General features: G+C 47.7%; 6 protein-coding genes across 12 annotated transcripts; 1 reads left to right on the forward strand and 5 right to left on the reverse strand.

Annotated features, from left to right (window-relative positions):
* Positions 1-3,756: 3,756 nt before the first annotated feature.
* Positions 3,757-49,241, reverse strand: stpg2 (sperm-tail PG-rich repeat containing 2). 3 transcript variants are annotated; one of them, XM_049004040.1, is made up of 11 exons: positions 49,022-49,241; positions 45,884-45,993; positions 45,608-45,742; positions 45,136-45,312; positions 42,151-42,266; positions 41,544-41,655; positions 37,664-37,771; positions 36,001-36,163; positions 35,577-35,737; positions 5,209-5,338; positions 3,757-3,921 (listed from the first exon to the last, which is right to left on the reverse strand). In XM_049004040.1, the coding sequence occupies exons 1-11, from the start codon at positions 49,125-49,127 to the stop codon at positions 3,770-3,772; spliced, it is 1,470 nt and encodes a 489-aa protein (XP_048859997.1). In that variant the 5' UTR covers positions 49,128-49,241; the 3' UTR covers positions 3,757-3,769. The 3 variants fall into 3 exon arrangements, with proteins under 3 accessions (XP_048859997.1, XP_048860006.1, XP_048860012.1); XM_049004049.1 differs by lacking the exon at positions 5,209-5,338 and having other exon boundaries at positions 3,775-3,921; XM_049004055.1 differs by lacking the exons at positions 3,757-3,921; positions 5,209-5,338 and adding an exon at positions 20,177-20,573.
* Positions 49,242-56,834: 7,593 nt separating this feature from the next.
* LOC125727309 (RNA-binding E3 ubiquitin-protein ligase MEX3C) lies at positions 56,835-61,635 on the forward strand. The gene is made up of 2 exons (XM_049004002.1): positions 56,835-57,692; positions 58,809-61,635. The coding sequence occupies exons 1-2, from the start codon at positions 57,185-57,187 to the stop codon at positions 60,047-60,049; spliced, it is 1,749 nt and encodes a 582-aa protein (XP_048859959.1). The 5' UTR covers positions 56,835-57,184; the 3' UTR covers positions 60,050-61,635.
* A 243-nt stretch (positions 61,636-61,878) lies between these two features.
* On the reverse strand, positions 61,879-71,164 carry smad4 (SMAD family member 4). Of its 4 annotated transcripts, none has more exons than XM_049004027.1 (12): positions 70,913-71,163; positions 67,864-68,376; positions 67,487-67,661; positions 67,366-67,395; positions 66,809-67,015; positions 66,266-66,388; positions 65,462-65,569; positions 65,324-65,374; positions 64,508-64,691; positions 64,257-64,425; positions 64,019-64,157; positions 61,879-63,563 (listed from the first exon to the last, which is right to left on the reverse strand). In XM_049004027.1, the coding sequence occupies exons 2-12, from the start codon at positions 68,101-68,103 to the stop codon at positions 63,352-63,354; spliced, it is 1,638 nt and encodes a 545-aa protein (XP_048859984.1). In that variant the 5' UTR covers positions 68,104-68,376; positions 70,913-71,163; the 3' UTR covers positions 61,879-63,351. The 4 variants fall into 4 exon arrangements, with proteins under 4 accessions (XP_048859984.1, XP_048859987.1, XP_048859991.1 ...); XM_049004030.1 differs by having other exon boundaries at positions 70,867-71,163; XM_049004034.1 differs by lacking the exon at positions 66,266-66,388.
* Positions 71,165-72,563: 1,399 nt separating this feature from the next.
* elac1 (elaC ribonuclease Z 1) lies at positions 72,564-77,804 on the reverse strand. The gene is made up of 3 exons (XM_049004068.1): positions 77,058-77,804; positions 75,620-76,141; positions 72,564-75,055 (listed from the first exon to the last, which is right to left on the reverse strand). Exons 1-3 carry the CDS (start codon positions 77,212-77,214, stop codon positions 74,547-74,549), a joined length of 1,188 nt encoding a protein of 395 aa, XP_048860025.1. The 5' UTR covers positions 77,215-77,804; the 3' UTR covers positions 72,564-74,546.
* Positions 77,805-77,870: 66 nt separating this feature from the next.
* Positions 77,871-89,928, reverse strand: me2 (malic enzyme 2, NAD(+)-dependent, mitochondrial). Of its 2 annotated transcripts, none has more exons than XM_049004012.1 (15): positions 89,799-89,928; positions 86,109-86,233; positions 84,465-84,598; positions 83,525-83,674; positions 83,328-83,403; positions 83,066-83,227; positions 82,772-82,985; positions 82,112-82,209; positions 81,588-81,701; positions 81,401-81,509; positions 80,745-80,887; positions 80,191-80,293; positions 79,933-80,003; positions 79,603-79,701; positions 77,871-79,267 (listed from the first exon to the last, which is right to left on the reverse strand). In XM_049004012.1, the coding sequence occupies exons 2-15, from the start codon at positions 86,214-86,216 to the stop codon at positions 79,103-79,105; spliced, it is 1,746 nt and encodes a 581-aa protein (XP_048859969.1). In that variant the 5' UTR covers positions 86,217-86,233; positions 89,799-89,928; the 3' UTR covers positions 77,871-79,102. The 2 variants fall into 2 exon arrangements, with proteins under 2 accessions (XP_048859969.1, XP_048859979.1); XM_049004022.1 differs by lacking the exon at positions 89,799-89,928 and adding an exon at positions 89,049-89,169.
* Positions 89,929-93,877: 3,949 nt separating this feature from the next.
* mapk4 (mitogen-activated protein kinase 4) lies at positions 93,878-109,323 on the reverse strand. The gene is given in 7 exon segments (XM_049004001.1): positions 93,878-94,936; positions 94,938-95,838; positions 96,531-96,759; positions 97,716-97,877; positions 101,640-101,784; positions 105,702-106,748; positions 109,034-109,323. Coding segments are annotated over 6 exon segments (2,043 nt in total). The 5' UTR covers positions 106,245-106,748; positions 109,034-109,323; the 3' UTR covers positions 93,878-94,873.
* Between the last annotated feature and the right edge of the window lie 15,959 nt (positions 109,324-125,282).

Consider the following 125,282-nt stretch of genomic DNA (forward strand, 5'->3'; position numbering starts at 1 on the left):
AATCAGTTTAGTTTGCCTCTGACCTGTACCCCTCAGTGTAGGCAGACAAAGGGAGAACAGCAGCCCCTTCTGAATAAGAAAAGATGGATTTTAATGGCTGCTGATTGCGACTCCGCCCCCACAAAACAGAATTTCCATTTAAAGTGCTTGCTTAAGCAGCCGTGAAGCCAGGCCCCGCCCATCCCTTGCAGGGCATCGTGGGTGAGGAAGGCCCACTGTCGTGCGGCCCGCGGCAGCGTGAAATCACCCCCCCCCGGCGACTTTCTGAAAGCCAAGAGTTCTCCCGGGAGGGCCCCCCCATCTCTTTTAAGAGCACCCCCCCCCTCCTCCATTGCATCACATCACTACGTGTCGTTGCACAGCAACTTTACTCCAGGGAGGTTAGTAAAACAGCGTGTCCCCCCCCCCCCCCCGTGGTGAAGAGGCCCCACTTCCCTGTGTCTGCCTCAGTAGGTTGGGGGTGGGCAGTCGCCTATCCCCAGGGTCACACGGTTAGTCATCTTTCTGGATGCCGGTCGACCTAGAAATAATTTCACAGGTTCAGACTATTTCATGAACATTGACCAAACTGGTCGGCCTCAATACAGCCTTCCAACCGGCGGCGCTGTTTGCTGCCACCAAAATCATTCATTTGCGTGGGTCCCTCTGGGGTTTGACCGCCCCCCCTGCGTTGGCCCCAAACTGCTACAACACAAGAAATTAAATTATGTGTGTCCCTATATATGTCCCTATATATAGACGTGACAAATTAAGTAAGGTGGCGGTGCAATAGGCTGCAGTGGCCACACCGGGTCCTAAATATATGAATGTTTGCAATACATAGTGTGTCATTTTATGTTTTTGAATAAGTGGAAACAACTGGTCTTGAGTCTCTCTCTCTCTCTCTCTCTCTCTCTCTCTTACTCACGCTTAATTATCAGATGTGAGGCAGCATATTCTGTTAACTAGCTAGCTATTTATGATCTTCTGACTCTACTCGCTAGCTATTTCGTTTTTTAAACGTCTGGGGGGGGGGCTTGAAGTGATTTTTTCAGTGGGGACCCTGAATCAACAAACCCACCCATGCTTTCAACTCCTGGCCACCCCGCAAAATCACTTTGGACCAGGCACCCGCTTTCAAAAAGGCCACAACGCAGAGGCAGAAATGGCACGTTAATTTAGTTTCGGAAGATAAGTGACTCGAGACGGACAAATGACAGACGGGTGCTTTGGGAGAAAGCGGGAAGGGGGGGAACCGGAGATGCGAGGAGCCAGACAGCCTCCTCCTTCCCCTGATAAGTTTCTCTCTGTGAGTTTCCACACACCCCACACCTCACCTCCCCCCGCTGGGTTTTGTTTCTGCTCCTGCCCTCCAGTGGCTCCTCAGGCCGGGACAAGCCGCATCCGTGGGATTTGGGAGCTTCCATCCCACCCCCAACCTGCGTGCAGTACTGAGGAGATGAGCTCCAGGCGGCCAACCGCCGTGCATCTCAATTAAGGCTGTTCCATGGAGGACCTGGTATCCCAGCATCTTCTGCTCTGGCCTGAGCCCCCAGAGAACGAGCTCACAAATGCGGGGGACCTTTAAGGCCAGGTTTACGCTTAGTCTTATTTCCGTGGCTTTCTGTTGTTCTCATAAGTTAACTCCTTAGCTTAAGCCTAATATAAGGTGAGTGATTCCATAACTTAAAGCAGGATGTGCATTCGGCATACAGGGTTTCCTGTAGGTAATTGCATGGACTGGCATCCCATCCAGGGTGTCCCCTGCCTTGTGCCCTGCTATGGACTGGCATCCCGTCCAGGGTGTCCCCTACCCTGTGCCCTGCTATGGACTGGCATCCCGTCCAGGGTGTCCCCTGCCTTGTGCCCTGCTATGGACTGGCATCCTGTCCAGGGTGTCCCCTGCCCTGTGCCCTGCTATGGACTGGCATCCCGTCCAGGGTGTCCCCTGCCTCGTGCTCAATGATGGACTGGAATCTGTTCCAGGTTGTCTCCTTTGTCTAATAAATATTTAGTTCAACAGCCTTTTTAAAATGTTATTAATTCCTGCACTACTCCAGAGAAACGTATTGAAAATTCAACTTCAAATGACAGGCCAGCTGCCAAGGAGAGGAGAATCAGAGGTAAAAGCAAATATCCAGAGCGCACCTGTTTACTGCGATTCCGCGGCATTCCCTCCCATTGGTCGAGAGGGAGAAACAGCAGCCACACTTTTACTAAGTGCCAAGGACTTTCTGTGATTTAGTAAGTGAGCTGTGAGCTGATTCCAGAGAAGATTTTTAATGGGGATGTGAAAAATCTCCCCACTGGCTCAGCCAGCTAGGATAAAGGCCCCATCTTATTGGACAGGGAGATTCATACACCCGGGGTCACCGGGTCAGTCATTAACACCAAGTGGTTTGAACGCCACCTTATAAAAACTTGCAAAAGTGGAACACCGAGGGAGATCGATCCTGTCACAGCATATGTAGCATATATATCCTGTCACAGCAGTATAAAGGGACTCCACTTTATTTATTAGCTGTCAGGCAACATGTGAACAGTGGGGTCTGCACACAGAGATTAATGTTGTCATATGAGACAAAGAAAGAAGTCACCTGTGAAGATGTTACAGACGAAGCTGGACATTCAGCATCTGAAGTTGGAGATGTTGTGGATGAGTTGTAGATGTTATAGATGAAGCTGGAGATGTTGTGGATGAATTGTACATGTTATAGATGAAGTTGGAGATGTTGTGGAAAGGTTGTAGATGTTATGGATGAAGTTGCAGATGTTATGGATGAAGTTGGAGATGTTGTAGATGAAGCTGGAGATGTTGTGGATGAATTGTACATGTTATAGATGAAGTTGGAGATGTTGTGGAAGGGTTGTAGATGTTATGGATGAAGTTGGAGATGTTATGGATGAAGTTGGAGATGTTGTAGAAGGATTGTAGATGTTATGGATGAAGTTGGAGACGTTATGGATGAAGTTGGAGATGTTGTAGAAGGATTGTAGATGTTATGGATGAAGTCGGAGATGTTATGGATGAAGTTGGAGATGTTGTAGAAGGATTGTAGATGTTATGGATGAAGTTGGAGATGTTGTGGAAGGATTGTAGATGTTATGGATGAAGTTGGAGATGTTGTGGAAAGGTTGTAGATGTTATGGATGAAGTTGGAGATGCTGTGGAAGGGATGGAGATCTTATGCATAAAGCATGCAGGACACGTAGCTGCTGGCCAAAGGACCCCGTTTGTGAGGTTCACTCATCCATCCATCATCTTTATCCTCTTTCTCTTTGCATATCTTATTCCATAAACAAGGTAGGTAAAGCACCATATATGGCATCATAATGAAGATTTATTAATCGGCTGTTCCTCTATCAAACACATGGCTCTGAGTGCTGATTTATTTGATTTAATTAGCCTGCAAATGTAAAACAGGCTGGAGTGATAAAAAGGTAAAGACAAGTGAGGGAGGGCACATAAATTACCCCCCCTTCCCAGAGTGCTGAATAATGGCCGGGGGGGGGGGGGGTACAGTGTGTGGGGAAGCCGAGGGGGGATATAGCAGCCAATTAGATTAAAAGGGTTGAGAGAACAATGGCGGGATGTACAGTGTTATGGTCCAGTGTCACGGCATTGGAGGGGGGGGGGGGTGCATCGATTAAAGTTAAACAGATCCTCTCCTGACATCAGCATACTGTTCATCAGCAGCAGTTTCTCTAAACAGTCTCCCCCCCCCCCACCCACCACAGAATTTATAACCCTGACAGCCAATCAAACCATCACTGCTAATATGCATCTGATTTATTCTGAGTGATCAGTGAGGGGTGGGGTGGCATGGATGGATAAATCTTTCTGCAAAGAAGCGTGTCCATCGACGTTAGGGTCCGCTGAAGGTGGCTCAGCCAGGGTACCGGCACCAGAACACGCTTGAGGGCCATCAGTTACAGTACCATCTGAAATAATGCAAAAACATTGCAAATCACCACCCAGGCCTAAAGCATTTCCACATCTGCTCCGGAGGAGATGGAGGAAAGGGAGGAAGACGATGCCGATGTAGTTCACTAGGGCTGTAACGATACCATTTGCCCACAGTTCAGTATCTATCGTAATTTTGGAAGCATAGGTAAGGTTTAATTTTATTTTTTTAATTTATTATAATAATTTATTTTTTCCTCCAAAAAAATCATTAAAAAAAACTGGGGTCGTCTTATTTTCAAAGGCTAGAATTTAAACATACAACAGTAGATGGCGCGTCACATGACTTGATGTAGCCATGATGTATACCTGAACCACAGGCAAAAGGTATTCTTACATCGAGAGTCCATGAGTTCCACGTGAATCGGCTTAGAAACAGGAAATGGGAACATCCTTATCAGCTGCTGACTCTGAGGACAGAGTCTCCTGGTCCGGGCTAGATCTGTTCTCCGAGACTTTTTTTTGTGACGCCTTTGTCTGATGGACTGAGAACACCACGGGGCATCGTTTTCCCTCCCCACTACCAGAAGGAGCTGATTAACGAATGATAAAGGGTGCGGAACTGATGGTTATATGACCGCCATGTCCGTTCCCTGTGGTTCCAACTGGACCAGCCTTGAGCGAGCTGATTAGAACCAATCGCTCCACATCCGTTCCGTGCAGGACCATGGACAAGGAACATGCCGACGGCCTTCAGAGGGCATACAATAGCTTCCTCATTTACAGGGGATGGAGGAGAGGGGGTCAAGGAGACGTCTGCTGCCAAGGTGTTGGGGAACTAAAATAGGCACAAGCCACATCAGAACCGTGCAGGAAAATCCGACAGAGAATTTCCCGCCAACAATGGGGATGCCAGCTCTAAGCTGATTGGTCCAGTTTCACTAACAGGTCATGCGGTAAACGAATAACCAGTGTTACCAATCCACAGATGATTACTCATCCTGGGGGGATTTTCAAAAGATACGGAGAAATGTGCACTTGTTAAATCGGGAAAACGGGAAATAAATTCCAGTGTTTCCCAGATTCTGTGTTTATTAAATCGGCTTCTGTAGACGGGTTTCATCTGGCTGTTTTACATAGAGAATATCTCCCTTAATGCTGTTAGATTTCTTGTGCATGTACTGAAATAAACAGTCATTTTCATGAAATACTGTGGATGAAAACAAATCGGTTGATATTAAAGAGAATTTCCCACAATCCTTCTGGATAAGTTCTGTGAACTCTCAGTTCCTCTGTCAGGCTGGCTGCTGAGATGGTACACTGACCTTTGACCCCCGACGCTAAGCACTTCTTAGCGACAGCGACTGGTTGCCCTGGGCATGTGGAGCATGCGGTGGGTTGTCCAGGGCGCCTGAATATCTCCTTCTCCAGAGTATTCATGATTCCCTCGCTCAGCTGATAGGAGTGGACAGGGGACACAGGAGTCAAGGCAACTTCAGGGTTTGAGAAAAGAAGGTTTTTATGCAGTGGTACAGTAGAAGTCAACACCAACATTCCCAGCACCAGACATCAGTAGAGACATCTGTATTATATTCTAACAGAATCTAAATTTATATCATCCATCCATCCATTTTCCAAACCGCTTATCCTACTGGGTCGCGGGGGGTCCGGAGCCTATCCCGGAAGCAATGGGCACAAGGCAGGGAACAACCCAGGATGGGTGGCCAACCCATCGCAGGGCACACTCACACACCATTCACTCACACATGCACACCTACGGGCAATTTAGCAACTCCAATTAGCCTCAGCATGTTTTTGGACTGTGGGGGGAAACCGGAGTACCCGGAGGAAACCCCACGACAACATGGGGAGAAAATGCAAACTCTGCACACATGTGACCCAGGCGGAGACTCGAACGCGGATCCCAGAGGTGTGAGGCAGCAGTGCTAACCACTGCACCACCATGCCTCCCCAAATTTATATCATTCTGTAGTAAATAAATATACTGTACATTCCTACATGGACCCCCCACCAACACACGTTTGGTATGTTCAATTCCAGGAATGCTCAGTTCAGGTCTAAAACCTGTCATTATCCGGCAAGTAACAAGGCGCTGAAACAATCTGGGTCTGACAGAGGATAGCAGTCACAGAATGTAATAGTTCATATCAGCTTTACTTCATCATGATACTCTCCTGCAGTCCTGCAGACTAAGATGTAGACATCAGAAGATATAGACAGGAAATGGCTTGATCCATGGTTGAATCTAGCAAAGCACATTGTGATCCCCTGCAGCCCGCCCTCTCTGTGACCGCCCTGTCATCACAGCCGGCCCGCAGACACTCGGTGTTCTGCCCCAACATTAAGGGGTCAGGAGGTATAGATGTACTGTGACCATCTAGTCACCGCTGAAATCAACAGACAGGCAAATGGCTGAATCACAGGAAGGCCGGAGCCACGAAGTGAACAGGCATTGGGTGATGAGAGAGGACAAGCCGACACTACAGCCAGAGAGGTCAGGGGACGGGGCTGTGTGGACAAGAAGGGGTCAGAGGGGCAGGCTGAAGCGCCAAAGCAGGAACATATAACCAAAACTGCTAGGAAACAGAATAGTGGCAAATCAGCAGGGCGGAACAACGAGCACATCAAGAAGAGCACTATCCTCCTCCACAGAGAACTGACACTAAGTGGTGCTGCCCTCTAGAGGATGGGAGGAGAATCTGATTTCAAATTACACCACCTCTAAGAAGACCACCTTCCTCCCAATTTGAGAGCAAACAAGCCAGTGCTCTACGTCCTGAAAAATCTGATGGCACAAAAAAATCTTGAAGTGAACCTCAGTGAAGACGCTGGTACTGACATAATCACCCAATTAGACAGAACAGGCTCTAGTTTATACGGCTAATTGGATGTGGGACATTCGCTCACCTGTAGCTCATGGCATATTTAAACGGGGCGTTTGTGTGGCAGTGCTCTGATCTGTGAAGAAGCTGCGTCGTGCTCATTTGCCTGGGGAACAATGCAGAGGCTAAAAACAGCGAAGCATTTTGTTGTTGTGTTATCTGAGGTTTTCTTCCGTGATTTGATTTCCTGGGGGAGGCATGGTGGTGCAGTGGTTAGCACTGTTGCCTCACACCTCTGGGACCCGCGTTCGAGTCTCCGCCTGGGTCACATGGAGTTTGCATGTTCTCCCCATGTCGTCGTGGGGTTTCCTCTGGGTACTCCAGTTTCCCCCCACAGTCCAAAAACATGCTGAGGCTAATTGGAGTCGCTAAATTGCCCATAGGTGTGCATGTGTGAGTGAATGGTGTGTGAGTGTGCCCTGCGATGGGCTGGCCCCCTATCCAGGGTTGTTCCTTGCCTCGTGCGCACTGCTTCCGGGATAGGCTCCAGACCCCCCGCGACCCAGTAGGATAAGCGGTTTGGAAAATGGATGGATGGATGGATGGATGGATGGATTTGACTTCCTCACATTCCTCCACCTAACGGGTGGGTTGGTGTGTGTGCGCCTAGCAGAAAGAAAACGTTTTTAAAGAAAATGTTGTCAGGCAAACCATGTGGTCAAGCAAAGGGCAGGTTGGGCCGCTTGGTGGCCTGCTGACACGCCTGCATGCAGGCCAGCAAGCACATTTCCAAAATGTAAACAGCATTTTGACTGGCCAATCAAGTAGTGCTTCCCTTATAAATATTAATGAGCATTCCCATTCAACTTATTCACTGGCCAATCAGGTAGCTCTCCCATTATGAATATTAATAAGACCCCCCTGCTGTTTTACATTTCAGAAAAATCGCAGCGGGCAGACCTCTGAGTGGGTCTTTTTCTAATGAACTTGGAAAAGCCAGGTGAACTCAGTACATCGAGGTGCACATGTGTAATAAAAGTATTTTCATGAAAAACGCCAAGCCGGGATCTTGGGATATGGAGCAAAGCGATGACACAGCAAATTCAAGTGGTTTTATTTAGTCCTTCAAAGCTACCCCCCCCCCCCCCGATTGGGAATGGTTCAGTCCGACTATCCCGCAGCCTGCCCAGCAGCTCACTGGAATTTTAACAGCTCTTCTGCATTATTCTGATTGGCTGAGTTTGTAGTGTTACCAATGCAATGCAATTAGTGTTGTAAGCAATGATCAATGCAAAATCAAATTCACAGACTAAATGGCACACACACAGGTATACAGGGTTGTGTTACAGTGATAGCAGCAGTGTCCCTTATGACCAGAAATGGTCCTGTCCAATGCTGAAACCACAGCACCCCCGTCTGTTGGGGCACCACACTGCATGATCGATCCACTCGGGCAGGCCCGACAAGCAGGTGGCTCCCACTAACCAGAGGTCGGGATTCCGGCCTCCACGTGCGTGCTAATAATGCACCCTGGATTTGCAGCTGTTCCGGGGGAGGGCATGTGGGATCATTCTAGCTCAACACCCACTGACCTCCATGGAGAACCAGCAGCAAGGGAGGCAGAGACAATATTCAGGAAAGAAGAAAAATGAGTGATGCTGAGATCAGGCTGGTCTCAGACGCACCGATGGCAGGAAGGCGTGACGCACTCTGCCAAGACCCCTGGGCGAGGACGGGCAGTGCCAACAGCACATTCTCAGGCAAATGGCCCCGACACGGTCTCTGCCAGGGGCAGGAACAGCCTAAAATCCAGCAGCGTGACCAAGAGCACAGAAACTTCCAGAAGCCAGGTGGCCGACCCGCTGGTTCAGGAGAGTACATTTTAATCAGCACCTGACTGACAGCTCGAACGCCGGCTGAGGTGAATTACTGTTCAGATAATGAGCTCAATAAAGCAATTAAGGGTAGAGCAGAGAAGCGACCCCAGCAGAGGGCTTGTCAGCCTGATCTGCATGTCCTCTTCCTACATTTATATTTAGATCACTGCATTTTCCCCATCACATTTCACTAATTATGGATCTGACTGGAGGTTTACATTAAACTAACACCATATGTGACGCTCAGCGGGTTAGAAATTTGTGCCTGTGCCCAGAAGGTTGTGGGTTTGAATCCCCTGGCCGATAATCATATCTCTTTTGAGCCCTTGAGGAAGGCATTATATTTACTGTATAACTGACACAGAGACACTGCAATCTGGCGGAGACTGCTCTCTGTTCCCAAGCTTTCCTCACTTTGGACAAAAAACTCTACGTTTAAATTAATAATTGCATATGTATTCCAAATTTAACTAATGATAAATTGCAAAAGGTTCATAATTATGCGTGTATACAAACAAGCTGTGTTAGATATACACAGAAATGGTTGAATATAGCTTTTTATATAGTACGTCTGTTATTAATAAAGGACTATGGTGACCATTTTTGGGTTCGCGTCTCCAAATGGTTTGGGTCTGTGTGCTCACATCCAGTGACAAGCGACTGGGCTTTGCACCCTCCCCCAGCCAGGATGTGCTCGTGCTGATGAGTGCTATTCTGACGGCAATGGGGGACACCGCAGCAGAGACCCCCCCCCCTGCCCCCCAGTCATAAGACACCCTCTATTTCCCTGTTTCATTTTCTTTTGCTACAAAGGCAGAAACGGCACACGTATAGTAACCAGTCTTTCAGGGGTTACCGATTCCCAGGAAGGGGGTCGACCGTTGGACCGCTTAGGCCGACCTCTCCCATTAAACTTCAAAAATGGTTAAAACTAAACACGGGGCAATTTACTTTAATGCACCTCTGAACACATAGAGGCCATTAACTGCGTTCACTGTGCTAAGATGTTCCAAATTGTTCCCGTCTGCCAGCGTTTGGTGGGTAACATTTAATGGCCTCTCTGAACAATGAGTTGATGCGGTCTAATGGACCGCCTGCCCTGGTCCCTGTCTGGTCAGAAAATCATATTTTCCCCGAAGCATATCTATCCAGGAGCTTATAATCCAGATCGCAAAATATTTTTAGCCTCTTAGCTAAAGAACATTCACATAAAGCAGTATATGGAAGGACATGTCATACAGAAAGGTGCCCGCAGCTTACGGCGGTAGCTAATGTCGTATAAACATGTTGTATAAACATTTTATCACTGTGACACCTCAGCTAGCTGTAGTGGTACAACAGCTGCTCCTAAACCATTAAGGGCGACTGGTTAATCGTCAGGCCTCAGGCAGCTCGTTTGTGGGGACGCCGTTTAACGGTCGGGGGTTGTCACCTGGTGTGTCCTGCGGCTAGGGGAGTCATTTCCGAGGTCCCTGAAACGGCCCTCGGGGGACACCATCAGGACCAGTGTGGGGTCATGGCGGGTGACAGAACTGTACGGTGCAGGTTCTGATGGGGGGGGAAACGTGGGTGCGGCCGGGGGGGGGCTCACAGAGGGCCCTCTCGACCCGCCGCACGGAAGCCGCAGCTGACATGCCGAATCGGACGTGCCGGCAGAGCACGGGAAAACACGGGAAGGAGAAAGAGGCATTTAATCAAAACACGTCTCTGAAGAGAGAGTGACATTTACAAGGTGTGTGCGTGGGGGGAGCGGTGGGGGGGGGGGAGTGGTGGGCAGGGGGAGACGACGAGCTATTAAATTTTAATGAGCGAATTAAAGCGGCAAGCCTGGGGCTCCGGCACGGTGGCCCCACCCCCTCAGCGCACAGCTGCTCGCTGCCACCTCCATCGCAGGCCCTGATTGCTTTTCGGGTTGCTTTGGGTCCCCCAGTTGTGCCATTTCACCTGCAACGCCTGTCCCCAGGCCCCCATTATATTAGCTCCCTCCCTGGGGGGGCCGGGCGGGGCGGGGGGGGTCGGGATGCTGAATAGCGTGTTCTAATCAACGTGACACGATAACCAGAAGAGAGGCAAAGCGGCGAGACGAGGGTGCAGCGATATTCCGGGATGTTAATGAAGGCAGGGTAGGTGGGAGCAGTTCGCCGTGCCTGTGAGGAACATCCACAAACATTCGGATCCATTTATATGCTAATCTGTCTGCAAGAGGGTCCGGGCCGAGCACCGGCGCGAGGGGCGGCATAAATCATACAAAGAATTAATTAATTTATCAATTTTGAAACTCCCCCCCCCCCCACCCCACATCTACCTGGGGAGGCTTTATTTCCACAAATATTTGGTTAAGCGTCTTGGAGATTGCCTGGGAAATTGAGTCCTGTTGCCACTACGCGAGTCGTCCCCAGGCAGAAAACGCATCTTGGGGGGTGGGGGGGGGGGGTCAATCTCTGGGGTGGCAGCAGGCTGAGCCGCCTCCTAGGGCCACCGGCAAGCACCCGGACACGGCAGACTGACATCTATGTGTCACTGCTTTGCGGGGGAAACCATAGCACATGTCTGGCTACCTCACTTCCTGTCTGTTTATTTCAAGAACTATATTTCCGTAAAGAAATACATGAGTCGCATGAATAAAGTGTAAATGCAGATGTGACAGTACTTAGATGGAAGGGCTTATGAAATCCCGGCTTGCAAGCAGATACAGTAGTCAGAAGATAAGACAAAATTATAGTCATACTTTGATTTAAATTTGGGTGTTTTGCCCCCCCCCCCCCCCATCTTGCCGTCTTTGAGACAAACAGACAGGTGAGAGCAAGCTTGAGGTCACAGCACAGGGTCAGCCAACATCCAGCACCCCCTGGAGCAATCAGAATAAAGGGGCTTTCGTCAAGGGCTATCAACTGTCAGCCATGGGATTGGAACCAAGAATATTCTGACTGGAGATGCAGGGTCCTAACCTGCAGAGCCACACAAAGCCCCATACTGGACCTCCCAGAGCGAGGAAACCAGCGGGATCCTACATCAGAAATTGGGAAAATACAATAAAATGATTAAATCAGATCAGCGTGAGTGATGGCAGCATTTTGTGTTTCTATTAAACAAAATAATCCAGCATAAACGACAGGGCAATATAGAAGCTAATAATGTAAATGTCAGCAACAGCATGTAACCTGAATGGAGGAAAGAGAGGTGAAGAGCAGAATTGTTTGAGGGTATAACACACAAGTGAGGTGGGAACAGATGAATCTGTCTTCTTTAAGTTCACCGAATCCATTTTTCATTTACGCCGCGTGTAATCCATTAAGTAGTGATGTAAATGTAATCAAATAATGGTACAAAAAAAGAGTTAATGCCACGGTGTTGTTCACAAGAACTCCCGGTTTTCCTCAGGGTTTGTGATGTCTCACAATTAATTCTAATTTCATAACCAGGACCGAACACTGATGCGATACTACGCACACAGGCAGACCTGACAAAAGCCAGATCAGTGGGTGAAGCTTTCCGTGGGATGGGGGGGAACAGGAAGGGCGTCCTGCATTTGTAACAAAGTGAGACAAGGATCACGAGTCTCTCCTCCCCCCAAATCCAAATGGAAAGACAGTAGTGATGGCGGAAAATCCACAACGCCCCCTCCAAACCTTCTCAGTGAATCACGTTTTTTTTTTTTTTTTGACAGATGCTTTTACCCAAATCGACATAAGATCAAGAATGCAGGGTCAGACACTCTCTGGGCCAGTTGGGGTTAAGGACGTTTATCAAGGGCATAATGATGAATCTACACTGCTGACCCGGGGATTTGAACCAACAACCTTTCCATTGCAGGCACAGTATCCAAACCTGCAGAGAAGACACACCACCACCAATGAATCTGTGGGGAAGATCACAAAGTCTGCTGCGTGGAATTTATCAGGGATTTTCAACTCAAAGTTTTGATATAATGAAGATATTCATACCCATGTGGATCTCAATCAGGAGTTCGTAAGTGGGGATCTCATTTTTGAGGGTCTAACAAGACCAGTAAAACACTAATTTCCAGTGTGATGCTCTCAGAATGAGGCTTTCAAATCACACCATAGGTCTGAAGGCCAGAGTGGATTTACAGTTCTGTGAATGAACAGGACGGAGATTGTACATCTATGGAGGGGCCGACGTACCTGGGACGTTGGGGTATGAGAAGGAAAGGCTTGTGGGGCCGACTCTCCAGTAAGCTCACTACTGCTTTCTTGCCTCCAAATTCCTTGATGCCAGGTATGAGGTCTGGCTGCAGGCCTTCTCGAAAGAGCCCCCTGATGTCTGAGGATTTGGAAGGGGGAGTATCCTGGGGTTGATTAACGGTGAGGCTAATGATTGACCCCAGCGCTTAGATGCAAATACACCAACATAGTCAGTTATTTCCTCTTATTACATCACTTCCTTAATGAGATGCAGCCAATGAGAAGCCACTGCGCTGGACACAACCATGTGCAGACTGAAGGACTAATGGACTGCCTGTGGAGGAAGCGCTTTACGCACCCAATCCCATCCATCCGGCATGTCGTCTGGTGACTAATTTAGCTGTCGCTGTTGAGCACACAGTCATCCTCCTGCATGCCAGTTCAGCTCCTGGGGTCATTTAAATTCAGAATATATAGTGTGGATTAAATCTTTGGTCCCACAAATAAACCATAATACCATAATAAAAGCTTTTAGCCACAAGAAGTGAGATTAAGGGCTGCAAACTGCTCCACTTCAGTGCAACAGAAACATCTGTTAGTAGCGGTACTTTAATCAGCGACCTTGATTACGATACGGTTCTCTAGTAACGAGCAGCGAGCCCCCACCGAGGGGAGCGAAATGAGCGCCAGCCCCCACGGGGGTGACGAATGTTGCCTAACAATAGACACTAATTATGCTGCTAACATAACATAAGCACCTGAATGTTAGCCCATCCGAGTGACGACACTGATGGACACCACACCTTTGTGTAATGGGCTGGTTAAAATGATCTGACTGATCTGAATCTTACCATGTAACTCTCTTTCCCACTTAATGGAGTCGCAGCCTCTACCTGCCCCCTGACCTTCAACCTTGACTAGTTACCATACAGAGCCAATCAGGTTTCCCACAATCCACAGCCCATATAACAAGCTCTTCTGCTAAAAAAAGCCGTGATAGACACAGTTTTATTCCGTGTTATTTTTTACTTCAGCCTTGACCTTGATAGTCATTTATAATTCCGAACAGGCAAAATGTTTTTCTCAGATGACTGATAAACAAAGTGAGCAGAGGGATAAACATCAATCTGTGACAGTATCAGGCTTGCCGGCATGACACACCGCAGGTAAAACTGTTACGGGACCAAAAAGCGAGTTGTGTGACGCGTCGGCATGCTGGCAGCTCGGGTGCCATTGAAAGAGACAGCGGGGGGGGGGTGCTTTTTACCAAACAGTGCGTGAGTGTCAGAAATGCACAGATACTCACGACAGCCAGTCTCCTGGATGCTACACAGCGCCGACATGCTGTATTAACGACGCGCTCTGCAAACACAACTTTCAAGGGTAAACAAGAAGGGCGGTACAGGAGAAGTGGACCCCCCCCCAGCCTGGCCCTGTAATCCAGATGTCAGGGCAACCTAGGGTGATACTTCGGTTTAATATTTGGGGGGGGGGGGGGGGTTGAGGTCTCCGCCCATTTAGGCGATTATTAGGGGGTTGTATTAGTTGGTTTTGATTATTGGGAGGGGGTTACGACCCACCGTGCCATGCTGGGCCAGCAGTGGACTGTACGTTTTCTCTCTAAGCTTAAGGAGAAGCAGCCACTATAGGACTTTGCCTTAATAGGCCGGAAATATCCATCAGATCAGTGATTCCTGACACCAGCCCACAGCAAGTATACCACGGGGCTGTGGAAAGCTGGGGGTTTTCAGCAGGGATGGTTAATTCCCCAAAAATAAACTGCACATTTTCAAGCCATGTCTGCTTTATGACCCCTTATGTATGAAAACAAGGAAACAGGAAACTTATTAAATGTGTCCCATCGATCCACCCCTCCCCTACCGCCAGTCCACGATTTTTACCGGTCCCTGAATTTTTCACACAACAAAAAGTATCAAGATGATTTGAGAAGAGTGGTGTTACTTAGTACAGAAAGTACTCACTCAGTATCGTCTCATAACAGAAGGTTCTCATTCAATACCCTATGATACCATGAAGTACTCACTCAGTATCCTGTTAACAAAAAGTACTCATTCCACTCCAATATGACAGAAAATACCATATACAGTATTTACATTGTATAAACCACTGTAACAGAATGTTAATTGTATTTAACTGGTAATTCAATTCAATTCAATTTCATTTGTATATCGCGTTCTACCGACATTCCATTGTTTCAAAGCCCTTTACAGAATCTCCCTTACCTTACCTACCTTAGGAGGAACCAGACTGAGAGGGTCAGCCCATATTCCTGGGTCTGGCAGGGAAAGTCTAAGTCCCAATTCACATTTTCCCAGTCTTAAGATTTGAGACACGGGGGGGGGGGGGGGGGGGGGTAAGGAGGTGATTATAGGCAAGTGCTGGTGCTGCTTCAGATGGCCGGGCAAACCGTAATACGGCAGAAGGGCATAGCAAGTAGTACTCATGGTATATTCTTGTAACAGAAAGTATTCTTTGTTTATGAATTGTAACAGGAAGTAATGAAGGTATGTTTATGTGAAAGAGAGAAACTGGTGTGTATGAATTATAACACTCGTGGTACTCGTGGTATATACTCACGACAAAGTATTTATTGTGCATGAATTGTAACAGTACTCATGCGACATGCTATTGTGACAAAAAGTACTCATTCTATATTCTGTGAGAACAGGTGATGTCCCTCTGATATGTGAGGCAGCTGTAAATGGTGAAAAAACAACATCATGACAGAAGTGAGAGGAAGACAACATGACGACCTTAACCCCCCCCCCCCCCCCCCCCAGCCCTAACCTTAATCATAAGTAACCAAACGAAATACAAGACTTTTGGCATTTTTAGTTTTTTGATTGCATTCACAGACCTCTGCGGTCCTCACATAAAAAAACAGGCTTCCATTAAATTGTGGGGAACATTTGGTCCCCATAATGTAATATAAATATAATCCACACACACACACACACACACACACAAATACACACAGTCGCTCTGTCATCCCCGATGGCTGTCTGTATAGAGTTGCTCGCATTGAGCCTCTGTTCAAAGGGCTGCATCGGTGAGCCTAAACGCTGCGATAAGCCTGTCGCCATGAGAACCATCGCCCTGACGAACGCGAGCGGCCTGCTTCGTTCCACAGGCTACGGGACGGCCCTGATAGAGGCCCATCTGAAATGTGTCGGCGAGCATATTTACATTTTGATTTACTCTCCCTATTTCTCCTCCATTTCAGCGCCGCCACATGAAAAACAGCCGTTTTTTTTACATGATTTTGCAAAGCCATTTTGGAATACATGCACAAAAATTTGATTTTTTTTTTGACACCGCACTTGTTCTCAGCGCCTCCTTTGGTACCAGCCGGGCCTCAGGACTGCCACGTTAAGTTTGGACTGTACACGGGTGTTTTTTGGGTGCTGGGACATGATGTGGGCGATTTGGGAAGCCAGATGGTCACAAGGTCATTTGCTCCTTCAGGAGTCGAGGTGCCTAACCCTGCAGCGTATGTGAAGCCACTGGGATCAGTGGTAAATCACGTCTACTGGTGCGAAGCTGAGGCGACTCGTGAGCACCCCCTATGGCCCACACTGGTCACTCAACAGAGCACCCACCCCCCCCCTACCCCCACCAGTCCAGAGTGTTCCTTAAGTAACCCCCCCCATCCACAGAGTGATACCTGAAAAGCCTGGACTGCATAGGAGCAGGGGTATGAGGCGACCTCGCCCGAGCGGGGTATTTAACCTCTTCAACACCACTGCCCTCTGGAGCATACTAAACCACCTCAATTACCCCACAGTGTCCGGGGCATCTTACGGCACATTATGATGCATGAAGGTAGCACACTGAGACCTCTGTGCTGCCCTCTGGGAAAGGGCAGAATTACCCCCCAGGAGGTAATTGCCCCCAGGTTAAATAGCACCTTTAGCTATAGCCGTTTGCTGTTAAATCATCATGAATGTGTATTAGCAAATGGTACGTTTTCTTCTGGGAGCACGACTTCAGTAAGAGAATCTATCAGCTAACTGGCTGCTGTCGGTACATATTCAGGCAGAAGATCATTTCCACATTTGCCCGGCTCAGATGGCAGGGGGAGCAGAGATAAGGAAGCTACGCTCCTTACCGCTGTCACATTCGGCTTACATCTCAGCGCAGGCGGGCCGCGTCGGCGAAAAAGCGCTTAATGGACTCCTCCGCAGGTTCCCTGGCTCCCTCCCAGCCGTGAATCCCAAACCCGGAAAGGCTCCGCGACCCAGCGGTGCAAACGGAAGGCGGCACGGAATTAGCACGATAAAATGGGGGAGATATCAACACGGAAAACAGCGCGAAGGAGCAGGACGGCAGAGCCATTCTTGTTTGTTTGGTCGTACAAGTGCGAGGCAGGATGGGTAACGGGTTCAGTACCTTCAGAATAACCAGCTGACCATTTTCGGTGCACGTGGTGATATTCTGGCCACTCTCTGAAGGCTTCTGACCATTCAGAGCTGAAGCAAACAACTCTCAACTCCTACCAAATCAGGATAAACCTATGCAATTAGTCCTAAATGGGAGTTTTTTAAGTAACACTTTCTATGAATGCCATGTCCATAAGAACACAATCATAATACGTTATAATCCAGTCATGAAGCATTATAAACTTGGCAATACATATTTATCAAAAGATATAACACATTATAGCCATGTTTATTATGCATTATAAATGCTTTATGAAGCTCTCAGGTACAATGCACTATAGATACCTTCGTAATGCAGTGCGAAGCATCATTATTGCTTATACCAATCAACATAATACATTATGAAGTTATCTATAGTGCATTATAGATGAGAGCTTATTTGGCGCTTATGACATATTATAATGCATTATGGATGACAGCTGTAAGTAAAGTGTTTCATTGTCTCATATGTCGCATAGAGTGTAAAACATAGACTTACACTGAGTGTAAAACATACTGTTCAGTGAAATGCTGGGTCGCCTAGTCCCAGACAAAACATATTACAAACATTAAATAATAAGTATCTATGGTGTGTGGAAAAAGTGGAGGTAGTCCAAGTGTCCAGAAATCAATATGTTTGGGTTAAGCGGCCCGTAGGAATGTTGATGTGCAGGTCCAGTGCACTGCGCTCCGTTTAGGTCAGTTTTGTCCGTGCAAAGAAGCTTTTTTAGAATCAGTTTATTTTTTTTCCCCTTTTCACACCATATTAGTTCTCCATATTTAAGCGAGGCAGCATAAGAGAGATCGACTGGCATTTAATCGAATCCGCAGCTGAACTGGACGAAAGCTGAACCAAACTGCAGGCGTCGAGATGGCACAGACGGACTTCCGGAGAGGAAAGGGAGATGCAAAGCACACACGATAGGAAGAGGAAGCCGACGCTGTTCTGACAGCAGACAGCGGAGGATCAGGAATACGCGGCCCAGAGAGCAGCAAACTCTACGCCGAGTTTCATCTCGGCTATTGATTTCTATTTTGTTATAATTGCTATTGATCACTGCCGTAAAGATGATTACTGCTGTAAGGACAAGGGCAGCACGGCACCTAAAAATAACACATCCATTGAAATTCCATTTTCTATCCACGAGAAAAACCGTAATTAAAATATGAGGTCATATTTGACAAACACAAAATGCCAGCATGTGTTATTCTTTCTAGCCGGAATCGATATTGGCAAACAAAGTGGCTTGCGCCACACTCATACACTAAAACGCTCTACTTCGATTCCAGAACAATTAATCGCTGCGTTCAGCCTCATCGACGACGCTCGGCGTTAAATGTCAGTAGGGGTTACTGCACTCGCTCAGCGCTTGGAGACTTTTTGTCAGAAAAATCTGTTTCTCGTGTCGTTTCCGAAACCCGCGAAGACAGGAGACCGGCAAAATCAGAAAATGAAAGACAGCTGCGTTCGGTCGCGTTTGATTCCCACATCCTGCGAAGAAAATCGTCGGCGAGCAGCTGCAGACACGCAGACGGGATCACCGGCAGTTTCGCACAAGTTGCATCATTAATTTATCGTTTGCGCTCCAAAGTTGTCCTGAGGAAAATTATCAGTCGTTCTCGACTCTAAATGATTGACTTTCACAGGAAAGTTCCATGAGCTTTTCAGGGTGTTAATTAGCCTTCGTTTGGCCCGACGTCGCACATGTAGGGGTGGGAAAGGCCTGCCTTACAGGGCGGCCTACACAAGCACATCCTCATCGCCTTATTTATGGAGCGTTCAAAGCTGTTCACTCACTCACACTCTCGCTAGTCCCTGTACAGAAAAATCTATGTTTTTCGCCATATCGTGGATCAGTCAGTGAAACAAGGTGAGGATTTTGACACATGACTGTAACCTAGCAACCAGACATTTGCAAAAAGTGAAAAGCAACAACATAAATAAAGTAAATAGAGATGTGTAAGTTAATGATTATTTTAAATTATGTCATATTTTTATCGTCATTAATAAATTATTATTTAAACTTGAACAACACCAGTCTTTTCAGAGATCGCCAATATAATCTTAAAAATACATTTATGTATATAGTTTCCCTCTATGATATTATTACGCTATTTGTATTTCAGGCAATCGGCTAACAACAGAGAACACCTTCAAACTGCATCATCGTATGTGTCATCTGCATGCTACAATTTGCAGTGCATTGTGAGTATTTTATTATATAATGGGCAATTTTGTGCTGAGAAAGAGAAGCTAAGATAAGGTAAGATGAAGCTTTATATATCCAAATATATAATATTTATATATCCTTTATATATATAAAGGAAAATTGGCATTGCTTTTACTGTGCTTATAAAGAATAAAGAATACAATGTAATGAAGAACACTACATAATTCAAATAAAGTAAAGAATCCAAGTGAAAAAAATAAAAATTGCAAATATACAGAAAAAGAATTAAAAGATTATGTATGTAAATAAAACGAATAAGTACAGTACTACAAAATGGCAGACATGCTACACAGGACCTGTTTCTATAATAGGGAGTGACAGTCTATCACTTCTGCTAACTCACCACTCAGCTGTCAGCCGTGTAGCTTGCCTCAAATGGAGAAAAACGTTGTGTTCAGACAGCGCTTAGAAGGTACTGTCACATCTAAGGGAAGTGAAAGTGATCCAGATTGGGCAGTGTTTGGTCTCTGCGTGAGGTCTGGAGAACAGCTGGTCTGGAGAACCAGTCTGCTTGTCCAGGTGTCGGAATGCTTTTGCCCAAAGCCAATCAAATAGTATGTGCATGTAAATTTGGTTATTTTAGTGGTCCAGGGTAGAGGTCCACTACTAATCAGGACCTATTTCCCAGGCAACAAGAACATGCCCTATCCAGGACATGGCTTTTCCTCAAAGAGTTGTACGCTGTGTGTGACTGAAGCACTACTGAGGCCCAGAACCTTAATCACCACATTTACAGGCATATAGAAGATCCATAGGTTAGGAGATAGAGTGAATGAAATGGCACAGAGAGACGTTTGTGGTATTTTCTCATGGTTCCCGGAGTAGGAACTGAATGGAACACAAGGGAGATACTTCTGTCCTTCACCAGCTGTGAAGGTTTTGCAAGGGGCCTGGTTAAACTCCAGGTGGCCCATGTTGAAGCCCTGTCCTCCAGTGAGTCTCTGTCAGTCATCTCTGAATGCCCTCCTCTGCCCCTCCACAGCTGCTGGGCATGTGAACCAGAAAAAAGGAACATGCAACCCAGAAGAAGGAATGGAACCAAAACAAAGTCAAAGACCAACAGGAAAACGGATGGTGGCCATGACTCCTCCAGGCAGCAGATCTGGTGCCATAGCAACCGGCACACATCTGAACAACAGTGAATCAACGCCTCATCTGAAAAAGGTGAGAAGAAATATGTAATAACTCATTCAACGTTTCTGGCGGACACTTTAGCTCTCAGGAGTCTCTAATGCTCCCACTGTGTCCTTGATAACAACTTTATCCTGTACAGAGGCAACAATAATCAAGTCATTTTTTTTTCCATAGAAAACCAAGACAATATTTTACAGTTCACATTCTCCCCATTTTTACAGACAGATTATTATTTTTTCAGGTTCCTCAGGAGTCTCACTAGGTGCATTCCAAAAACATGACCCAGGACACCACCAATGAAAATTTATCTCTATAAATGGGCATAAATTACCGTGCTAGTGTCTTAGGGTAAAAATGCCTGGATTTGGTCACCTCAGCCTTCGTACCGTGATTCTGAACTCCCGTTCCTTTAAGATGTCCTCCACGGCCTAGCCTCCTGTAATCTGACATGAATTAATCCATCTCCGGAAGATGTTAAACCTGAGACGAAGGAAACTGCGTACGGTTGACGTGATTTCGGATAGATCCCTGTGACGGATCTCCCGGGAGGCGAAGACGAGGCCGGCGGAATCCAGTCAGATTTATGAGGACACGGGATTTCCTGAGGCGGCTGTCATTGTGTTTGCAACATAAATTATTTAGTGACGAGAATATGGGAGAGCCACCCTTGTGTGCGCTAAACGTGCACATTTATGAATGATTTATTCCCGTGCAAGCTTCCATTTGTCACCGGATCGGTGACAGAGGTGGTAGCGCTGACGAAGCCGTAAATCCCTACCAGTGGCTCAGGAGGAATCAGACTGGAAGTCACGTCTGCAATGCCGGCGAGTCGGGCGGAGAAGGCTTAACCCACATGGGCTCTCCTCGCATCGCTCAGGAGCTAAGTGACAGGCAAACTCCACAGCAATCACACATCTGTTGCTTGCGGGAGTTTTACTTACACAGTAATGTTCTGAGGGCAGAAGGAAAAATGATTGGCTCAGAGAAATAACCAATCAAGTTCCAGAACAGGTGGGTCCAAGCAACTAGAGGAGGCAGGACCAAGACACCTCTTCTACAATTCTGATTGGTTATCTCTCTGAACCAATCATTTTTCCTTCTACCCTCAGAACATTACTGCGTAAGTAAAACTCCCATGATCACATCTGTTGCCTTCACCCCATGTGGGGTGGACAACTAGTCAAGCGCATGAAAACTAGTTGATAGGTACTGGTTACCTAGATTGGGTCAGTGTGAGCTGGTGGTACTGATGCGATTTGAGGCTCAATGGGTTAGTGTCTGGGATTGGAATGTCCTTAACCTCAAATAAAATATAAAGGGTGCATTTAGGCATTATTTACGAGAGGACAGGCCAGTAGGACAACAGCAGACACACACGATGAATGCATCTAAACTGAATGAAGGCAGCTAAGCTGCGAGGGAGAGCGTGGGAAAACAAGCACACCTCTTGCGGAAATATTCATGCGTTCATATGGAAGCGACATGTTGAATCCGCCCTCGCAGGAGCCGCCGGCTTTGATCACCGACACCCCCCTTCGCATCTTCAGCAGCAGGCAGGTAGGCGCTCTTTAATATTTCATCGCCTCCGCGCCCTCTGACACCACAAGAAGTGCGGCACGTGGCGAGCACCCAAGGAAGTGCCTGGCAGAGGCCGCTAGACTGGGAAGACATCAAGAGCCCCCCCCCCACCCCACCCCATAACATCCATGATGCGAGACGGCGCCAGTCTGGAGACCTTGGTGGGAACGGCAGCCTCAGCATCTCCCCATTTGGGTTCTAAGTCGGGATCGAGCAGGAGCTCACCTCACCCTCCCTTCCCGGACTTAGAAGCTGTGGTTTCCATGACGACCTCGGAGACGAGCACGAAGGCGAGCGTTCACTGGCTGTTTCGAGGGTGTTTGCACTTCGGATTTCGAGCTCTGAGTGCCGCGAGATGCTACCGGCAGGGGAGTGCTCTGTGTCGCTGTAGCCGATGGAGAGTTAACACCATTATGGGGGTAGCAGTGGGACAGATTAGGTTCCGGAAGTTGTGCGTGGGGGGAGGGGGAATCTGCACACTGCTAGTCACCGCCAGGTTTAACTCAACGGGGATGTGTGCGTTAGACGAGTGCGTAAACCAGCGAAACCACGGAAATGTCAGCGAACCGCAATTCCCAAATTGTGGGATTGAAAGCATTGCTCTCGCTTCACTGTGTCGGAGAAATCATATTCCGGAATTAAATTTTTTTGCACTTAATACAGAAACTTCCCCGCAATGTTTACACGTGGAGGCACATGTAGCCTGAGATGCCTGTGAATTAACATAAACACGCATTCTCCAAGTATCTTACTGTGGTGAAACATTCCTCAGATATATCATCTACCCATATTTCAACCTCATGCATGTTAAAGCACTCATTCATTAGGAAATGCTCATTTTTTTATGTAATCGCTGTTTAATACCGCCGGAAGGTCACAGAGAGGAGATGAAGTGAATTGTAAACTAGGACTGACTTGGTAAAAGTCAGAATTGAAAAGCTCCGTTCAGTCAGGAGTGTGTAAACACTATACGTTAAAATGAGATGTCTAAGTAGCAAGAAGGACTTTGATACAGAGGAATATTCAAGGGGAAGGTTCAGGAACATTCAGAAAGCCGAGGCAGGGTGTCAGATTTCTAGGGAAATGAATCACTGTAGCAAGTTGCGAATCATGAAGATCAGATCATAAACCACCTGCCATAAAAGCTCTTCAAAGAAAAAATGTGCCAGGGTGGGGGGTTTCCTCACATTTAACAGGACACTAAAGTTCACCCCGCACATTTCTGCACAGCTTCTGGACGGTGCACACGGGCTGGTCTTTTGAAGTTTGTCCCCAAAAAAGTCACGTCTGCCCACGATGTATCATAATCAACATGCGACGAGGAAGGAGGTGCTTATCAGATACGATGGGGAATTACAACACATCGGCCGAAAAAACGGACACCTTACACCTCGACCAATGACAGGAATAACAGAAAGACAGAAAGTAATTTTTTTGTGAACGCCAACTTCAGTTCTTTCAACGGGGACTTCTCTGAGTAGGGACATTACGGATCTGCCTTTTCTATTGCTAGATACCCGGGGAATTGCTAGAAAATATACAATAATGGATGTAAGAAAAAGCCAAAAAGTACAGAACCGATAAATCAGCAGAAGTATGATGGTGTACGGGGTAGAGTTCACAATAGAACCCGGAGACATTATTTATAAACCCTTCACAATCATCTCTAAGCAGCCTATTGAAAATGGCAGTAAAATCCCTCATGGTTAGAATCTAAACCAACAAAAAAGGAGGGTAGGTTCAGAACCGTCTGGCTAAATCGCTTAACTTGAATCTCTGAAAATATGGTGTAATCAAATAGAACTATTCTCAGATTTAAAAAAAAAAAACGGACTAATACATCGCCTGTGTCTGCTAGGGGACGGACCCAGAAGTGTTTCGCTAGGTCTGAACTTTTCATATCTCATAATAAGTACATCAGAACCTCATTTTTAAACTGGTATCGGTAGCAAAAACAAGAGTCATTGCAAATTGGGTTCTGGCTGACATCTGTAGCAAAGTGTAAAGCCATGATATATAAACGAATAGCGGTGCAGGCCTCTCAAGTTCATAAACAGAAGCAGAATCGTTTACTTTGTGGGTATCGTGCAAAAAAAAATCAGCATAATAAATTATACGCATAAATTACAGTTTGTGCCTAATGCAGATAGTGTGCAAAGTGCACTGCACTGTAGCAGAAGGGGGGTCCCATGGGTTGGGGGCATGGGGCGCAATATACCGTGATGTAGCAGCAGGTGCTTAGATGGGCAGGAGTAAAGGGACAGTCAAAATCGGTGCCTGTAAGAAGGATTACTGATATAGTCCTGTAAGCGCAGTGTTTGGGAAAGTCCACGCCCATACAACATAACCAGCAGTGGGCCCGCAGCACTACCAGAAAATGTAAAATAAATAATCATAACTGTAAAAATGTAGGTGATTCTGGGTGCATGTGAAGTGTGTCATGCAAGTAGCTAGGGTTACCAGGAGGACCTTCACGCAGCATGGCGGCACTGGGAAAGGCATAGCGAGGGTAGGGCAGATGGCAGAATGTAGGGCAGGCAGACCACATGCAGGGGCTGTGTCCACTCCTAGGCCCCGCTTTACGGGGACGGCACTCAAGCCCCAGAAAAAGCACGCGGTGCTCCGAGTCCTCGGCCGTCCATCCACTCGTGATTCTCCTGCAGTTCCAGCCACCTTCTAATAAGCTTAGGCACGAGGTCAGAAGTCACATGGTCAGAAACGGCCGACGGTAACGGTGACACTGCGAGGTACTCAGAGGCCGTCGGGCGGGATCCCTGACCAGGGAGGGCTGTGCAGTCAAAGTCAATGAAGTGTGACGCAAGGTTAAACACACTCCGGACTCAGGCAGTACCGTGACTTCATCCAAACGTTCTTCCCAATCAATTCAGCTTTCCTACACCCAACATTTCAGACCTCCATTAAGCAAATGTGATTCCTTACGGATAATTCAATAGACCTTCAAGTTCTGGTGTAATAACGCGCCCCAACCCGCCACGAACATCCGTGCTATGGATTACAGAAGGCGACCAACAGCAGTGGTTAATTAATACTCATTGTAGTTGTCCCATGAAGTACGGGGCAAATCCACCTAGCTTTTGTGCGTTAAACGCACCTGCATAAACATCCCTTTTATTTCTGTAGTAATTTGTAGAGAGCTGGCTGCGTGCCCCAGGAGTGTATTGTATGAGTGGAATAATTGAACAAAGAATCAGTTCAGTGAATCACTCCTAATTAACTGACATGTCAAATCAGTATAAATGTAACATGTACACAACGCCAGCTCCCCTCTTTTTTTCCCCCAAAGCCCGCCCCTTTTTTTTCAGCCAATCAGCTGTATAAAAAGCAAACTAGGTCTGGCATGGCTCTGCAAGTTAGACACAGCTTTACAGCCTCACTTGCCACACAACAGGGGCGTGTCTGTGTCTAAAAATGCCCCCTATAGGGCAAACTGAATATTGCCTGTTCACCGTCCAGAGGGACTGTGCTGACTTAAGTATAGCACTTAGCATGAACCACTCTAGTAAAAATGCCCGCTAGTCTTAATGGGTAAAATGGAAGCCAGTATGTAAATCACATTTTTAGTACATACATTACCTTGCCTATACTGCGGTTTATTATATTTTATTTGCTGAGATGAACACTGACAGACCCTGAATTATGCATTTCACAGAACTATTTGACCAAATGAAATGAATGCATTTCTGACCAAGCAATCGGCTACGGTGACTTTACTGTCTGAGGTCACTGGGGTGACACCGGTATAGTCCCTTTTACAGTACTAATTCTGAATCAGTCACTGTACATCAGCTCGGTTGCCTGCCGCGATGGGGTAGCGAGCGCAAACACACCTCTATTTCGGTAACATGGTTTGCGAGGCCCCCAACAGCCGGCCTTTGCCCTGCCTGCTCCGGTTTAGACATCGGCCACAGGGACGCGAACACCGACCAATCCAAAGGCAACAACAATCAGGCATGCCACTCAGGCATCACACAGCGTGGCCCATTTCACCGAACAAGTCCCCCACAAATCTACTCCCTCAACCGCCATGCTTTACATGTGCAGGAGCGCAAATAGATGGGTTATGAAGAAAATAGGGTACAGGCAGAGGATGCTGGGAGTTCACGCCTGAGGAGCTTTAGCTATAGACAGGAGGAGAATCTATGGGAAAACACACCCATAGATGCCAGGTTGACAAGGCATCTGGAGGTGGGGAGGGGATGGAAACTCCCAGTGACGGACGAGGAGCTGCGAGGAAGCGCAGGATGCATGGTGACATCATCACCCGGGTCCCCCGAAGAAGCACCACGTCTTCTAACGGTATCTAATACCTCCACCCGCACTGTGTTGGGGGCTGGCCGGTCTACTTTTTTTTTTCCTGAAAGGATGACAGGGGCTCTGAAAGCCAAGGTGGATGTGCTCGTAGAGATACAGGAGCAGAAAATTAGTTTAGATAATTATAATGACTTGAAGGGTAGAGATAATGGAAATGGACAATTAGCTGTCTAAATTTCTCACACAAAAAAGCCCCGGTTTTACCCAGAGGTCTTGTCGTATACGATTATACGAATATTTCTCTTCGTTCCATCACATCGTTTACTCACGTTTTATTCATAAAACGCCATTTACGGTATTTTCATGTCGTGATCTATGGTAAGAGCCTTTCCCAAGGTACAACGACCTGCCCCGCTGAGATGGGTCATTCAGCAGGCTCGCTTTGGTCTGAAGCTACGTCCAGGGCTTCTCTGCAGCCGGATGGAAGACTGAAGACACGGGAGGCTGTTTTTACCAGGAGGGGGCGTCACCGAGCGCAGATGCTGCCCGAGGCGATGTGAAATCGGCGAGCCGTCAGACTGACTGTGCGGCGCGGCCCACAGGGAGATCAGGCCCACGCTGGTGCGGCCGACGTCCCGGATAATAAGTCCCCATCACTATGACCTGTCAGATGGCATGAAACATGACGAAAGGGCTCCTCCCCCCCCACTGGCCCTTTGGTGTCTCCCAGGAGTCTTCATGCTGCAGAAGGCTAATCCTTCTCTCACCCCACCCCCCCCGCACCTGTTTCTAGGCCTCGAGGACGACCTTCCACCACGGAGACACACCCTGGGCTTCATGGCATTTCGTCACCCGTCTCCTTGGATAAGGCCTCAGTCCATGCTACTGCTGCCGGATCACCTGGAGCCCCAATGCCTATCAAAGCCCCCCCCCCTCCCCCCATAATGACTCCCATACACCCCCCGCTCAGCTCACCTGCCAGTGCACGATACCAAAGGAGCCCAAACAAAAATCATGTTGACTCTTGACGCAAATCTTCCATCAAACTACCGCCACACGTTCCTGTTCGCCTCCGAGCTCCTGCCCCCTACAGCGACGAGATCAAACAGCACGCTGCTAACCCCCACCCTCTTCCTCCCTCTCCCAGGGGTCATAATCGTTCTCTTTTTCCTCCTCCTCTCTCATTCTCTCTCCTTCCCTCGTCTCCCCCTTCTTCTTGACCTGTCTCTTCATTCTCCTTCTCTCTTTCTCTCTCCTCATCACTCCCTTCTTCTTCACCTCTCTACCTGCTCTTTCTGCCCCTGGTCTCTCCCCCTTTCTTACCTTCTCTGTTTTGTTGTCCGTGTGTGTACTGGGGGAGGTCTATAGGCACCCTGCTTCACTGTGAGGTGTAAGTACCAAAACACGGTCTACAGGCACTATGTCTCAAAGTGAGGGGGGGGTGCTAGATACCACGAAAGCTACAGCTACTGTTTCTGCGTGGTGGGGGGGGGGGTTTACACACATTGTGTGGTGTACAGCTGCTGTGTTTGTGCGGGGGGGGGGGGGGAGGGGGGGTAACCAATACCGTCTGCTCTTGGCCAAATGTGACATTTTTTTTGCTCATCCCCATGACAAGCCGCCAGCACTACTGTTGATACCATCTGCGGAAGGCAGGGCCTATACACGCGCATCCCTGCTAAAAGAGCAAGGCATTGTGGGAGACATTTACCCTACACCCTAACAGCACTGCCGCCCCCCAGGTTTGGAGCCCACTACAGCTATAGTCCCATGCCACACTCTGCCCGTATACAGAACACAGCACGGCTTACGTGCCCCCCCCCCCCCCCCACACACACACACACACACATATAACAAAGCAGGACAGGGCTAAATGAACTATGACAGTGGATGGTTTTATCTCTCTTCCCTCTTGTGCCGAGGCCCGGGATAATAAAGGCTGATTAGACACTTTTAATCCACGTCTCCGCAGGACGCAGGAAGCGCGGGCCGGCGAGCCGCTAACCGGCACGGCGTCATGCCGCGTTTCATTAACTCCGCGGAGAGGAGGCCCAGCGTGGCTGTTACTGCTCCAGAAAGAGCAGGCCTCTCTATTTATACTCCGACGTGGGAGAGGGCCAGAGACAGGCCGCCTTAGCAAAATGATGCTACTTTGCTAACACCTGGCACTAACAAGAATCCCAGCCTGTGAGTCCCGCCATCGGCCCCCACCTCCTCCGCTGGGCAAGTGAGTGACAGACAAAGGGAGACAGGAAGACTCACACAGCGGTCAGGCAGTGGTAAGAACGGCAGTTCGATTCAACTCAATTTATTTTTATATATCACAACTAAGTCACCCCAAGGCGCCTGACAAGAGTGTGTGGAGAACAATTATTACATCAATTATGCAAAATGATGCATGAAACACAAAAAAGGGACAGGAAATAGACAGAATTCAGAAAGAAAATGGAGGAGAGGAAGCAAAAACTCCCGAGTAGGGGAAAAAAAAACCTTTGGGGGGTTAAACAATGAGCAGGAATCTGCCCTCTGTACAACCATAACTGACCCCCCCGTACCCCACAGATGTGGCGCCCTCATCTGGCACCCAGCATGCACTTCTCTATGTCCCACATGGGTTTGCAAGCATGCTGATTAGGATCAGTGGTCTATTGCCCATGTCAGCTATCCTTAAGTATCTCCTGTTTACATCTGAGCTCAGAGCCAGTGTACGGTGTAGGCCCTTCTCTGATAGCTCGAGCAGACTGCCTCCTAGCTTATATCTTCTCTCAAGGTCAGCTGAGGACCTACACAACTATATCTGCATGCTTCATTCGTGTGAACAGCAGCTAGTTACCAGGAGCTTCAGTGAGGATTTACATTTGCTGTGGACCACAATGGCTTGAGATGTGTTTGCAACATTAGTAGCATCAAAGTCTTCAAAAGAAATGTTTCTCCTCTACAATGCCGTGTGCCTGATTGCCCTGGACAGAAATCTGGGGAAGAAACTACCCCGAAAACTGGATAAATTCCGGGAATGTTCCAGAATCTGCTCCACCATCATGGAAAAATGATGCAACAGAAAATCTCCTGTAAGCTTGTTATTTTTTTGGTGGTGGACGTTATTCCCACTAACGATGATGGAGGGCGACCCTAAGATCAGGCTGCAGTTAGTAATGATGCAGCACACCTAGTCAAGCAGCTCGCCGTTACCTTCAAGACCACCAGCAAATAAATGATAGAAATGATTTGGGTGTGAAATTGACACGGAGGAAAAACAACAGAAATGGCCGGGAATGCAAGCAGGCGATCCTGCGGGAGAGCTTTTCATCGCAATAAAAAGACTTTCACTTGCATCGACGCAGATGCTGTGATGGCTCGTATATATCGTTTTAAATGCTTCACATTTGCCCTGCGTTAAGGTCCAGACATTTTACATTTGTAGTCTCTTATTATTCTGTTTACACATTACAGGTTTATGCATATTTGTGTCATCCTGTGTACAAAGTAAGACATGATTTTTATTTGTATATCTTAATTATCAATTACCGATCTCCAGTATTATCTATCTATCTATCTATCTATCTATCCATCCATCCATCCATCCATCCATCCATCCATCCATCCACCCCCACTGCTTTTACAGGCCTCCTTATGAACATCAATCAGCAGCAGATTGGTATCCATTCCCCATGTGCCTCATGCTCCCTGAATCACTTGCTGCGAGCCCTCTGCCTTCCAGAAACCCCCCGTCCTCAGACACACACACACACACACACACACACACACATCATTTGGCTCCCTCTCATGAGCGAGTGGGAACCTCCACATGGTCCTGAGGGCTTAAGCCACGCACTGGTACAGTTTGGAAGAATCACAGCGGCCGCCTGGGCCTCGCGCCAGCTGACACCAACTGCCGCACTGCCACCCCACCTACATTAACCCTTTCATTCAAGGCGGCTGCCCACGGTGCCTTTACCGCAACCTCAGCTCCTATTCATCCATCGCGACTGAAAAGGCACAAAAGCACCGGAGAAAAAAATGGCAAGAACATTTATCTGAGGTAAACGGTGAGGCTCAAACTGGATCCCACAGCTGCAGAGACCACAGAGACGCTCTCCCGTATTCAAGCCAGGCCAGTGATATTCCCTCATTGACTCCGCGCTATTAACCTCTCTGCGAAAGTGTGCCTGCGAATGATTGATAAACTGGCACTACTGCCTGCTGACAGGAAAATCCACCTCCAAGATCCAGAATTGCTTATATAAATCTAGTGAGGTGAGACGTCGTAGCAAAAGAACCTGTGAAAAGTAGATCGGGTATATCCTCTAATCGCAGTGTGTCGAGGCTGCTCAGTTTGTCAGACCAGGGTAGATTTTAATCATTCCCTGACGGCACAGGTGCCCGGGTATATGTAAGCCCCTCCTCCACATCCAGAAATCAATCATACACGCGTGATTGGCTTAGCTAGCACAGTTAGCCTATAGCTTCCCCAATTTCTGTTGTTCGGCTAATGGTGAAATATGCTGCTATTTGCCGTATCTGTTCAGGGCAATTTGCATTCCGCAGTCCTGTTTACTGTGCTCTCTGTCCTTGTACCCACAAAGTAAAAAAAAAATCCCAGCCCCCAGGGGAAGAGCTGACTGCCAGCTAGGTAGAAAAACACAAGGAAATACAATACTAAAAGTGCACCCAACTGTGGAGCGGTGGCAGAGACACGCATGAAGCCGAGGGGATCTGCTCTGGGAGACACGCCGGCTGAATTATTTAACATGGTTTGGTCCTGTTTATGATCAGAAAAAAACATGTCGCCAGGGGTAATCAGCTCATTAGGGACGTCCAATGATTGGGCATTCCGCCTTGCAGAATAACTTGGATTTTATTTTTTTTTTTTCCTTTTCGACTGCCTGTCACTTCAAGCTGTGATAATAGTGGGGAGTAAGTAGCTGGGATATGGACCCCAAGAATTTCGTACCCTTGAACAAGGTTGTTTGCCTACTGCTGTCACAGATATTTAATTACTCAAACGGTACATGATATAACGTCACATGATGAGTTCATCCATCTTCTAACTGTTTATCCTGCTCAGGGTCAGGCCTACTGCAGGCAGCACGGAGCACAAGGCTGGGCGACACCCTCTATGGGTTGGAAATCCATTGCAGGGCACATATGCTCACACACAAACCATAATACACATGATGAATCTTGTGTATAGTCTATATCTATAGTAATAAAACACGTAACTGATTGGATCTGATCCTTGGAGAATAATCTTTATCTAAAACTGCAACTTTTTCTAATTGGATGGTTACAGCCCTGTTTATTTAAAGAAGCCTCTGAGTTAAACAAACACATACCCACTCATCAAGAGAGACCACCGCCAGCCAAAAGAAGGAAGAGGGGAACAGACCACCGCTAGCCAAAAGAAGAGGGAAACAGACTACCTCCGCTCTGAGGAAGGAAGAGGGAAACAGACCACCGCCAGCCAAAAGAAGGAAGAGGGAAACAGACTACCTCTGCTCTGAGGAAGGAAAAGGGAAACAGACCACCGCTAGCCAAAAGAGGGAAGAGGGAAACAGACTACCTCCGCCCTGAGGAAGGAAGAGGGAAACAGACCACCTCCAGCCAAAAGAAGGAAGAGGGAAACAGGTCACCTCCACCCAAAAGAAGGAACTGGGAAACAGACCACCTCCACCCTGAGGAAGGAAATGGGAAACAGACCCCCACCATCCAAAAGAAGGAAGAGGGAATCAGACCACCTCCACCCTGAGGAAGGAATTGGGAAACAGTCTACCTCCACACAAAAGAAGGAAGAGTGAATCAGACCACCTCCACCCTCAGTAAGGAACTGCGTAACAGACCCCCACCACTCAAAAGAAGGAAGAGGGAATCAGACCACCTCCACCCTCAGGAAGGAACTGGGAACAGGCCCCCTCCACCCAAAAGAAAGAACTGGGTAACAGACCCCACCACCTAAAAGAAGGAAGAGGGAATCAGACCACCTCCACCCTCAGGAAGGAACTGGGAAACAGACCCCCTCCGCCCTGAGGAAGGAACTGGGTAACAGATCCACACCACCCAAAAGAAGGAAGAGGGAATCAGACCACTCCACCTTCAGGAAGGAACTGGGAAACAGACCCACTCCGCCCTCATGAAGAAACTGGGTAACAGACCCACTCCACCCTCAAGAAGGAACTGGGAAACAGACCCCCTCCACCCTCAGGAAGGAACTGGGAAACAGACCCCCTCCACCCTCAGGAAGGAACTGGGTAACAGACTCCCACCACCCAAAAGAATGAAGAGGGAAACAGACCCCCTCCACCCTCAGGAAGGAACTGGGTAACAGACCCCCTCCGCCCTGAGGAAGGAACTGGGTAACAGACCCACTCCACCCTCAAGAAGGAACTGGGTAACAGACCCCCACCACCCAAAAGAAGGAAGAGGGAATCAGACCACTCCACCTTCAGGAAGGAACTGGGAAACAGACCCCCTCCACCCTCAGGAAGGAACTGGGTAACAGACCCCCTCCACCCTCAGGAAGGAACTGGGTAACAGACCCACTCCACCCTCAAGAAGGAACTGGGTAACAGACCCCCACCACCCAAAAGAAGGAAGAGGGAATCAGACCACTTCCGCCCTGAGGAAGGAACTGGGTAACAGACCCCCTCCACCCTCAGGAAGGAACTGGGAAACAGGTACTTTCCACACCAAAGTATAAACTGAGAAAACCAAATAAATAAAAAAGCAATGTACAATGCATACAATACTTAAAAAATACTGGAATAAATGATAATATCTAGTTGTCCAACCTCCTTCCCCCCCCACACACACACACAGAGCAGCAAGCAGAATTATTAATTTTCAAAAAAAACAAGAAAGCATGAAAAAAAACGATATGCGCATCATCTGTTAACAGCCCACGTTAAAAATGGCCAAGCGGGGGGAGACGGGGGGGGGGTGCTGATTATCATTTTTTAGTCTCTGTGAAAACCGATCGATTGTTGAGTCAGGTTTAATTATGATTTAAATACATGCTGTGGATTGTCTGAAACAGTCTAAAGCAGTGATTCACAAAAACATACCATAAGCCCTGGCCACATACCACCATTATAACCGACATTCACGTACACTGAAAACACAGCATCTTTGTTGCCTTTCTTTGCATGTATCCTAACCCTACTTGCCTGACAAAGACGATAATCACCAGTTTGTCCCTGCCAGACACTTGCATGATATCGTCATATCGCACAGCCCTACTCCGATGTCGAGGAAGCAGACCCTCTCCACGCGAAAGAAGGTTATATATATATAACTGACAGCTGTAGGCACTTAATAATGATAGTGACTTAGCGAGAGTGAAATTAATTAGGTGGCTGATTTCACGATGATCAAAAATGCATCAATATGGGAACATGGACGTACATCTCAGCTACCTGCCTGCTGCTGTCTCGCTGTACCAGGTACACGGGGCTGCAGGATGGCTGTGCTATTTTTAGGGAATGAGGATCCGGTGGGATGAAGACACGTCTGGTACTAATGTACCCGTACTACTTTGGCTCACACATGTGCCTCTGCTGGAGTCTCTCACCCACTGCTTTCCCATCATCCGGGGCACGATAAGGCTGCGCGTTTGTCCACATTTGACCTCACTCATCACCAATCCCAGTGCAGGAACTGGGAGGGAGGATTCCCACAGCCTGGTAACCCCTGATTGGTAGTTGAACTGCTTGCATAGCCCAAAGCTTCAAACACACCTGACAAAACAGTCCCAGACACAGAGCAGAATGTTAATGACGTAACCGGCTGTGAAATTCACGAAGAAGTAAACAGGGTAACCTTACCCTGCTACGCAGAAACAGAACAGACACATGCTGACTGGGCAGAAACACAGAGAGAACACAGGCAGCCATGAGCTCACCTGCATGCCTCCGATGAGACAGAAATGCATGCAGGGATGAACGGAAATGCGCCAAAAGACTCTATGATACACAAAACACACACACACACCTTTGTGTCCCTCAGTGAGGTGCTCCATGGAAATGCGAAATTGACTGTCTCACCATGGTAACAAGGTTGTTATTTAGTGCCGCAGACGTATGAGCTCTCTCCTAACACACCGGCTGTCAGCCGCTGCTACACCCTTCCGCTCTGGCCACTTTGTCCAATCAGGCACACAGCCCCACGCACCTCAACAACGCCTCTCAGATACTGCATGCGAACAAACACCCAGACTTCACCGATTCCACTCTAGCACGCTGCCATGAGCTTGCGTTCAAGGATGGGTAACCTGGCATATTGGGTGCCATCTTCTGCAGAACATTCTCCACCTATGATCCGGGCCAAATGAACATCTCGGTTTTAAAAAATGTCAGTGACCCTTTACTTAAGGCCATGGTTTTAGCAATTTATAAACACATTCATAACAAGTAATAATGCATTCATAGAACATTATAAAAATGGCTATAAATATTTATACAAAGGCATAACACATTATAGGCATGTTTATAATGCATTATGAATGCTTTACGAAGCTCTCATCTGTAATGAACTATAGATACCTTTATCATGTATTATAATGGTCGATTTAAGAATTAAAGATGCTTTGTACTGCATTATATAGGTATCTATAGCGCATTATTATGCATTCATAATGCATTATAAACATGGCTATAATGCTTTTTTATAAATATTTACAGTCATGTTTATAATGCTTAATGACCGAGGTTATAAATGACTAAAAACATGGCCTTAAATAAAGTGTTACCAATATGTCTCCTGAAAAAACCAGCCCAGACTGAGCAGGCAGCAGAGGCAGTGGTTACTGTAAGAGCGCGAAGCACAGCCTGGAGAGGATAGGCTTCTGTCTGTACGCGTCCATCTACAGCTGTGAGGAGCTCAATTACGGTCCTGATGGGCCGGGAGTGAGGAGGCCCACGGGCCCTGGCAGAGACGATCAGGGGCGGACGGGTCTAGCAGCTGCGTTGTGGGAGCACGTTCTCCACCGAGGCCCTCGCTCCAAATGCGCTGCCGTACTTCACATCGTGTATCGTCAATCAATCAGGCAGACAGCCCACACCACTATTCTTCAGACGTCCGTCCCCCTCTCCACCTGCCTTGAGTAGGTGGAGGGTGGCGGCTGTTGCCGGAGAACTGTGTATTGTGTGTGTGTTTGCGTGTGATTCTGGGGGCGGAACTCACCTTGTAGTGGGTGGGGCCGGATATGAGCCCCTCCCCCTTCTTGCTGAAGACAGGGCTATGAGTCATGGAGTCAAACTCTCCCTGCTGGATGCTCTCCAGGTGGGCTTTCTTCTGGCTGCCCTCAGCCAAGCCATTCCAAAACCGGCTGTACGACCTGCGGCCTGAGGGGGAAGTGGAAATGGGGAGAGAGGGAGCGAGAGAATGAGAGAGAGAGATGTGAGGGAGATTAAGCTTAATTGCTTTCATAACAGACTGCTATAGAGAAGCAGAATTGCCTATAGGGGGAGACAGAGAGAAGTCGTTGTTAAAGGAAATGAGTTTCATTACTTCTGTCAGTGAGGAACCACCGGCGGCCCACAGACCCTGTGACACTCACACATACGAGGTATTAGTACATAAACGGGCCACGCAGTCAGAGTCAGACCTGGAGTGCATTTCCTATCCTCAGGGAGAAAACGCACCGCCGTCCAACGGCCTGCGAATGGGCTGCACGTCACTGCCAAGTCTTTCTTCGGGGGGTCCGGGATACAGTGCGGCTCATCGTAGGTACCCACAGGGGGCGCCATTTCCTTTGCTGAAGTGGAACACTGATATGGCGCAGAGTGTTAGCCAGGAACGTGGAAGCAAACAGAGGCACAGACCTCAGAGTTTTCAAACAGACGACTAGGAGCAGACGGGTTCATGACATATATATACTGCTACATACACTGAGAAATGACTGGAATGCTGAAAGACTTCCTAGTGCAGAAAAACAGTACAAGTAATCTTTAACAAAATCAGCTTCAACTAGTTAAAGCTAAGTGGGAAGCTAAATTGTAGAAGCTAAAATCCATCCATCCATTTTCTGTACCCACTTGTCCTCTTCAGGGTTGCGGGGGTCCGGTGTCTGTCCCATAAGCTACAGGCACAAGGCAGAAAATAACCCAGGACAGGCACCAACCCGACAGAAAAATCAAATAATTTAATGCTAAAATATATGAATGGATATATATGTACACACACAAGTTTCTAACTATACCTTTGTGGGGACTCTCCGTTTATTGCTATGGGGAAAACTCTAATCCCAACATGACGACCTTAACCCCCCCCTCCCAGCCCTAACCTTAACCAAAAGTAACCAAACAAAATATAAGACTTATGGCATTTTTAATTTTTTTCATAGTATTCTCAGATCTTTGTGGGGACCTGAAAAATGGTCCCCATGGCATCAAAATAACAGATTTTTATTACATTATGGGGGACATTTGGTCCCCACAATGTAACACAAACATAATCCACATACAGGACATTGTGAATGTCACATGACTCCAGGGACACATAAATTCTTTCTGCTCCACCCTCTTCCCACCATTAGTTAACTGTCTCCAGGTGACCTTAGACATAACAAGATGGAGACGAACATACGTTGAGGGCCTGCTGAGTATACAAACAGCGCTACGTACAGCCTCTGGGCATGGGGTAGGAGGCTCTGGGCTTCCGGCATGTAATCAGGCTCAGGATGGAGCCTGGGCTCATATTCCGCACGACACACATGCGACCACATGTGCACATGAGCGTGGGGGGGGGGGCCCTGAATCAGCGCGTGGTGGACAGCTGGCAGCTGACGAATCTGGGTCGACCCATCCCTGCACCGTCGGTCTGAATCACTAGGGGGCGCCAGCTTGACAGTCACCATTACCACCAATGACCCCCCACCCTTAGCTTCCCACCCAACAAAAATACATTCAAGTGTAAGTGGTGGGGTCTGCGAGAGCAGTTAGGGGGGGCTGCCAGGCTTCTCAGACAAGCCCTTGATGTATTACGGCTACTGGGAACCCACACAAAGTGGGCTACAGTGGCAATAAAAGGTCCATTCTGACCATTAACGCCATCATGTCCTTCCGGTAACGATGCTCCCAGATTAACTGACCATCTTGCAGGCACCAGCAACAGGCTCTTCAGCAACCGTGGCCATCTCTTCTTCCAGGAACCACTGTCTACATCCACTCCCACCAGCCACATCACCTGACCGTGCCACGTCCAATCACACGGAGCTTCTGAACCCCAAGGCTCTCAAACGACATACGGGGGGGGGGGTTTAGCTTTACCTGCATGTGGGACAGGAGGGGTGGTCTGACTGGTGGAATGGTGGTGTAATTGTACGAGGGCTTCTCAAACATGCCTCTGATGTTGTATTGTCCTGGACCAGGGACACCCTGCAGAGGACAAGACCAGGGGAAAAAGGCGGGGCCAGTCAAGGTGGACGGTGGGGGGGGGAGGGGAGCTAGAACGACCTGCCAGGAGCAAGGAGCAGGGAGATGGGGATCTGAGCAAATGAGGGACATCGATCTAACGTGCCGAGACGGGGAGGAGGAGGACAGGCAGAGGAGCAGGCGTGGCAGAGCCAAACCCTGCGCTGGACAGACAACAGGCTGCGGTAATGATAGGGTCGTCTAGCGGTGTCATGTGCCCTTTGACCCACCCCTCCCCCGGCAGTCTGCTCCGTGATGTATGAACCATTACAGTCCACGTGAGTGATGGAGTCAGGCTGTCGGTAGAGGGACAATCGTTCAGACAAACGGTCTCGCCAAGAGAAAAGACACACACGTGGGAACACAGACACACACACACTCACATACACACACACACACACATGTCTGGCACACAAACGAGCACTGCATCTGCTCGAAGAACAAACAAACACACGCCAAGGAGCGTTCACAGAAGCGGGTCCACAGAGCACCATCTTCAGTTTGCAGCTATAATATAGCATTCTGACTACCTCTCTGGTTGAGCTTCGTATAGTGAGACGGGATTCCAGTTCCAGGAACCAATATTTAGAAAGGTATCCTCTAGGGACACCTCGTCAAGCCCATGAGGTAAAAACAAAGAAAAAAACTTTCCGGAACATTATATCTCATCCAGCAAAAATGTACCATGGAACCAGTAATCTGACCTTCTGGTTAAAAATCCCAAGACCGAACCCTTGACCCGAAAACTTCCTTGACAGTTTGATAAATGCAGGGATTTCTATTAAGAAATGCCAAGATTATTAAAAGGAGCAGATTCTGCAGTCTGACCATGATGATAATGTGCTGGTTTGATTAACACACCCCCGAAACATACTCCCACAGACATCGAGAAACATTTTCATTCAGTTTAAGCTGGGCAGAGTAGACAATATTTATAATTCAACCATTAACACACCTGGATATTTCACCGGATCAATATGGATGAAAGTCCTTTATTCAAGGTTGCTAGAGAAGAGCCGCAAACCAGACTCCAGTAAACTAAAGCCCAACATCTTTAACCAAAATGCGTATCATTGCCAGGAGGTACCAGGAAAGAACAAGCTGTATATCAGAGTGTGGTACTAAGGTCCATGGGGGACAGAGACTGGAGGCACCAATAGGTATTAAAGAGACCCCTTGCTTCTAGAAATTTCCGCCATTTCTGCTTTGCACAGAGATTTAGGTTAAACAAGCATGCCGATGACAACGAGATACCACACCACCTTCCTTGCTGCGTTAAAGATGGAGGAGCCTTATCTTAGCATGCCTTGTGAGTAGAGCACCACCCGTCACCCGCTTCAGACTCTCCGCCAGGGAGACACACACACCTGGACCTAATCGCAAGCCATATTCATCAGTTTCCTGTTTTATCTCTGAACACCTCGTGAAAAAACTCTGAGATAACTACCGAGAGGGAAAACAGGAAAGAAACACAGCCGGGGTTTGCGGCCGGGCGGCGCGTGTTGTGATAGACGGCCGGCCGCTGCTGCTTCAGGGCCGAGCTGGGAAGATTCTCCCCGAAGTCAAGAGGGGCGCAATGCCGAGAGAGCGATGGACCCACTAACGACCCATCTGTTCTGGGCAGGGCAGTCAGCCTCCTGCTAATGATGACTGATGCTGGGGGCTTGACGGACACGCACCCAGCGGACGAGGGACCCAGGCAAGCGTCCCGCGGCAGGCGGTACCTGAGACAGGCTCCACCCGGTGGACGGAGGTTAACCTCCCAGAAAAAAACCAACCTGGCTGTGCCAACGCCCCCCCCACCCCAACCACCCAAACACTGCAGGACCCTAAAGGCTGAAGGCAGCCTTAACCACCAGATAAGTCGCCCCCTCCCACCCCCTCATGTGAAAAGCCCCCCTCACGCCTCTGCCAACTCCCGTAATCAAAGAAGGTGCCAGAGAGAGACCAAAATGCAGGCAGGAGCTGCTTCTCTGTAGCTGCCTCCACGTTCTCGTCAAGGTAAATGATTAAATCAATACTTGCGCAAAAAGATCATTTAATGGTGAAGAATTAGATAGTAAATAAGGATCTTGGCTTTGTCTGATGGCTGCACTCTAGCTCCCCCTACTGGTGTTTATTTATTTTTTTCCCATCATTCCGGGCAGCTGTATAAGCCCCCAGGACAAACCCCTCACGCTATGAAGTCTGCTTCTCTTGCCCATGTCCATCCTGTCCCATGCCTGCAGTTTTGGTAAATCGGAGCGGCGGCATTGGCTGACATCCACGGGGGAGGCATGACCTGTCCCACACCCTGTCCCTGTGACCCCCCAGGGTCACTGCCCTGACATAAACAGCTACTGAAGACGGTAGGAGGTCAGGAAGCACACTGCGCCTGTATCAAACGTTGCACAACTTTCAAACCATCTGACAATAATCTGGCTGCTGTTTTGTTCGGTCCTTTATATGTCTAGCTGAGGTCGTCTCGGCACAAGCCGGATGATGCCAAACCACAGAAGGAGAAAAGACTATCAGTTTTACTAATGGTGGATCCTCCATGGATGGGTCTCTGGGAAAGTGGACACAGATTTGTTCATTTGGGACACCAGTCTATCTGTGCCTGAGAGACAGACCATCAGAATGGTAATTATGCACCTGAACAGAATGTCATGGAAACCCAGCCCTGCTGTTTAACAGCTAAATAATCTTACATTGTTTCTTTCCTCTGGTTTCTATGGTGATTAGCGCAATGTTACATATTCCAGCCGCTTTGGCAAAGTTAAATACCGGAGTAATCAAACGAGCTCTCATTCGCATGAGGTATCAAGAAGGTAAAAGGCTTTCGGTTAGATTTCACAAGGGCCTCGGTTTACAGGTTTGGATCTAGCCAAAGGTCCATTTCCTGGAATGAGGGGGAGATGAACAGAGTGAGGAATCATCCTTATAGTTCTTATCAATGATATTTAATGCAAATCCACGAGAAGCGCCTTGAGGTGACTCTGTTGTGAAAGGCGTTATATAAAAATACACTGAACTGAACTGAATTATTAAAGGGACAAGAGGATGACAGACTTGCAGAGCGATGACTGAGGGAAGCTGTGCTGCAGGTTCATCACGCCGTGGTGATGCTCCTGACACCCATTCTGCGTGGATTCTAAGACTCCGCACTGCTCTTAACTGACTCAAGCAGGCACCTTTTGCTTCACGTGTTTCATGTTAGGCTCAGACTCCCCCCGCCCCCCCCCCAAGCCAGTTATACATGAGGGGGAGGGTCTCAGACTAGAAAGAGCAGCTGGCCATATTTATGGGAAAAGATCTTTAAAAACCTAAAGAAGGATCCCTTCACAATTCAACAGTGCCTGTGTGATTTGCTGGGCCCAATTTATATCACCATGGATATACATGTATGTGTGTGCTGGGGGTGGGCAGATATCCCAGGACATTCCAGGGTGACGAAACAAAACTTTTCCTTCACATCCCCTGCACCTTATTCCTGTCATGTCTACCCTCACAGCCAGAGCACAAAAACCCTAACCTACACCCCAATATAACCCTCCCCATCATTTCCTGTTAAATTAGCCTCCCCTTTTTTTGATACCCAAATAAAGTCCTTATTTTATCCTTCCATCTCCCTGTCATGTGATTCTTTTATTGCATTTATAAATAGGCAGACATGCATTATTCTTGCATTTAATGGGCACGTACCTGCATATTTCAATCCTAGGCTGCATCTGCTTGAGGAACTGAAGGAACGTACCTTCTTCTCCTCCTGCAGGCACACGATCTCATGGTAACGCGGCAGGAACAGCTCAGCCTTGCCCCTGCACTCTTTCTTCAAGTTGACGTTCTCGTAGATTGTCGTACGGTTCCTGTAAGGGAGGACACTAAGACTCAGAGATTGCAAGCTCTGTTGGCTCACGGCTGGGTTTGTCATGTCCTCTATTATGGAGAGCGGTATGACATCCTGTAAATGACTCCACATGTAAACCAGGCACTTAGTGATGCACTGCGAGGTACAATTTAGCTCTTCTGGCCAACTGTCCTATAATCGGATGAGAATCACCCATAATGCACTACTGCTGCAGTCACTAGCTACTTCATCCTCCCTCTGTACCCAAGTTGCACATACATCCCTTGCAGGCCCATACTGTAGGTTAACAGGCATGTAAGAACTTCACTGTATTTGCTACATGTGACAATAAAAATCCTTGAATCCTGCATCCTTGAATACAGAAGAGAGGACACAGTGCAGAGGACAACCTTGCCGTGAAAGAGAATCACTTAAGACCATCGCACAACATCATGTGTTTTGTAAAGTGCTTTCTGTAGGATGGATTGTCCCACCCGCACTCCCACCCACTCACGTGTCCTGGTAGTACTCAGCAGGTCCTGGTCCACTCATCACCTTCACCTCAGTCCGCTTCCCGGTCATCTTCCCAAAGTGCACCCCCTTGTACTTCTGGAATGACGAGTTCTCTGTCTAATGGACATTTGTTAGAGTCTCTGTAATTCCTGCATTGTACTGTTGGTTTACATTAAAAGCCATATATCTTCATTTAACCCAAATAACAACAGGAATGATGCTAATACCGTCCTGGGGCCCTTAACGAGCAATCAGAGGAAAGCTCTTTAGTCATACTGGAAAGACAGCAGCAACTAATCACGCGACATTAAGACACTCCATTACACTCCCAGTAAAAGCCAATCAAAGTACAGGCAGCCATATTTGAAACGTGCAATCAACCCATAGCAGAGTAGAAAGACGGGATGCCCACCAGCAGTAGGGAAGTTCGCTGCAGGAAAGTCGAAGCTGACAAAGTGAGAGCTGCACATTACTCAGGACACCCTAACACACTTCAGGGCAAAACATGCTGTTAGAAACATAATTAGCTTTGCTCCTAATATCCTCGTCTAAGTCAGTTACATATCAGAAGGAACAGAAGGCCCAACACCAGATCCCGGGGCATTTTCCGCCCGGTTCGTGTCTGACACCATGCCTTTCATTCTTCCTCCACATCTCTCGTCGGCACCGTAAATCCATTGGCCCATTGCCGGTTTATTACCCACGGAGTACAGCCCCACAGTGAGGCACTCGCGTGGCACCGTATCAAAGGCTTTTGGGAAAATCCGGCCCTCTAATATCACACGCTCTATGAGAATCAGACATTTTTCTGACATTGTGAGGCGAACACGAACACTTCGGTTTGTTAAGCCTGAGTCCCCCTTAAAGGAGGATTCGCTGCTGACTGTAGGCTGTGAGGCCGTTTAACCAACAAGTATCTGTAACCCAACCATATGCTTTAGTAATGTACTCTCATTAAGTGAATTAATTAACTGGACAGCTGATATGGTCTTTTCCAAACTGTATTAGGCTGGCTTGTCTCTGGTCTTCCGGAATTTATCCAGCCTGTGAGGGAATCTAACAACAGTCCTTCAGTGGAAATTTATACTCATCCAGTCTGGGATTCTGCCTGCTGTGCTTACTGGGGTCATTCACATGTCTCCTCACGTCTGAATTCAATATGAACAAGGTACTGCCTGCGAGTCGGCAATCCGGAGCACGGTGATGGACTTTCTTAATAACACTAGCTGTGACATCTGTTTTCCTGTAGATACGTGGCATTGCTAAACAGCTTTTTGCATTGTCATTTATAATAAACATGCACCTTTGGTGTGCAGCTAGTTCCGGTTTCTGTTCTTAATGTCATGTGTATTTGGAGAATACAATGAAGTTATCGTGCTACGGAGTCTCTCCTGGTCTGACTTCTACGCACGTGGGGTCATTGTGGCCCCAGGGTCCGTTCATGAACGCCTTTCTTATTAGTCGTGTCGGTTTACTTATGCACCTTCCCAGCCCCTCCCCCTGTTTCCTGCAAAGGAGCAGCCATATCCCTGAATGAAGCAGGCTTTCCATGCACCATCAGCGCTTCAACACAGAGAAGCTGTGCTTCACATCAGCCCAGACCCGAGCATCTACCTCCGTTAAGGCGCTTCTCTGTTTCCCTCATTAGATGATCCCAGAAATCATTAGTAGGGCTTGGATGGTCACTAGCTGCACTTTCCTCTTACTCTGTCCTGTTGCATGTATCTCTTGCATTTCTCCATAGAAAACTGTTGTTTTCACCAGTACAAGCTGCGCGGATGATGCTGACTTGCTATGGAACTATTGTTCTCATAGATTTCTGGAAACTTTCAGGAAGACACCCACCCTTCTCGAGACCCCACAATGCCTCGTTATTTTTTTTTAAAGCCGGCTGTGACGTCTGAGCGCTACAGATTAATTGCGACTAAACGTCGGACGCCATAAAACTCCGGCCTGCCATCGCAGAAGCGTATCGAGGCTCGCTCTCCCTAAAACAGCACAATTAGAAAGCTGCTTAACTCCATGACCTGAGAGAATTTGAGAGGAAATTCACATCTATCAATAGATTAAGGGAAAGAAACAAATGTGTGTACTCCTCTCAACCCCAAAGCACAAAGCTTTCTGCATCTATATTAAATGTGCTGGTCCAACATACCACAAGGACACCGTTGACTTGGCTGGTCATTAGCCAATGAAATATGGTTTAATTGAAAGCAAGACCGGAACTTGCTGCATTATTTTAAGTGAATACGGCAATATAGCATGAAGAAGAATTGCTAAGGGCCTTTCCTGCTGACACTACAATGGATGGACACGCTGCCTTATGCCTTTTAGAGGCGTCGGCCTCATTAGGAATGGGGTAGAATATTCTGGAAGAATCGGGAGGTAAAATGGTGCATTAGCGCCAGAGTTACTGAGTTTCTCACAGCCAACACATAAACGATCAATTACGAGCACGCACACACACACACACACACACAGACATCCAAAGGAAGACATACATCAATACTCACTCCCAGTGATGAGGGGGAAGGAGGCAAGACGATTTTACAAAGCAAAACCAGTAAGCAGCTCAAAGTTGTCTTTGGCACGGGTATGGTTAACCAAGAAATTGCAAATGCATTTCCTCACAAGGCCACCAAGGTTTGTTTCATAGTTAAAACCATGACAGATAAATACTGTATTTTGACAAATCCAGACACATTTTACTTTTTCAGCTTCTCTATACATGTAGCCGAGGCTGACAATGATTTTGTTTGGCAATATCCTGTCACTGACTAGCAAACTTCTCATGTCACAGTGTCACAACACCCGGGTGTCACATGACAAATATATCATTACAGTTTTCCACGACCGCCTTTGCTGAGGGACGTCCAGAACACCACTTCAGGGTGTTAGCGGTTTAAAAATAACTCAATTTTGCTCTCGTGGCGGGCTTTCTGGGACGGAGCATGTGTCTGCGTGTGCGTGACGTCGGCCCCCTCACCGGCAGTGGGCTGTAAAAAGCTGGGCCTAGCGTGTGGTCCCTGGGTGGCACCATCTGTTTGCACAGTGTGCCCTCTTCATTCTCCTCGTACCCAAAGGCCAGGCCCGGGGACGGAATGGAGGGTATGTTGGGGTGCCACAAGTACCGGATGGGGCAGCAAACAGTCCTGTCCCTCGCCTGGAAGGGTGCACACAACAGCGAGGGGAGGGGGGTTGATTTCTCACAGTTAGCTACACCTCCCACATCAATCCCTCTTTCACTTCCGCCTTTCCATGTGTTTCGCACCCCGTGTCGAACGAAGCACGTGGGAAGGAGGGTCAGAGATGACAGGCACAGTGCAACCAATGCTTTGATGTGCCTCTAGGGGGTGCTGATACGCTGCTGCATGAATCTTACAAGCATACTTGACTCCATTTTTCAGGGTTGTAGAAGAGAGGTCACAAGAAAGGCACGGATGAGTCCGTATTCTTACTGCTGTCCTCGGAGGAACCTTCTCAGCCAAGATGTCGGGCACCACGTTGTACGTTCCTGGGCCAGGCACCTCGGAAACTGGGTCTTCGAAGCGTTTGGCCCGGTTCTGAAGGCTTCTCCCTCCCAGAATGTGCTTCTGCAGTCAAGGAACATTATCAGCGTTTATGATGCATGCAATGCACACACACGCATATTATGAGACTGCACAGATAGGTGTATTTCATGACACAACGCGGGCTCGTCAACGTAAAGGAGGCTTGAAATGCAAGAGGGGTACCTTCACAGGGGATGGATCGTACTGGCCAGGTCCAGGACAGCTCTCACCGTCGCCAGTCTTGGGGAATACCGCCTCCCTGCTGGTCAGTGACAGAAATGGGGCGTAGCTGTCTGAAAGCAGAGCAAATGCCCTGAGGCAAGGGGGAAACCATAGCTATTCCTGGGCCTCAAATGATGTTCTCCATTTTCCCACGGATGCAACCTGTCACCTACAGCGTGAGTCAGCTTACTCCCCTTGTGCTCCTACCTTTGGGTTTACGGCCTGCTTGCAGGATCTCCGTCTGTAGGTTCACTCCAAAGCACCAAGCCAGACGCAGTTTACCGAGGTAATGAGTGTAATAAGTGCACCGTCTCCAAAACCAGCCGCGAGGACGGAGCCCCTTCATTTGCATTCATTTACATCTATCTTGCACGATGACTTTGCAAAGTTCCACGTTTCCTTTCAAGGTCCCACAATTTCCCATCCTGAGACACTTTAGTCTCTACCCAGCACATGTAATAGGACCACAATACTGTTTCACTATAAACAACCTTCCACACACTCATCACAAGCACTCCTCCATGTCAGAGGCCAGTAACAGTATTATAATAATTGAGGTAGCAAATTCTACACATAATATGGTAGATGTCACACCTTCCAAGCTTCCAGTGACACAGTTGCATGCTTTAAAATAGCTCCAATATCACTAATCTGGTCAAATCCATCACCACTTTAATACTGTCAGATGTTCTCTTGCATTTTTGCACAGCTCTTCCCTTTACAGTATTTTATTTATTTCATTGAGGCCGACTGCCAGTCACAACAGCGCAACAACAGTGAGCACCGACCCGCAATTTCCTACTCATTAGCCGTGTTTCTTTACCACCGAGCAATCTGCTGCCAGTCTTCCTGCTAGCGGAGCTACGTGTCAGATTAAGAAGCCAGCACAACATTTCAGACGTCTGCAAATAGCATTTTAAAAGCAGTGACTTGTGAGCGCATCAAAGTAAAATGGACACATTCAGCATAGTCAACCAGCTCAGTTAACCAGAAGGATTGTGTGTGCGAGCGGGTGTACCTATCCTTATGGGGACACAATGTCCCCATAACGTGATAAATAAGGTTGTCATAGTTAGTGTTAGCATTTTTCCCAAAGAAGTGAATGAGCGGGCCCCATAAGGATAAGTATGTGTGTGTGTGTGTGTGTGTGTGTGTGTGTGTGTGTATGTGTGTGTGTGTGTGTGTGTGTGTGTATGTGTATGGCCTGTCCTTACACAGTTTACTTACCTGTTACTTGTTAAGGGCAGCCAGTAATAACGATTCTGTATGATTTTGATTTACTATAACAGTGGATTAATTAAGAATGTTTGCATTGTTGTTCTGGAATTTTAAGGAGAATTCCAGTTTGTCAAAATTCATAACCAAAAGAGGTCAATGCCGTGGGCCTTTCAGAGGACAGACAGGAAAAATTACAACCAGCAGGAATAAGAAGCATTCACCAGTATGGTCTCCCCATTAAAAAAAAACGCAGCATGAAGATCTGACAATCTTCAGCCTGTGAGAGTATCGTAATTTAGGGTTGGTCTAAAATGTCTACACTGCCATGATTCCTGTGCGATATTACAGCACGTTCCTGAGTGAATGTCTATTCATTCGCTTGTTTCATGGAACAGTTTGATGGCTAGAGCTTTGCCTTCCCAGACAAGCTGGGTTCCCGGCACTGTCAGGGCAGTGCCAGTTATTCTGGTCTGCAGTGAGTGGATGATTTGTGGAATATGTCAGTTACGCTACAGAAGCCAGAGGTGAGGTCAATAAAACTGCTTTGCCACTGCAGACATGAAAGCCAACTGAAAACCCCAACCGCTGTCATCATGTACTGCCCGATTCTCAGGTGCTGCTTTGATTTGATATCCCAAGACCCATTTAGAGACAGTAGGATCTATGCATAGTCCAGTAATTTCCCCTTTTAAAATGCTTATTTTTACATATATATGTTTACTAATCTAATCATATGTCATTTAATGTTTCACAATATCCATTTAGTTGATATCCAACTGTTTTTTTTTTTGTTTGTTTTATAAAAACCATCAGTTTCTGAGATTCCCCCATTTAACAAATACATCCATCTTCTAGCACTTTATCTACTGTATCTTGGAGCCCATCCCAGTATGTAGGGGTCACAAGGCAGGGCTACACCAGTCCCTCGCAGGGCACACACTCGCACACCATGGGGAACTTACCAGTGCCAGTGCTAGCTGCATGATTTGGGAATGCAGTAGAAAGTTCAAGCTACATGGGAAGGACCTGAATTTGGATCCCACAATGTAATGTACACCGGGAGCGGACACACACACACACACACACACACACAGTAGGGCTCAAATTATCAAAAACAGTGATTAATCCACAGGACAACATGGGGTATGATGTGATAAACGCCCTGGATGGAGAAGAGAACTATAGGGCGTTAAAACATACGATCACTGAAAATCTTGTCTTCAAGTTGAGAGAAATCAGAGGAAATCCGCCTATAAACATGGAAACAGAATAAAGGGCTGAAGACGGGAGGTAAAAGAGCTACCCCGCGAGCCCCGTACATGTCAGCCATTAGCCTGAATTGGTTTAGCGTGTATGTGTGTGGGTACTTTCCTGGCAACGGAAAAGCAGCTCTCTCAAATGCCCTGAAGCAGGAGATAATTCAGAGTATTTGCTTTGATATAACATTTACAAATTGTATTCAAAAGAATACGGGACACGCAGTCAACCCGGTGTCAGAAGAATGTTTTTTGTATAAAGTAGCCGGGCACGAACCTCTAGAGAAATGGGGTAAGTATTGCTGCATGTTTGTCTTATTAAACCAGCCACGTTCACGCGCTTTGTATGAGCGGAGACGCGCAACAGAATTATTTTCTCCATTTAACCTCCGGCTTTGCCAGCGCTGTGCGCGTGGATGCGGCACTCCACAGAGGATTTTTAAAACTAAAGTGAAGTGAAAACCTAATCACTTGAAAAACTTACTCTGTGATTAACATGATTAATATGTAATTTAACAGGCTCTAATTTAGTGTCGCTGTGTATTGAAATGTAGGACGATCAGAGGAAGCACGCCAGACACCCTGATCCGGAGAAGGGCAATCCGGGTTAACCCACCCCCCCTACCTGATTTATTCGTTTTGACAGGGTTGACTGCGTACGATCCCGGTCCCACGCTGGATGTGGTGCATCCCAGGGGCTGGTGCGTAAATCTGGGCGCTCTCCCATACATTTTCAGCCCCCACAATAGCTGGGCTGCTTATGAAAACATGTGCAAAGACCAGTCATGCACCCCCAACCTCACAATATTAAATAAGACTAAAATGTCTTTCTAAATTTCAGAAGCAGCCTCTGAATCTTCTGGCAGCTTTAATTCTGTGGCAGCTACAGTGTTGTGTCGCGTTGCTTGGACACGCAGCCCGGCGTCCCGTACGGAAGTCCTGTAAAGATTTTCCGTACCAAACTTACAGTCCGATTTTCGGGCTCCTGTTAAAATCTCTAATATGCACATTATTTCTAATTAACTGCAGCACCTGCACCATGATAGATTTGAAAGACGTCTTAGAAAGCTTTGATACACAGTTTAAATATATACCTTTAAAGTGTTTGTCGACGTTTTCAGATTTTTGGGTATTCTGACAGAGACGGAGTTTTTACATGCTGTCCTTCTGTAGCGCGCTGGGACTGTTGCCCATCTCTGAGTGCGCTCTGCCCCCTGGTGGACGGTGCTTCCAGCGGCACTCGGCGCTTCGTCTAGGCTTTTGGCGTGTTTCCGTGGGATTTGCATGTAGCGCCGGTGTTTACCGCCACTGAAAGCGCACGTTTGCGTGGGGTCAGCTTAGTGAGGTTATGGGAGGGAGCCGCGAAACAACACACCCGCCCCTGCTTGCATGTTCTCACTGTATTTCAGTAGCTTCTTTCCAATGAGATCTCCTGACCCCATCTAGGCAGGCGGAAATTACTGTTTTGCAGGATTACCGTTCTGCGTGGGAAAATGAATAATGAAAAATGCACTTCAAAAAGTATCTAATAAACCCAATAGATCCATCCGTCCATGCATCCAGCAGGACTGTATAGTGGCAATGCAACATGTGTGCGCCGTGACCCTCATTTATTCCAGATTCAGGTGAATTGGTGAGCGCGCACTTTCCTTCCTGCGCGCCGGCTCTGTAATTGGGGCTGGTGCATTACCCTGGGTTTGGCCCTAGTCATGCCCCGCATTTCACTATCTGGATAAACAGGTATAAAAGGCAGACAGTGAACGCTTATTCGAAATTCAGAGCCGCTTATTCCAGAGCTTGTATGTTTATAGCGTATCTTACGATGTTTCTGAATGGCGGCGGAATTATTACACTTGTCAGTTGCCAGTGTGGTTCCCCCGCCACCCACCAGCCCATTTTCGAAAATTTGTCAATATCAGACACGTGTTTACCATGCAAGGCAAAGCATTCAGGCAGCTGCAGCAGCACGCAGCGCCCCCTCGCCTACTGTTCCCGGCGAGTAAAAAGCACACGAGCGATAAGACTCGCTTATACATCCCAGAATTGCTGCAGCTCCGGGCACTCGCTGCGATTTGTTGGCTGTCGGCTTTGCGCTCTGAGCGATTGCTACAGTTATCTGATTTCCCCCTCCGATCTCTGCTGAATTCCGCCTGCTTTGTGTTTTAGGCGCGCACCAGCTTTCATCTTCTGCCCGCATTCCTGCAATGTCGTTTTATGTATTTCAGTTTGCTCTGTAAGATGTCAGACAGAAGCAGAATCGAAGTCCTGGGGTTTTTCCTCTCAGCCAAGCCTGCATCTCCAAAAGACTTTCTCTGCCGTTTGTAATAACTACTCCTTTTGTGTGGCACAGTGATCTGGTGCTCCAGCTCTTGCTCACTGGGGTATACAGCATTTTCTGATGTGTACCACGTTGCCATGTCCAGAGGGGATGACTGTTTGGCTTTGGAACACTAGAAGTTTCTTTTTCTCTTGTACCTGCGTCTGAAGTTTTTACTTTCTGGGTTTTCCACACACTGACTTTCAAAATTGTATAACACTGTATTTTCCGCTGTTCTAACCACCTGTGAGGGTGTCTTTAGTTTTCTTTCTTCAGATTTAGTCCTGGAGGCAATCCCAGGAATCACGGGACATAGGGCAGAGGACGCCCAGTCACACGGTAGCAGGCCTTGTTCCGTCTTTGAGGTGTTAGATGAGCCTGGGCTCAGGTGATTTTACCAAGGGAGGTGGGCCAGGCTTATGATATTCTCACTTGTGTTTGCGACTGTGGGAGGTAACCCACGCAACACAGGGCCAACATGCAAACTCTACACCTTTAGGGATATAGGCGTTGAACCCACAACCCTAACGGTACATGTCTACAGTGCTGCCCCATGCTCACCATCAATAAGTAATGTTTGTTTGGATGGAGAATGGAATGGAGATGAAGGTGCTGACTGGTGAGGATATATCAGCGATGGCCTGATCACAGCCTGTGTCTCAGAGAGCCCCCCCCCCCCAGGGGGGATCGGGAAAAATGGGGTGGCACGGACCCTCTGAGGCAGTTTCCTGGGGTTAGTATGAACATGCTCTGAAGAAGCACCCCAAAGTGGGAACCATTTGCCACGCAGGTAACCTCCATTTTGCACACTCTCCCTGCACCCCATCACCCCTCCAATCGGAGTCCTTCTCTGGGCGGTCGCTGGCTCAGGATAAGTGAAGTCCCTCCCTCGCTCTCTCTCTCTCTCTCTCTCTCTCTCTCCCTCTTTCAGCTTTGGCCATATTTTATTCTACATTGAAAATTACATGAAAAGTGGCAGAAGGACTAAAGTGGACGAGATGAGTCATAGTGCACAAAGCGCTCAATGGCTATCCTCCCCTGCACACACACACACACACACACACACACACACATTCTCAGGCCAGTTCATAAGGTATTCTTCACTATTTCCACCCGTGCGGATGTGGTAATGACTTGACGACAGTCTGCCCTGTATATTACACAGACCCTCCTTTGTCAGACCTGAAAATACAGCAGCTTGGGCTCCCTTCTTGCTCTTTCTGTGGGCTGCAGCTTATGGCGCATCCTCTAATCTTCGTTCTTCACTGCCCCTAATCTTTATTTTCTGTTAGAGCAGCACTGAAGAACCCTGAACAATCATTCTTGCCACTTCAAACGTCGTCTTAGTCCCGGTCTTTTTCAGACGTCAACAGTTTGCTCTGCTGTTCTGTTTGCCTGAAGGATTTTTGTATTTCCATCAAGGCTGGGTGTATCTTCATCTCGTGCTGCTGCGTGATGCTTTCAGGCGTAGCTGTATTTTACTGCCTTTGTCGCCCCCTGGTGGTGCGTATTTCACAGTTTCAACATATTCTAGGTTTTGGGCAACTCAGCACCAGTATGGTTTCAACAGCTTGTGGAATCCCCTCAGGTTAACCTCAGATCCATTCTCCACGTGCCCTTTCCCCAGCACAACAATACAAACCTTCTCTTCAACCTCCATACTGTGAAAATTTATCATTTTTTTTGGCTTTTCTGTAGTCTTGCTGAATCCCATTTTAGGATTACCTAATCCCACTGCAGGTGCATGAAGAAAAGTTAAATAGAGTGACAGAAATGGCAATGATAGGCGAGACAATCACCATTTATTTAAACTAACACTTTTATTAACCTGGGTTCTCACACTGACACAATATGGGGAAAAAAAACATAATTACTTATCAATAATGAAGAAATAATTTGCCCATCGAAAACAGATGGGTAAATTATTTCTTCATTATTGATAAGTAATTATGTTTTGCATAAGCATTTCTCCAATAGAGGGCGGCAGTGAGCCTGGAGCTTATCCCAGGAAACACAAGGGACAATGCAGTGGACATCCTGGAAAGATCCAGTGGATGATGACATTTAGCATAAGTGTGCTAAATGCTAAATGCTCTGTTCAAAATCAGGGTGATTGAATTGTTTAGTGTCCAAAACTTTCGTGGTCAGTAACAAGTCAACAAACACAATCCGTAATTTGATCGTAGTATTATCTGAAATATTACCTCGAAATACTTAATAATATTCTACTTTTCGAACACACATATCACAGATTATGTATGTTTGGCAAAAAATACATTATGAAGATGTTTGATAGCTGCATAAGTGGAAAAATACAGTTTCCTTTAAGGAAATGTTTCCCAGTCCAGTTTTCAGGGATCCGCAGACACTCTGGGTTCTGTCTGGGTTCCCGTGGACCAGGTTGGGAAACAGTGCTTTAAGCCAGGGGTCTCCAACTTCAGTCCAGGGGAGCTACTGTCCAGTAAGTTTTCTATCCTACCTGGCTTCTGATGAGCCACACCTGTTGTAAGGTAAATACCAGACTGGGGTTCAATTTGCCACCCAACCCTATGACTGTGGAGTTTGTATGTTCTCCCTGTGTCATTGGGGGTTTCCCCCAGGTACTCCGATTTCCCCCCCACTCACAGTTCAAAACCATGCTATGGTAAGCTGGATTTACCACACTCTTCATAGGTGTGAGTGGGTTTCTATGCCCAGTGATGAATTGGCACCCTGTCCTGGGTTATTCACTGCCCGTTGTTTCTGTGATAGGCTCCAGACCCTTGTGAGGGAGATTCCTAACTCATTATTTTACTGTCTGGTCAGGAGAAAATGAATTTCAGGGGGGGGTTCAAATTTTACTACAGGGCTACATGTCTTCCTGTGACTTAGGACATGTGGGAATGGAGAATGCGTCAATGAATAAAATATCTTGGAGGTATTATGAGTTCCTTGCGATGGAAAAGATCATTATGTCCATAAATGTTGAAGATACAAATGATGACAAGCAACAAGGCATGGACTCATCACATCAATGAACGTGCTACTGGGAAGATAGAGACAGAAGAGAGGGCTTTTGGGGGGGGGGGGGGGGGGGGGGTCATCAATATGGTTACTAGGGGTGAATATTGATTTGTGAGCAGTTACTATGTATCATAATAAATATGGTATAATAATGTACAATTACAATATTTATAATAATGAACTAGGTTTAGCTACAAAGTGAGATCAATATATTTAAATAATGTAAAGAAACATATTTGTCATTATAAATAAACACATCAACTGTTAATCGGACTGGACTGCTTGAGCTATAAATATTAACAAGCAGACCCAAAGCTCACAAAATGTTTCTCGCCCTAACCTACACTATCCATCTATGCATCCACCCACCCATCCATCCATCCATCCATCCATTTCTTTAGCTTCTTATGTTTACTGTTTACGCTATACATGCTACCTCTTGGTAACATTATTAGAAATCATGGTATTGGGTTTCATTGTTATGCAGATGATACACAGTTGTACATATCTGTTAACCCTGATGATACATCACTGCTATCTCAATTAGAAGACTGTCTATTAGATATCCGGTGCTGGATGGCAAACAATTTCCTTTTGTTAAATACAGAAAAAACAGAAGTTCTGGTAATTGGTCCCAAGGCTGCAAGAAATAAGTTCCACCACCTCAACGTTGGTAGCCTTCCTACGCAACCGAACACGGTGGTTAGAAATCTTGGCGTTCTTGTTGATTCAGATCTATGCTTTGATGCTCACATTAGAAGTATTACTAGAACTGCGTTTTATCATCTACGGAACATAGCCAAGCTTCGTAAGATGCTCTCACTTCATGATGCAGAAAAATTAATACATGCCTTCATAAGTTCCAGACTGGATTACTGTAATGCCCTCCTTTCTGGTTGCCCGTCTGGATCCTTGCATAAACTTCAGATGGTACAGAATGCTGCAGCCAGAGTTCTAACAAACACTAAAAAATTTGATCGTATTACACCGGTCTTATCCTCTCTTCATTAGCTGCCAGTTAAGTCTCGAATTGACTATAAAATACTGCTATTAACCTATAAAGCACTGAATGGCCATGCACCAGAATACCTTAGTGACCTGCTGACCACATACAACCCTCCACGCTTGCTTCGCTCTCAAGCCATGGGATATCTGTTAGTGCCTAGGGTAGAAAGAGCTACGGCAGGCTGCAGAGCTTTCTCCTACAGAGCTCCTCAGCTGTGGAATGGTCTTCCACCGGATGTGCGGGTTTCAGGCTCACTCTCAATATTCAAGTCCAGACTAAAAACACACCTGTTTAGTTTAGCGTATAGGGACACTAGTTCAAGCTCTAGCTAACTCCTCACTCCCAGTCAGACCTAAAGTGTGAGGTGTAGAGCTGGGTGGGGATCAGTGCCATTGGCTTTGGATTAACTGGACTGTCAGTGCTGTCACTCTAGCTTCACAATCCTTTGTGAAATTGGAGTGCTGACATTTCAGGGACTCCCCATGCCTGCATTCCCACTTGCCTCTCCCTCCTACTTATGCTGCCATAGCCATATCTGCCGGAGATTGCACATTGCACTTCATATTGCACTCATCTAACTGTTAGCACTGCCTATAGTCTCCTCTACTTTAACTAATTGTACATTTTATTTCCCCTACTCCTCCTGGGGGGTGCTCCCTGGAGACCCCAATCTACCAAGATGTCCAGCACACCCTGCTACATGTGACGTCGCCACTACCAATGACGTCCCTGCATCCAGCTCGCCTTTCTGCCTGTGTCATCTTCCACATCTTATGATTTGGACAGTGTGACTTGACACTCTCTATTTGACTCTCCCTGCCGGCCCCTGGAGGATGGGCTCCCCCTTTGAGTCTGGTCCCTCCCAAGGTTTCTTCCTTCTAGGGAGTTTTTCCTTGCCACTGTCGCCTATGGCTTACTCACTGGGGGCTTTGGGTGAGGATGCTGTAAAGTGCTTTGAGACGATGTTATGTCGTGATACTGTGCTGTACAAAAATAAATTTGTTTGTTGTTTGTTGATATCCTGGTTAGGGTCACAAGTGGAGACCATTTCATATGTCATGTTACCACTAATAACCCTTCCTGATCTACAAGTAGTGGTGCAGAAAAAAACATTCTGCCCTCCCCAAAAAAAAGGGACCTTGGGTCCTCTGCTAGGGTTGCCACTTTCAATCTGAAGAGATTTGTTTGCTGAACAGGGAGGTCAGAGCTTGGAATGACCCAAGTTAACCACGTTCCAATACAACTAGCCACGTTAACCATTAGCAATAGCAGTTCTAGCTAGGTTCAGTATTAGCCAGTTGATATCTATATTATTTCATTATAAACTTAAAGTTATCTTCATCAAAAGTGCTGGGGTAGTTTGCAAATTCTACAGTCTATTTGCAAGGTAATAAAACTGTCACATACATGTAAATGCATGTGTATGTCTGTGCCGGCGTGTCTCAAATTGAAAATCTCACTGTGGCCAGAGTACCAGAGTTGGTAACCCTGCAACAGAGAGTGGATAGTACTGTGTGCACAACCGATTTAATGAGAAATGTTACGGAAGTGAAGTATGAACAGGTAATTACTGTGGCTTTTTATGTTGATGCACAGAGCAGCTTTCTTGAATTCTGAGGTTGGGTTGCAGAGGTTCCTCCAACTTTCTGACTCAGAAGTCCGCCTACAAGGGGCATTTCAGCTGGAATGTCTGTCAAGGAACTCAGGAAGTCTGACTTTCCATTTGAAAATGAAAAACGCCAGTATAATGTGCAACCATTTATTAGTTTGTCTATCTATTTGTCTGTTTGTTTTCCAGGGACCTATTTAAAGTTCTGCCCCCCCCCCCCCCCCCCCCCAATCGGCTAGGTTATCCATGGTGTAGGTGTAGGGATAAACAATTGTTTTACTCAAACTGAATTGGCTAAGAAGCAATTCTAATATAATTATCATGGATTTTCAACTATGTCACTGTCAAGTCAAAGATTTCGGTATAATGTTGCATCAACAGGGCCGACAGACATACTTTCGTTGTTTTTAAAGATGCACGCTGACCTTCCGGAACGGCAGGTGGCGGCAGCGCATCTCCAAGAGTGTAAGTAAGTGGATGAAGAAATAAAAGAAGAAGGGAGGACGAAACACAAGTGGCCGAATAATCGTGCGCCTGGAAGAGCCAATTGGAAGTCGATTTGGCTAAAAGGGGCGGAGCCGCATACGGTCTTAGTGATAAAACAAAGACAGAGAAGGAGGGCGGAAAAAAGGAAAGAAAAAAAAAGAAAAGGAGCAGGTATCTTCGCGGTGACCGAATTACCGGGGCGCGGGCGCTTTTCTCCTAATTAAAGAAGCACCTCCCGATGCTCCAAGCTGCAGCGCCCTAAATGCCCGTTTTATTTCGCTGACGACTGCGCTAGGAGATCCGCTCTAGGTGGCGATTGTTCCCCGCTGTGAAACTGGGACTTGAAGCGGCGGGGCGCGGGTCCGCGATGCCTAGCAGCACGTCTCTGCTGGAGGGCGAGGAGGCCGAGCCAGAGCTCCCGCCGCTGGTCGCGCAGGCGTTCGCCGGGATGGGCCTCGACGATCATACAGAGACCCGGGAGCCACTTCTACACTCGGTTCCCACGCCCCATAGGAGCTTGTTGGGAACTGTGCTGGACCTCCAGCCGCTGCGATGTCACCAGGCGGCGCCGGAGGATGAAGGAAACACGGACGAGAGTGAGCCGGAGGACGCGGATACCGGCGCGCTGCTAGCGCAGGCCCAACTCCCCGGGTTAGCCACGGTTATGCTGCCCGGCATGGAAGTCCCGGAGACCGCCATGCTCTATGGCGGCGTGGCGGACGATTCGACGGCGCAACACTTCCCCGGGATAATGATGATGCCGTCGGCTTTCGAGATGGAGTCGTCCTCCTTGTTGAGGAGGAAAGGAGTGAATACGACTGAGTGCGTCGCCGTGCCCAGCTCCGAGCACGTAGCGGAGATAGTGGGCAGGCAGGGTGAGTTCGGCGTTAGCCTCGTTACCTTGCCGGCTAACAGCGCTGGGCTTTACACCAGTCACTGGCCACACGCTCTGCTAGCCGGGGGATATTTTCGCTGTCAGACGCTCTTTGGCTTTTAAGTAAGAAATGACCCATTATATGGCGACGGCAGGCGTTTTACCAGAAATATCTGAGCGTATGATTGAAATGTCTCTCGCTGAACGTAACCATGCTAACGGCTAATGGCTCGAGCGTGTTAGCCGTGCGACTAACTTAGCAGCCCTTAGCTGAGCAGAGCCTCATGTGAAATGTCTATGTCCTTACTGAATAACTTAAATCTACGAGCTTAAGCTTTATTTTAAATGTGGTTTGTGACAGAAAATTGGGTTTGGTGAACTTTTTTCCAACTTGACCGACTAAGGCTAGTCTACGGCAGCTAACGCCGGGCTGTGGAGGGGGAGCCGCTTCCTTGTGTTTTTCCACCAAACCAACATGTCGAAAACAACTTGGTTTCGGTATGCCGGGGTGTCAGACTGGAGTTGTTAGCGTCAAATTCCGTATGTCGCTCACTCGGAGGTGGGGGTATCGCTTCTGTTCCAGCGTCGCTCGCCTGGCGGACACTTTCAAGGATAATTAAGTTAAAACTGCGTCCGTTTTGCAAAAAGGTGATTTTAATATGTGATCTACAGGCACGGTGTCCGTGACACGTGGTCCCAGATCACGCAGTGTGAACGACAACGTCGAATCACATCTGCTTGCCTAATGATTTTTTTTTTTAATTCAGTTCTCTTTTGGGAAGCAACTCATTATTTTTCAGGCAATGTTAATGATGACGCAGTGGTTGTCACTGACAAAGTGCCGGGGTTCCTGTTGTGGAGTAGAGCAGGGTGGAGACTTATGGGAAATATTCTCTCATATGAGGGGTCTTGGATCAGGTTACTGTAACATGTACACATCACCAGTTTCCAAAGTTCTTTCTGTTCGCTCTGTTTTTCAGTACTTTAACACCAAGATTATTAAACATGTAGGATCCACTTTAAACTACTAGTAATTATTTACAATTGATCTCTTTAGAACCCTTTGGAGTCTTGTTAACTGTGCCTGCCTCTGACATTGTTTACATCTCCTGTTCAGGATGCAAGATTAAGGCACTGCGAGCGAAGACCAACACCTATATCAAGACACCAGTGCGTGGAGAGCAGCCTGTGTTTGTGGTCACTGGGCGGAAGGAGGATGTAGTGATGGCCAAACAAGAGATCCTGTCTGCGGCCGAGCACTTCTCCCTGATCCGTGCCTCCCGCAATAAGCCCGGACCCCTGGCAGGGGCGGGTCCAGGCCTTGCGGGTGGTCCCGTCCTGCCAGGTCAGACCACCATCCAAGTGCGGGTCCCTTACAGGGTCGTGGGCCTTGTGGTTGGGCCCAAGGGGGCCACCATCAAGCGCATCCAGCAACAGACACACACCTACATCGTGACTCCGAGCCGTGACAAGGAACCTGTGTTTGAGGTGACCGGCATGCCAGAGAATGTGGACCGAGCGCGAGAGGAGATAGAGGCCCACATTGCTGTGCGCACCGGCAGCTATGTCGAGCAGGCTGCCGACGACGACGACTTCCACTGCAACGGCACTGACGTCAGTTTCGAAGCGGAAGCGGCAGCCACCACTGGGGGGCGCAGCGGTGGCCGCATTTCCTCCACCTATCGTAACAGCAGCTCTAGTTCCCTCGGCAGCGGCTCCAGCGAGTCGTTCTACAGCGGTGGTGGGGGCCGCATGGCGGACTTCAGTCCCACCTGCGGCGGCAGCACTGCTGGTGGCTTCTGGTTTGGGGAGAATCTGTTTCCACTGGGGCCGGAAGACCAGGAGCCACCTGGCTTCGAGACCCTGGCCGTGACAGCTGTGCCCCTTGGCGCCCCTCAGCACCAGTTTCTGTGGAGCCCCTTTGAGCAGAGCCTGCCTCTTCTGGAGAGCCGTGGTCCTGTCCCTTGCCGTGACAGCCAGCCAGGCACCCCCCGCCACTCCCCCACCTTCCAGGAGGCCCTGGAGCCCCCTGCTGGCCGCCATGCACGCAGCGACCCAGTCAGCGCCCGCACCCCCTGCTTTTCCGTCTACGGGGGTGGTGTCGCCTTCTCGTCGTCTTCCTCCAGCGACAGCACCACCTCCAGCTCACCTCCCGAATCGGCCGGCCCCGGGGGGGCTTACCGCGGCCGACAGGACTGTGTCCGCTGCATGGAGAGCGAGAGTGTCGCTGCCCTGGTGCCCTGTGGGCACAATCTCTTCTGCATGGAATGCGCCAATCGCATTTGCCAGACGGATGATCCAGTCTGTCCGGTGTGCCAGGTACCTGTCACTCAGGCGCTCCGGCTGCGTAACATGTGAACAGTCCTACAGCTGGGCCAACGTGAGCCGTTACTGGCCGGGAGGGGTTCCCTCATCAGCGACATAGAGTTTTATTTTAATTATTTTAATCCTTTATTAACCAGATTAATCCACTTACTCGTAAGTTTTATTTTTTTATAATGTTATATATACTTTTTTCAGTGACTGTTAAATTAGGTGTGAACAAAGAGTTCAGGATGGAGGTCTTAGTCGCTGGTCATGGCAGTTCCATGTTTTATCCAGGTTGCTTTAGCTGCTATATTAGCGTCTGGGATTCTGGGACGTCTGGTCTCGCACTACAGGTAGTAGGACAGCTAGGGTTTTCCCCGTTTTCCGTTTCAGAGCCATCAGCATCGTTTGCGAGTACTGCCATGTAATGCATTTCCCTTAAAGAAAGCTTTACGTTTACTACAACTTGTGCCTAATTCCATTGAGCGGTTGATCTTAGTGTGTTGTGCAGGCTAGAAGGCACGGGTGAAACGATGAATTTTATTTTTTTTTTAAATATATGCTTTTTGGCCTTTGATGGCATGCATTTCACTATTACCAAAAACTTCCCCTGCCCCACTTGGTCCCCTGGGTGGGGCCGTGTTGCAGGGCAGGGCCGGGACGTGCTTGGGTACGGCCGTGACCTTCCTGTGGAGTATGGGCCACTGCGGTCACTCTCTCCAGCTCTCTTTACGAATGCTGGATGGTGACTTTTCCAGCCATATCTAAGTATTTATTTTTAAAAACCGTTAATTCCCTCTGTGTGAGGGAGTCTAACCCCAGCACCCCCCACCTCCCTCCCAGTGCATTTTGTGTGACAGCCAGTTTCGACTTTCACTTCAAAGCCATCCACAGCTCCCATTCTCCCGGGCTTTGGCTCTGAGCACGGCCCTCCCCAGCCCCTGTTCAGGTGCACCAGCAGGGGGAGCACATGAGGGCAGTTTGCTGCTTGTGAGCCATCTCGCGGGAGGGGAGAGCACCTCCACACTTCCCCATTCCTCAGTGTTTGGTCTTGTTGAGCCTGGGTTGAAAGCCTTCTAAATGTGTAGCCCAAGGCCAGTGCTGACCTTGCATTGCAGCACTACGTGCTACCAGTAGGAACTTCCCACTCCCTTGAAGTTACCTTTTTTTGTATATATACACACACGTAAAAATCAGTTTGAGTTTACAGAAGGCTTTATTTTTCTCGCTATGGGCGATGCAGTGTGCTGCTTGTGTAGTTTGACAGTATTGAACCTGGGGCTGTCGTAGCTGGGGGAGCATGTACACAGGCATGTTTGACGTACCACGTTGTACACTGCAACTAAAAGCTGTGGATCTAACACTTCAACTGCGTGTGTCATCTGTAAGCCACCAACTTAAGATTGAGAATTGTATCTAAATATAAATACTGTATCAACAGTTAAGTATTTGCTAATTTTATTACAGTTATGTATATGTAGGGCAGTCTTAGGGCATATAAATTGAGAAGTTTAAAACTATATTTTATGATAAAGGGCCTTTAAGTAAATGTGGCCAAAGCACTGATATATATTTGCTGTAAAGAAAATTAAGAGTTTTATTTTTCTGATTAGTTAATAAAGACTTTCATTTTAAAAGCCTTGTCTGTGGGTGGGCATCTTGTTTCTCCTTGCTGGAGTGAGTGGAATGTAAACGGCGGGGGTCTGCCCCATCAGAAGGCCCTGTGTGACTTGGGGTACTGCAATTCCCCAGCTCACCAGCAGGGGGTGTACAGGCAGGTTAAATGGGTCTCTGTCAACTTCAAGGAGTAACCTTCTACTCAGTGTAGTATTTTTATAATATAGTTTAGAGTAACACTTATGACAAAACTGAAAACAATGTTCAGGTCAACTAGTTTAATCATTAAGAAAACTTTTACAAGAAACCTAGAAGTGCCAATTAATCCAGTTTGCAGGAACCATCCCTGCTTTCATTTTCAATGATTGAGTTGCAATGTCAAAGTCACACATGTATAGGCTAATGTATAAAAGCTAAGTAGTGACACGGCACCTCGCAGAAAGATACTCGTTTGACAAACAGGTCTTGGGTCACCGCTGTGACGGGTCCAGCCTCCCGCTGGTCGTCCTGCCTGCCCACACTAACACTTTCAGTCAGTTTTGCCTGAAACGGGACAAAGGGAGCTACATGTATATGGAAGCAAAACGCGTCACAAATCTGAACGGTTGAGACAGGTGGCGTCCGGGCTCTGGCCCGGAGGGGCTCCAGCCGCTCTAGAACCCTCTGAGGAGCAAAGGACTAAAGGACACAGCCACGTGAAACAGTGGTCATCGCACAATGGATAAGCGGGTGCATCTACTATACAACAGCTACTGCAAATGGAAATCTGTGTCCCCCCCCTATCTGCGAGCGAGCCTCCAGGGGTAACTGCCCGATTATCTATTCATCTACAGTCACCTGTTCATCTTTCCAAAAAGTTAGTTAAAATTACGTACACTGTACCAACTGACTGAGGGGCTTCTCTGACAGCTGATTTATACTTGAGAACTACATGTAAAGTAGTATTAGTTTAGCTTTTTAATAAATAGGGGACTGAGGGCCATCTGTGCAGTGACCTCCAAAGCCACACGCGAATGGCGAGTTCGTGACGGCTGAACAACATGCACATGGAGGCCACATCTTAAATGGGTGTGGAGGGGGGATAAGTCAGGCACTTATACCCTACACCCAACTCGCATATGACTCAGGCCTGTGTGCTGAGCTGGACACGTTCCGCTGCGACTGGCGAGGACTGAAGCAGAAGGGGTTAATACTATGTACTTGTACTAAAAATGACATGCATTTAAAAGAGAAGCAAAAATGACAGTATTTACAAAAAACAAAAGAGGACTAATTCACCGAAGGGGGTTGGGGGGAGACGACATATTTAAATGAAAGGGAAAAAAAAACATGTCTTAGTGTTAAAATAAGTCATATGCTACAAGGTGTGACTACGTATGAACGTGCATGGATGAGAGATGGGGAACTCCTGGCAGCAAAACCCTTAACCTCCAAACCATCCGAAGAAGCCATCAGGGGGATTTTATATAAAATAAAAGGAAAGTGCTAAAGAGTAGATGTTCTCAATTATTAGAATATACACACAGGAGGGAAAAAAATTGATAACATGCAACTATCTCTGGTTGCAATTGCAACAGCCCCTCCCAGTGGTGTTTTGAAAGGGGAATGAGAGGCGGGGAAAAAAAATGGCAGGGCGCTAAACACAAAAGGACAAAGTGACCCGGAAGTCCTTGCGTCCTCAATGTGGTTCAGATAGTGGGGGGCTTCCTTCCTGTTCCACTGCTCCCCCTACTGGCTCAATCCAGCGGCTGTGGGTCAGCTATTGGCATGGTGTGCAGAACCTCATCCAGGAGCTGCAGAGCTCGGTGCAGGTGGATCTCGATCCAGCAGGGCGTCTCCTTGATGCTCTGCCGGGGGTAGTCGGGTCCCCAGCCCTTCACAAAGCTCATGCGCAAGATGCACAGCCGACGGAGGTCATCCACGCCGATTCCGGCTGCGGCCGACAAGCCTGGAGGAGAACACGGCGCTGAGCATGGCCTGAACAAAAGCTCTCAAAAGGTGGATGACTGCTTAGGCACAGGGGCTGCTAAGAGGCCAAGGTCTCACATAAATCAAAGGCAGCGGCGATGGGGTATAACAGCCACGGGCAGGGGGATTCAGAACAGACCTCCGAGCACAGGTCCCCAGCATGTTCATAACTCAAAACTGATGACAGGTCAGCTTTGTCTCCTAAGACTTCCTTCACTGGTCCCCTATCGACCTGCTGGTTGCCCCCCCCCCCCCCCATTTTACCAATCTGTCAAGTTTTTGTGCAACATAAACCGGTCTGCAGATATCATTGGCTTGGTAAGTTGGGAACGCCCAGACTAAATGACAGGAGAGACTTAACCGCCTATAAACCTGCAATATATAGGTTTGGGGCAGCTCTGCAAAATGAAGCGGCCGAGGGGCCAGGACACTCACTGATGGCGGGGGCGATGCCTCCGACGGACCCGGGCCCCGGAATGTTCCCGGCCACCGCAGCAGCCTGCGCCGCAGCTGCGGCCTGCGCGGTCGCCGCCTGCTGCTGCATCTGCCGATGGCACTGGCGCAAGTCGAACACCTGGGGGCAGAATTGAGCAGAGACATAGTTCAGACACCCCCTACCACGCAGGTGGTATATGCCCAGGCCTGGCTCCACCCTGTAGGAGACCCCACCCACCTTGATATAGGCGCTGGGGTAGATCTTGTGCACGGCGTCGCCGGGGGCTCGCCCAGCCTCCCGATCCAGGTAGTAGCTCTGCACGAAAACTGCGTGGTCGCTCAGGCAGCGGACCCACACGTCGCCCTCACCTTTGCACTCCAGCTGCACCCCCTTGCCGATGTGGAGCCTAGAGAGGGCAAAAGGGGGAAGGTGTCAAATTGGCCCACCCCCCAAAGTTCAAACTGAGCTACGGACACCAGCCATCGTACCTGGCTCTCTCGATGGCCTCGGTCCGGTGCACGTTGCTTAGCTGGCCCAGGCAGAAGCGGTCCCCCCCGGAGGGGTCCACGTACCCATCCACCGTCACAATGGGGCAGGTTGAAGGCACCTTGAACGTCTCACCCACCTGCACGTCCATCTCGAAATAGGCAATGGAGCACCAGTAGTCTGGAGCTGTAGGTTGAGAGGCACGATCCTGTCACGCTCAAACAAAAGTTTTAATGCACTGTTTTACAATTCAGTGTTTGTCCCAAGTGTAAGACTCAAGATATCCTCAGTCCGTCCATCCATCCATCACCGCTTAATTCCAAATAGGGTTGCGGGGGGGGGGAGGGACTGGAGCCAAACCCAGGAACAACGGGCACAAGTAGGAACCAAACCTGGGCAATCCCCAACACACCACAGGGTGCACACACTCGCAGTTACAGTCACCAATCAACCTACCACGCACATCTTTGGACTGTGGGAGGAAACTCACACGAACATGGGGAGAGCGTGCAAACTCCACACAGAACGACCCAACACCCGACCCGGGGACCGAACCCAGGACCTTTTTGCTGTGAAGCGGCATCACTAACCACCACGCCACCCCATTCAGGACATGAGACCTCTTATTGTGCCAAGTATGAAAAAGCAGTAAGTGTTAGACATTTGCTCTTATTTTGTTAGATTCAGAAGTACAAACTCTCAGAAACCAGCTCCTTACGTCAATCCACACCGAAACTCTCCTTCGAAACCACAAGGAGGCGGAGCATAGGCACCATATAAAACGGTGGGGGTGGGGTCCTTTGGGGGTGGGGTCTCACCTGGATGGTTGGATATAGGGGGCTGGAATGCTATCTCATTGTGCACTGACCCTGGGGGCAGAAAACAGATGCCGTTAGTGGCAGTAGGGGCGGGGCAGGCCTGGCCCACCCGGGGAGGGGGCATGGGCTGACACTCACAGTAGTGGCTCGGGTGGGCCATTGGCGGGTGGTGCTGCAGGTGCCCATTCGGGTGGTGACTCATGTTGGGTGTGAAGCTGCCGTTCCTTGTCCAGGGGGAGGTGGGATCTGCATGACGGAGGGGCGAAGAATCAGGCTTACAGGTGAGTGACAGGCAGCCCGACCAAACAGCCTTCCTGCCAAACACTCAGCCACTTCACTACAGGCATAGTGAGCCGTTTAATATTCCGCTAACAAATCACATGGATGGTCCAATCGCATGAACCCACACAGACCATTTTCTGCACTGAGCTCAAAGTCAACAGACACTCGGTCTACAGCCCAGATACCAACACACCACAAAAAACACATCATAATCCATCAAGCAAGAAACACCTCAACAGCCTCATTGGCTCCATCTTACAACAGGCTTTACACACATTATTCCTTACAGCAGGCGACTGCAAATTAGAGACAGAACGAAGCACCGCTGACATTGTTTACACATCTGGGAAACGGCAGCCGGGACTCTCGATTACACGGGAGAAACACTGTATGGCAGCCCGAATCGCACACACACACATACACACACCTCTGAAGTCATTCAAACTGGGAACGTGTTCAGACAATTAAACAGAAGATCCAGAACTCAAGTAACTGCAAGATACACCTTTGGCAAGTCATGTGACTGCTTGGAAAATGGCAGTGGACACCGGCGCGTGGGTCGTCAGTAGCCCCACAGAGTCCCCACCAGGTGATGTTGAAAAGCTTTCTGCCCCCGAGGGAGGTGGTAGGTGTGGCCTGTGTTCGGAGGGTGGAGCTTACTGTGATGATATGTGGCAGGTGGAGCGGGCGGGAAGCCGTTCTGCTGAGTGCCCTGTGCTGTCCCAGGGGCCATCGGGATCAGCCCCTCACTGTGGCTGCCTGGGAGTAGACTGCTGGGCTGAGCTGGGAAGAGAAGGGTAAGGTACGTGGGCAGGGCACACGCGCGCACACACACACACACACACACACAAGCGCACGCAAACACACACACACGCGCACACACACACAGGGCTATAAAGAAAGGAGGGACCACCTGCTCGCACACCCATGTTATTGCCATTTTATACCAGCCCTCACACTGCAGAAAGCTTTTCAAAATCACCCAGGAACAAATCAGCAACAAGGCGGCGAAGGAAGCAGGCAGGCGATTGGAAGCAGAAGCAGAGTGTAAGGCCTGTGTTACCAATGGGAGCCCTACTGGGGCGGAGCGTCCCACCACCAGGCCAATAGCGAGAACGATGACCGGGGGAACCCATAAGAGAGTGCGGGAGGGAGGGACAGACAGCCACAGCCGACAGGAGGAGTAGGGAGGTGGAGTCTCACTTGCAGAGCCGACGGGAAAGGAGGAAGTGGCCGCGGAGCTGCCGGCATCGGACGGGGGCAGCAGGGAGGAGGCAGCGAAGGGCTCTGAAGGTGCGGTCCTACTGGAGGGCGGATGCTGGATAGTCTGGATGGAGTGACCGTCCATGTTGGGCAGCAAAGGCTGTCCATCATATTCAGTCTCGTCCTTTACCATCAGTCCGGATGGAGCTGGGGGGGACAATCAGGTAGTCATGTAAATGCAACAGTGCCAGACGCGCCAATACAGATACTACCCGCATCAAGTTCACTCCACCAGCAGGTGGTGCTCTTTAGACTGATTTACATAACTGTTAGAACGACATACAGAAGTGATGCAGACTTCAGAGGCATCTGGCTCTTCCAGTTGAATGCGATCTTTACCAGACAGCCCAGTATTCAGCACGTCTCTTAGTGAGGACTTGAGGCAGTTTTTAAGTTCAATTGCGTGTCAAACATGACACACAGTTCTTGGCAGTTAAACTGTCTGAAATTCTCAGGTATTTACATACATCACTATACTGCACAGTGGTTGTACTTACCAGAGGTGCCCAGAGTCAATCCAGAGAGGTCTGAAAAGACGGGGATCAGTGGGTCAGTTACATGCTCTGGCTTCACGACGACACCGCATGCGCAGGGAGTTAAGGGGTCGGGCCCACTCACCGATACCTGGCGATACCACCCTCTCGTAGTGGTAGGGATTCACGCAGACACTGTCGCACTTCAGGTCGAAGGCAAACTGGCAGTACTTCACATGTTTCAGCTCGTTCTTGTGCAGGTCCGGCCAGCGCCAGAGGCGGGCGTAGATGACGTGGGGAAAGCCCTTACGGCCAGCCACCTGGCGACAGGACACACGGCATGCTGGAGGCGTCGCTCTCAGAGGTCCGGGCCAATCAGAACCCGCAAAACTCAAACTGCTTATCTACCTAACCTTAGGCGACTGACTTTTCCTACGGGAACCGGCAGGCAGACGCTCAGTCAGATCGCCCCACGTTTCTCGACACTGTGTCCCACACCACAGCCTCCCCAGTCCCCTGTACCTGAAGGCGTCCGTCCAGGGTGCGCTGGATGGTGACGCACTTGCTGGGATGCGCCCCGTTGGTAGTGATGGCCGTGATCAGGGAGTCCAGCTCATCCTTCTTCTCCTTCAGCTTCTTCACCAGGCTCTCGATGGCGCGCTTGGCGAAGGTCTCGCTCTCGCCACCCTGCCTGTGGCACATCAGGCTGTGCACGATGCTGAGGCAGGCGTCGTTGCTCGTGGGCGTGTTGGTGATCGACATCGTGAGGGCCGCCGGAGAGGAGGTGCAGGACTTGCCAGTGCCTTGGAGGTTTCCCTCGGTTAGAGGCGGAGTGCCAGTCTTTGGCTCAGAGTCTCAGGGGTTTTCGGGCCTCTGGGAAAAAGGTCCGTGAGGTGGGAATGTAATGACGGTAGCTCCCCGTGACACAGAGAGCGAGCGCTCTGATGGAGAGCGGGAAATGCTGGGCACCCGTCCGCTGCCGTCTCCAAGCACACAGCTCAGAGGGTCCCTCCAGTCGATATTTTCCAAAGTTACCTGAAATCCAATGAAGCCAAACCCACGTTAATAAACTGACACTGACAAGCCTCAAAGCTTAACACTATGTCACAAATACAAGGATATACACACTTTATTGATCCCACATACACAGAGTGAATCATTTCCAATGTGCGAAGAGTTTCTCCGGTAAGACCCAGATAAATCAGCTCAAATCTGAAACGTTATGTGTTCTACTCCACATCTCCAAAGATCACCCCAATGTAGCTGAACCACGCAAGCTGCAAAAAGAAACTCCAGCTCCTTTCCGATGTGGCAATGTCAGGGATTACTAAAGTCAGGCCACTTATAACGTAGCTAATGCTAAGGGATGCACAAAACTGATGCACAAGTATGCATCCACCAAATAAAGTGATACAGCTGTAAATTTGTCGTAACTACACAAAATATGTACTTATTTTATGTGTATTTACTCTTATGACAAGAAATTCATCTCTTTTAATCATTACATCACAAATAAAGTACATATGAGCTGGACAAACGTTAAAATGCACAACTTCTAGTCATAATAGAGCAAAGGCACCCGCATACACACTTGCGATATTATGACAAGAAACTGCTGTGCATATAGCCTTATGAAGTGAATGCGTATCGCACACCAATTAGGCGAATCCCTGCTGATGCTTCCAGATATTACTGGTGGGTGTTTCTGTACATTTTTACATTAACGTTGCTTATTGCTGCTTCTTGATACAATCATTTTTGGATTCTATTGTCCAAGTTTAGTTTGTGTCACAGGAACAACTCCCAACCAGGTAAGGCCTATTTCCACTGCACAATAATACCAGTGCACGGCCTTTTGTTTCCGTCAGCCTGAAACAGCACACGGATCCATGTAACATATGCCTGGAAAGCTTTACGTCCCCCATCACACACACACACACACACACACACACACACAAACTCTATATAAACCCTACAGAGATGCCCACTTTCTGGACATCTGGACCTACACTCCCATAGACCAGGACTATCTCTGCATGCTCGGGTATGCACACATCTGCTAGTCCTCCGAAGTAGTATCCAAGAAGGACCCCCCCCCCCTCACCCATCACCACCGTTTCGGGATCAGCCCTGAAGCCTCAGACACAGTGAAGTAACCATAAGACTCAACACGGTTAGCACCAACTCCAGGTGTATGACAGACATCAAGCCCACACAATGATTTCCCCCTCCGGCTAGAGTTCTACACTGTATTGAACTTCTTCCCTTTTGAAAGTCCTTTATAAATCACTTAAAATAAAGCAAAGAATAAAAATCTTCTCATGATCGTGACAGCTGAACATGAGTTACAATCTTGTTCAGACCAATCAAGATGTATACAATCTACCCACGTAATTCAGTGAGAACACATATTTTTTAAATATATAGCTTAGTCAGCAGTGTAGTGGCCTTCCGCCTCAATGGCTGTAGGTTTGATTCCCAACTGAAGCTATTAGTGAATTTTTCATGCACTCCTCATTGTGCTCCTAAATTGCCTTTAATGTGCGAGTATGCCCCGCAATGGAAAGACTCTGCCATGATCCTCTTTTGGACAATGGCACTGAGACACACTGCTCGACATTGCATAGGTCGCCCCGAGACTCAAACATAATTCGTTAGTGTTGTGCTTGTAAACGTGCCTGCAGTTAACCAGAATTATGGCAGAAAAACCATCAGAAGCGCCAGTTAAAATGTAATTTACAAGCACGTTACAGTAAAAACTGCTATGGTTTCGATACAGCCAACCTGTTAACCACTAACTTACTAACTGTGCGACCAGTGGGGATCAGAGTTCAGACCCACAAGAAAACATACGCGAAACCGAACTAAACCGCTGCACCAATAAATTTCCCCAGTTACATAAATAGGCACCGGAGTACGACGATGACAGACGGGGACTTGGCAAAACAGACACACATTAATCATTGGTGCTGTTAATGAAACTCGCATACAAAAAGGTATGCAAGACGTATCTTTAGCTTGTAGGTAAGGTATAACCCTGTTTCTATTTGTGCTTGAAATTTCCGAACAGCAAATTTAAAATCAAAGATGAAATACACAAGAACCAAAACAGCAGAACTCAAAGTTTCTGACCGGGCGGCATTCAGCGCGACACCCACTTTCCCCCCCGAGTACAAAACGCTCCACCACATAGATCACAGTCAAATAAAATACTAAAATGCTTAAATTAAGCGCGAAGAACCAAAATAAATTTGCTTTAACCAAGACACACACCGGCAGATCGGCTAACATTGAAAGAGATAGTTAGTAAGCAGTCGGGATGGCATCCGCCGAGTTAGCTAACAGGCTATCAGCTTAGCAGGCTAACAGGCTAACTTAAACAAAAACAAACTATGGCATTAGCATTTAGCGAATCTGCCCACTCTATTATTTCCCCCAGTAGGCTCTCCTGTTTTGGAAATGAGAAAGTGAACATGTGGCTGGGTGATGTCGCCCTAGTGTCCTGCACGGTTGACTTTTTTATACCTCCGACCGGCCCGCTCAGGTTCAAATCCCCCTCCCGTCCTCGTACCTCCGTCTCCGGCTCGACTCACGGGCGTCGCGATGTTTCTTCGTCTTCTCCCGAAAGAGAAGCTGCCAGCAGGTTGACTGATTTTAAAACAACATATCTCAGCAGTGGTTTCGCAACGATGCTATGCGCTCGACTCACGCTTCAAACGAACTCAAGACCCGTTAAATGCAGCCGCTCTCACCACTAAATTCAGGCGCCTCCGCGACTCGGTGCTACTGCTTCTTATGGCAACATGGCGATTCGCGCATGCGTACAGCCAGGGGTGCGGGCCGGGGGAAGGGGCAGGGGCAAAAACGATGGGGAGTGGGTCATATCGCAGCTGGGCACGAGGCTATTTGTTTATGCAGGGAAGGACCACATCGAGCCTGGCGCTTGTTCACACTCTCAGACACTAAGGGTAATTCACAGATACAAATTCACTTAGACCACATTTGGGCTGTCGGTGGAAACCCACATGAACCTGTGGGAGAACATGCAAATACCACACAGAGAGGGGGCTGGGAACCCACGGTGCTGGAGGTTTGAGGCCACAGTGCCACCCACCAGGCCACTGTGCATCTATTGAAGTAACAACCAACAATAACTCCATCCATCCATCTTCTATCTACTTCTCCCAATCAGGGTCAGAAGTTTTGAAGAAAAAAAAGCTTTTACGAAAACTTGTAGGTTTAAAATTAGGAGTTTTGCTTGAAAATGGTTTTGTGTGATGAGTCATATAGTTTATGGCTTTACCACCAACAGTTAGTGTATTACAGGAATTACAATCTCATAGTCCGACCTGGATTATACACATTAATTAGCTCCATCCCATAAGCATGGGCCTTTCAATGCTTTATAATTTTGGAGACGAATTTTTTAAGCCTGTGTTGAATGCAGGCATAGGGTAGCTATGTTTGATTTTTTTTTTTTTAAAGCAAGTACATTTAAATGGTGCTCCTGTACAATCTTCCCAAGTGGTATCACTAGTGAGGGAGAAGAGCACTGGTCCATACACTCTATATTGTGCGAATCTAAGTGTGTTTGCTGTTGAAAGGCTACTATTTTTGTGTTCTTGACAGGAAGTGAAAGTTGGAGCCAGGCCTATAGTTATTAAATACACGTGGAACTCAGTTTGAAGCTTTTCCCAGAGAGGACAGGGCGCAAAGCAGCGGAGAGCTGGGCTGGAAAGCCAGCCTATCACTAACTGCGTATAGCAGAGACACCTTTTAAAGAAACAAATAAAATGCATCTTCCTGGTGACTTATCCAATACATGGTGAGTTTAGAGCCTATTCCAGGAAGCATAAGATGGGAGGATACCATGCAGGGGGAGGCTGTCCACTCTGGGCTGCCCACTCACATACTATGGGCAATGTGGAACCACAAGTCCACCTAACTGCATATGTTTTTGTCCTGCAGGATGAAACCCACAGAAGCACAGGAAGAACATGCAAACCCCACACACGCAGCCAGAGGTGGGGGGTTCAAGTCCCCAACCCTGAAGGTGTGCGGACTCTGTTCTGCCCTCAAACCATAATATCATTACTGCTAATATTATGTGACACTGCATCTAGCATATCAGTAGCCTAGATGTAAGGTCAGCTGCGGTTCTAGAAGGGGAGTCTTTGAGCATGAGGGTAGTAACAAAAAAAAGGGAATTTAATAGATTATCAGAATAGACATCAGCACATTTTGCAAGAGAATGGCAAGAGGGAAAAGATGGTGTAGTATATTATCAAATGAGTCTCATATCAGTAGAGTCCTGATGAAAGCAAAAAAAAAATCACAGAAGCACAAAAACTTTTAACGGTACTTTCCATTTCAACATCGGCACTGGCATTGCAGTCAGTTCAGCAGATACGTAAACGTTTCAATAAAAATAAGTGATATGTCTCCTCGGAATGTACCTTACGGATATGTAGGTCTAATGTATGAAGTAGTGATGTGGTCAAAACCACCGAGACCAAGTCATTACTATGACCAGAGTGTACTGAGACCAAGACCAAGGCAGGGTGAGACCGAGACAAGACCAAGCCAGGGCTAGATCAAGTCATGATTAGAAAAAGACTAATGTTTGAGTCTACATAACACAACTCACTATAAAATGTGGAGCATAGCTACCATCTTGGGGCTAGACAGTAGAGCCTAAAATTTGTGTCACAGTATAATTTGAACAAAGGATGTTTTTTCTTAAAATTTAAATATAAATGCTTCTATAAAAATGTAACATTTTTTTCAAATTTGGTCACATTCGAATTTTGAAGCAGGATGTTTTACGCCAGCCCATAACAGAGCAAAAAAAATCACACATCATGAGCAACTGAAAGACAACTTCCTTACCTATGTTTCTGGACTGCAGGGCAGTGAACATGCCAACCCCACACACAGAGTGTGGGCAGGACTCCAACCCTGGGGGTGTGACGCAGCACTGCTATCCAGTGCGACTATGCGAGATGTAAATATACACTGCAAAAGAGTTCACTGTGTCAATGTACTCTGTAAGGTGTATAAATACACACCTCATAAAAGAACATTCGCAAATGCTTCACGATTAACCGCACCTTCGTAATCCCTTTACAATGCATTCATAGAACATTACGTGAATGAACGTAAACGTGCTTACACAAAGTATTTGTGTTTTTGGGTGGTGAGGCACACTTATGAATACAGGTTGCTGTACATCATAAACATATAATTAATTTTCCCTAACTGTCGCTTTTGACTTGATTTACCCTGATTTCCAGATTTGCAACACCACATGTTACATGTCAGAAGTCATCCTATAGTTCAGGATGATGATCAGAATATAGATATTTCGAATAGATTATGACAATGGTGGTTTCATCCAGGGGGGCGGCATGGTGGTGCAGTGGTTAGCACTGTCGCCTCACACCTCTGGGACCCGGGTTCGAGTCTCCGCCTGGGTCACATGTGTGCGGAGTTTGCATGTTCTCCCCATGTCGTCGTGGGGTTTCCTCCGGGTACTCCGGTTTCCCCCCACAGTCCAAAAACATGCTGAGGCTAATTGGAGTTGCTAAATTGCCCGTAGGTGTGCATGTGTGAGTGAATGGTGTGTGAGTGTGCCCTGCGATGGGCTGGCCCCCCATCCTGGGTTGTTCCCTGCCTCGTGCCCATTGATTCCGGGATAGGCTCCGGACCCCCCGCGACCCAATAGGATAAGCGGTTTGGAAAATGGATGGATGGATGGATGGATGGTTTCATCCAATAGCACTAAAAAGATGATGAAGTGACTGAGGTAGCATTTGGAGGGGATATGGGGCAGCTGCCTTCTCACTGACCATCCTGACAATCCTGCCTGATCGCAGGCTCATCACCAGCTGGGCGATCGCCCTTTATATGCAGATTCTCTCACAACACCTGTACCTTGTTGGGGACGGTCTTTATGGGCATGAAGTGCCTTTCAATCTCCAGTCTATGTCTACACAGTATCCATGAATGTTTCCATTTCATAAATCGTCATTTTGTGGAGACCGTGTGTGTGAAAGACACTGTAATCTGATTCCTTACCTTATACTTACAGGTACAACATGAACATTCATTGTACAAATGCACATTGTATGTTAGATACATGCACACTGTATGATTTCCAATGTAAATGCACAAACGTGCAGACTGCATGAAGACACGTTGCTTGGTCACGGCCTTTTCATGGGGATGGATAATGAGAGGAAGTCCTCAGCCAGGACGACCTGCACCCCTGTGCCCTGTAGCGCCCCCTCGGCCTGCCGCTTCAGCTCCATCACGTCCCCATTGTCCCTGCTACCATCGGCCTCTCTGCCGGCGTCTTCCTCCGCCCGCAGGCCCACGGGCCTGTACCGCTGGCTGAAGTGGTGCAGTACCAGCGTACGCACTTGGCAAGCCCGCGCCACCTCGGCGGCCATGCTGGGCGTGCTGTGTCCGTGCTCTACTGCACGCTCCTGGTGCTCGTCCGACAGTGTGGCCTCGTGGACGAGCAGGTCAGCGCCCTGGCACACATGCAGCACCCCTGCATGGCCAACCAATGCACTGCAGTCTCCCAGCACGCACACCTTGCGCCCGGGTATGGGTCTCTCCAGAACCTGTCCGGGGGTCACCACCCGCCCGTCGTCCAGGGTCACTGACTCGCCGCCCTTCAGCCGCCCGTACACAGGGCCCGGCTTCACCCCTGGGAGAGACAAAGGGAGTGATACAGCCACCCAGCACGTTACCTAGCAACAACTAAACTTATACAGATCGACTCTTAGCCATTATAAAGAAAGCTATCTGTAAATATGCACATTTATAATTTTACATTGAATACTGTGCAAAACGTTTTAGCCAGTCAATGGAAATGTTTAAAGCTATTTATCTTGGTGGTAAATGGATATATGCTCAGAAAAAATACACAATTCAGCATTAGAACATAATGCAAATTAACAGTAACATACAAAAAAGCTAACTCTGTTCTGCAAAATGTTACTGATATGTTGGATGGCTTCAGTTCCTAAACCTCTCCTCAGGGGCACCTCAGCCATTCCATGTATTTGTTAAATTTAGTTTAATTAGTTAAATAAATTAAAGTAAGAGAGCAAACTGCTTGTCTTTGTGCAAGTGGTAGTTAATATTAGTCAATTAACAGCCACTGTAAAAATGCAGTTTCCTGTAGCATATAATTCAGTTTGATGGTATCGAATAGCAGCAGCTTGTCGTCTGTGTAACAAATGCAAAATGTTGGGCACGGCAGTGTTACCCAGCTCCTTCAGCAGCTGCGTGTTCAGCCTGCCAGGCCGCTCTCGTTCCTGCACCGCAAAGCCAAAGGATGGCAGCCGGTGGAAGAGGCGGAAGGCTTTGACCACGAAGTGCTCGTCCTCCAGGAGTGTATAGCAGTCGTCAGCACTGTCCAGAGTGAGGGTCCGACCTGGCAGCTCCTGGGGGTGCAAGTGCTCGTCGCAGGGAAGGGCAGCCAAGGGGTACAAAAAGGCGTCAGGGGGGCACTGGTCAGGCGTGGGCTCCAGCTCGTGCACCGCATATGGGAAGAGCAGCTGGGAGCCCGACAACCCCAGGGCCACACGCAGGAAGTACCTCAAGCCAGAGGGGCCATAGATATCCACCTGCGCCTGGGGGCGGGGCTGGGCTGGGGGCGGGGCTGGGGGCGGGGTTGGTGTCTGTGATGGTGCAGAGCTCCAGTTCAGGCTAATTGTGCACAGTAAGCCAGGCAGCCCAAACAGGTGGTCCCCATGCAGGTGAGAGATGAACACCTTAGTGATGCGACCTAAGTGCACAGAAGCAGGACATGCATGATACACACAATCTGAATTCAAACATTCACTATCAGTCACATAAGCTATTACCTGGATAAGCCGGTGGGAAAATGGCTGGCAAAGCAGTCATAGTCACATACTATTAAATTCATAAAACGAATGTGTGCCAGAAATCATTCACAATAACATGCACACTAATGGTGACATAACAATAATTAACATCATCACACACATATATATATATATATATATATATATATATATATATATATATATATATATAAAGGCTTGTTTTAACACTGTAGTACGGTGGGAATATATCACCCCCTGAGTGTTAATATAAGCCTATGTAAAAGTGAGGTCAGATAGGTTAAATATTGTCATTATATCTTAAAGAGCACAGCCTAGATACTTTTTAAACTACATAATATACTTACAGATATTATGGGTCGAAGGGGTTTAATAGTACAAAAGTTGATACTGTAAGACCATAGACAGGATATGTAGAAAACGCTGCAATTTATATTCAACTAATTACAGAAAAGTTAAGAAGCACAGGCAGAGGCGTCGGGAGGGCATGGACACTTTGACATATTTAAGCTGCTCGGCACTTGACAGGGGCCTTTGATTGCGGACAGTTACACGTAAAATTGAAAAGGGCGGAATATCTAGGTAAAGGTTATTAATGTCTGACGCTGTAAATGTGACGGCGGTGCTTTCGAGCGAAGGGCTGAACGATCGTGGATCAGCAATCTATTGTTGATGCTTGATAGTGTAGCACAGGAGCCGACGATCGCGGCTCTGTTATCTATTGGCGATGTCTTAATTCCAGACAGGAATAGAGGAAGCAAGCATGTGGGTTGCCCACTTTATCTTCTTGGCTTGGTTATACATTACGACGGTGAAGAAACCAATAGACTGACTTACTGGCTTTTAGCTGACTTTTCATCAGCTGTGTCTGCGTCCCCTCCCCGCAGTCGAAGAGCCAGCAGTCTCCCTCGGTGCGGAGGACTAAGGCCGAAGCGCCGCGATGCGGAGAAGGGTACGCGGAGCCCGTGCCGAGGAACGTCACATCCATAGACATCTTAAAAACCTACCGATAAAAAGGCTCAAAAATTCCCCGGGGACGCCGTGAACTATAGATAGAAGGTGGACCGTGCCTGGTGTGGCTGCGCCGGCTGTGGGCCGGGCTAACAACGGGGCGGGGGCTTTGCGCGTCATGCTCGTTTGGCTACGCGTTCAGACAGGGAAAACCAGATTATCCCAGCATCGATCTGCATAACTGCAGTCCTTCAACTCTTTAACCATTACAAAAATAACCGTCGCACAGCGCAAATATTGAACTACACAAATGTCAGCACTTAATGGAAACAACACTTACTTTAATGCAAATAGTTGCATAGTATCCTGATCAGCTAGTTATTTAGACTTCCAAACGAATGGTCTGGTTAACAGCTTCATCAAAGAAATCATTCAGTAACGACTGTTAGATGAGTTATTAGTAGTACTGTGTTGGGTTTAAACTTTTCTCCAAAACAAATCGCGGCCTTATTTATACGGATAATTCAACCGGGCCGAGACAGAGGACCCTGTGCTGATGATTAAGTGTTGTCTTATGGCTGCCGGTTTCTCACTCTCGCCCATTCATGGCTGAACAATAAAAGGGTATAAAATCAAGTTGCATTAAGTGATAACAAAAAGCACCTCTTGGACAGTCATAAAAAGGAACGCAGCACAAGGTGGGAAACTAAAGTATTTTTATTTATTAGTAATGGTTAAAAGTGCCTTCCACATGTATAAGCAGCTTTTTCAGGCTAAGGCAACAGCACCTCATAATAAAAAATAAATTCCATAAACAAGACGACACTTCACGGGGACTGAGACGGTTTTCAGAAAAGTGCACTGGAACACTCATGTCAGTTTCAGCTTTAGAAAAGTTCAGGCCTGCTTATGATATCCTGAAAGGACCCTTTATGATTGCCAGTATCTTAAGTCCTGCTCCCTCTGCAGTCAAATACATGAAAAGACACAGCTGAGAACTTCTCACCGCTGGTACAGCAACGTACAACAATAAAGAAACAGAAAAGGGGGTCAGACAGTAAAGCACAAAATACCCCCAACACAGTGGTACAACTACCCAATCTGGGCTATTTGTACGTGGACATGCATAGCAACCGTTTTTTGTAGGATGACTAAAGCAGCCAGATTTGTGCTCTTTGCTTCTGGTATCAAGACCAGTGGTCACTGCTCTTATTACGAAGGGACCAATATGGTGACAGATATAATTGTGCCACATCTAAAGCAGACAGCTTACTTAATACAGGGAGGAAGCTTGTACATTATTCGCCATCATAGTGTAACTACTCTTCCCCCTGGTGCATCTGACAGTTACGGATTTGGATGCTAAGGAATCCCACACAGGCACTTTGAAAGTCAATTTCAAATTGACCCTTCCCTTAAATAATATTAATAATCATAAACGTGTTAAGCACAAACAAAGTTCCATATATCAAAAGTTTCTAAAAACCATTTAAATATTCTTCACAAAAAAAAAAATTAAAACCGTTTGGAGGTAAGTTTAATGAACAAGTGGGCCATGGCCAAGCCGTTGTGTAACTATGGGTCACACAGCATGTGTTTATCATGCTACTTTGTCTCTTAAATGCTTAATTGGAGTGATTATTTAGCCAGAGGAACTACAGTCACCGGGTCTAAGTGTTAAACTTGACAGCCCATTAAACAGCAGAGATAACTTGGGGACACTGAGGGACTGTGGGGCTGGAGTTCCTAGCTGTTCGGACAGTGGTCAGCCATACATAGTAAACATGTATCAACAAAAGGAGCGTACAGAATAGCCTGGTTCACAGGGAGCCTCTATAAGCTGAGGAGCTTGGTGACAGTGGTGTGGAGTGCTTTCCTGTTCTTCGGAGTGTTGAGGAGATGCAACTCTCGGCCCTCCTGCCCAGCCACGTCTACTCTATTTTGGGGGGTTCTTGGGCACTCCCCGGCCAGTCGTAGATGTCAGGAAGGAAGGAGTCATACTGTGTGTTCCACACGGATGCCCTGACGAAGCTGTTCTTATCCAGCGGTTCCGGGTACCGGAAGGCCATGCCTTTAGCATAGACATATTCAACGATCTGTGGGCGGACAGATAGAGGTTAGTCATGCCACTGAAGTGAACGATCCACTCTTAGCAACCTTCCCCGAATGTCAAAGTGAACAGTTCATCCATCCATGTATTTTCTGTGTCCGATTCAGGGCCGCGGGGATTTGTATCCCATCCCAGAAGCTATGCATAAGACAGGGAATGACCCAGGATGCGGCACCAACCCATCACAGGGGTGAGCAGTCCAGCACTTTGTTATAGCTCAATGCATCAATGTAGTGTTACACAAAGCGCTCTTTAAGGTAAAATTCACACAAGTTCCTCTCTTGACTGATCCAGAATCCCAGACCATCATGTAGGTCTCACCTTCACTGCCATTCGGAGTGACACCTCCCGGATGTTGGATAAGGGCGGGTACAGACGGCCCTGCTCCATATCCTTATCAGTCAACTGCTCTGCCAGTGTCTGAAGGGACATAAGCCAACATGCAAACCTTTTCCAGATGCCACTGTACCAGGGTTCGAGATCCTCCTGCACTCAGCAAGAGTTTCGGGTAATAGGACTGAAGCGACGCAATAAACTAATTCCAGGACATAATCAACATCTCAGAACTAACAGAGACCCACACAAGGCCCCTCCCAATCAGACCAGAAATGGAGACCTCAGCAAAACATTCAGACCCAGTTCAACTCTGACCTTGGCAGCCTGCAGGAAGATGGTGTCACTGATGTGTCTCACTCCACTGAGGATCACAGCCAGGGCCACACCTGCAAGACATGGACAGCCAATTCTCAGCCTACTCCAGGTTCAAGCATCTAATCCCACAGGCCGCCTTTGTGATTAATGGGCCAGGAAGCAGTGCCCATATCATGGGCCTGTCACATCTGCATCGCCTGACTCTATCAAGTCAAGACATGGAAACAAGAGTAAGACAACAGGACTCCTTGCACTCACCGGGAAAGATGTACGCATTATTCCCCTGGCCAGGAGTGAAAACACGGCCATCGCTCAGTGTCACGGGTCCAAATGGACTTCCACTGGCAAACAGGCACCGGCCCTGCATCCAGCACACAGGACAGGGCAAGAAAATCAGGTTAGGGGTCCACTGCTGAAATGACATCTACGACATAGTCAAACTGAAGGGTTACGACTTGTTAACAGACAGGAAGTAGCGGGTAGGTATTAGAGGAACAATGTCAGAGCGGGCCTGCGTTCATGGTGGAGTTCAGCCTCAAGCAAAGGAGACTAAGGAGGGACATGATCCTGATATAAAGGATTCTAATAGGTCTGTATGCTGTTCAATCAAGTAGTTTCTTCAGTTTTAGTTCAAATACAAGAACTCGTGGCCATAGGTGGAAATAAGCGGGAGAACATTTTAAAATGGATTTGAGAAAGCACTTCTTTACACAGCGTGTTTTTAGAGTATGGAATACTCTTCCTGTTGGTGCAGTGCAAACTGAAAATTCCTTTAAATCAGAGGGTTTGGGTAAGTGTGGGGGAGTAGATACCTGTGTGATGTTGTAGGCATCCTCAGCCGTGCACTCTGCCTTGTTCGTGGGGTTACTGAGGGCAAAGATGATGGGCCTGTCATTCAGGCTACCCATGGCAGCGAGGACTTCCTTGGTGAAGAGGGGACCAGCTCCAGCCACCCCTGGGCAGGGATCAGCAAGAATCAGGAGGATGGAGGGAGGATCAGTAAGGATCAGGAGAAGGGAGAGAGCAGGACTGGCGAGGATCAGGAGGAGGATCAGTGAGGGTCAGGGGCGAGAGCACTGGATCAGCAAGGATCAGGAGGAGTATGGAAGGAGGAGGACCAGCAAGGTTGAGGAGGAGTGAGTGAGGGAGGAGGAGGAGTGAGTGAGGGAGGAGGAGGAGTGAGTGAGGGAGGAGGATCAGCAAGGATCAGGAGGAGTATGGAAGGAGGAGGACCAGCAAGGTTGAGGAGGAGTGAGTGAGGGAGGAGGATCAGCAAGGGTTAGGAGGAGGGAGGATGCTGGATCAGTGAGGATCAGGAGGAGGGAGGGAGGACTAGCAAGGATCCGGAGGAGGGAGAAAGGGTGGAGGATCAGGAGGAGGGAGTGAGGGAAGAGAGTCAGCAAGAATCAGGAGGAGAGAAGGAGGACATTTAGCAAGGAATAGGAGGAGGAAGGAGGGAGGCTCTTACCGATGATAGCGGTTGGTTTGAGGAGACTAACTGCATCCAAGAAGCTCTGTACATTCCCTGGGCTGGCATGGACAAATCCCTCCTGATTGCTGTCAACGTCTTCTCGGCCCTGGGAAAAGATGTGCGATAAGACAGGTGTAAAAGACAGACAGGCATGCCCCCAACATCGCACCCACAAGTTCCTCACCTGCACCAGGAGCCCATATTTGTCAAACATCCAGATCTTCTTCCGTGCATCTGCCTGAGACACTCCAGCCTCCATCATTGCCATGACGATCAGGTTGGCGATGCCAAGAGCAGCCTGCAGAGGGAGATGGTAGTCAAGGAAAATGTAGTAAATTATAAAACAAATCCATGCCAGGAAAGCCCCAGCGCAACCTCCCAGCAAAGGGGAGGTCTGGAACGCCACGACTAACAGACTTGCGAAATGGCTGTAAGCGTGCCCAACGATGATACCGGAAGCCCAACGGCGGCCATGGAGCCAAGCAAACTGCTACATTTGGGCAATTTGGTGCCAGGGCCCGACAGATGGCAGAGTAACGACTGAGCCGCTCCAAATGTGTCCTCCAGGGATGAGGCACACATCAGAATGCTCAAAGACATGTTTAAAACCACGGATCAGTAAGAAGTAGTGGCTGTGTCTACAGTATGTGGAGCAGCTTTGCACACAGAGTTAGGGAGGAGTAGAATTAATCCCTTTGTACTCCTTACCTCTCCAGCTCCCAGAAACAAGACCCGATGTTCAGTGATGGGCTTCCCTATGGCTCTCTGTGCAGCTAGCAGGCCAGCCAGGGCCACAGACGCAGTGCCTGAACAAGGAGCCGAATGTGTCACAACACGCATGTGCAGGATCACGCTGAAATACCACTCCGCAAGGAAGGCAGTTCACACTGCAGCCACTACTGCACCCCTGAAAGAGTAGCTCCAAGAGCTGGGAGCCCCTACAGGTAGCTCTGAGGCCTGGGTAATGACTCAAAACAGATTGTGCAGCTCAGAGGATCAAGGATGTATGCCCATGTCTTGAAGGTTGTGGGTTGAAATCCCATGGCCGGTAGAGTGATGTCACCCTTGAGCAAGGTTCTTAACTTCAATTGCTCTAGGGACACTGGTTCACCCTACTCTCTGATGCTCGTTCATAAGACAATTTAGACGTCTTAACACTCATCTACTGGTATGGTTGAGTGCCCGGTTTTGAAATGTGCAATATAGCCACAAGAAGCATGTTCAGACTTGTAGAATTGTAGAAAACTTGTAGATGTAGAATAGACAGATATTAGCCTATTAGCCTTTTTTTTCATTCAGAGACCATTAACCTCTCCCAGGCAATATCAGAATGGACCGTAAATGTCTCCAGGGTGCAACCTGACCGACCTTGGATGTCATCATTGAAGGTGCAGTACTTCTCCCGGTACTTCCTGAGAAAGCGGAAGGCATTATGATTCCCGAAGTCCTCAAACTGGATCAGGGTGTCCTGCCCGTACTTATCCACCACGGCCTCCATGAACTCGTCAATGAGGTCATCATAGAGCTGAGAGCGATCTCGCTTCTGGTAGAGGCCCATGTAGAATGGATCCTTCAGCAGAGTCTGCCAAGGTAGAAAGCTCTTCAGCGACCCACATCCCATAGCCCTATAACCATAATGCACCACACCAGCCCCACACATACCTGGTTGTTGGTACCCACATCAATGCAGACCGGGAGACACCACTCTGGACTGATCCCTGCACATGCCGTATAGAGACACAGCTTCCCAACGGGAATCCCCATTCCGTAAACACCCAGGTCCCCCAAACCCAGGATGCGCTCCCCATCTGTCACCACGACAGCCTACAAATGTGGGAGAGACAGGCATTCAATTTTGCAATTTTCTGACAGGCATTAAGCACTGTACTGCCAAATACGAGCAATCCCTAGGCAACAGGCTCACATTCACGTTCGTCTCGGGCCAGTTGTCCAGTATGGACCGGATGTGTCCTCTGTCCAGGATGGAGATGAACAGGCCTCTGGACAAAGTCAAGCAGCAGTCAGAAGTGTTACGGGACATGTGATCGCATCACCTGCATGTTCCTCAGGCCACTGCCATCTCCTACCCCTGCAGCCTTCTCGGGGGGATGCGGTGCTTACTTGGGTCTTCGAAAGATGTGGCCGTACTGCGAGCATGCCAGGCCGACGGTGGGGGTGTACACAATGGGCATGAGCCGCTCTATGTCCTCCATCAGCACGCGGTAGAAGAGCCGCTCATTCCTCTCCTGGATGCCCATCAGGTAGATGTACCTGAGCACGGAGAGGTGCCCAAGGGGGTGAGATGACACAGCTAACAGCTCGATATACTGGACAGGAGAATTACAGTATGTACATTACATTCATATTACACATATACTTTTAAAATGATTTCTTCTAGGAAACTGTGGTTAAATGATCCCCACCGATCCTAACCCCAGTTCTTTTGCTATTACTATGGGGTGCAAATAAAATAAACCATCCATCCAGCCATCCATCACCATAACCACTTAATCCCAACCGGGGTCGCGGGGGAGACCAGAGCCTATCCCAGGAACAACGGGCGCATGCAGGAGCCATCCTTGGGCAGGAACAAACACACCGCAGGGCGCACACACTAACACAGTTACACGCACACAAGAGTCACCAATCAATGTACCTTGACAGTGGGAGGAGACTGGAGCCCCCAGCAGACTAACCCACTCCACGGACTAAACCCAGCACCTTCTTGCTGTGAGGCAGCAGCGCTAACCACTGCGCCGCCCCATGAAACAAACCAAACATCGGAAATAAAAACACAGTAACAGGCTGTGGAAGCCACTGAGCCTGTGCTAATAAAGAAGGGCGGCCAGTATACAAATCAAACTGGGGTAAACATTCAGCATCACATGGTATTCATAAGTGTCCCCACATGGCAAACCAGAAGGCCAACAGGCTAAGGGGGTGGCCCAGGTCATACCAAGCCCCTTTACACTGTGAGATACCATATGTCAGACAGACACGCTCAGCACAGGCCCCACATGCACGCTGCTCTCTGCGGACACTAGGGGGTGCTGCAGCTCACTTCTCCAGCGGGTCAGTCATCTTGTCCAGGTTCCTCTTGAAACGCAGGGCCTGGATATTCTGGGTCTCGATCTTGGGGGGCAGCAGTCCCTGCAGGCCTAGGATCTGCCGCTCCCTAAGGTTGAACGCCATGCCCTATGTGGGGGGGGGGATAGGTATGGCAGTGCAGTTGGTAACAGGGACCACATCTGGTTAACAAGCGTAACTGGTTCTTCTTCTGTCCAAACAAATGACTCATATCCTGACTTCCTGTGCTGGACTGTAATTGGCTTCCTGAGCAGTACATGAGGAGTAAACGAGCCAGCCTCTGATTAACATTTCCTGACATCATGGCCACTGCTGCTTCGTCATGCCATTTTTCATTTATATCCATGCAACGTTTCTGTCGAAAGTTCTTTAAGCACTTCAGACTAAAAATTTAGATTTATTTTTATTAATGTAGAGAAAAAGCCAATATAACACACGCGACAGTACCTTATTTACCCTGTGTCTGTGCAGGTTTAGACACAGACGGCCTGTTTGCCTGAGTAAGGGGAGGGATTGAGGCCAATACATGCCCTCGTAAACAGCACCCCCAGCTTTCCGCCCAGAATGACTCCAACACAGTGCTTTAGAAGGGCAGCACACTTCGTTTTTATTCAGGACAGAATTACACAGCCCCGCTGCTTCAGAAAAAATAAGCCCTCTATTCAGCAGGTCCAGGGAAATAAAAGCACATGTGACTTGGAGGACCAATAGCACGCTAGGAAGCCATAAGCAGCCCTCCTGTATTGGGCTGACAGGCAGTTAGCAAAACAGCCTGATGCTCCAAACTTCAGGAAGTAGCCTTCCAATAGGCTCTGCTGTATCACTCAGACCACTAAAATCAAACCTGTTATACCAATTGGAGGAGGCCTCCTGGTCACCAGGGGCCACCTAAGTGCTCAGGGTGCACTGGAAGAGGCCTGAGGCAGCAATTCTCGTGTTAATATAATAAATAGTCAATAAAGGTCCAGGCAGTGAGAGAACCTGCCACCAGGTCAAAACAAGAGCGAATCAGAACAGGTCAGTCACTCATTTCCATAACCAATTACACGCAACAATCAGTCTGGTCAAGCCAGGACGTAGTCGGAATGCGTGTTCATCCTGTCGTTTGGAAGTCTAGTTTCAGTTCTCAGATCAAGGGATCGGGGCTATAGAACAAGCAGTTATACAACAAGTGGAACTTCAGTCACGTATATCTGTCACACAAGCTACAGAGACCCTTCACATCTAAGAAGAAATGACGCAACTGTCACTAAATCATGCTGCGCAATCATGTTTCAGATCCCCGTGAGTGAGACAGTTCTCATTGCCAAAGTGCACTGCAAACCTCATCCGGAAACCATCTACCACCTAATCAGAACCGGCTTCCTTTATTTTATCCCTTCCTCTATATTACATATGATGCTACTTTCTTTCTTCATACTACTGTTGTCCAAGTATGGTGTGTATGTATGACATAATGTATACACAACAAATGTATCTGTCTCACTGCGTCATAGTGTATGCTGTAACCAGTGCGTCGCACACCTGGTCCTATACACACCTAAGCTGAAGAGGAAGTCATGTGACATGAGGAAAGGGGTATATGTTACTGCAGCCCTGCCAGCCTCGGCGCTCTTACCTTGTTGGTGCGTGGATTGAGCATCAGCGGCTTGCCCTTTTCCTTAGTGTGCACCCAGCGAGCCCTGGCCACACATGGCCGCAGGGCTACCCACATCCTGGACAGCATGGTGATGGCAGCGGAGACTGTGGGGACACAGGGAGACAGGAACACACCATCAGAGACCATGCTCTACTGCATGTTGCCACCGGGGGCATCAGCAAGGCCCCTACTGTACAGGAAAAGTGAGGGGGCTGGTGGAAAAGGCTCCCAGAGTTTAAGGGAAACAGGGCTCTAGGGACACGTGGATGGGGAGACAGGGACAGACCATCAACGACAATGCTCTGCTACGTGCTGCCACTGGGGGCACTAGTGGGCTCTTTACTATATTAATTCATGTTGACTTCTTCAACAGCACACTGCTACCATAATACCACTTACAAGGATGGGTGTCGGGATAGCGCACAGGCTCAGAGAGGTCAGCATTCAGCTCAGTCTGTGGTGGGGATATATTTATTTGCTCTCTCGCACCAGAATCCAAGCATTAACATCAGTCCAGAGACCCATAATCTCCATGAGTGCTGGAAGGTCCTGTGTTTATTACTTTTTAGCTTCTTTCCAAACCAGTGCTGGACATGCCCTCGTTAACCCACCCCCAAAATATCCTTTGTAGTAAACTCTCTGATAGCTGGCCAATCAGCAAGATAGGGTTGGGTCATGTGACTGTGCCTGGCTTTTGTCTGGAAATACTTTCAAGCACCTTAAATTTAAAGGAGCATTAAATGGGTTAATACGGTACTTCAGCTTCATTTATGGAGGAGACAAAACCCTCAACAACAAAAAAAAAAAATCAATAGAGGTCAAAACTGGGGAGAGGACAGCCCTCCAGGGAATCATCAACATCCTTCCCAATAAGGTGATGCCTTCACCCAGGAAAAGCTCCTGTGGCATTCGTGCAACATCCTCACAACCTGAGATGCCATCAGCCCCAAGCGAAGGCTGTGCCGGAAGGTTATTTTTCCACATGTTGTTGTTGTTTCACCTTTCTGAATAAAACAATAGCTGAGCCTCGCCCAGACGGAGGAGAGCGTAGACTGACTCAGCAAGAAGATCAAGACCGGATCGAGGCAGCCTAGGTGATCGATAGTACACAGTAGATCATGGGATAAAAGACCCTACAGAAGAGGATAGTCTACAACCTAAAGCCAACACCACTTAGCAGCACATAGCTTTTATAATTATATCCCCAAGACTCCTCGTCTGCTTTCAGATTAGGAACATCATGTTACAGCCAAAGCGAAAATAAGTAGAACAAACACAATGAAAATGATATCAAAAACATACACTGCCGGTACTATCTATAGCACAGTGTGTGACGGACGTTTTGCAGAAACAATCCGTGTCAAGTACACCACTCAAGGGCACTCAGTGGAATCTGAACGGGTATCTGGCTGTTCCAAAGTACACAAAATAGCTTGAAAATATTCCAAGAGGGAAGTGCAACAGAAACGATCTTGTTGGGCAGGGAGAGGCGAATGGCTTTACACAGGTGACCTCTGAGGACACACCGCGTGGAGACAGGCACTGCCAAGTCGCCATCACATCCGTGAGTGAAACTCTGCCCATTTCTCTGTAATCATGAGGGAGCCCATAAATGATGACTAAGCACCCACACAGCCACTCAAACACACACACAGAACAGCATCCATATACGCAGTTACAAACAGCACCTACGCGACGGGCCATGCGGAGAACGAGGTCCATCCAAATCCCAAGCTGTTCGGGATGTGGATCTCCATCACTGAGACTGACGCGATACACTTCTCGATCGATCCGACGCATTAAAGATACACATAAAGCGACTCCGAATGCGATGATATGATTCACCCCGATTGCGATGCAGTGGGATTTGAAATGATTTGTTTTGACGCGATTAAATTCAATGCCATATAATGATGCAAAAGAATTCAGAAGGGGGAATCAATCTGAATATAAAACTACTCATCACATTTCTAAATAGTAAAGGTATACGGCCTCTACTGATAATTATATATTAATGAATCAAATTTTATCAATGCAAAGACATTAGAAATGATGCATCCCGAGGTCATTCCAAATGGTATCTGGTGCATACTGTTTTTTAAATGGAGAAAATCGCATCGAGAATCGGCACACTGATGTGAATCTGTGAATCTTACCAGCCCTAAAACCTACCATCACCCATACTCGCACAATCATGGCCCCCCTAGTCTCTGGGTGGCTGAAAGTCTTCTTCGTCCTCCTTACAGACAGCTCTGTCTACATGTCTGTACAGTTCTTACACTTCATTTTGCACATGTGCAGTGATGTCAGAGGGGGTGTGGCTTAAGGTCAGTTTGGCTGAAGGGGGTTATTGAATAGGAGTTCAAAAGGGGGCAGTTTCAATAGTTCGGGCAAAAGCAGCACCCCAAACCCCCCTCCCCATGCATGCTCAAGTCCCCGACAGCAGAAGGGGGCCAGTCACCTCACTAGTCATGCCACCCACATGATCCCCCCCCCCCCCCATCAGCGGAAAGCAAAATGAAACTAAGCCGCACCCTGCTGAGTGGCAGAATAAGAAAATGGACTCATGACCAAAGTTCAGAACATGAACAGAAAAAGAGGAAGGAGATGCGAGAGACTCAATATGTTCTGGTAAAACATACAGCTTATAAAAAAACAAAGTACAGATCTGCAAAAATCACTCTTGGGAAAGTATATGCATGACAGACAGTAAAAATTACTAAAGTATCCCTTACACAGCCTAACAGACTATAATAACACCACAAAATTACAAGTTCAGTTACACAGACCAGAGTGTAGTGAGCTACCAGCGACACCCAGAGAAGCATTGGGTGTGCTTCTCACTGGTTCACCTGAGATCTGCTGGAGTAAATCAATTCCTCTAGACAGTACATTATATTGAACTGCTTAATAACCAACCTGTTCAAAGGCAGGTGTGTACCCACAACAGCTGGGTGAGGCCGCGCATACAACGGAGTAACCAAGGCAGGGTAATAAGGGAGAATAAACAGCACTTTAGCTCCAACCGCAAGGAATCCAAATAGGGCAGTAAGGAGCGTGCCTTAGCTATTTATGTGGTACTTGGCTGCGTTTTTCTTGGGGGGGGTTGCGGGGGGATGTCCTCCATGAGTTACGTCCTCAGGGTCCAGGACGATCATCAGGTTTCATCGATGGCTTGTCTCACTTTCCTGACGGCCACTTGGCAGTGTTCGGCACATCCTAAGCTACTGATCGAATGGTGAAAATCGGAGGCTTAGAGGAGGACCTATATTATTTTACCACGACCTGCCGTGTAGTAACTGAACGCATAACGTCCCAACAAAATCAATTCAAACGCGCAGCGCCGCATCCCAAGCAGGAAGATCCCTGCGGGGGACCCCGAAGAAGACGCAACACGGTGACCAGAACCGGTTCAGTCCGCATCACAGTCTATCTCAGCATATCCTCTCAACAAGATTAACAAGAACATACAGAGGCAGTCGCGGTGATAGGTTCACCCGTTGATGAGCAATTCGTGTGTAGACAACAAACACACATTAATATACGTGCACATTGTGCATTTAAAGAACAAAAACGGGCTTCGTCTCCTGTTCCTGTCCTTAGAGCACACGTGGCTGTACACACAGGTACAGCTCGTGGCAAAGTACCGTGAGCTCCAGGCTCACTCACCTGCGGATCCGGCTTGGATGGTGGATGCAGACCTCGCCAACTCTCCACGGACACGCGGCGATTGCCCGCAGGGAAACGGGAGACTGGGGCGCGTCGCGACAGCGGGAGAACAGGTCCGACCAACCAATCACAAGCCGCCTAACGTGCCGTCACGCTTCCGGTATACCATAATGTCAGTAATACACGCCGAGACTGCGCTGGATAATTCGTTTTTTGTTATATGAGGCTTCGATTTCTCTACATACTCCGTTACCTCATTCTGGTTGGAAGATTTGTACTCAGGCTCACCTACAAAAATTCACAAGCGGAACTTTCTCCATGTGAACAAGCCAAATATGATAATTGTTTCTGAGTTTTACGGTAAAAAAAGAAGAATCCGGTTTCCAGATTAGAGGTTATTAATGCCAGAATTGGGAAGTGATTTTGCGGATCCGCGAGATGCCAGCTGGTGCTCGCAGTAAATTATTTAACATAATGTCAGTGCAAAAATATAAAACACCACTGCATGTTGACGTTTTGGTGACAGCAAGGAAAAAACATCTGATCTGGTTATAAGTAAAATAGCTTTTTGTTATTCTAGTACATCATTTTTTACAATGCATTTTTACAATGCATGTATGTGAGCGGTACGTCTGTGTGGTCCTGATCGGAAGGTTGTTGTTTCAAGTTCCGTGTCTCGAGAAGTGGTTATATTTTTGGCCCCTTTACACCGAAAATTGCTCCGATATCGTCACATAAATCGCGGACTCTACGCACTCCTCCAAAGCTTTGCCCCTATGTCTGTATCTCTCAATGGACAGTATGAATGCGATATCGGTACACGGGGAAACTCTAAATAATTCCACGTGTACTTGTAAAGCGATTAAGCATCTTCCACAAAGAAAACTTAAACGAAACGGAATGATCTAAATATAAGTTAAAACTGTACGCGGAAGGGTGCCGTAAAGAATATAATATTTTAGAGGATCATATCTGAGCTATAATAGACTGAAATGTTACATGTACTTAAGCATGCCCTACGATGAATCTTAAACTTTCAGACAAAAAACTGTATTGTGAAATTAAATACTAATGCTATTATGTATTACTGCTTAATTGTTTCAAATATGCTAGATATGTCGACTCTGTAGTTAAACTAGCTAACTATCAGTTCAAACCTTCGATGTTTTGCGGAGCAGACTCCCAGGGATGCAGAGCTATTATTGAGATTCGGCGTCTCCCTTGACCTGCTGAGTAAGCGGGTTTCTGATCGGACCGCATTTTCACTGCATCCTCATAAATATGATTCAACAGGTAACATTTTTTCTCGCACATCATTTACTCTGTTCGACATTTCTCGTATTACTTACGCAACTGCCAAGGCAGCATGTTTATGGCAGGAATAACATGATACCTCTTTTTTGAGGAACATAACATGATAGTTACTTGACAAAAAAGATGTACTTTTCATATCGACTTGAGATGATGTCATTGTTGGAGATGAGTACAGTCATTTTTGGTACAATTAGCAGTATTTTCCGGTTATATCAGTTTGCGTTTAACTGTTTAAGCAGAGCCGGACTGGGATTAAAAACCATGACTGGGCTTTTGGTTATAAAGGCCCATTATGATCGACCCACCGGTATGCCAGATGGCCAGTTCAGTCCTCACCCCATTGGCCTACTGGGAAAATTCCTGGTATGGCAGATGGCCAGTGCAACCCTGTATCTAAGGTTCCCCTTTGTTTGTATACACATGACAGACCTGCCATCATGTCGTTTTGCATTGCTATCATTTCAGTCCTGGTTCTGCAAAGTATGGGATACCTTTAGAGGGTCATTTCATGCTGCAGTACCCCCTCCTACCTCCAGGGGCCAGTCTACAGCACTCATCCTCGCAGGGCCCTCATGCAAGTGCCAGAAAGAGAGTGCAAATCCCAGCATGTCCCAAGGAGTCAGCACAATGGGCTGGCAGACTGACCGCTTCCTACTGCCAGTGTGTGTGCGTGCGTGTGTGACCATGGGGGGAGGGGTTATCCCAGGTCACAGAGGTCAGCGTTATCTGCAGCAAAAGCCACCTTGTAACAAAAAGTTTGTCCCTGCAAATACTTCTACTCAACTATGGAACAGGACGCACACAGAGGAAGACAGATCAGATTTGTCCACGTATCCCTTTCCTGTTCAAAGGAAGATGTTGTTAAAGTGGGTGTCAAAGGTGCAACAGGTGACCCACACCCTCTAACAGGGACAAAAAGTACAACTTAAAATACTCAGATGTTCACATCTCAAATACTTTTCTTTTATTCAAAAAGCATGCAGTTTTCACCCATTCATACAGGTGGACAATATGCAGGAGCAAATGCCTTTGTCAATGCAACCTGTCCTGGAACAGTGCGAAGCAGGGATGCTGTGATCGGAACGCCGCTGGTTTGCATCCCCTGGTCGGCAGAGTGATTTCACTGCTGAGCCCTTGAGCGAGGCCCTCGGTCGGTGCTTCCTTTTTGCGGGAGCTCGTAAGCGCTGGCCTTGAGCTATACCAAACGTTATCGAGCTTAAAATGAATTTAGTTAAAATTTGAAATAAATGAAAAGTGAACTAAAGTAATGTGTCTTTATAAAATCAGTTGCGTGGTATGATTTATTGACATTCTTCCACCTATGTTCATATAGGTCATCGCCGACTTCGATTGTTTCCGATCTCGTAGGTCGATCCGGTCATAAGTCAGCCCAGGCAAACCCAGTGCAGTCGTGGCCCCAAATCCGCGGTCTGGAAACAGTCGTAAAATCACATAGATCGTAAGTGAAGTATGTTTCATTTCATTTACCTGGCTTTATAATTATTTGAGAATTATTTGACTTTATTTGAAAGGGAAAAAATCACATGTAATCACAAAAAAATCCACCTTTTGCCCACTAAAATACATAGGTTGCCATCTGGACCATTCAACCTATCTAATAGTGAAAGTCTATTTTACCGGTTTGATTAAATTACAGATGTCAATAGAAAATATTGCATTTTCTCATGTTTAAGAACTTAATAGCGCATTATCATTGTTAAAGACTGATTTGTGTGTATGATGTCACTCAGAGTCAGTGGTTCCCATATCCTCATACAATTGTGGTCGCAGTCTGTCTCTGAGCTCCTTATTACCGGCTTATGGGGTTAGCACTGTCCATAGCCTCAATGGCACCAGTGACTAACTGACCCTGTTTTCTCAAGTGTATGTCGCTGGATTGAAACATTTGCAAGGTAAATAAATATAAGCCTTCCTGGGACTTAGTAGCCGCCGCTAACCTCAACTGATTGCAGTTGTACCAGAAGGAAGTGGGTTGAGGTTGCTTCAGCACCTCCACTGGCTGTTGGTGGTAATGCAGTGTCAGTATGCATGTATGGCAGGGCACCCATGCCTAGTTTCCAGCCTATGTTTTCATGCCTGCTATCTTGTTAACAGCTAGCAATGATACAAAAGAACTTCAGTAAAGTTTATTGGTCGTTCTGATGTTCGGCACCCTGAGCTGTATGTCTTCCCAAGCCTATGTGCTACAATGTTCTTAAAATGTTCTTAATAACCATGACGCTACAGCAGCCCTCATGCACTTTTCAGTTAAACTTTGTGCAGTTTCTGTTTTTGCTGTCCTACCCTGGTCACGGTCCTCTTTGCAGGTGACAAGCCCTGACACCCCCTTGCCTGGCTACAGACCTCGAAAGAGCCTCACTGTGAAGGACACAATGCTGCCGGTTGGTGGGTGTGTTTCAACTGAACCGTCTCACTTAGTAATCATCAAACGTGCTATAATCTGTCTGGATGTGAAGGTGTATTCTCCAGTTTTAAAAAGGCAGGATAACTGGCACAATGATTGATTAGCTATGCCTGTCACTTGAGATTCCCCACAACGTGGGGTGTTTGATTAGTCAGGTCTGTCATCGTGATGCTATCACTCAGAGTGCGGCTAGTCCTCAGACCAGGAGATTTTATCTGCTTAGTGATAATCCCCTGACAGGCACATGGCCAATTATCTGGGTCACAATCTCCCCCGATAAAGATGAGAATGAGGAACTTCTGAAACGCAACGCGGCTAGAGATAGACAACACAAGCATCATTAAGCCATTGGCAAATTTTATTAAACGTCATCGATCTGTTAGAAAACTCAAACCGACAGGAAAACGAACAGCATCTGTACAATCACATACGTCATGCTGTTGGTGAGAGAGCCCAGCGATAGGGGGAAGCACTAGAAGAGATCGAAACAACCCCGCAAACCCATCCTACAAGTGACCCTTGCTTGCGCTGTCAGTTCCAGAACATGCCTGGCTGCCCGTGCCATTACAGTCCACCTGCTAATGAGGCTCCACCCACCGGAACCAGAACAGTCTTCCAAAACAGTCATGAAGGTCAAGGGGCAAGTTATTACCAGCTTATTTCTGTGGCAAATATACCAAGGGGATGTTCACAATGAGTATCCAAGAAACCTGGAACTATTTCAAGTGCTGTTGTGAACCTGTTAAGAAACAAGATCTTCAGATGGTCATGGTCTGTTTTTTTCCACTGCATTCATTCTAAGCAATGAAAAATATGGGTTATTATGTCGATATACTATAACCCAGGAAACTTTATACCTTTCTAGCTGCCTACATTTTTCCTACAAAGCCTCCACGGGTGATTATGCAAAACTGTAAGACGCCTGTTGAGTTCTTGTGTGTAACCTGTCCTGGTTATGCTTGTTTTCAATGCCAGTCTGGAAACTGAAGGTTACCCCCGTGCCTCAGAATGATCATATGTGCAGTTCCTCACACCTGTTGAGGGCCACGAGCTACTGTGAGGATCCCGCCCCAATGACGAGCCACTGTCACTTACAGCCCAAGACGTGGAAGAGTTAATCTGCACCAAGAAATCTGGGCAGGCTTGCTGGTGTCCATGGGAAGGCTACTGGTATCTAGAAGAAGGCTATCTAGTAAGCTGCCCTTGGGCGGGCTCACTGGTGTCCTGCCCAGTGGATGTTAGCTAACGGCTAATAGCATGGTGAATGCCAACTGCTGCAGCACTTCAAAGCAGGGGAACTCAGTCCCTAGAGGGAGCAGGTGTCCATGTGATGGCGCTACCAGTGCTCCTTCTGGTAGTCCTGTGCCTTGAGCATTTCCGGCGCAGGGGTTGAGGGGGGGGGGCGGGGGGCAGTCTGCAAGCTTGGGCACTCCATTGATGTCCACCGGCCTGGTCGTGTCCCCCCTATCCTCCAGCTCCTCCGTCTGTCCGCACAGCTTGAGGGCGTGAGAGATGAAGGCATCCAGGTCAAACTGTGACTCCACCCCTTGGGACGAGACTGTCTCTGAGGGGGCGGGGCTAGCAATATGGCAGGTGGCGGTAGGAGGGATTCGGGGGGAGAGTGGAGGTGGGGAGGAGGGGGAAAAGGGTAACAGAGAAGGGGGCGAGGAGGACGACGAACGAGGGCTGATTTTGCTCCGGTGGGGCTTGTGCTCAGGAACTGGACTATGGGTGGGGGTCAGGGGGTGCAGGGTGGGTGACAGAGGTAGTGGGGGAGACCTGGGTAGGGAGAGCAACTCCTGAAGCGGACTGGGGGTGGGGGAGTGCAGGCGGGACTGTGTGCTTTCCACCCATCGAGAAATCTCCAGGAAGAGGTCTGCCGGACCCTCCACCGGGGGCTCCCCCAGGCCACCCCCCACTGGCTGCTGGTTGCTCTGCTTCCAGTGCGACAGGTCCAGGATGAGCTTAGGCTCCGAGTAGTGCTGCGGCTTGCCCTCGCGCCATGCCATCTTGTCCAGGTAGGAGGGCGAGCCCACCTTGTAGTCGCAGGAGCGCCCGCAGTCCAGCTCCCCGTGGCTGCCCCCGGCACGTTCCAGGGAGCAGTGCGAGTGCTCCAGGAAGCGCTCCGCGGAGCTGCTGTGGGAATACTTGCGGGGATCCACCTGCGCCTCCTCCAGAGGAGGCCTAGGATCCGCCCGTGGGTCCCTCTGCACCTCCTCCCCCTCCTCCCCCAAACTTGACGCTCCTTCCCCTTGGCCCGACTGCCTCCAGCTGGGTTCTGACGAGAGGCTGGCCTCAAACCTGTGGCAGTGGGGCGGGGAGGACAGACAGAGGTGAGTGCAGCAGAGCCTGTTCTTCCCCACGACCCACTTTCCTTGTTTGGAAGCAGGTTTGGTCGCTGATTCAGTCTCTTAAGGAAGTAGCTCCCTGTTCACTTGCAGTTTGCAACACACTAACATGCATACACACACAGACACACACACACACAAGTGGATGTGGCCAAACGCCTAAGGAGGACAGCGTGATGGCATAATGACCGAGTTGCATGTGGATTGGCTATCCCCCCACCCAGGCGCTGCTCATCTGTAACCAGATCACACTCTGCACCCGCCACTAATGTCACCTGTATTTTGAGCCCCAGTATTCTGTCGCGGGACACACAGCACGCCCTGGGGTGTGCGTTCTGCCCCGTTGTCAGGGTAACACCACATCCTGTGCTGGGACTCCCAGGGGAGATACCAGCATGAAGCAGTGACTCATTCTGCAGTCCCTGCTAAGGACTGCTAGTGGGTGTGTCCAGCATGCTGTGTAGCCTATCAGAGCTTTCCCAAATGAAGAAATAATAGGCCAGCATGGGAGATAGAAGAAATAGAACCAATCACATTACAGGCCCCGCTGCACTCAACAGATAAATCACATTATTATATACTATATATATAAAGGTCTGCAAATTGCCTGAGGCATGTTAATCTCAATCTCACTGGTGGACATACCTGTCCCAGTGTGCGGTTTGGCTGTCACTCCCCCACTGTGAGGCATAGCCAAAGTCCTGCCCAGTAACCAGACTGTCATCCAGCTCGTCCTCAATGCGGAAAGGTTGTAGTGACGTGGGCTCGTCTTCAGGACAGGAGTACTGCCGCAGGTAACGATGGGAGAGGGCGTCCTCTGCCGTCAGGCGGTCCACGGGGTTAAAGGTCAGGATCCGCTCAAGGAAGTCGATCGCTGAAGTGGGAGCATGAAGCAGGCAGGACGAGATTCGCATGATTGGCTGCCTCTTGTTAACGGGAGAGAGCGGTCGGCTTTTGAGAGCCCCCTGGGGCGCGTACCTCGCTTGCAGGGTAAATGTGACTTGTCGTGTGAGTGTAGGTGTGAGGGTTTTCTGTGAGCGTCACATGACCCTAGCTGCTGATGACACGTCATGCTCCGGTGAGTGTGCAATAAACATTTCTCTGGAGCCTGCATAACACGAGAATCCTATCATTATTTTCCACCTACTTCCGAGGTTCCAAGACAATTACGGAATGAGATACATAATACAAATAACTGCAGATACATAACTGCAGATTTCCCCCGAGTCAGGGCTGAGGATGATGCTTTATTGCTTTTTTCTAATTAAACAGAGTTAACGAGGGATCTAGTTAGAAAGCTGCAGTTTCTGCAGCCTAAGGCTCTCCGCAGTAAACTCATGAGCTTCATGCGGATTGGGGCATAAGGGAGCCAACTGCTTCTAGATCAATCTTGGGATCCAGGACCCTGTCTGAGGCCCTAGATTTCTTGCCTGGCCTGTTTGGATTGACTCGTCCTCCCCAATTTCTCCCTCACTGCTAAAGTCCAGTGACTTGACACCTGGGGCTACTGGGGATGCTACAGTGTGGAAATCCATGGATCTATGACATCACAGCCACTGGAATTTCATTTGACCACGAATGAATATTTGCTAAAACAATCCAGGCTAAGTACTCATGGGTAATATGCAAAGACAACTATGTCCTAGTAACAAGAACCAGATTTTAGGTTCAAGTCTAGCTCAGTAACTGTTTGTGTTCCACATCACTAATGAAATTTAATTTTGCTCTGTGTTTTGTAGATTTTATGCAAAGTCATTTTTGCACCTTGTGCCTAGAGTAGAATAATTTGAACTGAATAGTCACTTTTATGGATTGATATGAATCTCTCACCCTTCACATCCACCTCGGGCAGCAGCTCTCGCAGTGACCTCTTGACCTCCCAGCCCTGGCTGATGTAGGAAGGCATGACTTTCAGTAGTTCCTGTCGATCTTCCTCTCTCAACACCGGTACCGTGTCCAGAATCAGCTGCATCTGCTCGAGTTCATGGGCCCCTGGGGGACGGAAGGGTGGAGGCGGGCAGATTGGGAGTCAGAGTGGAGTGAGTCTCAGCAAAAAAGCTGTCAAAATGTGTACAGAACCTCAGCCAAACACCGTTCAGACAAGACAATATGCACAGACAGAGCGAGTCCGAGAGACGGTCAAGCAGAAAGGCTATGCAGTGATAGAGGGAGTCACAGTGGAACGCCACATAGACCAGGGATGGGTAATCGCATCCAGAAAGGGTCACTGTGTATGTGGGTTTGCACGGTATCTCCCTAAACAGATTTAGAGTACTGATTGGCCGAAGAGTCCTTGCACCTGGGTTTGATCAGCTGACCAAAACGTTTTCCCAAAAACCTGCATACACACTGGCCCTTGGTGGATAAAATTGCCCATCCCTGGTATAGACAAGTGGAGTAGCGAACATACAACACACACACACACACCGAGGGAGTCACCAAACACCACATAAACAGGAGTAATAGAAAATACTGCATAGGCAGAGGGAGTCATAGACAAACATCACATAGAGAAAGGGAGTCACAACCAAACACCACATAAACAGGAGTCATAGAAAACACTACATAGGCAGAGGGAGTCATAGACAAGCCCCACATAGACAAAGATATAGGCATAAAACTGACACCTAGCCACAAAAAAAGAAAAAACACAAAATGTTCTTTTTTCTATAAAAACAAAATTAAGTTGATTTAGTATGATAAACAGGAGGTACATGGGGAAACAATTACTGTGCCCCTTTAATATTAGAGCAGCGACTCCTAGACTTCACTCCCCCCCCACCTACGCCCAGAAGGCTCTGTAATCGCTACCACTCTCTCATCATGAAACTCCCAAACAGCCCTCTGAGAGGGTAGCCGGCTTTATGCGCTTCCAACAGCCACTCCAGTACCCATCCACTCAGCCCTAGAACATGCATGCAGCGGCCAGGTAAGCCTGATGGGCGGGGCCAGGCTATAAGTCGAAATGGAGACCAATAATCATCATATTTCTCACACACAAATTAGGTCATAAAGACTTTCACCTGACAAAAAAATCAAATTATAGGAAAGAATTAATCATTTTTCTTCATTGCTTTAAATTTTCAAGAAATTCAAACCTGGCTATATTCTCGTCCAGTCTGCCGCATGAACTGCCTGAGGCAGCAGGCGTGGTCAGCTGGACCTGCCTCATGACCACTTCTGTTGTTTGGCCTGTCTGCTGCCTTGTCTCTGGGGGTGCCTGTCCCCCCCCCCGTGTTAACGTATGGCCTCTCTGAACCTGAGTTGCATCTGCGTTTAACAAGTCATCTAAATGCTGTCTAAATTATTAACTTAAACTAAATGGATAAAGTCAGCACTAAAAATATTACAGTAAAGTATTTATCTGGAACTAGTTTATAATACCTGTCACCATGGAGACTCAGTGTGTCCCCATGTGAAGATATTTTTTGTAAATCAATTCCCCAAGGTGCATTACATTGCAGATTTAAGTACTATAGAACAGAATAGTTTAACTAACCCCTTCAAATAGCAACTGAAAGCTTCGATACAAAATGCTACAACTACGTTAGTAATACTCATTGTAAGTGGTTGCATGACGAGGTGTAGAAATTATGTATGGGCTATGGAAACTCGTAACACACAATAACGTTACTGTACCGTATGGAGATGCTGAAGCTAATACTGCCTAAGCATCCCAATAACGTGTGTGGCTCCATTCTGTAACTGTATCTGTTTATATTGATGGGGGAACATCAAGGGGGCAGTGAGAATCGGTGACATTATACTTATAACATACATAAACCATACTTCATCCGCCAATCGCGTTCGCTGTCAGAAACGGCGTGACTCCGCCCCCAAACTGTCAAAACCTCCCCCCAGCAGAACGCGAGTGTGGACGTTAGAAGGAGAAAAATACATTGGAGAAGGTGATACGTACTATGATGAACGCGCACGCAGCTCTTCGTCCTGCGCTCGCGAGTTTCACTTTTGCGCTCGCGAGTGGCATATTTACGTGTGTGAGTTTTGACTTTAAATGGTAAATGGACTGCATTTATACAGCGCTTTTCTACTCCTACGAGTACTCAAAGCGCTTTACAATCCATGCCTCACGTTCACCCATCCACACACCCATCCATACACCGGTGGCAGAGGCTGGCGTGCAAGGTCGCCGAACGATAGCACTACCTCCTGTGCCACCACCTTCCCACAAAACTTTAATGTGACGCCATACCGGGCTAGGTCAGGACCGCACTGGGGGGGGGGCGCTAAAAGCCACCAGGTCACTCGCACACCCTGGGAAGTGCCACAGACACTCCGTGATCCTTTAGTAGGCGTGAACGTTACCCGGGTGTGACACAGCCCCCCCCCCCCCCGGGTTCTGCTCCCAAAGGGTCTCTAGACAGGCCGGTACAGCAAAGGCCACTATATCAGCTAGAGCACCGGGTTTGAATCACCGCCTTTATCAAAGACTGTATAAACCGAGAGAACAATCCATAATGGCGATGAGAGATCATGTGAGAGCAGCCTGTTAGGTATGCTGACCGGCTGAAGCAGGGAAGGATGAAATATGGAGAGAAAAGCAGACAGAGGGAGGGAGAGATCAGTGATTGCCCCCTGATCTATATGGATTGACGAAGAATGCAGCAGACATCGATTGTGTGGGAGGCCGGTGCTTGTAAGCAGAGTGAAGCTAATTAGTGAGCCTTTTACTACAGCACCCTCAGCCCCCCCCCCCCCCCCTTCAAAGGCACCCCACCCCATCTGAAGGACCAGCAGGCTGATCCAGCACTTCCAAATGCCAGAGCAACTGTGTTTCTCCCCAGCTGAGCTCTTCATTAATTACTCTCACTTCCTACCCTAATCAAGGACATCTCATAATTCAAATCATATGATGCGCTGAAGAGGACCAGGTAGGTTTAATTGCGTAAACCAGATGAAAACTAACAGGTGACCAGTGACTAAAACTGAATTAATAACAATATTGTTTTTTTTTTATTGAGTCTTTCAGGCTATCTGGTCATTTTAAGTTTCATCTAATACCTTCAACATGTAAACATTACGTTCCTAATTAAACTGAAAATGCACAAACAAGGTGTTTTAACCTACATGTTGTGACTTTTTCAAGTACGGAAGTTTACTTATGCTGTGTCAGTCCTGTGTCCATTACTCCCTGATACACTCACACCTTCACAAAATATTCGATTGTTCAGCAAAATTACTTTCGATTCTTATCTGAATATATATAGAGGGCTGGAGATTTCACTGGGATCATTTATAAACGTCCTCCTGGGTGTGACAGCAAGGCTCTCCCTGGATTCAAACCAGCATCCTGAGAGTTATGAATCACTGGATTCCCTCATGGATTCAGTGAGAAAGTACACACACATTATTAACACACACAGGTATCACTCAGTACAAAGCACAGACACACTACACTCTCTTATCACTCAGCAATGGATCTACGCACGCACACATCACTCAGTAATGAAGGCATACACACAAACACACATCACTCAGTAATGGAGGCACACACACAAACACACACACATCACTCAGTAATGGAGGCACACACACAAACACACACACAAACACACACATCACTCAGTAATGGAGGCACACAGAAACACACACACACACGACTCAGCAGTGGAGGTACGCACACACATGCACACGTCATTTAGCTGTGCGGATCTCTTTCCTTCCTGTCCAGACAGCGGTTCACTCTGCTGAAATAATCCACTCTCAGAAAGGACACTGCCAGCCTGCCCCCACCTGCAAAGAGCATGCGTCCAGTCAGCATCTCGGCCAGGATGCAGCCCGCCGCCCACATGTCGATAGCCTTGGTGTAGTTGTTAGGGGAGAGCAGCAGCCGAGGCGAACGATACCACTTTGTCACCAGCCCCTCGGACAGGTATCCCTGGCAGGAGGGAGAGCGAGTGAGTGACACACGGAGGACCAGGAGATCAAACCCTGTCACCCCTGTTGCCTTTACCCACAATGCAGTGCAGCACACAGAGGACAGACCCTTTCCTTCCCTGTCGGATGTGGCTGGGGTAGCGCCCAACACTGCGAGGGAGGTGTCACGCCCCCCAGACTGGCTGGGATCCAAAACCCAGACACCAGTGGGCACTGTAGCTTCAGAAGGAGATCACACCTGCACCACTCACCCTCCTCTCCACCTGCATCACAGGCAAATATTTATAAAGTGTGACGTTACAGCAGCTCCATGCCATCCTTTAACAAATGAGCCCCGGAATGATGAGATCCTCGGGCCTCCTCCATGTTGGACGCGCTATGAGGAATCCTGCTGTAATATTTCTGGCACAGTCTGCCCAGGAGCCCAGGAGACGACCCGCCGAATGCGTGTCACACAGCGGCTTCGGAATAAGAAGAGTGTGTGGGGAGTGTATCCCCGCACCCCCCGCCCGTGTCTCCCTATCTCCCTCTCTAAATGAAGAGTACTGGCTGGGTGCCGTTTAATGATTAAGGAGTGCCAACTGATTCTAAACCCCCCGGACTTCATCCCCCATCCCCACCCCAAAACTGCCTCCTAATCCGTGAGCCCACCTCCCACTCGACTGAATCTCCATGTGATGAATTATTAGTAAAGGTCTGACAGGGCTCCTTTCCTCGAGGTGGGTGGGAGATTTCAGACAGGGGGAGGCATGGCATGGGGCCAGATTTTAACCAGGTGGGGAGGGGGGTGGGGGCAGGGGATTTCAGCTGGGCGTGGGGGTAGGACATTTCAGGCAAAGGGAGGATGTGGGTGGTGTGGGAGCAGGATATTCGTAATGCGACATTCTCGGAAAGAAGAGCACACAGTGGTTGTGGACGGGGGCCCGGCGGACGGTGTGTATCGCTCCCACGGGGAAAGAGGCGAACAGGCTCGCAGGGACCGGCACAGTTAGCGGCACAGCCTAATTTATACAGACAAGGCCTCCGGGGGGGGGGGGCGGACATCGTCCATGGTGCCTTTCGTTACTGGACAGAGGATGTCGACAACAGGAGATAACGGGGTTTTTGTCTTAGCTGAGTGAGCGATCGAGCGTCACTGCTAAAGGGTTATGAGGGCGTGGGGGGTGATAAATGTTATATTAACAGTGTTAGTCAGCAGTATCCCCCCCCTCACTCGCTGCCCGCCTGGGCCAGTTCACCCAGCATCATTGGGTAAGCAATGATCAGAGGCTGTCTGCGAGATCCCCCCCCCCCCTCCAGTGAATGGAGGTCCAGGTGTCCATGTGAAATGGGGGCAGTGAACAGAGAAGCAGCTCAAAAAAGCTTGGGTGACAGACTGACCTGCATCACCCATAACGTCAAACGTGTGTCTCTGTCTGTCTGTGTGCGTCTCTGTCTGTGTCTGTCTCTGTCTGTCTGTGTGCGTCTCTGTCTGTCTGTGTGCGTCTGTCTGTCTGTGTGCGTCTCTGTCTGTCTGTCTGTGTGCGTCTCTGTCTGTCTGTCTGTGTGCGTCTCTGTCTGTCTGTCTGTGTCTGTCTGTGTGCGTCTCTGTCTGTCTGTGTGTGTCTCTGTCTGTGTCTGTCTGTGTGCGTCTCTGTCTGTCTGTGTGCGTCTCTGTCTGTCTGTGTGCGTCTCTGTCTGTCTGTGTGCGTCTCTGTCTGTGTCTTTGTCTGTCTGTCTGTCTGTGTCTGTCTGTCTGTCTGTGTCTGTCTGTGTGCGTCTCTGTCTGTCTGTCTGTGTCTCTGTCTGTCTGTGTCTCTGTCTGTCTGTGTCTCTGTCTGTCTGTGTCTCTGTCTGTCTGTCTGTCTGTGTCTCTGTCTGTCTGTATGTGTCTGTGTGTGTCTGTGTCTCTGTCTGTCTGTCTGTGTCTGTGTCCTGTCATGTACACATCACATTGTGGGGGCCAATCCTTAAGGGAACATTTCTTGGGGAACCTTAACTTTATATAAATCCATGACAGCAATAAAAATGTATTTTGTTTGGTTACTTATGATCAAGGTTAGGGCTGGGTGAGGGTTAAGGTTCTCATAGTTGGAATTAGGGCCACTGGAATAATTTGTCAAAAATACATATTTGCGAAAACTTTATATAGTATTCGTGAACGACATGAAGGCTTGTTACTTTTACCTTCCTCATTTACCTTAAAATTTTACTTCCCCTCCCTGTGATGGAAAAAATGGTCCGGTCTGTCATGCCGTGGTAAAGACCCCCCCCCCCCAGTCACCTGTCAAAATGGCAAGTCGTTAAAAGTCAGGTGGTGAGAAAAGGAGAGACGAAAAAGAGAAAATGAACAGAGGTGACTGAAGAAACAATGATGGGTTATTACTGTAACATTAATGACTAAATTGGCTTATAATGTATGTGATATTTCTGTATAGAATATCTATTCCCATCTGAATATCCTGTAGAGATCATTAAATAGTTTGTTGTAAATTTTTCAATAGACAACTTCAAGGCATTAAAGTTGAGAATGAGAGTGCGTCTGTAATATGATTGAATCTCGAAGGTGTGGCTTCCCCTTTCCTTAGCCTGTATTTTTAGTACGAGCTCTTTGCCGTGTACAAATAGAGCAGTACGCAGTGAGTACGCAGGTACAAGCAAGATACATGGTGGAGCTGGTTGGGATTAGGGGTATGTCCATGAATGGAGAGTCCCCACAAAGATATAGACACCTAACCTGTGCGTGTGTGTGTGAGTGTGTTTGTACGCATGTGTGTGGCCGTGCTCCATATTGTTGCCCTCGCTGCCCTCCCATCCTTGCTTTCCATGTCCGGCTCCAGGCTCCACTCGTCTCTGTTCCCTCTCATTTGCAGTGACAAAGGTCCCCTTTGAAGGGCGGTGGGACTGGGCTCGGGTTACCCCACCAGTCCGTCCTGTAACAGGCCCTCACAATGCGGCGGAGAATTGGCACGTTAACCTCCCGGGGCCGACGCGGCTCCCATGTTCTGGCCGAGGGGCCACTCTGATCGCTATTCAGCTGCATCTAAATGTTCATGTGGGTGTAATATGACCGTGCCCCTTTAATCGGCCAATTATATTCATCTGAACACTCACGTTTTCGTCAAAGTGACAAAACAGTCTTGCAAACTATTCAATGGATTGATAGACATGCCAGACAAATGACACCCCCCAAAAAGGTGTGAGGGTCAGTGGGCAGCCGTCGTAGTCTGGGGGGGGGGGGGTGGGGGCATAGCTGCCCAAATGGGCAGAAAGATGTATGTAACTGAGTCCGTCAGTGATGAACGCAATTTCTCTGTTTCCCTGTCTCCCATCTTCTGCAATGGTTACAGAGGAGGATCACAGGAGGACAAATGTATCTTTAATGAAGGACCTTTTCATATTGGCTACCTCTCCAGCCAAACAGTCAGACAGACGGCTGCAGGCGTGGCGGTGAGCAGCCAAGATTATCGAATCTGCAGCTCCTCCGCATGGCATGGTGCTCTCGGCCTAATCGGGGGTAATTAAAATACTCTCAGAGTCTCCGCTACAGAATGATCTCATCGTCATCATTGAGTGTTATGGCATAGGTATCACTACTTAAAAGATGCCCACAGAGCCAATCAGAGACAGGTACGCAGAATACAATCATATCACTTCTCTTCCCCCCTGTGAAGCCTCCCTTACAGGGCCAGAACAATCACAGGGCAAGTGTACATAGGTGTACATGTGGCTCCCAATGAAGATCAGACAGGCAGAGAGACAGACAGGCAGAAAACAGATAGATAGATAGATGATAGATAGATAAAACAGATGATAAATATGATAGAAAGACATAGACAGGCAGACAGATAGATAACCATATTGTTGATCTTGAAAGAAATTGCAATTATAACAGCATAAATGCCCCCTTAATGGAGAGGAGAGCAATGCAAGTCTCACCTTGTGCGAGTAACGGGGGTCGACGATGCGGGCCAGACCAAAGTCGCCGATCTTCAGCAGCAACTGGTCCACGTTAACGAAGATGTTGGCGGGCTTGAGATCACGGTGCAGCACATTGGCCGAGTGGATGAATTTGAGGCCACGCAGCAGCTGGTAGAAAAGCAGTGTGGCGTGTCCGGCAGGCAGCGGTCCGTCCTCCAGCAGCCGGGCCAGGTCCATCTGCATGCACTCCTGCACCACATAGAGGGCAGGCAGGCAGACGGCGCCGGGGCGCAGCGCCTGCCCCCGTGGGCCCAGCACCTCGTACACAGCCACCACGTTGTCGTGCCGCAAGCGCCGCGTGATCTTGACCTCGCGTAGCGCCCGCTTGACAGACACAGCGTCACGCATGGGCAGCCGCTTCACTGCCACTCGCTGCCCGCTGCGTCGGTCCACGGCTGACAGCACCGGCCCCGTGGAGCCAGAGCCTAGCGGACGCAGGTCCACGAAACGCCCGCCCAGCTCAAAGTCGTGGAGGAAGAGGGGGGGTGGATGCGATGCCATGGCTTACAGATGGCCTGGGGTGTCATCGCATGGGGGGGGGCACAGTGGCTTATGCAAATAGCTCCATAGGCGGTGAACGGTGAAAAGCTAACTTTAGCAACTGCCTGCTAACTCAGGGACACATAAATAGGACCTAAAACTATATATGTAAAGAACTGCAGCAATATATCAATGAATTCCTCAAAAATAAATAAATGGCGTCCAGTTAGGTCATGGGTATGGTCATGTATCCTTGGGGGCCTCAGCACAGAAAGACCCTCACGTCCCCATTCTCCAACGTGACACCCTGGGTGGGGGTCCCCATGGCGACACAACACAGACAACCTTCCCTGGACACTCCCACATCGGGCGAAGGACAGCTCACTGTTCCCGGTCAAATCCGCAGGTTGTCCAAACAAACATGGTGGACCCCTGTTTCTGGGCCATTTCCTTCTAGTCCTGCAGTAGGTGTGGCAGGTCCCAGCAATCCGTCTTCGGTCCCTCAATGTCCCCACTATGTCTGCCCTGCCAAACAGGAAGGAAAGAGGAAGAATCAGATGTATTGACAAGACACAGAAAAGAAAAAGAACTGGACCAGCTACCGCAGTATGAAAGGAGGACTACAACTGGATGGGCTACATCGTATGAGAGAAGGGCTACAACTGGATGGGCTACATCGTATGAGAGAAGGGCTACAGCTGGACCAGCTACATCAGTTTGAGAGAAGAGCTAGAACTGGATGGACTACAGTGATATGAGAGGATTGTTACAACTGAACTGGCTACGTCATTCACTTGTGAATGAGATCTGATACAGTCGTCTCCGCCGGTCGTCATTATAAATATAGTTGTGTGGCTCATAGTCCAAAGTAACACATCCGAAGCGGTGGGCGGCTGGACTGCGTCCCCGTCCCCGCCGAGATGGCTCCTCAGAAACGCTCCAAGGCAGACTTCACACTTGCTTATTGATCTGTATTTACGCGACTCACGGCTGTTCGCGGCGGATATGAGACAAACAGCGGTCCGGGAAAAGCCGCATGACACTTGTCACTGACCGGCTTTAAAACCCCGCTTGGCTGCCCGTGCTTTGACCCATCCAGCGTCCCACCGGCCGGACCCAGGCGAGTTCTCGGAGACGCTGAATCACCCAGAATCACTTACATAATGTATCCCCGTTAAGCGACTAGTGTAAATTTGAATTTTGCAGTGAGTGCCCTTTAAATGTACTCCGGTAAAATCAGTTTACCTTGAAAAACTCAAACGGGTGGACCGCTCCAGCATGAAGCCGTACGGGAGGCGGCGTGCATCGGGAGGGACGGAGGGATGTGGGGATTTTTAGCAGCACTGAGGCTCACAGTACGTCGGGCATGACTTCCGACCGGCCGGTCACTGCTTCCCTTCTCCCCAGACAGCGCGCACGGCGCGGAAGCGCGCTGACGGGCAAGCGGGTACGCGCGGATGGGACAGCGGGTGGCCGGACAAGGGTGCACCGTGTGACCGCCTGTGCACGCGCAGTCTGAAGACACAGCTCCTCAGCCTTCACCAGCAAAAGGCTCCCGGAAAACAACATGTAACAATAAACCGGTGAATAAGCAGAGATGACAGTAGATTTATCCAGCATTATAAGACAACAAATTACTAATCCTGTTGCTACAGGCTGGGATGATAATGTTACTGTAGACATATTTTCTCTAAATAGCATAATAGTTTATGGCTATTATACATGTCATAAATTATGTCACAATATACAGCACTGAAGAGCGTTGAAACGAATGTTTTCTCAAAGAAATCGATTGGCAAATCAATAGCTTACACCCTATGTAAAAAGCATTTTCAGTAATTGGATCTGGTTTTAGTTTTATCGGATGCTTATCCCATTTAAAACGTCAAGTAGCACTGGGGATAAATAATGTTCCAAAAGATTTTTTTTTGCATCATACTGCTTCCAGTACATCGCTGCTGGGACTGGGACTTAGGCCCATTGGTCCTGTCTGAATAATGTAAAATAAAGAAGAGCAAACAGGCAGGAAGCCGACATTCCGTTTGCGAATGCGCAAATAATGATTTCAAAGTCAGCAATAAGTTGAATGGGGAATTATATCGCGGGGCAGCTCAGGGGACACTGAGTGGACCACCTGCAGGATGAACCTCCAGGTTTCCATCAACCGGTCGGTATGAGAAGTAGGAGGGGGATATAGGGCACAGCTGGCTCCGCAGAAGTGGAGCAGCCCAGAAGGGTACACTACCTCCTTTGTGCTTCTGATATTCACTCACAGCGCGCCGGCAAACAGGATTCAATATCCGAGTACAACTTTTCATAAACGATGCATTTTCAAGCCTCATATAGACGCGGGCCCCCGTTTCGTTCCCCCTTTATATAAGCTTTACCAAATCAAACCTTGTAAATGCAACTTCGCTAGATCAAGCGGCGGTCCCTCATAGCAAGACCAAAAAAAAAAAAAACGGAACTAGGGATCGACCCGCGACGGCGGTGGGTCAAAGCTGCCTTAATATCACATTTCTGAAAAGGAGGACTCCCTTTGTCCTTTCGCATCTGGACTGCGATCTCCGGCGGCTCTGCCTTTTGTGTGCATACAATGTAACGCCCGTATCACAGCGGGAGCGGATTGTCAAACCTCAGCGCGAAACGGCTGCAAAATTAATAAAACCCCCCGATTCGCTGCACCGTGCTAGGGATCGGACACCAAGCCGTGCCGAATACAGCGATACCCGATTTTTTTATTTTTTCGGCCCGTGTATTTAGTAAAAAATAAGTAGATAGCCCCGACAGGGATACCGATAAGCACTTACCATAATACAGCCCTGCGCTTCGCTCCAGTGTCAGCCGTGCGATCAGGAGGACGTCCTCTCTTGCATCGTATAAGTCCACTTTCAAGCGAAAAGTAGCAGCATCGTGGATTTGATCTCGCCGCCGAGGCTTTGGGTTTATCCGCTCAGGGGAGGTGCTGCGGGCTGCACCGCTGCGGGATCTTCGGATCCCTCCACCAATGATTCCCGGGATATCCGAAGGCTCGGCGCTAGCCGGACGCTCGGGTGATGTTGGCCTCTTTCTTTCTCCTCCTCCTCCTGCGCTTTCTTTATTCTCCTACTCGGTCTCTGCTTGCATGGAACCACCCCCCTTCCCCCTCCCCAAACGGCGCCCCCCCCCATAATGACGTCACGCCAGAAGCCGTCATTCATCCGCGTGCTCGGCACCTGCCTGCATGAGGTCGCAATTAGGGGTTTGAGATGTGTCAGGATTTTCTCGGGTATAAACCCTGCACACCGTAAGTCCCTGCTGCAATTCACTCCCGCTGCGTGATCTTTGTGTTAAACAGCACTACCTATCGCTCATGGTCCATAAGCACTTGAAGAATGTCAGGAAGGATACCTGAGTTTCACATCGGAAAATGAAGAAAGCAAAGTGGTATACCAAAATTCCGATACCAAATTTTGTGAGGCAGGGTAATGAATACTGCAACTTACTAGGCATTGCAGAGCTAGGTGATGTACACTGAACTCTGCAATTCATCTCCAAGGTCAGGGATGCTCACAATGTAAGTGGTTTCCTTTAAAGTAACTTAAAGTAAAAACACTGCCTCGTTATTGCTAACGTGCTGCATGCATCAGACTTTGACTGTCCAACAAAACAAACTGTCTCGCCTGTAAATATGTTAAATGCATTTCAACTCCAGAATTTTAGAAAATCACAATATCTGTATTTTACAGACACCATTACCCAAAATAATGTACATTTTTAGAAACCTGGTTCAAACAATACATGCAGCGATAGGGGCTAAGGGCTCTACTCAAGGGCCTTACAGTAAAATCAAGCCACCAACCCTGGGATTTGAACCAATAATCTTCAGATTACAAGCACAGCATCCTAACTCACTAAACCACCCACTGACAAATTAGGGAAGGATATAATTGATGAGATCACACAGGAAAAAAAAAAGACATAGCAGTCAGATAATTATTTTACAGAGTGGTGACTATCATCATAGTGCTGCTGATCTACACAGTTCCGGCTTCCATGTTCTGTGATGCATTCTAAACTGACGTCTCTCCAGCATGTGATATTCTTTGCAGATAAATTCATTAGACCACATGTTTTGGTGGAACGTCTAATTTTACCGATGCTCTTTCATTTTAGGATTCTGATCTCTCAGTCAACAGTCTCACAAGTCTAGGCATGGTCCACAACCAAATGGAATGCATCATAAACTGGATCGATATAGGTGTGCTGGGGCTGAGATGGGACCAGGATGCTGTACAGACCCTGAGCTGTTCCCCATTTTGGCAGGGAGTCTACAAGCAGCTCACAGCTGTCTCTTTCTCCCCATGTGCTCCACTTCCCCAACCACCGGCAACCAGCAGACTCAACCTGTCATCGAGACCCACTTTCAACACGCAAATAAGCTCCACTTGCTAATTTTAGCCTTCTCTTAGTAGAGAAACTCCAATTTACTCTATTCCTGGTGAGTTCCCGGTCACAGTGCACGAATGACACAGTCCATGCAGGTAACAATTTCCCGCTAAAAAAATCAACGCAGAACAGAAAAGCTTACCCACCCCCACCCCCCACCAATTAGCTTTCCGCACTCATGCATCTAAATTGAGGACGGAAAAAAACATTCTGCTGAAATTTTAAGAGTGAGGAAATGAACAAACACAATTACTAATCTCAATACCTCGCCAAGGTCTCGACGTGTAAATTCCGCCACTTAATTGGGACTTTCAGAGTAAGCAGGCTTGGAAATCCTTGAGAAACTGTGATTCATGCTGAGCTCACAGCTCAGGCACCCAGGTGGCGTCATTCCACTGATCCATGCGTGCGGCACGACAGACTCAGGCAGGGGTGCTGTAGAAATTTCGGGCCAACTTTAACCGCTTATAGTGTAATCATACTAGCATCCTTTATAATACAATAATGAGGGAATGTAACAATAGTAACGTAAATGCTCCCCCGACATGCATCTGTCTCAACTGGTCTCAAGGTTTTCTCACACTTCCATAAAACATGTGTGTACCCACTCTTGGTATTAAACGTATTGTATTGACATCTCTAAAGAAGGACGACTGGTGCTGATATCTCACACAAAGGGACCTTAAAGTGGTGCCTAGCATCTTTGTCCTTTAGCAAATGGCTACCAAATTGCCCCTGTAAGGAGAACATGGCCCTGGCCTCTCCCACTTCTGATATCAATGTTACACAGTGATGCCCGTGGTTCACGAACACAATCCGTTCCAGGAAAGTGGTCGCGAACGAATTTGTACGCCAACCAAGGCAATTTTTGCCATGAGAAAGCATTGAAATCCAATTAATTCGTTCACAAGCCTACCAAATAATAATTTTTGTTAAATAATCTTCTGGTTTTTGTAGTAAATACTTTAAAGAAAAACACGATATAGTGTGGCGATGGGCGGACCGATGCATCGCGGGAGCAGAGAGAGAGTGAAGACTTGCTTGCCAGGGAAATCACACTCTTTATTAACAGGCCTTAATCCTTGTGTTGTTGTTAATGCCAACGGTTGCATTTCCCTATTGTCGCACTTGTGTTTGTCCATGTCTTGTGTGTAACCGGTCCGGTCCCCGCGTGTATTTAGCTCGTGTAAATCTCCCTCCGCGTTTGACAACCTTGTGTTTTCCTTGTGCTACACTAATATACAGAAAAGGAATCTGGTCGAGGAATCTGTTCGTCGACCAAATTTCGTACGGGATCCAATGCATTTTTTTCATGAAATTTTTGGTCACGAACCAAATTGTTTGCAGGCCACAGCGTTCGTGAATCGCCAGCACCACTGTGTCTCTTCTTTTTGTTGTCCTGGGGGTGGGGGGGCAATCAACGGTGAGACTTCGATGCTTGTCTTCTGTAGCGAAGCCGTAATTGCACCCTTAGAAGTCCAAAAATGTTAACCAAGGAATAACACTATGCGACATTAGCAACCACTGCTGGTGCCAGACGAACTATGAGCTTTTACAGTAACTTCATCTCCGGTCTGCCTAATCCATTCGGCATGTACACTTAGCTTGCAGATTTATGCTTGTGACCCCCCCCCCATCTCCTGCTAATAGGTGTGAGTTGGCCAGAGCTGACCTTGCCTTTAAAACGCCGGGGGCTCCGGGATCATATACATCTTAAAGGCACCGACGCACCACTCGACCTTGTGGAAGGTTCTTGAAAACGGACGGAACTTTGGCGAGCTGACAGCTGCGAGACAGCGGGTGCTTTCACACAACGGATCAACACGGTGTGAAGAAATATCACACCTCCGAGCAGAAGCCCCAAGACAAAGTTCAGGGCTGGGACACAGCCTGGAACTTACTGAGGTTCAAGATACGATTCTTTATTGTCATCGTACATGACAGCACAAGACGATTGCGTGGTGCAAATAAAATACAAGACAGGACATGTAATATTTAACAACAAATACAAAATATAAAATTGTCAATAAATATAATTAGTAAAAATAGATACTATATGGTAGTGCTGTCTACTAGGGGGTTACAGGCCTTTGTGAGAGTCCGTGGGAAGAGTCCTTTAGTGTCTGGTTCAGCCTGGTTGCTGTACTGGGATAAAAACTGTTCTTAAGCCTGGTAGGTGTGGATTTTGAGTACCCTGTACCTTCTACCAGATGGCAACAGTTCAAACAAATGGTGATCAGCATCACCACGAGTGCTTGTGTCTCTGAAGACAGCATGAGTTATATATGTGACCCACCAGACACTTCAGAAACATGGGACCTTGTGATCGTTTGAATGAACAGATGAAAATAATAGCACATAATTTCTTAAGATATGTGCTGAAAGTGTGGATGCCCACTGCCAAGATCTACTACTGACCCACATCATTCCCTTTAAATGTGTCACTAGGAACAGAGTGTAACGCATAAGATTAATAGTTCATATCAAAGGACCAGCAAAGCAGGTGGCTTTTGATCACTGTGATTTTTTTCTGACAGTTTAATGGTATAATGCCTGATTATTATTGATAGTCTAACACTTTTGGCATACCATGATCTGATAGACCGCAATTAAAGTAGAAGATCTGAAGAGTAGAAGATCTGAAGACCGTGACATTTTCTCTCCCTGATAGTAAGACAAAAATCCCTTTTTCTTAAATGTTGGACCAGAAATTATGACTACCATAAGAATTTTAACCTGAAATGCCTGACTATCCATCCATCTGTCCATCCATCCATGCACCCATCCTTCCATCCTCAGAATGGATGTATATGTGATGGCTATGAAGATAACAAGCCCAGGAGGTTACAGGTTCCGAAACATTCTGGGGATTCCTACTGTCATGTCCTGCTCGTTCGATCCTCCTGTGTGCCACGCCCCCTCATTTGCCTCATGTGGAATCCCCTTGTTTTCAGCTGTTTCTAATTGTGTTAAATAGTCTGGTGTATTTAAGTCTGTGTGCCTTTAGGTAGTCCACTCATTGACGTCCTTCCATGTGTATTACCTAATTAAACCCCGTGTTCACCCAACTCCCCGACTCTTTTGCCTGCTTCCCTGCTCCGTAACCCACGAGTTGTGACACCTACTCCCAAATCCAGAGGTAGAGATAATCCTTTTGGCATGTTCTTGGTCTGCTCCACGGCCGCCTTCCAAGAGGACATCCCCAGAAGAGCTCCAAAAGGAATCTGGACAAGAAGAATCCTAATAGTACCCTAATGAACCTATGTTTTAAAGATATGCTTCCAGAAAACGTATTAGAAGCGCATCTCACACTTTCATCCAGCACAACATATTTTTCTTCCATATTAATAGAATTATTGCATATTCTGAAGGCCTTTCCAAGGATGTGGTTGGGTCTGACATCACCCTGCCATCCTTCTGTGGTGAATAACATATTGAGATCTATCTAGACCCCTTACTTACATGTAGAGCTCTCAGTTCCGGAAGAATGATGACTCATCTTTCAGAAATATTACCTTACATATGTCAGCACCGAATACCTTTACACAATAACACAAAATTAACTTCTCACATGTCATGCCAGGCAGCTTGACCTGGAAGCACCCCACAGGAACACTTACATTATACCTTAACATTTTCGCACTTCAATAAAATGGAGGAGTGATAATTATTCAAAATGTTCCGAGGCTCTGCTCTCCACACTAAATAACAGAACACAAGCACTTACACAACAAATCACTTGCTTTGAATTATGACTCAACTGCAACCTTTCCCCTGATACCAGGATTTTCATTACGATCTAAGATACAATTCCATTACCCTTGTTTTCACATTCCTTTAGGCAATTCTGGTCCAGAAACTATCCTGCTACGGTACTAAAAGCAATAAAGATGTTACGAGATGGCAGCCCTTTGGTCCTGGCTGAAGGTTTGTGTCTAGCAGATATACCATCCTCAGTAGACTTGTCACATTTTTGATTGCAGTATCCTTGATTCTGGTTCCCCTTCCTGGTGCCATCAACTCAATCAGCAGGTGCTACATCCTGCATCCCTGGGAGAACATGACAACGAGTAGTTCGGTGATGTTGGGCCTCGCCTCGCTTCTCCTCTGTTTGTGGTGCGCAGGCCTGTGAGGAGGACCCTCAGAGTGGCCTTCAACCCGAGGTTTATTTTCTCTCCTGATTCTTCTGACAGGAGTTTTTGTGTTCCTCTCCTCCATGCCCTCTGGCTTTCTGAATTCATTAGCCATATGTATGCAACTGAGCTGACATCTCCCACTGCCTGATTCCCTTTATATTATCCTGAAAAAGTCTGCGCCGCAGAGCTGTGTGGAGGGCATTATGCAAAAAACAACAGGAAAATGCATGTTATATAAAGCAAGAAGACGAAGCCAGCGTTATTCTGTTGCTAAATGGCAGCATGCACCATTTCTTTAAAAATACCACAGAGGCTTCTTTAAAAAGATAACAGCTCCAGATGAGGCCATCACAGCTATGCTAGTGAGGTAACATTTGGAGCGCCACTGCACCCCAGTTTATGTGACGGCAAAAAGTGCAGTGATTAAATAATGTGTTATGTGCCATTTGCACATACAGGTCCATTGAGATGCTTCTTTTGCATATCTCATCTTGCTCTCCTTTTTCAGACGCACAAATACGGCTGAGAGTGAAGCTTAGGGTCTAAGCGCAGGGTCAGCCAGGAATTAAGGCCACGCTGTAGTAAGAAATGGTATGGCTGGAAATACTGCAACATCTTGGCCTTCTTTTAGCATGTAGGCTATCTTAGTCCACAGCTGGAGATCAACTTAGTCGCTTGCAGCCTGAAAGCAGGGGCAGGTAACCAGTCTGCATTTCCTGCTTATCCTCACGTCAGCATCGAGTCGACTGATGCCGTCGTGCCTGATGACTCCGTCCCGTCTGCCTCCCAGAGGACGACGCAGTCGCTCACCACAGTAGGCCGTCCCCCCACTGCTCACAGATCCTCCCGCCTTCCAGGGAACGCATTTAGCTTTTTTTTCTATCTTTGAATAATAATCAGGCACTCTTCAAGCATGCCATCTATTAAGTCTGACTTCCTGCAGAGGAAGATCCCGGTTTCATAACATGGGAAGTAGAATGTGACTCAAGCAACAGGCAGATATCTGCAGTCTTACTGCCTTTCAGTGTGTAGAACACAGAGGGTTCATGGAAACAGAGGAGTTTTTCTCCTCGATTTTTGCTTCTCCTGCCTCTCACACCCACGGACAAAGGGAGCAGACAGAGTTCACTGCTATGTGGCTGATGACTTTTACGGACTCTGTGGATTCCTCAGATTAAAGCGATGGTTACTAATAAATTTTGCTTTTACATTTGGTGAAAGTTCCATAAGGTCATCTGTGAATGAATTTGGAGTCAGAACAGTTATGAGGCCATGGAGAACTGGCAAGCAGGGGGTGAACATGAGTGTCCAGTGGGGTGCCAAGCTAAAAATGGCAGTCTGGCTGTTGGCCAGGCATCCATCCATCCATCCATCCATCCATCTATCCAAATGGTTATGCAATGCATCACATTAAACTTGGAGCTTACCCAGGAAGCATGGGACCGCGGATACTGTGGATGGAATGCAAGTCCACCGCAGGGTACACAGCAAGGGCAACAACAGCCGTCACAAATAAGATAACTGCAGGATGGAATCAGTGTACCCAAAAGGAGACCATGCAAACTACACGCAAGCATGCACACGCACACACACAAAGGTTTGTAATCTTTGTGGGGACTCTCCATTCATTTCTATGGGGAAAACTCTAATCCCAGCATGACGACCTTAACCCCTACCCAGTCCTAACCTTAACCATAAGTAACCAAAGAAAATACAAGACTTTTGACGTTTATAGTTTTTTGATTGCATTCACAGATCTTTATGGGGACCTTAAAATGGCCCTTGCAACGTAAAACTAACAGGTTTTTATATCATTATGGGGGACATTTGGTCCCCACAATGTAATATAAACTTAATCCACACACACACACACACACACACACACACACACACACACACACACGGATACAGGCTATCCAATAAGCTGGCGTGCCAACCTTGGACTGCCATTACTGACCCAATTTGTGCTACTAAACATTACATTTTATTTATTTAGCAAATACTCTGATCCAAAGCGGCATAGATTATTTGAGACGAAACCGACTCAGACAGTCCCTGAAGGAACAAGGGCCTTGCACAGGGGCCCACTGATGACATCACAATGCCAGCTCTGGGACGTGAGTGGGTGACCTAACCCGCTGAGTCACGGGCAAGGCTGAGGAGCAATATTAATGAGTATGTTTTGCGGAAAAATGTGCTTTAAAACACATTTTCAGATGGTGCAGATTAACGCAGGTATTCCTGGCTGCATTTTTTTGAACTCTAGTTGCCTTACACTTAAAAAAATAATGACCATATTTTGATATTGGCATTTCCAAATGAAAATGATCATTTTCCATTGGTTCCTAGTTTCCATGGACTGGAATAACCCTGAAAAAGGGACTGTGTTTATTGAAATATAGTTCTTAAGGGTTATATGGAGTAATCCCATCTATCCATCCATCCATCCATTCATCCATTTTCCAAACCGCTTATCCTACTGGTTCGTGAGGGGTCCAGAGCCTATCCCGGAAGCAATGGGCACAAGGCAGGGAACAACCCAGGATGGGGGGCCAGCCCATCGCAGGGCACACTCACACACCATTCACTCACACATGCACACCTACGGGCAATTTAGTAACTCCAATTGACTTCAGCATGTTTTTGGACTTTGGGGGGAAACCCCACAACGACATGGGGAGAACATGCAAACTCCACACACATATGACTCGAACCCGGGTCCCAGAGGTGTGAGGCAACAGTGCTAACCACTGCACCATCATGCCGCCCCATTGGAGTAATCCCACTACAGTAATATAAAAAACTGTTATTGGATCTTGGTGGAGTTTCCATCACTTGATTCCCAGTTTTATTACTGAGGCGACATATAAGTATAAGATAGGATCATGGGCCAAGCAGTTAAACACCAGAAACCATAATGCAAAGCAATGCCGTTGTCAGTTTATGTTGAATATCCTTGCAAAAACTTGTTATTATGCCACTTTGAACTAGTCAGCTTCTAAAGTATTGAATTTAGCCCGCGGTTCTGTGGTCGACCTGGAACAAACGCCTTCCAGAGCACACGCCCACATGCCTCCATCGTGCATCTCTGCCATTCGTCTCTTACAAATTCATGGCAGATTGAGGATGGAGAGGCTGAGAAGGAGGCAGAGAGAGCCAAGGCGTCCGAAATGCTTAGCAATGTATCACTCTGATAGAGCGAAGCAAAGCCGATTATCACCCAGCGATAGAACACAGTCGCTTAAATGGTTCCGGCATGAGCTGAAACAGACACTTTTACTGATGCGGTATTCAGGGGGCTGTAACAAACATCGGGGTCCAAATTCTTTCAGAGGTACCCTTCTCCACCGCAGGCTTGACCCCGAGCATTTCTGGATTAATGGTGTCCTGTACTAAACTGTGTCTACCGGAGAACCTCACCCGCGCTCCTCCGGGAACAGAACACAGTGTTCCCAAATGGCTGCAGGTTTCCAATAAAGCCACTCAAAGTGAATTGAACTGGAATGGGGGAAGGGGGGAGGCGCTGATTAGAGGTCAAGGAGACCAACCCAGTAATTGGATTCTCCTGTAGGCTGTTACTGCTATCACATGGCTTACCTTCACTCTCTCTCTCTAGTCTGCACAAATCTAACGTCAACAGGTAAGGACATTGACTACATCTGCACTGACAGAACAAAGGCGTAAAACAGGGAGACTGTGTGCTTGCCGTGGTTCATTAATCACCCCACCCTCCCAGCCTCCTCAGGCACCGAGAGAGACACTGAGCTCACACAAATCCACACGTATGATGATGATCTGTTTGTCCCCATCTGACACACCTGGGTTATTTTTGATAGGCCGCTTTTCTGTGCGCGCTGATATCTATTGTACTTCAGGATTGATTTCAGTCCTCTCTTTCCATCAACCCTCTCTCTCATTCTACCTCTCCCCAGAGCCCAATTACCACCTCTCTTTCCTGCTGGATGGATGACCCCATGTACAGGCTGAGTAGACATACAGCCAGATCGGGTATAAAACTGCGGTTCCGGCCCACGCAGACAGGAGCCCTGCCGCTGCTCCAGGGGCACCAGCGTAAAGCGACCATGGAGATGGGAGAATAGGTGTGTGTCATACTCACCAACAATGCACAGGCAAACAATACACACACAAACAATACACAAGGAAGTATCAGGAGGGATCACATATCACAGCCTGAGTAACAAGGATTTGGGAAATAGAATCTTTGGAGGGAGAGCACAAAGAAAGAGAAAAGAGAGAAAAGAACTACAGCGCCGCCCTGGTGGACAGAATGGAGTATAACTTACAGCTAGAAATACAAACTGATGTAAAGGCTGTATTCTGGTACTGAGAAGTATGGGATTCCATTGATGCAACACAATTTTTTAATAACTACAATCTCCAAATGACCAAGTTAAACTATTTGAGTCTTCAAATTTAAAAATCCACCACATGGATATGGAAAACTCTGATGTCCTGTCTGTCGTATTGACTCTAGGACGGATGGATATCGTACTGACTCTAGGATGGATGGATATCGTACTGACTCTAGGATGTGCTGTCCTGTGTTTGTGCTTCGTCGGAGCTAAACGCGAAAGCCGATGAACCCAGAACTCACAAAGAGGAACCTGAAACAGATTAGAGGGCGGGATGGATGTAGCGCGCGGCAGCTCCCCGCCAGGAGGACCCGGCCGGGGCTGCACTGCCAGCGGCCCGAGACGGACCCGAACACAATCACAGCGGAGCCTTTGCGGACAGCTGGATCAGAGGATGTGTGAATAACAGAGCGCTGCTAGGGGAGGCCGGACAGCTTGGCCACATCGGGCTGCTTCTGCTTATTAATGGGGGAAAAGTCAGACGTGGAAGTGCTAGCGGCCTCTTAATGAAGCATCATCCTCTGAAAGACAAGTGAAAAGTGACAGGCGGGGTTTAGGTCAAATTGCAAAGCCTGATCTGTGAGAAGATCACATTTACACTTTATTTATAGCAGACGCTTCTATCCAAAGCAACACACGTTTTTCTAAGAAAGCAGAGTAGGAGCGATTGGAGGCTTAAGGGCCTCATGGTAAAATTACTGGGATTTGAACCAACACCCTGCTGATTAGAGGCACAGTAGCCAAACAGGCGGAGCGATCCATCATCCGAGACTGAGCATATGCAATTATTTTTCCCCTGAGGTTCGAATTTCATCAGCCGCACAAAGCCAAGGGTCAGGGGAGACTTCACTGAGTGGAGAGGGAATGGGGTCTGGAAGGACCCCTGCTCTGGACAGACACACACACTTATATAATAAATATATGTATGTGAGTATGCATGTATGAATACATAAATGCCAAAAAGAATGAGACTGTCCCTTTGTGCAGAGTAGGGAGACGCATTCCGGCTCCAGTCTTTCTCACCCCGGAATGCAGCCTTAATTTTTAAAAGCATTCCCCTTCACAAATGTATTGTGTTGCTTTGTGTATGTGACAAAGCAAATTCGAAACCTGAGACCGGTGTTATTGACGCTGGCCATCGGTCAGACTGAGCTGGGCTTTCGGCTCTGGCTGGGGCAGCCGGGGGGGGGGGGGCAGAGCGGCCACTTCTGACTAAATTATAGGTCTGTCTTGTTCTTCCCCTGCTACCTGATATGCAGGCTGGACATGCGGACTCATGCACAGCGACTCCAGACCTGCGGTGCCGCCGCCAGGAGTGTAAGGACAGGAAGACGAGGGGGCCGAAGGCCGTGAGGTTTTCACGCTGCGCTGATGGGCGTCGCGTCGAAGCTCCAGCACCATCATCAAAACGGAGCAGCTGCTTTCCACGCCATCGCCGGGGATGCGCCCGTCTGTTTGGTGTCACGGTTCACACGGCCCATTCACTGTGCCAGCTGCTATCAAAACTCATGGGCATCGTGGGGGTTGGTCACCAGAGGCTGGAATAGGGTGATTTAATCCTGATTCTCAGGAAGAGAAGGCAGAGGCACATCTCTACAACATCAGGCTTCACGCTGCCCTGTGATGCTTTGGGTCAGGCGAATATGAGGCCATGAAATAAGACTCATGAAAATGCGCTGGGTTTGGGTTTAACGGCCGCATTACTTTAAACTCGCTACAACTGCACTGGAAACGGCAAGCTTGACCATCAGTCAACGCTAAAGTTATTGTTTTGACTTCCTTTTTAGCTTTTTGCTTAAGGTTATTTTCAATTTTCATTTCAAATCCTGTTTAGTTTTAGTTCATTTTCAGTGCAGTTTTTTTTTAGTTTTTTCATTGAACATATTTCTCTATAGGGGCGGCAGTGCAGTGGTTAGCATGGTGGTGCAGTGGTTAGCATGGTGGTGCAGTGGTTAGCATGGTGGTGCAGTGGTTAGCATGGTTGCCTCACACCTCTGGGATCCGGGTTCGAGTCTCCGCCTGGGTTACATGTCTGTGGAGTTTGCATGTTCTCCCCATGTCATCGTGGGGTTTTCTCTGGTTTCCCCCCACAGTCCAAAAACATGCTGAGGCTAATTGGACTTGCTAAATTGCCCGTAGGTGTGTATGTGTATGTGAATGGTGTGTGAGTGTGCCCTGCGATGGGCTGGCTCCCCATCCTGGGTTGTTCCCTTCCTCCTGCCCATTGCTTCCGGGATAGGCTCCGGACCCCCCGCAACCCAGTAGGATAAGCGGTTTGGAAAATGGATGGATGAATTGGTGGATCATTAGAGGATCCTACATGAATACACAGTGCGCGCTATGTACTGAAGTCTTCAAACAAAAAAATGGGTAAAATATGTTCCAGCTACTAATGGTAAAAATAAACAAATCCAACCAAAACAAACCAAAAATGGTCATGAAAAGCATTTGATGTTTTTTTTTTCCAGTTCATTTCAGTTAATATTTTAAGCGATATTCGTAGTTTCGTATTTCGGTTTATGTAAATGTTATCTTATAGTTTTAGTTTTTGATACTAATAACAACCCTGGTTGACACCGGCCATCATCATCCCAGCGATGAGGCATGGTTCATAAATGGAGTCGATGAATTATTAAAAAACACAGGTTATTTCAGTAGATCCCAAACCTTTTCGCCACAACACATATGTGGAATACACATCTCGGTTAAAGTAACAATAGCTGTTTACTTACTCATCAAGTTAAATATTAATATGCTCATATGCTTATTTTCTGCTTCTTCCACGTCAACTCACAATTTTCACACCTTCACACAGATGGATATGAAGAAATTCGGGTGAAGTATCTCATTCTAGGGTACAACAACAGCCCCTCTCAGCAGAGGTCAGAGTAAACAATGACCCACGACGCTGGAGCCGCGTCCGTGTGATTCAGCCCGCGCCCATTAGGGCGTCCTCCCACACAGACGGCGAGCGGCAGGGACACTCAGCAGCGTTCCCCCACTCCAGCAAAGACTCCTCCGGCAGAACTCCAGCAAGACTCCACGCGTATCAACATACTCATCCCGCTCGACTTTGCAGAACCCTGCAGACAAAAAAAACACTCCCAGAAAGGGGGGGCACAGGTCAATGGCAACGCTTGCAGACCACGTCTCTCCTCTCCCTCTTCCACATTTTTTCCTGGCAGCTCGATAGACCATTTTGACAAACTCCTTACTCATATAGTGATATGGCTTTATACTTTCCCCCCACCCAAATATATATATATATATATATATATATATATATATATATATATATATATATATATATATATATATATATATATATCTTAGCTTGAACTTAAAATAACATACTGGGTATGTTGGACAGGGTCTTAGGGTCAAAAGTCCAACAGCTGGCTCCTTCTAGTATTTAAGGTGAAATCTTTGCCTGCCGTGCAACCTGCTGTTCCTTTCCATAACACACTCACTCACACACACACACACACTCTGTTTCCCTGCAAATATTTCAAGAATAGATTGGTGAAGGCATGGCTGGTCCTAGTTGCAACAGAGGACAGATTGAGGGGGTGTCAACAGCAGCCGCTCTACAGCAGAGAGCCCCTCCCCCCCCCGGGGCTGGCCTGCTGCTATCACACAGAGAACCAGAGAACGGTGCTCTGTAACTCTTCCACATACAGCGAAGATCCAGGAGCATGGAGATGTAACATAAAATAATGCATTTACATGTCCGTGGCTAAACACCAAGAGGCCTAAATGAAAGGTGGCTTTTTCAAAAGTACGGCTGGCATTAGGTGGAATGCAGGTTCAGTAGCGAACATTCCTCCCCAACACCTCCAGAATCGAGGGCTCAGATCCTACTCTGGCCGTGGGTGGAGACTCTGTGATTGCTTCACTCTGGCCGTGGGCGGAGTCTCCAAGATCGCTTCCTGTTGTGTGGGTTTCCTTCTGTAAACCAAAGCTAAGGTGAGCAGGCAGCTCCAAAGCGTCCATAGTGTGGGACTGACCTCATGTTCAGGGGGTTCCGCTGTGTTGTGATCTGGGATTGGCTCTGAGTGACCCTGAGCTGAAATAGTGGCTGTAAGAAGGATGGATTGTATTTTATATTCCCTCATCCAGTGGGAAAAAATTACGTTTGCCATTATAGGTGTATATTCAATAGCAGACATCTCCATAAGTGTTACAGAGGTACCAACTAAGCCCCGAAAACTCCACCAATGAGCTGTGTCCATTTAGACAAGGCTGACCCCTTCTGGTCATTAAAATCACTACAACAAAATGAGAACTTGAGGTTCTGAAAAGGGGTGTGTATTTCCACATCTTAGAGGACACAATGGATTCATTAACATACACAAGACTACGATATGATAGAAAGGAAAATGCAGTTAAACATGTAATGATTCAATACAAATGATTCATCTCTGATTGGAATCGACTCAGACCAATATACCATATACTAAAATGTCCTATTTTTGAAGCGCAAACAAAACTAGTCACTGCATTTTTTGCACTGCAATCTGAGACTCCGTTGATCGTAAATTTTTTACGTACAAATTGCCGAAATAGTACATTTTCAATATTGCCTTACACCTCTGGGACCAGGGCTTGAACTCCACCCTGGTCCATGTGTATGGACATTGGATGTTCTTCCCATGTCGCTATGCGGTTTCCTCCAGGATCTCTAGTCCAAACCCCAGTCCAAAACCATGCTAAGGTGAACTGGAGTTACCAAATTGTCTATTTGGGTGACTGTGTATGTGAATAGTGTGTTTGTCTGCGATGGGTTGGCCCCCCATCCTGGGTTATTCTCTGCCTTGCGCCTGTAGCTTCCAGGATAGGCTCTGGATCCCCACAACCTCACCTAGGCCAAGTGGGTACAGTTACTAGATGGAAGCCATATCACAAAAACTTGGGAGTGGATTTCCATTCTAAATCAATTTTTCATTAGACTCTTAGTCCTGAGTTGGTTCTATGGGTAGAACCACTTGCATTAGCGTAAATCACAGTACTAATCAGTTACCAGACATCCCACCTCTCCCGGAAGTTCCGGGAGTTTCCCGCAAAGTGACTCCCTGACACCCGGAAACGGCGCCCAATCCCCCATGTGCCGCATGTTGCGCACTGATTTGAATCATGACGCCACCCAGTACTTTGGAGTTAGATGGTTTCACTGTCGTTTTAATATTTTTCTACCAACTGCTGAGTTACATACTGTCATGGCCAAAAATATTGGCACCCACTCCTCTGCTTTTTTGAGTTCTTCCAGTGACAACAAAAGAAATACATGTGAATACCAAAGCAATTGTTATTGCAATAAAATAAAATCTATTAGAAGTACGTGCGTTTTCTGACATAAATGCAGGAGTGTCATTATTTTGCCCATGACTGTAATTTAGGGAGTAACATCGGACGTCTTTTCGATATTCGTGTATTTTTCTTAGACAAGTTAAATTATCTAAATCGCTGACTATACGATGATTGCTGGGAAAAAATAGTGCTTGTTGGACCTCGTCTTTAGTATGCGTGTTTATATTAACTACTGTTGATAACGATGTCGCAAAACCCATTCAAATTTAACATAATTCAGTCCAATTAAAACATCGTGCTGCATGGTTTCCTATGCTAACACATATAGCCTACAGAAATTTATTCCGGTTGCAATTATTGAGTAATCTTTACGAGTATTTTAAAGTTAGACTAACTTAAATATTTAAGTACAGCCAAAACAGCTAGCATTTACTTCCATAAATCTAATTAAGTTAAAACAACTTATATCACTACGACTTTTGAATAGATATTATTCATTATCTTCATTATTTAAACGTAGCTATTTCCCCCCCATCTTTATTTTCCCCCATCTTAGGAAAGTTCTACACCAAATTAGGTACCTTTCGTTTCGCAAGGTGTTGGTTCTTCATGGTCATAAAATTATGTGTAGTAACCCCCGAAACATACGGAGAGGTTTGACGCTGGACAGTGAAGGACACACAAGGTGGATAATTTATACAGCGTAAGACATGGGCAAACACCCACACGACAACTAGGATATACAACAGATATTAACATTATCAAACAAAGGGTCACATGCTATTTGTCCCAGCATGTCGGCGCTATAATATTAT

Source organism: Brienomyrus brachyistius, chromosome 2, assembly GCF_023856365.1.
Source record: "Brienomyrus brachyistius isolate T26 chromosome 2, BBRACH_0.4, whole genome shotgun sequence".
Taxonomy (NCBI): Eukaryota; Metazoa; Chordata; class Actinopteri; order Osteoglossiformes; family Mormyridae; genus Brienomyrus; species Brienomyrus brachyistius.

Excerpts from the sequence above, each read along its gene's own strand:
- stpg2 (XM_049004040.1), bottom strand. The coding sequence starts at position 49,127 with ATGTATGGGAGAGCGCCCAGATTTACGCACCAGCCCCTGGGATGCACC. Across the intron at positions 45,994-49,021 it reads TGTCAAAACGAATAAATCAG|ACAGCTACGCCCCATTTCTG; the intron begins GTAGGGGGGGTG and ends CTCTGCTTTCAG. Across the intron at positions 45,313-45,607 it reads AGGTTCCTCCGAGGACAGCA|GCGAGGGACAGGACTGTTTG; the intron begins GTAAGAATACGG and ends GCACCCTTCCAG.
- LOC125727309 (XM_049004002.1), top strand. The coding sequence starts at position 57,185 with ATGCCTAGCAGCACGTCTCTGCTGGAGGGCGAGGAGGCCGAGCCAGAG. Across the intron at positions 57,693-58,808 it reads GGAGATAGTGGGCAGGCAGG|GATGCAAGATTAAGGCACTG; the intron begins GTGAGTTCGGCG and ends TCTCCTGTTCAG.
- smad4 (XM_049004027.1), bottom strand. The coding sequence starts at position 68,103 with ATGTCGATCACCAACACGCCCACGAGCAACGACGCCTGCCTCAGCATC. Across the intron at positions 66,389-66,808 it reads CTTTCCCGTCGGCTCTGCAA|CTCAGCCCAGCAGTCTACTC; the intron begins GTGAGACTCCAC and ends TTCTCTTCCCAG. Across the intron at positions 64,426-64,507 it reads GAGGCCATCGAGAGAGCCAG|GCTCCACATCGGCAAGGGGG; the intron begins GTACGATGGCTG and ends TGCCCTCTCTAG.
- elac1 (XM_049004068.1), bottom strand. The coding sequence starts at position 77,214 with ATGTCTATGGATGTGACGTTCCTCGGCACGGGCTCCGCGTACCCTTCT. Across the intron at positions 76,142-77,057 it reads GAAAAGTCAGCTAAAAGCCA|GTCGCATCACTAAGGTGTTC; the intron begins GTAAGTCAGTCT and ends CTGTGCACTTAG. Across the intron at positions 75,056-75,619 it reads GCAGCTGCTGAAGGAGCTGG|GGGTGAAGCCGGGCCCTGTG; the intron begins GTAACACTGCCG and ends TGTCTCTCCCAG.
- me2 (XM_049004012.1), bottom strand. The coding sequence starts at position 86,216 with ATGCTGTCCAGGATGTGGGTAGCCCTGCGGCCATGTGTGGCCAGGGCT. Across the intron at positions 84,599-86,108 it reads TCAATCCACGCACCAACAAG|GGCATGGCGTTCAACCTTAG; the intron begins GTAAGAGCGCCG and ends CCCCCCACATAG. Across the intron at positions 79,702-79,932 it reads TCTTCCTGCAGGCTGCCAAG|ACACTGGCAGAGCAGTTGAC; the intron begins GTCAGAGTTGAA and ends ATGTCCCTTCAG.